Source organism: Musa acuminata, chromosome BXJ3-4 (genome assembly GCF_036884655.1).
Source record: "Musa acuminata AAA Group cultivar baxijiao chromosome BXJ3-4, Cavendish_Baxijiao_AAA, whole genome shotgun sequence".
Classification (NCBI taxonomy): Eukaryota; Viridiplantae; Streptophyta; class Magnoliopsida; order Zingiberales; family Musaceae; genus Musa; species Musa acuminata.
In genome coordinates, this window is record NC_088352.1 from 9611076 (window position 1) to 9719220 (window position 108145).

At 38.0% G+C, this 108145-nt stretch overlaps 9 protein-coding genes and 2 long non-coding RNA genes across 15 annotated transcripts; 3 read left to right on the top strand and 8 right to left on the bottom strand.

The window, feature by feature from the left end:
- Window positions 1-342: 342 nt before the first annotated feature.
- On the bottom strand, window positions 343-15814 carry LOC135634620 (mannosyl-oligosaccharide 1,2-alpha-mannosidase MNS1-like). 3 transcript variants are annotated; one of them, XR_010495408.1, is made up of 15 exons: window positions 15543-15814; window positions 15047-15094; window positions 14722-14919; window positions 14499-14611; window positions 5243-5308; window positions 4890-5061; window positions 4291-4380; window positions 3985-4112; window positions 3718-3783; window positions 3487-3595; window positions 3295-3393; window positions 2301-2381; window positions 2051-2221; window positions 1312-1427; window positions 908-1034 (listed from the first exon to the last, which is right to left on the bottom strand). XR_010495408.1 is itself a non-coding variant. In XM_065145054.1 (14 exons), exons 1-14 carry the CDS (start codon window positions 15693-15695, stop codon window positions 798-800), a joined length of 1647 nt encoding a protein of 548 aa, XP_065001126.1. In that variant the 5' UTR covers window positions 15696-15813; the 3' UTR covers window positions 343-797. The 3 variants fall into 3 exon arrangements, 2 of the variants coding, with proteins under 2 accessions (XP_065001126.1, XP_065001125.1); XM_065145054.1 differs by lacking the exon at window positions 1312-1427 and having other exon boundaries at window positions 343-1034; window positions 15627-15813; XM_065145053.1 differs by lacking the exon at window positions 1312-1427 and having other exon boundaries at window positions 343-1034; window positions 15543-15811.
- A 10550-nt stretch (window positions 15815-26364) lies between these two features.
- LOC135637169 (preprotein translocase subunit SCY1, chloroplastic-like) lies at window positions 26365-34321 on the top strand. The gene is made up of 8 exons (XM_065149673.1): window positions 26365-26655; window positions 28254-28423; window positions 28979-29364; window positions 31052-31351; window positions 31427-31510; window positions 32703-32826; window positions 33017-33180; window positions 33808-34321. Exons 1-8 carry the CDS (start codon window positions 26441-26443, stop codon window positions 34036-34038), a joined length of 1674 nt encoding a protein of 557 aa, XP_065005745.1. The 5' UTR covers window positions 26365-26440; the 3' UTR covers window positions 34039-34321.
- A 1906-nt stretch (window positions 34322-36227) lies between these two features.
- Window positions 36228-39077, bottom strand: LOC135636248 (tetraspanin-7-like). Its single transcript, XM_065147887.1, has 2 exons — window positions 38474-39077; window positions 36228-36773 (listed from the first exon to the last, which is right to left on the bottom strand). Exons 1-2 carry the CDS (start codon window positions 38972-38974, stop codon window positions 36468-36470), a joined length of 807 nt encoding a protein of 268 aa, XP_065003959.1. The 5' UTR covers window positions 38975-39077; the 3' UTR covers window positions 36228-36467.
- A 2140-nt stretch (window positions 39078-41217) lies between these two features.
- On the top strand, window positions 41218-45737 carry LOC103981292 (uncharacterized). The gene is made up of 6 exons (XM_009397968.3): window positions 41218-41616; window positions 42284-42568; window positions 43219-43392; window positions 43470-43576; window positions 43946-44280; window positions 44896-45737. The coding sequence occupies exons 1-6, from the start codon at window positions 41443-41445 to the stop codon at window positions 45450-45452; spliced, it is 1632 nt and encodes a 543-aa protein (XP_009396243.2). The 5' UTR covers window positions 41218-41442; the 3' UTR covers window positions 45453-45737.
- Window positions 45738-46980: 1243 nt separating this feature from the next.
- Window positions 46981-52186, bottom strand: LOC135635400 (enhancer of rudimentary homolog). The gene is made up of 5 exons (XM_065146434.1): window positions 52115-52186; window positions 49744-49823; window positions 48368-48461; window positions 47326-47446; window positions 46981-47243 (listed from the first exon to the last, which is right to left on the bottom strand). Exons 2-5 carry the CDS (start codon window positions 49765-49767, stop codon window positions 47150-47152), a joined length of 333 nt encoding a protein of 110 aa, XP_065002506.1. The 5' UTR covers window positions 49768-49823; window positions 52115-52186; the 3' UTR covers window positions 46981-47149.
- A 2030-nt stretch (window positions 52187-54216) lies between these two features.
- LOC103981294 (protein MULTIPOLAR SPINDLE 1) lies at window positions 54217-61613 on the bottom strand. Its single transcript, XM_018825012.2, has 15 exons — window positions 61330-61613; window positions 61178-61235; window positions 60939-61088; window positions 60762-60821; window positions 60362-60444; window positions 60209-60266; window positions 59092-59205; window positions 57960-58158; window positions 57501-57571; window positions 56166-56790; window positions 55616-55728; window positions 55311-55495; window positions 54930-55216; window positions 54721-54805; window positions 54217-54653 (listed from the first exon to the last, which is right to left on the bottom strand). Exons 1-10 carry the CDS (start codon window positions 61462-61464, stop codon window positions 56606-56608), a joined length of 1113 nt encoding a protein of 370 aa, XP_018680557.2. The 5' UTR covers window positions 61465-61613; the 3' UTR covers window positions 54217-54653; window positions 54721-54805; window positions 54930-55216; window positions 55311-55495; window positions 55616-55728; window positions 56166-56605.
- A 435-nt stretch (window positions 61614-62048) lies between these two features.
- On the bottom strand, window positions 62049-69152 carry LOC135635502 (eukaryotic translation initiation factor-like). The gene is made up of 9 exons (XM_065146607.1): window positions 68824-69152; window positions 67929-68000; window positions 66978-67073; window positions 66109-66324; window positions 64683-64780; window positions 64320-64407; window positions 63873-64223; window positions 63480-63722; window positions 62049-63326 (listed from the first exon to the last, which is right to left on the bottom strand). The coding sequence occupies exons 1-9, from the start codon at window positions 68968-68970 to the stop codon at window positions 62304-62306; spliced, it is 2334 nt and encodes a 777-aa protein (XP_065002679.1). The 5' UTR covers window positions 68971-69152; the 3' UTR covers window positions 62049-62303.
- Window positions 69153-70797: 1645 nt separating this feature from the next.
- Window positions 70798-74269, bottom strand: LOC103981296 (uncharacterized). Its single transcript, XR_671404.2, has 2 exons — window positions 73886-74269; window positions 70798-71411 (listed from the first exon to the last, which is right to left on the bottom strand). It is a non-coding gene; the product is annotated as an uncharacterized LOC103981296 (long non-coding RNA).
- A 2339-nt stretch (window positions 74270-76608) lies between these two features.
- Window positions 76609-87888, top strand: LOC135583429 (probable protein phosphatase 2C 11). Of its 2 annotated transcripts, none has more exons than XM_065148836.1 (13): window positions 76609-76745; window positions 78748-78844; window positions 80070-80204; window positions 80313-80431; window positions 82529-82592; window positions 83828-83936; window positions 84064-84217; window positions 85903-86028; window positions 86142-86265; window positions 86336-86412; window positions 86590-86642; window positions 87241-87295; window positions 87468-87888. In XM_065148836.1, exons 4-13 carry the CDS (start codon window positions 80315-80317, stop codon window positions 87657-87659), a joined length of 1071 nt encoding a protein of 356 aa, XP_065004908.1. In that variant the 5' UTR covers window positions 76609-76745; window positions 78748-78844; window positions 80070-80204; window positions 80313-80314; the 3' UTR covers window positions 87660-87888. The 2 variants fall into 2 exon arrangements, with proteins under 2 accessions (XP_065004908.1, XP_065004907.1); XM_065148835.1 differs by having other exon boundaries at window positions 80088-80204.
- A 2649-nt stretch (window positions 87889-90537) lies between these two features.
- Window positions 90538-98209, bottom strand: LOC135636917 (uncharacterized). 2 transcript variants are annotated; one of them, XR_010496094.1, is made up of 5 exons: window positions 97335-98209; window positions 94497-96610; window positions 93970-94094; window positions 93010-93101; window positions 90538-90925 (listed from the first exon to the last, which is right to left on the bottom strand). It is a non-coding gene; the product is annotated as an uncharacterized LOC135636917 (long non-coding RNA). The 2 variants fall into 2 exon arrangements; XR_010496093.1 differs by having other exon boundaries at window positions 94497-98203.
- Window positions 98210-99561: 1352 nt separating this feature from the next.
- Window positions 99562-106470, bottom strand: LOC103981300 (protein OS-9 homolog). The gene is made up of 9 exons (XM_009397978.3): window positions 106266-106470; window positions 103992-104068; window positions 102522-102722; window positions 102364-102435; window positions 100723-100838; window positions 100544-100610; window positions 100356-100462; window positions 100018-100166; window positions 99562-99882 (listed from the first exon to the last, which is right to left on the bottom strand). Exons 1-8 carry the CDS (start codon window positions 106366-106368, stop codon window positions 100034-100036), a joined length of 876 nt encoding a protein of 291 aa, XP_009396253.2. The 5' UTR covers window positions 106369-106470; the 3' UTR covers window positions 99562-99882; window positions 100018-100033.
- Window positions 106471-108145: the final 1675 nt, after the last annotated feature.

Here is a 108145-nt window from a genome sequence, read left to right on the forward strand (position 1 = left end):
CTGAATTTAAGATTTGTTTTCTTTGGCATTTTATGTACGGAGAAAGAGCGGCTTTTGTTGAACACGTGACGCCGACTCCCTTGACGGCCAAAGGAACACGTGATGCTGACCAGAATCCACGGCGGACGGATCTCGGATGCACGTGCGGCGAAGCCGCCGGTAGCTGCTGCTCCTCGCGCTCGCACGTGCCACCTGACGACGCTCTCTGAAAGCGAAATCTCTTATATAACAATTTCCTTGGAATATATATACCAAAGCTTTTTTTTTTCTTTTGAAGCAAAAAAAAAAAATTCTTATTTTGTTCATCAAGTGGAATTGAATAACCCAAAGTAGACAACAATCTATCAAAAATCATATACTCGCCAATTGTTAAAACTATTAAATACATTAGGTCATTTCCTAATAATGAAAGAATAATAAAACCTCTCAAAGATGATAAGAGAGTAAGGAAAAGTATGCTGTAAGAGGTTTCATAAACAGAAAGAGTAGCACCTACAAACAAAAGAGGAACATTTACATCGGATGGCAACACCCATCCATATGCGAATGACATGAAGCAATGCAATTGCTCATTTATCCGTCAAGAAAGATGCAATATTTGTAAACCAATCACACATTTCTAAATGTGATCTCATATCCATCATTCTGCAGACGATCCCACCTTTCACAATGAACATGCCATGAAATCATTCTGTCAGATGTGCTCCCCCATTTCGGTCAAGATAAATTGGACTTTTGAGGTTGTAATTAGTTAATCAGATTAATAAAATCCACTCGAAACAAAATTTGATAAGGCCTCAATTCTGTTCTTCATTTCCTTGCTTTCTTCCAAGTGGCTTAGCGACTGATATCCTTGTTGGTTCCGTGTCTTGTCCATCTTTTCTCGTAACGATTCGTAAAGGATGAGCTTCGGTGTTGAAAACCCACTCATCGAATGAGATGAGTGATGGCGGTGAGAACAAGAGATAGAGATACTTCAGTGTTTCTGCAAGAAAGAAGCTTTGCATCATGTTGTCCTTCTCACCTGTTTTGACCTGAAGACAACATCAGAAAATTAGTCCTGGAGAATTGAAGGGATGCAGAAGGTATATTTCAATCAACTATGTTTGTATAGCAAGGAAGATAACATTTTTAGCAGTAGAGTAATGCACAACAAGAGAGAAAACCACATCAACAAGTAAAACCAATTATATTAACAAAGATGGTGAAGAAGAAAAATAAAGAGAATTGCTTCACAACAAATTAGTCTCCATAAGCATGTTGATGGACAACGAAAAAAGGGAAAATAAACAGCTTGTGAATAACACTAACCTTCGTATCAAACCACACTCGATTGGCAGCAACATTTTCGCTTGAAACATAGAAGAGTTCTCTGAGATTCAAGGCTAGCTCTTTCCTCAAGATCCAACATTCCCCTCACAATTCAGCTTCACAAGTAGGATAAGAATGGCCATCTTTAACCATTGTTCCCCAGAACATATCCTAAATAAGCTAGTTACATGACTAAGATATTCCATCATTGCCTGCTCAAACATAACTGATCTGATCTAACTGGATAGGGTTATTTGTTATAAGCACTGTCTGGTCCAGTGAACGAACTAGGAACTAACTGGCTGTGGAATGGTTGGTGACAACACACTTGAACTTGAGATTTGTTATATTTTAACGAGTGACACAAGTAAAACGAATTAAAGGTCCCACTACAGGTGCAAGCCAAGTCACCAGCAAACTATTATCTCCCATAGAAATAATGTGCATCCATGAAACTTGGTCAGTAGTCCCATAGAGACAATGAGAAGTATTTGTTTGTACTTTGGCAAAGCAATTTTAATCAAGCACTTAAATCTCAGTTACTAATCAGATGAATCTTTATGCATATAGAACAGGTAAGTAATATCCACAACACTAAGCCAACATACATGTTGAAAGACAAATATCATTTTATCAACGGGAATTCAGAAGGAAAGTACCACTTCCACATAAACCATGAACAACCCAGAATGAATGACATTGACGGAAAAGGTCATCGATAGTGACACAAGAAACTTACATCTCTTAGTCCAACATAACCAGAATCGATACGACAGTTCTTTTCGAATGCCTGGAATATGTTCCAACCCCAATCTTGGTAAGTTTTGTTTCCAGTGAACCGCCAGAGATACATAAGTGACTCCACAGTCTCTGGTCTTAATATATTCCATGATGTGCCAACATTCATATCCTGAAGTAATGCATGGACTAATAGTTATTTTGCAGTGGTATGACTTATGTCTAAGATTTGCAAGTTAAGTTTATCTGACCTCTCCACCATTGAAGTAGTAGTTTTCTCCAGCTAATTTTGTTGGAGTTGATTGGTAGAAATTATAGCAAGTCCAAGCAAGCTGCATAAGAAATTTGCCGACTACAGATAAGGGCAGAAGACAAATAAAAGAAGGATCTGATTTGCAGTCATTACAGGCTAACAAGTAAGAGAAAGATATTTTCCAATTGCACATGTTCGAATAAAAAGAACAAGGAACAGAGGAAGGACTGTGAAAATTATGCACCCAGATTGAAATAGTTTGTGACCACAAAGGAAATGCTCATAAACATAAAATCAAACAAACAAGATCAATGATCAAGTAGTCATATATTATTATGTAGAATGCTCAAACCACGAAGGAATTGAAATGATCAAGTAGCAGATCAAGTAGGGGTGCAAGATCTTTGTTAGGTGTGACAGTTAAGGTAGAAAATTATACATTGAAAATGTAACTAAACACTCTGTATTTGTAAACACCACTTGTGATGAGAGTAGTGATCATTCAGCTCAAATGCTCAAATCAAAGAAAGCGGAATCATCAAGAAACATGTTAAATGAAAAAGAAAGATAGGAACAAAATCTTGAAGATAGATTTTTGTCCAGTCATTTCAAATATTTGTGGAAACGACATACTAAAAGTTAATTTACAATGATAGGACAAAAAACAAGGCGTTGAAGAATGAATTGGAATCAAATTAAAGAGTAAGCAATACTACTAGCAGGGGTGACATTTTGGCAGAAGATTTTGGTTATAACTTATAATTATATAAGGTTTTTCTGAAAGCCAGTTATTAATTTAGATTATCAGACTTGACTATTTCCTTCATGCCAGTGCAATTCAACAGCTTAGCTGTCTTAAAGATATGATTGGATATATTACAGGCATGCAACCTCATACACCAATGTATGTTAAAACAAAATCAAGTTCATTATCAAGTCAGAAGCATAAAAGAGGAAATAACAATGCAGTCTGAACTCTGAAGAAAGAGTACCTCTTTTGCAAGTGAGAGGAATTTATCTGCTTTCTCTGGGTCATAGTCTGAGGAACCCAGAACTAACATGCCTGGAACAAAGCATGCCAATTCATCCATCTGATTAAATTTGAAACCAAGGGGAATCAGAAGGGTTGTAGATTTAGAAAACCATTAAATAGGAAATCTCTTAATCACTTCAAAGAAGCATACCTTGTTGGAGAGAGAATCACCAGTTTTCTCACAGATATATGACAAAGAAGATTGAGTGGTTTTCCGTATCAAACTCAATAGACCTTCCATCGAAATTTCCCACATTTCTCTGGAGTGGAAGTTCTCCAAGTCAATAGCATGACAGAAAAGAGGTGTTCAACAGTCAAGCATATACGCAAAATAAATTCAGGGTATTCACAGGGCAAAAAAATACACACACAATTCACCAACCGGTAATGCTTCACTGTTCCAGTTTTGTTCCCTTGTATCCAAACTTTGAGTAAGTATTCATAGTAACTGTAATAAGTTAACCTTCCAAATCATTAGATGTTGACAAGGTTATTTTGTAAGACATAATAGAATGAGCTATGCAATAATGATTATTTTTATAAGACAGCATAAGCTGACAGATACAGGGTAGACGAACAACAGTGTTCCAGATAAACCATAATGTGCCAAGAAAATATCAACTCCACAAACTAAAAATGCCAACATTACCTATCACCCATAGCGCCAAATGTTATGCTTGAGGAGGATGCTGCCACACCTGAATGAGGGTTAATATAGATGGGAAGTAAACCATCACTTGGATATGTCTTCTGCAGCTGAGTGATGACCTTCTCTGCCTGGGCAAGTAAAGATTCATAGAAGGATCAACATGACATTAAATATTAATTTTGTGAATGGCACCCGACTTAAAGTCAACCCTCTAGGAGTTGTATCCTTAATCAGAATTTACCAGCTTCCTTTTAGAGGTGTCTTTAATAAATTAACAAAACTCCAGTTAGAACCTGATAATATTACCTTCTGCTGGTATCTGGGGTCTCCCGTTCTCTGAGATAAAGCTATAAACTCAAGCTGCTCAGTCCCAGAATCTGCAAGAATACTTTGTCCCTATACATCATATAAAAATGTAGCATGAAGTAATCAAGTTATAATTATACCATTTTCAGGTCAGAGACCATCTAATATTAGAAAGACAAGTTAAAACACAATTGTGTAGTTTGAACAGAAAAAAAAAATGTTAATGGAAGAATTTAAAGTAAATTAACTGTAGAAAGTTTTAACAACATTAGTTATCTAAGAGAATAACAATCAAGGATTGCATGTAGAACTGCCGATTAACTGATAAACTCTGGTTCAAATTTTTTGCTGAACAACTAATTGAACAAGGCTAAATAGCAAAATAACATAACAAACTCTGTAATGGAAGTTCAAAATATATAATTAGTATCTACAATAGATATTGCTGCCTAAATAGCAACAGGACATAACTGATTCGGTATTGGAAGATCAAACTATAAAATTAGTATCCACAATAGATATTGCTGCCTAAATAGCAACAGAACAGAACAGATTCAGCATTCTCTGGATTAAAAAAAAAAAGGATTTTCATATTTTACCCCAGTCCATCCAAAATTATGCGCATGACCATGAGCCAAGTTTATTCTGTTATACGGAATGCCTGTTGGTGTATCCCATGCAGGTAACAATCTATCAGCAATGTCTCTAGCCTTCTCAAGAAATATCTTATCACCAGAAAGGTCATAAGCACTAAGTAGTCCACCAACAACTCTGAAATTAGAACAAATAGAAAAGAAAAACACATGAGAAGGGAGAACAAGAAAAAACTAATGGACTCAAAGTTTCACTCTCTAATGACCTGAAATAACTAAAACTAGAATATGGGAAGCACTATCACCCAATTATGCCAGAATTTAATAGGCACAACACTAAGTAAACCTTATAATGCAACCTTATGGTTGTCTCAAAAACACTTGCTTCATAATCCTTGTTGAAGTCTAATGAAGTTGCAATCCACCTGCCATTTATGAGAAACAAAATCTTAGCTAAACAAGTATACTTTCAGCATATAGTAGCCCAAGACTAATCTCCAACTCTTGGACAATTCTAAACAATATCAAGTAAACTGACAATTTCTTAGGGCATCTATTTCTAAAATGATGAAATGATATAGCAAAATAAAGCATACAATTTAATGCTAGAACCCCAAGATAGCCATCTGTACAGATCACATGTGGTAGGCTTAGATTGTTTGTGCTCATCTCAACTTAGATTGAACTGCACAAGAAACAGCAACATATCCAGGAGCATAGTGTCATGATAAGAAAACACCACGTAGCTTCTCAGTCCTCACTAAGGAAACTCATCGTTAATGCAACAAGTACATCAACAAACATTTTAGATACCAGCACAGCACATAAGAAATGTGGAGACAGATTCAAGACACCAATATGACACAAAACTAATACACAAGAATGTCAAAACTTGGAAAAATAGGATACAATTCAGCATGGAGATCCAATATAAAAAAATTCAAATCTATCATAATATATGACAGTTTGACGTTTACCATGATTCATTATAAATAATAAGTATTCACTAGCATCCCTGACATATTCATGATTCATGAATATTGCTTAGTAATACAAATTGTCAAGAATATAGGTAAAATAACAAGAATGTATAATAAATAAAACAAAATCATTCTAATAATTTACCGAACAATTGATGTTATATACAAATAACAATCTATTGAATCATATATCGATCTTCATAATTAAATAAACAGTTCTCTAAAGAAATGTCTACAGGGACAAGCTTTGGTGCTCTGATAAGGTTGCTCATTTGCAACCTTCTCTATACCCCACATTGATGGGAACCTCTTGCACTGGACTTCCTTTTTTTTCTCAAGAATTATCCATGAAGCATCCAACTATCTGTAAAGTATCATAAAAGAATTCACTCTCTTTAAATAATTATTTAAAACAAATATTTCAAGGAATTACAAAGTAAATTGCTGAGAAGTATCTGTTATGCAGATACAGTAAGCAACTCGAATAATCTGCACTTCTCAGATCAGTACCAATACCAAATTTTATTTAACTGAGACAATATGAACTGGTATCTCTGCAGTTTCACCTTGGTAAGGATTTTAAGTTTTGATTGGAATGGAGAGTTCCACACTATGTTGTGTTGTCCTGTTCAATTGTTGAGAATCTTTATGCTAGAACAGGGGGCACATTGCTCATATTTTGTTTAACCATATCACAATGAAAACATACCAAAACCTTGTAGAACAGTAAACCAATAAAAAGAACTCACAAAAGAATTTTCTATGTAGATACTAACTGCTATAGCCGTACAAAGACACACTGATTTGGTAAGGTTGGTATGGTTGTTGTATAGCATGTGAAATCATGCATCAAATACCATTAAAAACGTTGCAATTTTTATGGAATAAACATCAAATTTGTCGCAAACTATAATCATAATAGAAGTGCACAATCAAGAACAAAGAAATCAAAGAGCGGGCAGTGGGTCATGTGATAAACAACCCATTTTTAGCAATTCTGCTAATCATCGTTCTTACACGGTCATTGATATATGACATAGAAGAATAAGCAGTATGCATCCCAAAGTGATTTGAGTTTCAAAAACATGAATGAAATTTATATATGATCTCACTTAATATTAAGACTGAACAAGGTTCATAGAAACATTTCCTAGAACTGTATATGAATAGAAAGAGAGTCGATCGAACATAGTTGTAGAAGGATTAAGCCCTCTATCCTCTCAAATAAAGATTAAGGATATACCACCTAAACCTAAAATTCTCCAATTTAAGCATGTTCTATTATGGCAACTAATATGCATAAAAGCAATTTGAGATTCTAACAGTTGCCTTCCTATCATTGTAAAAGTTGCAATGATATACAGGAAATATTGTGCCCAATAAAATACTATCAGCCACAGGTTTCAGAATCCTTATCCATGCAATAATATCTAGCCAGCATTCGAGAAGCAGACAGCACAAGCAGCATGCAAGCTTGACTATGATGCACACTTGAGTAGCAAATTATGATCTAAATATGAGAGTATGTTTGCAAGGATCTGGCATTTCTTTCACATACTGATGACAGAAGCATTGTCTTCTAGGTGTGACAAATAGAATCTAGATTCAGAAAAAAAGGAGGCACTAAGATGATAAAAAAGGAATGTAAGTGAAATAGATAGTGCTTATTGTTAAAAAAAGCCTCATGGAAATAAGTTACTTTCATTAATGGAGATAAAAGCTAAGCTACGGAAGCCATAACAATACAGAGCAAATGGGTTTATTGGAAAAGTGAAGGTCCATATATGACCTCACAATTAAAAGTAGAGATTGTTTGTCCCGAATCCAGCAAACTCTTGGCTATTCCAATAGAAAAAGAAGTCTGCAATATCAGGTGGAATTCAGCAACCTGTACTAGATTCCATTTTTACAGTTTTCTTATTATAGAATGCTTTTCATAGTAATCACCTGCATGAATCTTAAAGATTTCTGGGAAAAGAAGAGCATATTAAATAAATTAGAATTTTTGTATGAATCTGTTAGAACCCTTGCGGATTCTAAGCTTGAGGTTGATCTCTTTAGGCAATCGGCCTCCTTGGAACTCTATAGGGGTTCCTTTCTCCAAGTTGCTGTTCAAAACCTGCTAGAAAGATTCATCTATTTCTTGAGAAAAGAGAATGAATACATGAATATTTATAGGGCTTCTAAACCCCAACTCCTAATATGACTCCTACTCAAGACTCCTACTTCTAATAGGACTCCTACTCAAGACTCTCACTTCTAGCCAACTCCTAATGCTTCTCTAAGAAGCAACCTTCAAACTAATCCTAACCTTAGCTGGTCTCTTCACCTCTTTAATAGGGGTCGACTAGGTAGGTTTTACATGAATGCCTCTTTCAATGAAACTCAATTAGGACTCTCTTAGCTAGAGTCCTAACAGACCCGCCCTCTTCAAATCAGTCTTGTCCTCAAGGCTGACGATCCATAAATTCTAAGAATTTGATCTTCAAGTTGTTATAGTTCTCCCAAGTGGCATCTTCTGCTGGTAGGTTCGCCCACTGTATTAGCACTTCAGTAGTGGGTCGTCGTCGTCAAGTCACGATCCGTCGATCAATAATGGCACTCGGCTAGGTCTGGAGTTCTCCTTGGGTAGTTATATTTGGTAGATGACTTTGGGTTGTCTCGTTTTGTCCCAGCTTGAGCTTTAAACATGACACATGGAAGACTGGATGGATTCGGGAGCTGACGGGTAAGTGCAATCTGTATGCTACCGCTCTGATGCGCTCCAAAATTTGGTAGGGTCCATAGAACTGAGGTGAAAGCTTCATAGATGCTCTGGTCTGGATTGATATTTTCTTATATGGTTGGAGTCGTAGGAAGACCCAATCTCCTACTGAAAATTCTCTTTCGCCTTTGTGTTGATCATATTGATGTTTCATCCTTGCTTGAGCTGCAGTGAGATTATGTTTTAGCAACTTTAGCATTGTCTCTGTCCTGTAGTTCTCTATCTATTTGTTCTACTTTAGAGGTGCCCAACATATATTTTGGGATCATACGGGGAGGTCGGCCATACATAGTCTCATAGGGAGTACATTTTGTGGATGAATGATAAGTTGTATTATACCACCACTCGGCCTAGGGAAGCCACTTTGTCCACTTTTTTGGCCGGTCACTGGTGAAGCATCTGAGGTATGTCTCCAAGCATTTGTTCACCACTTCAGTCTGGTCGTTGGTTTGTGGGTGATATGCCGTACTCATTTTCAATTTAGTGCCCTGCATCTGAAATAATTCTGTCCAAAATCTACTCATGAAGAACCTATCACGATCACTTATAATAGATCTCAGCATCCTATGTAATTTTATAATATTCTCCGTAAAGATTCGAGCAATACTAGAAGCAGTGTAGGCAAGGTTTGCCGTACCGGACTGTACCGCCCGGTATGGGCGGTACGTACCGGTCCGACAGGCCAACGGTACGCGGACCGGCCCGTACCGTACTGACACTGTAGCAGTGTACAGTAACACTGCTACATTGCTTCAATTTTCACCATCAAACCTTCCTCTGATATGATATGCCCAAGATATTCCGTATTCTGTTGAAGAAAGCTGCACTTCGATTTTTTGACAAAAAGAACATATTCTCGCAAAATCGTCAAAACAAGTCGTAAGTGCTAAAAATAACTTTCAAGAGAAGGGTTGTAAATAAGGATATCATCGAAGAAAACCAGTACAATCTTACGAAGATAATTCCGAAAAATATCATTCATAAGGCTCTGGAAGGTGGAGGGAGCATTGGTGAGACCAAAGGGTATTACCAAAAATTCGAAGTGGCCGTTGTGTGTTTGAAATACGATTTTTGGTATGTCTTCTTTGCACACTCGTATTTGATGATACCCGGATCGAAGGTCCAGCTTTGTGAAGACTCGTGCTCCCTTTAATTCATCAAGCAATTCATCTACTACTAGAATAGGGTATTTATCCTTGACGGTAATGCCATTAAGAGCATGGTAATCAACGCACATTCGCCATGTTCCGTCCTTCTTTCATACGAGGAGCACCGGTGAAGAGTAGGGGCTGCAACTTGGCCGAATAACTCATGTTTCGAACATCTCTTTTATAATCCTTTCTATTTCATCTTTCTGGAGATGTGGATACTGATATGGCCGAGTATTTGCTGGAGGTTTGCCCGGAAGAATCAGTATACAATGATCATGCCGATGGGTAAAAGGTAGGTTGCACGGTTTATCAAATATATCTGAAAATTCAGCAAGCAAAGAAAGTAGGTTTGGATCTTCAAATTCTGTTGGCTCTCTCTTAGTTTGCTGCTCAAGTTATACGAAAATGTCGCTGCATGCTTTGTGCAAAACTTTCTCCATTCGTTGTGTGCAAATCGTCGTTACATCACCCCTACATTTCCCGTGCAGTATCACCTGTTTTCCCTTACTATAAAATTTCATAATTAGTTTCAAAAAATTCTAGGAAACATTACCTAATGTCGTTAGCCATTCGATGTCGAGCATGGCCTTATAATCATCAAAAGGGAGGAGGAAGAAATATGCAATTATCTCTTGGTCTTATAGCAACAATTTCACCCATGAGCACCTATGATCACACTTTAAAATTCGTCCGTCAGCGACCTTAACATCAAATCTGCTGCAATTCTCGATAGGTAAGGCCATCCGGACAGCAACCTTGTTGTTCATAAAATTATTAGTGCTCTCGGTGTTAATAAGAACAGTGATAAGTTGTTGCTTCAGAAGTCCTCCCACTTTCATCGTTTGCGGGTTCGCGTAACCAGCAAGGGCATGCATCGTAATATCAATTGGCTGTTGTTCTTCATCCGTGACCTCTTCCTCATGCTCCTGGACCTCCTCCTCCATGTCTTCAAGAGGTTCAATCAGTAGGAGGTGGCCCATTTTGTAGCGATGATCACGATTCCACGGCTCGTCGTAATACTAACAAAGACCCTTTGCTGATCAGTCACGTAGTTCTTCTTTTGTCAATTTTTTTGGCAGCGAAGGATGGTTGGGAGCAGAAGGAGGTTTATATACCATAGGCCTAAGAGAGGTTCTTATCCTTCGAGCATCTTGGTTGAGCCATTCTTCTTGTATTCGGGCGAAAGAAATCGCAGCTGTCAAGGTACGAGGCTGTCGCACCTTCACCTCCCCTTTTATCTCTAGCTTAAGTCCCTCGATGAATATTCCTAACAATAAACGGTCGGTCCAATCACGAGCAAGGTAGGATAGCTTCTCAAACCTGGTTTGGTACTCTCGAATCGTAGAGGTTTGTCGAATCTTTGTGAGTTAGCCATCGATATTTTCATACTCTGTAGGTCCGAAATGATTCAGCAATACGTTCTTAAATTGATTCCACGTCGGAGCCCCATGATTGTATTCCAGCCAATTGTACCATTGAATAGCATCTCCTTCAAGGTGGATGACAGTAATTTCCACCATAGCATTATCCGACATTCGGTAGTAGCGAAAGTAACGTTCGACGCGCGAAATCTACCCCGTCGGGTCTCCTTCCCATCGCAGGAAGTCCACCCTCATGTGTGGCTGCAGCATGTTCGAGGTGTTAGGAACAGAGTCGACACTAAGAGGGGGGGTGAATTAGTGCAGCGGTCAAATCATGTTGGTTACAAAAACCTTTTCATTTCGCACGATAAAACCGATTTCGGAAATGCTTAACTTTGAAAGCAATAAGAGGAGCGTAGTAAGTAATGAGAAGGCAGTTTACAATTTAAAGTAAATTGCTCAAAGTAAAGCAAACCAGATTTTTATAGTGGTTCGGTCGTCGTGACCTACATCCACTCCGCCGATTCCTCCTTCGTCGAGGCCACCGGTATCCACCATCGGTCTTCCTTCAATAAGCGAAGACCAACCACCTTTTACAACTCGATTCTCCTTTTACCGGATTTAGGATATAACCCTTATACCCCCACTTACTCCTCTCTCAAACTATTCTAACACTTAGAACTTTTGAGAGGGGTTCACACAAGATTGCAGCAACGTTTCTTTCTATTTTAACTCTCAAGTCTTGTGTTTGTTAATCAAGAATGAGAGGGATATCTATAGGCCTCAAGTTGATTCAAACTTGGAGCCTAAAAACATCTCATCCCGGGTTTCCTAGGTTCGGGCGGTACCACCACCTGTGCTGGGCAGTACCATCGCCAGTGTCAGTCTGACACTGACACTGCACTGGGCAGTACCACCGCCCAGACTGGCGATACCACCGCCTAGCACCCTGCCAAGGGCGGTACCACTGCCCAGACTGGCGATACCATCACCTGACATAGTCTCGAAGACTGTGCCACGATAGTGCCACTTCTTGGGTCACTCTTTAGGTTTCTCATTGGGCCCAACACAGTCCTTACATGGGCCCAACTGGCCCCTAATTGGGTTGGCCCAAATCCAATTCCAATTACGTGCTAACTACGAAATCTAAGATATACTTAAGCTAAATAAGTCCCTAGGTCTTGGTTTCTTTTGGTGAGCTTCCGACGAACTTCCGACGATCTCTCGGCAATATTCTAGCAGACTCCCGATAAGCTCCTGGACTTCACGACGATCTTCTTGGCGAGTTCCGACGAGCTTTTCTGGTAAGCTCTGAGACTTCTCGGCCAATTTCGACAGAACTTCTGACGAACGTCCGGACTTTCGACGAACACTCGAACTCGCAACGAAATCCTTGACTCCGGGACTTCATTTTGCTTTATGTCTTGCTATCGTAGTTAATCCTGCACATGTAAAAACACACTTCGATCTAGACAATTAATACTAAGCATGAATCATGTTGTCCGGCATGTCATTGGTCCCTCGACGCTTAATCCGATTCTTCGGCGCATCGTCCTCTCTTGCGGCCTATTGCCCAATCGGCTAGTTGACTCCGCAACTCCGATATCCTTAGCGTAATATCCGCTCTTCTTGGCCCAATGCCCGAATCCATGGCCCGAAGCCTTCTTTCGATACGTCGACCGATCCTTCGACTCGACGTCCAATCTTCTGACATGATTTTCCCCGGGCCCAACATGATTCTTCCTGCTTTAATTGTCTCATCGTGATCGAAGCATCCTGCGTCACTCAAAACGCAGATTAAATCATAAACATTTATCAATTGGTTTCATCATCAAAATCCGAGATTCAACACGAGGGTTGTCCCTCCTTCTCTGAAGGCCTCTCTGAACTCTCTCCTCGTTGAAATTTGGTTGGACTCGGTGATTGTCCAATTCTGAATTCTGCAAATAAAGCGCGCAATTTGTCCTCCAAGCGCGATTCAAGCCGCGATTCAATCCGAGATTTCAATGCTTCAAATTTAGCATTAATTGGATCTTGAGAAGCTATAGCATATGTCTGTAGATCAGAGATGTCTCTATCTTTTTTCTGTTGATGGGTTAATGACATGGGGTGGTGGAATGTTCGAAAAAATTAAGGATCACAGAAAGGTACTACAGCAGATTTTTACGTCTAAAGTGTAGCAGTTTGGACGTAAAAAATCAGTGGTAAAAAATTTTTTGACGAAACCAAAGGGAAATATACTGTTAGGAAATATCAAAGCTGTCGTAAAAATTTTGTAGAGATTTGGACAGAAAAAACGCAGTAGCAAAATGAAACAAACTGTGTTATGCGATTGGAATTCTATAGTGCATCTTTCGTCATCGAGATGAAAACCTTACGACGAAAAGTTTATGCAGCAATATAAGAAATTTTTTTATTTTTTATTTTTGAATAGGGATAACTAAATTGCAGCAGCAGTAAGGTAGGAAACCAGAACCTATTGCAATTCACCGGGAGATCAAAGGATGATCCACGATGGTGGAGATGACGACGGAATTCAACGACGATCTTTTAAGCAATTGTGGGAATTGCTTTAGACAGTTGTGGCGGGCTGATGGATGGTTGTGGAAGGGCAACGAGACACCAAGAATGCTGCTCAGATACCAAGTGTAGAACCCTTGTGGATTTTAAGCTTGAGGTTGATCGCTTTAGGGGATCGGCCTCTTTGGAACTCTATAGAGGCTCCTTCCTCCAAGTTGCTGCTTAAAGGCTGCTAGAAAGATTCATCTATTTCTTGAGAAAAGAGGATGAATACATGACTATTTATAGGGCTTTTAAACTCCAACTCCTAATAGGACTCCTACTCAATACTCCTACGTCTAATAGGACTCCTACTCAAGACTCCTATTTCTAACCAACTCCTAATGCTTCTCTAAGAAGCAATCTCCAAACTAATCCTAATCTTAGCCGACCTCTTCACCTCTTTAATAGGGGTCGGCTAGGTAGGTTTTACATAAATACCTCTTTCAATGAAACTCAATTAGGACTCTCTTAGCTAGAGTTCTAACAGAATCCTCTGAATTCTTTGTTAAATTTTCAATTAGTTCACTTAGAAGAGACATATGAGTAGAAATAGCCTATAATGTATGAAAGCATTATGTACCAATTCAACCATCATAGCAGCTATTATTCAACCCAAGCCTAATACACTGAAAAGAATATAAAAGTACATAAAAATGTCCAATTATTTCAAAATAAGTTTTGTGAGAATAGAATTCTGTCCACATATTCAATATTTAAAAAAAATCATATCGGCAAATAAGAATAATAAATACAATGTGCACCAATATGCAGAATTTTGTTGTTTATTAGAAACTCACTCTCTTGCTTTCGGAAACTCATCTTCTAAGCCCATAATGTATAATGTATCAAGAGAATCCACAAGGGTTGCTCCAAGGCCACCAAAACTATTGACACCATTCATTGACTGTGGCTGGATATAGAAGTAAAATGCTGTAAATTCTTGTTGCACGAATTAAAAACAAAAACAACAGGGAACATCATGATTCTAGCGTAAATCTTATGCTACATTTCAGAACAAACCTGAAGCTCATCTTGTCCCCACGCATATTTTACATAAGAGTTCCAAGCATGAAGCATAGCCTCTTTAACTTTTTCCCTCCGTTGGCTGTTAACCAGATCAATTTCAGCCTTCCACACATTATTATTCTTGGCCATTTCCTCCTTTATACCAGAGAGAATTTCAGTCCCATCACCCAAATGTCCCCCGACTTCCCTCAACTAAAAGAAAAAAACAGAAATTTAAAAAGATACATAACGAAGGCAAGTCATTTTCACAACATTGACGTGAAAAATGCACAAAATTGTCAGATTAGAAACATGACAGAGGAATGGATTCTTCAAGTACCTGATGTTGCAATTCGTTTAACTCATCGTAGAGTCTGGAAACCTCTGCCTGCACATTGACGTCGTATTAAACTTCCTACGACTTCGTTCTACATAAATGAAATGAATGTATCCTCTCGAAACAGCAACACTCGACATTGAAAATTTTAGTAGAAAAGAGAAAGATTTTTTTGTTCAAACTATTGGCAAGAAGATTACCGATAGGTTCCAATTCTATTCCTGAAAAATATCAATTATGTTGAAACTATTGGCCGAAAATAACCCTTCCCCAAAACACGCAAGACTCGTAGAACTATCAAAAACAAACAATAGAAGAATAACGAAAGACGCCCTAGACCATTCAAAAGATGATGTTTTTACTGATGCCAAGCAGATCTACCGGCCCAAGAATCGAATACGGACTGGAGCAGCAGCAGTCGGGCTCCAGTAAAAGATCCGACACTTGGAACGAGAATCAAAGAGGAAACCCAAGTGGATATGAACGGATCGTCGCCGACCTCGTGGTCCCGGAGCAGGGAACGGCGGTCCCATACGACGAAGGTGGTCAAGACGAAGGCGGTCAAGACGGCAGCGAACCGCACCGGCCTCTTCATGTAGTATCCGGGATGGAGGTGCCGCCACCGGCCCGACGAAGAGCCCCGCCGCGCCATTGGTGCCCTCCGCCACAACCCTAATCAGCACCCACCGAATGGGCCTCCCCAGTCCTCCTCCTCCTCCTCCTCCTCTTCCTCCTCCTACGGCGACGAGTCGTCCCGATCGGGAATAACGACGGCTTTGTGAAGCTGCTTATATCTGATCCGAACTGTGAAGAATGAGCGTTGTTCTCCTCCTCTCTGCGCTCGGGCCCCCACCAGCAACTGCCAATAAGAAAGGCCGGCCTCATCCGTGACTCCTTTATTCTTGTATCCCATAATACTCCGTCGTACATTAAAAAAAAATTGTAGGGAGATTTTCTAGAAAATATTTATATTTTAAGTATTTTATAATCGGTATCTCTTATTTTGATTTTTTTTTTCAAATAGAATTTTAATTAAAAATATTAAATACCCCTAAAAAATTATCATTTTTGTTGCTCATTTTTTAATCAATTTTTAGTGATTATAATATTTGATTGATCACGTTTGAAATCATCAGAGTAGATCTATACCAATATGACAAAGGAACTGATTTATATCAGGGTAATTTCTCAAAAAAAAAAATCAATGTTTTCATTTTTTTATGCATAGCACCTTCTTTTTGTTTAATTCTTACTCATACTCTTTATTTTCCAAAAAAGAGATTATCCATGCAATTCTTCATCTCCTACTCGTCTTCACCTCTTGCTCCTAAGATGACCTACGAAGTTATTAGACGGCAAAAGCTACCTTGTGAGTAGGAGGCGGAGGCCACCTTTCCACTAAGAGGTAGAGGGCAATTTAGCGGTATGTAACATGGTTGAGGCGAAGGGTGAGAGCAAGGGCCTTATGATAAGACCTTTGTAAAACTTCAATAGTGGCATGCTCAAGGGTAATGGATGAAAGCGAGGGTGAAGCAAGCGGACAACGGTGCAAGAGTAATGACGAACGAGAGACAAAAGTGACGATCGACCTAACAGAGGTCAAAAACATTTTATCTTTTGAAAAATAAGAGCTACTCTATGAGAATAAAGCAAAAAAAAAACTTAAAAGAGTGTTTTAGGAACTTACCCATGATAATATGGGTGTATAAATATTATTTTTTTCTCGGAAAAGTCTCTCTTTCACACGTTCTCAATGTGGTTGAAGAAACAGAAGACAAAAGAGAAGCTTTCATGAATCATTCACTATCATCAGATCAGTGTGGATTATCTCCAGAAATAGGAATAGAGTCCATCAAAATAAATCCAAACAAGTCATCCACTTGACCAATACAAATCTAATTCACATTTACTTACAGGCATACGTTACATCATTGCGTATTATCATACAAACATGGGACAAAGAAGAAGAAAAACTATGGATAGAGGCGAAATGGAGAGAGACATAATTAGAATCGAATTGAAATCCTCCAACTCAACATTTCGAACATTTTAGAACCTTCGTTCAACATACCGATCGGTATGTAGAACTGTTCTTCAAACATATGTAAATCTCATACCGTTGTGTCCCGAACTTGACATTTCACACCATAGCTTTCAAACTGTTGTTCCATGTGATAAATGAATCAAAGTTGGTCATGTAGACCAAATCGTATGGCATGCATTTTCCATGTCTCAATCAAGGAATGAGAAACACATTGTCGATTGTCCCCACATATACACATTAAATAGCACTTTATTCTTTTATTTTTCTTTTTTTTACACTTTTAAATATTTATTTATATATGTATGATAAATCAGATTATGGTTGTCATATATACGAGGGATTTGGATCTATCAATCTACTTCCGTGCCTATATCAAGTTGGGTGTCACGCAGACAAGTTGGGTGTTCGATAAAGATTCCTCGATAATTAAGTTAGTAAAAGATTTAGATGTGATTTAATAGATGATCCTGTAAAAATTATGTCGATGGACAAAGACCCTTTCGATCATTAATTATTGAAGAATTCATATGATTTAAAATTATGACTATACACTTTCTTGGATAGAGACACTGATAGGTCGAAATAGAGAATATTTATACAGATTATTTGTGAGTTATCATCCTTGTAAGATGATGATTCGAAACATACAGCTCAACATGATGTGTTAGAACCATTATATAGATATATATATAATTTAGTGCAAGCAACTTGAATTGTTGCAAGCTTAGATGAGATATCAGATGATGACGGCGAAGACGATGATGTGTTTTGAGAAAATGCATGAAGGTGCAGCTGCTTGAGACGTTTGGACACTGCACCGAGGGGCAGACACATCGACGGATGAAAGCAACGCCGATCGACCTTGTTCATGTACGAAATCCATTACGTCAGAGGAAGAATCTTGTCTCGGTTTAGCCCATGGGCGACTGACTGGGAAGAACACCGGCCACAACGTTGAGAATGCTGGCATCTCCACCTTACAGTTCCCAATGACTTTGCCTTCTTCCTCTTATCCTTTTGTTTGACCTGACGGGAGTGCTCGCTGGTATTTATGCGGGCGCAGGGTGCCATTGAGCATGCATGCCTGCGTTTGATCTCATGGAACCCTATCAGATCGAGTGCGCCAACTACTGGGAGACCGAAAGTTTCTTTGACGCTGAGTTCTGCAGGTATATATCCATGGCAGACATCTGTTTGCTCTCGGAAGAAGAACATGCATTTTTTATTGCGTTGTTATTTTGCATTGGTTGTGAAGTTTTCGTAGGCAAATATTGCTTTCTTGGTCTCTCTCTCTCTCTCTCTCTCTCTCATCTCTGCCCGTCTCTTTTGATGTCTCGACATGGAATGAAGCAGTTGGGACGATGAGAAAACCCTGTCAAGCTCGCCAGACATGGCTGCTCAGTCGACGTCGTCGACGCTACCGAAGAACATCATGGCGGAGCGGGAACGGAGGAAGAAGTTCAACAAAACGCTCTACGATCTCCGAAGCGTAGTCCCCAACATCACAAAGGTGAGAGGCAGGCACACATGCATGCGTGCAATCGTTTCATCCGGTCAAAACCAGTGATTTTGTTGGGTTTGGAGTGCAGATGAACAAGACGTCGGTCATCCTCGACGCGATCAACTACATCCAAGAGCTTCAAGAGCAAGAGAGGTCGCTGGTGGAAGAGATATCGGAGCTGGAGTCGCCGAAACAGATAACTGCACCACCTCATGGCATAAAGGACGAAGACCTTCTCCATGCACAGATGCAAAGGAGGAGAGCAGCATCGATGTCACCAATCGAAGCGATGGAAGTACGTCAACTTGCATTAGAACTTAGAAGAGCGCTGTGAAGTACTGTCGACTAATTTTGTCTCTGGTTGTGTGCAGGTTAGCGTGGCAGAGATGGGCAATGGCATCTCGTTGGTTAGCATCACTTGCAACAAGAAGTGGAATGCCATTGTTATGGTGCTTGGGGTTATCGAGTCTCTTGATCTCAGGATCATCACAGCCAATATCACTTCTAGCTTCGGAAAAGTCTTCCTCTCTCTAGTGATTCAGGTCTCTCTCTCTCTCTCTCTCTCTCTCTCTCTCTCTCTCTCCAGTCATTATAACCGAGTAATTGACATGTTCAGGCCGATGGAAGACCGAGTGCTTATTTGAAGGAAAGGATCGAAGCCAATTTCGTACATCTCGAGGCCACATCTCGAGGCCACAAGAAACCCTTCACTCGGTAAAGATCTTCTCATGATGAAACATTGATGGGTTCAACTGTTATACTATGTTTGGGCATATCATCATGCAGCCATCCATCCATCGGTCAACCCTGTGTTGTCCAAAGTATGAAGTGGAGATCAAGAAGCATCATTTACATTTAGGAGATGTGTGATAGTTAGTTCTTGGCCTTGTTATTGAGGTGTTTGGAAGAATAAGATAAAAATATGTGCTGCTCACTCTGTTTACCACAATGTCAGGAAAAAGATACAGGAAAAACTTTCATCCAAGAGATATTAAATGATCAATATAGGATAAAGCATACCAAAAGCTTTGTGGAATCAGAGGTTTGCCATGACCAGTAAATGTTGGATGTCAACCATCACCTTTACTGGAATGATGGTGCTCAGATTCAAGGTGGAGTGTTAAAAAGATGAATGTTCACAAACCTCAAGTGAATTATATTAGGAGGAGCGGTAAGAATTCAACATCAAATGCTATATCCTCTGAACTTGGTGTTGAACTTTTGGCTGTCCAGATGTTCTAGTAATTAGAACAGAGAAGTTTGGTTATGCAGCAATGCCAAATGCAAAACAGAGACTGATGTCTAAGTGATAAAAACTTACTCTGTGAATTATGAAGAAGCTTACCAATTTAAACCAAAAACACCAGTCATGTCTAATTTACTCACAACAGCACCAGAAGATAACATAATACCAATGACAATATTTTTCTGCCAAGTACCATTCAAGATATAAATTTCTGTAATCAAGCCATTCTTCAGGCCATGAAACAAATTCTGGAGTTGACATATTTGATCAGCTCTCATTTGAACACTGACTGAGAAGTCTCCTCACATCTCAGCACAACTCCATCAAGGCTTGCTGGAGTATGCACCTTGCCCACTGGCATTTAGTAGAGGAAGGTCAGAAGGTGGAACCATCATAATAACAGCTTCATTCCTTTGACAGAAACTAGTTCTGCCCTCTTTGATATAGCTCCAGGAGAAAACATCTTAACAAACAGAAACTTGTGGGTAATTTGTTTATGATGATGTAGTTCTCAGTCCTTGCACAAAAATGAACAGCACAACTGCATCCAGTGACATTTTTTTTGTCTGACGAAAAAGGACCCATGATATTTTCATTCTACATTTCATTCCGTTGAAGAATGTGTTCACCAGACGACAGAAGAAGAAGGTACAGGCTGAATGCCACTTAATGTGTCTCACAAAGAAACATAGACTCGGTTTAGCCTTCTTTCAATCAGCATCATGTGATCATAACTGGAAAGGTTGAAATTCCGGAGACAAGTCCTAGTTTAGATTGATATCCAGCTTTTACCTCTCAACCCAGATTGGAAATCTGAGATACAAGAGTCCACCACATGCCTCTGCAAAAATTTCAAAAGTTCTAATGTATAAGATTAAGATTGAACTTTCTAGTTGAGAGGTAAGATGATCCTCTGGCTAAGATTGAACTTTGCCAACTAAGAAAAAGCATACACAAATAAGGGAGAAAAGCTACATCTAATTCTCCTTTTCGGAATTGCTCAATTCATATTGATACAGCTAATTCAAACCAGATTTCCACTTTCCTGTGGTCTACTTTTTCTCATATATATATTCAAGAACCTTGCCTGCTTAAAACCTTTTCATTGAATTATGTAAGTCAGATCTTTGTCACCTAAAGATGACATGTGACTAGTTACTCAATTCAGCATAGGATCAAAATAGGATTTTGGTTCTCATACATTAGCATGGGCAATTTTATGTCAGGAACCAAATTTGGCAGAGTTCCATGAGTTAAAGTTGATTAATTGTGGGCCATGCCGCCGTGGTGTCCAAAAAAAGAATAAAAAAGAAAAAAGAAATAAGGTCTATGGTTATTGCTATGATGATTTATCAATACATCACAAACTTCCGCTATGGGCAACTTCATAAACTGCACATGTATATGCTTCTGACTGAAGCTTGTTGTTCCAACAGATGTTTTCCAGTTTATTACCAATGTAAATTTTAGGTCCCAAAATTTGACAATCATGAGAAAAGCTCAAAATTGAAAACGATTCTAATCAAATTACAGTAAATGCCAAGACAATGCCAATTGTAGTTTAGAGTAAAGGCCAGCATAAACACTCAAAATAGCAATCTTTGGTAGATGAATATGCAAAGACATACCTGCATTAAATGTGGCAAAATGAACAATTAAAACAGATGTTCAGAGCAAAATTGGACAATAAGCTCCTTGCCACCTGTAGAAATTTGATATGCTAAACTAGATTTTAAGAAATAGTTTAGTGCATCTCTAGTGCAACACATAGGCTTCATTTTTACTCAATATATGCTTATAAATCTCTTCATATCATAAAGATAATATCCGATAGTATAAGGTTGGCCTCAGTTAACTCAACCTAAATCCTAACTTGGTTTAATAGAACTTGGGACTCTTGATAATGAGATGTGATGCGGGGGGCATCTGTTTAAGCCGTGGCCTCGGGGCCGTCACGGCTCGGTTCAGGGGTCCGGATGTCGAGGATCTCGGGCTCCGTCCTTCGGGGTCTTCCGAAGGCCGAGCACGGTGGTTCGGGTCGGGAGGTCAGGTCGGCAGGTCGGGTCGGGAGAAAGCTCCGCCTCAGCGCTGGGAAGAGTGGTTCCGGTCGGGAGGTCGGGTCGGCGGCTCGGGTCGGCAGGTCGGGTCGGCAGAAAGCTCCGCCACAACGTCGGGAAGAGGCGACACCGTTTCGGACCTGCACACAGGTCAGGCCGGGAGCTCGGCCCGACCCCTCCGACGATCAAGTTAGCGATGTGGAGAGGGTTTTGGAGGAAGAGATGCCTCCAAGTGCGTTGTGCTTGTGTTCCCCCCCTTTATTTGTTTAGAACTCTGGGGTATTTATAGATGAGTTTTGATGTTACCTGATATGGGTGCTTGCAGGAGTCAGGCTGATAGCGTCTGACCTGGGGTTGGCGTGGCGTGAAGAACTAAGCCTGAGTTAAGCGTTAATGCCGACTTCCTCGGGCAGTGTGTTGCCCAGGCATGGCTGACGTCATGGCGTGTTACATCGCCATTTTTACCCATAACATATTCCCCCCCCGAAAGGAGCTATGCGTCGGTTGTTGTATAAGAGGAGTCCGATGCATGGCTTCTGTCTTCAGACGGGCTGGCTGCGCGGACGAGGTCTCGGGGAACATGGAGCCGAAGGGCCGAGGAGCCCGATGCAGACGGGCTTGGCCGCACAGGCGTGTCTCGGGAACATGGAGCCAAGGAGCACGACGCAGGCGGGCTGGCCGCGCAGGTGTGTCTCGGGAACATGGGGCCAAGGAGCATGACGCAGGCGGGCTGGTCGCGCAGGTGTGGTCTCGGGCATTATGCGGCCGAGGATCACGACGCAGGCGGACAGACTGCGCAGGCGTGGTCGCGTTGGTCATGCGGCCGAGTAGCACGACATAGGCGGGCAGACCGCGTGAGGTGGACTCGAGCAGTGCATAGCCGAGGGAAGTGGCTCGGGCCGAGAGACAACTCAAGCGGGCAGGCCGCACTGAGGTGAACTCGACAGTGTATGGCCGAGAAGCTCGGCGCAGGCAGGCTGCGGCCGAGGGAAGTGGCTCGGGCCGAGAGACAACTCAGGCGGGCAGGCTGCGCTGAGGTGAACTCGGCAGTGTATAGCCGAGAAGCTCGGCGCAGGCAGGCTGCGACCGAGCGACCCCGCTCAGGCGGGCAGGCCGCTCTGAGGTGAACTCGGGCAGACTGCGACCGAGGGACATGGCTCAGGCGGGTAAGCCGCGCTGAGGTGGACTCGACCGTCTACGACCGAGCCGTGCGAATGCAAAAAAGAGGGAGGTTAGACCGAAGCTAACCGTGAGCCAAGAGGCGGTCAGGTAAACATTGAGCCTTTGCTTGGAAGAGACTAAGGAAGGGGCTAGATTCCTTGCACGAGGATTACACCGGATAGCAACCGCGGGTGCTTGACCGCTGCTACGGGGCTCGTCGCCCAGAGTCACTCCTCTTCCTTGCGGTCACCCAAGCCTCCGCCGTGACGTACCGGTTGGCTCGCTGGAGCATATCTGGTACTGTGGTGGGGGGTCGCTCTACGAGGGACCAACAGAATCTGGAAGGTCGCAAGCCTACCATGAACGCCTACACTAACAGAGAGGGGTGAGTGTCCGGTAAGCTCCGGATTTGCGTGGCAAAGCGATCCACGAAATGTGAGAGGGGCTCATCCTCTCTTTGTTTGAAACCGAGGAGCAGTGCCGCGGAGGGCTTCGGCCGGGCATGGGCTGCGAAGTGGAGCTCGAAATCCTTGGCGAGTTGGCCGAAGGAAGTGATCGCTCCGATCTTCAGGCCGCTGCACAATGTGCGGGCCGGACCCCTCAGGGTCGTGGGAAACGCCCTGCACATTAAAGCGTCAGACGTTCCGTACAGTGCCGAATGGGCACGGAAAGCGGCGACATGGTCCGCTGGGTCAGTGGAGCCGTCGTATGCATCCAAAGAAGGGAGCTAGAAGTTCGGGGGAACGGCGTGATCTCGTATCTCTGGTGCGAACGGAGATCCTCGGTGTGTGTCCATCCCGAGCTCTCCCTCTGAGTTGCGAAACTCCTTCTTTAGTTCGTCGAGTCGCCGACTAAGAAAGTATAGTTGGGCTCGCAGGGAGCCCGTTGACTCTGGAGATAATACCTCGGGCTCCGGGCGGCCGCTCGGGTCTATCCTTACTGGATCCCCGAGTGGGGTCGGTCTGACCCGAGGAGAAGTGGAAGGCTCCAGAAGCGTCATGTGGGCCCGAGCGGGCGGCTCTTGTTGTCGTAGCGGCTGAGTCATAAGTGGGGGTGTCGGTTGGGAGACGAGCGAGATGATGGTTTGCACCATATCCGTCAGAGCTCGGACTTGACGAGCGAGGTCGTGAAAGGCCTAGGATGACACCGGCGAGGGGACGCTCGGAGCGCCCTCGGGCGGAAGCAGATTCGGGTTGTCGAATGAACGCCAGTAGCGTTCAGAGGTCGCGGGGAAGTCGTCAGCCCACGGCCCGTCACGCAAGGGACGCACGGCCTGCGCCCCTGCTAAGAATGATCCCTTGGCAGGGAGTTCGTCGGGACCAGTCTGAGGATCCCTCGACATTCGGGCCCCTCCTTCTAGCACCAAAATGATGCGGGGGGCATCTGTTTAAGCCGTGGCCTCGGGGCCGTCGCGGCTCGGTTCAGGGGTCCGAATGTCGGGGATCTCGGGCTCCGTCCCTCGGGGTCTCCCGAAGGCCGAGCACGGTGGTTCGGGTCGGGAGGTCGGGTCGGCAAGTCGGGTCGACAGGTTGGGTCGGGAGAAAGCTCCGCCTCAGCGCCGGGAAGAGTGGTTCAGGTCGGGAGGTTGGGTCGGCGGCTCGGGTCGGCAGGTCGGGTCGGCAGAAAGCTCCACCGCAGCGCCGGGAAGAGGCGACACCGTCTCGGACCTGCACACAAGTCAGGCCGGGAGCTCGACCCGACCCCTCCGACGATCAAGTTAGCGATGTGGAGAGGGTTTTGGAGGAAGAGATGCCTCCAAGTGCGTTGTGCTTGTGTTCCCCCCCTTTGTTCGTTTAGAACTCTGGGGTATTTATAGATGAGTTTTGATGTTACCTGATGTGGCTGCTTGCAGGAGGCAGGCTGATAGCGTCTGACCTGGGGTTGGCGTGGCGTGAAGAACTAAGCCTGAGTTAGGCGTTAATGCCGACTTCCTCGGGCAGTGTGTTGCTCAGGCATGGCTGACGTCATGGCGTGTTACATCGCCATTTTTACTCTTATCAAGATGCATAAGGCATGGCCAGTCCAAACCAATGGAAAATTGATCCTTAAGAAAGAGAACATTTAGTAATACTTTTTGTGGTCTCATTTTTCTCATAATATTATAGGACTTCACCTCCATTAAACGATTTTCTTGTTCATGAAATCAGAAGACAGATTTTGACTGTGTATCCACCTTTTTCACAAATAAAAAGAAAAAAAAAACCATTTTTCCTTGTAGCTGAAGAAGTTATTGCAGATATTGCTGATCTACGCTTGTTGCATCAGGTACAGCAACTCAGCGAAGGAGGCCTCATCGTCCCTGTGGAAGGGATAGGGCATACTCCGGAGCTCGTGAATCCTCATGACAGTGGGATCGGAGGCATCGTCGGCGATTGCCGCGGCAGGAGGAGGAGGGTCTTGAAGCCCTAGGATGCGATGGGGGCTCGATTACTCCGGTAGCTTAGTTCCGCTATTTCTCAGGGCCAGGATCTCTGGTTCCAGCAGGGACCTCACGACCGTTCAAAGCGCTCCCTCGTCGTCCCACGCCTGGTCGACGGCAACCTCCTCCGGGGGCTCGATCTTCGGCGTTTTCTTGATGCCGGGAGCGGCGCCGTGGCCGTACTTAGGGAGGCGGCGGATAATGCGGACCACCTCTTTCCGGTCCATCGCGTGGAGCGAAGGAGATGGCGGCGACGTCGGTGGGGCAGAGGGTGGACAGCTCGGAGGCCTTCTTGACGAAGCAGGCCCTCCTCTTCTTGAACGCGGTGCGCCGTGCCCTAGGGTCGGCGATGAACTTCACCGGCCGCTTCATCTTTGCCCGAAGAGAGATAGAGAGAGAGAGGAGGGCACAGAGGAGGATTGACCGCGGACGGCGACGCCAAACACGTCGAGTGGGAGAGAGATCGAGGAAGGAAGACGAGAGAGAGAGAAAGAGACGAAGGGGAGACTGAGGAGATACATAAGTCGCGTCGGGAAAGGCAGTCGTTTAGTTCAACTGGAAACGGATCTTCAAGTGAAGCAGATCCGAAACATGTGCGATCCGACACCGACTTCAAACGGATCTATAAGTGAAGCAGATCCAAAACATGTGCGACTCATGATCGATTCAGTGACCGAGTCGATCACCGAGTTGACTCGAAATCTGAGCCAATTATAGGCAGGACTTAAGAGATGGCATCGAGTAAAGGGATGATTGACCAAATTGAAGTCAAACTAGACGCGAAATCAATCAAACTTAGTATTGAGAGAGAGTGAGAGGGATAAGATCACGACCGTTCATCACATGCCCCCTTCCCTCCCCTTCGTTCTCCTACAGTGATGCCTTCTTTTCTATGGCCCGTGTGAGAAGATAGCGTTGGCCCGGGGAAACTCTATTTCGAGGGAGACGAACGGTAGTATCGGCGACGCGATGCTCTTATCCGCGCGGGAGCTACTGAGCGCCCCTTCCCATGGCATTCCCTTCTCCACCTTCCCTTCCGCCCGCTCTCCAGCGGCTTCCCTCGCCTTCGCGAGGTCCCGGGGCGGTCCCTGTAGGGCTTCCTCCTCCGGAGCGGCGGACGCGGAGCCCCGACGGCGAAGCGTTCCCTGGGACACTCTCCGTTTGAACTTCAGCGACGGCTCCAGGTGACCCAATTCGTTTTCATTGCGGATTCTTTCCTTGATTGTTGAAGCTCTGATTTTGCGCCGCTATTTCTTCGTCCAGTTGTTTGAGGTCGAATTTAGATGATTATCGAAGCATCTGATGGCTATATTTTCTTAGCTTTGCATGGAAGTTTGATAAAGCTGCAGTCCTGGAACTTGGTTTTCGTGGAAGTTCGAAAAAGTTGCCGTCTTGTTTCCGTTCTGATGTGTTGCTTGATGAATTTGTCCATTTTACTCATACTTATATTTTCCTTTTGATTTTGTTTGTTGATAGAAAGTTCTTGATGTTCAATTCGCTTCTGAAACATCAAATTATATGCATGAGATTTTGCCCCAAAATCTTGTAAGCGTCACTGAAATCAGATGTGGTACTTTTTGTACCCATACATCCACCTCTAGCTGCAAAATACCATCCACATTATTCTGGGTTTCTTGAAGGTTCCTGTTTAATAATCTACAAATTTAACTTATGTTGCATTGGAGTGATCTTGAATTAGTCTTCAATTTCTTGTCGTATAATCTCTGTGTCTTGGGAGAAGAATAATAATGATCTTGAATTAGTCTTCAATTTGTTAACCTTTCTTGTACCTTTTTATCAATGTTTCTAACCAATGAGGATATCTCAGCCTCTCAGGAATTGCAAGCAAGGATGCACCTAAAACCTCGAATAAACTTTAGCAATCCTTTGCTGGTAAGGTCCAATTTGATGATAAAACGCAAATATAAGTAGTGACAATATAATTGGGATATTTTTATTTTTGTCCATAGAGCAATGTGATGGATCAAATCATCTTGGAACAAATTCATATTTGAATGGTTTGCACGCAAATATTCTAATTGGATATGATCCAAATGCCTCCAACTTTTCACATTCTTCTCCTCCATGAACTCAAATAGTGAGAGGGTTATAGCTCACCGAGGATATTAGATGAAGGCCTTCAAACATGCCTTAAAAAGGCAAATATATTCTTTGTACCATGCAAGAAAAGCCACTTGCTTTTTGTTGCTATTATTTGCCTTGAAAGGAAACGTTGTGCATGAATGTCTCAGTTTTCTTATTTGCTTGAGGATATGCAGTTCTATTCTAGAGTACCATTTAGCTTGTACCAACAGCTGGGCTTGCCATGGTCCAAGCCATATAAGGTCCTGTTCTACTTGTGTTGTGATATGGTGATTTGTCCATATTTTGGTTCAGAATTAGTGTAGTGTGTGAGCTTTGTCCTCATGGTAGGTTGCTCCTTTTCACCTAAGTGCCGAAGCTTGACGTATAGATATAGTCTCTCAGGCAAAACGTGTGAGGGTGCAACCTCACTGAACCTCCTTATACCTTGGTAATACATAATCGGAAATCACTTCTGTTTTTTTTTACTGTGAAGTTTTTTTAGATAAGCAGTCAAGCAAGCTCTCATTTGCTGTTGTTGTTGTTGTTGTTTTAATGATGATAGTTATATCATGTTAATTCAAGGGTCTACTTGTGCACTGGGTTGGAACTTTGCAGCCAATTGGAACCTAATATATCTGATTTATTTTGTTGGGTCTTTGTAGCTTTGTTCTATCCAGCTAATCAGAGCTCTTTTCAGGTGCATCCAACCATCTGATTTCTCTGTCTTTGATCCGTTGGGTTTGAACAAGGAGAGCTCTTTGGGCCTTGGTGCTTTGTGGGAAAGTGTTCTTGATTTCTTTTCCCAAACATTTGAAAGTACAGCAAGTTCAAAGAAGGATAAATCTTCCTCAAAACGAGGAGTGGCAGGTTATTTTTTTCTTAATTAGTAATTTTCTATCATAGCTATTGTTTATTTTATACTAAAAGTAAAAAAAAAATGATGATGTACTTGACTGGATTATAAAGAGAGACACTTAATGCTTTGTTTTCTTCAGTTGAACAAGTAACTAACTCTAGACTGTTGCAACAGATTTAACTCGTGTATAGTTCAGCTCAGCATATAGCCTTTTGCGTTATTTTATCTCTGATTTCTACGTAGACACCCTTTGCCTGTAGAAATATATCCAGATTTTGTGATATTTGTAGTGTGCTAATGACTGAAAGAAGAATGGTAAAGAACCTATGTCAACATTTTTAACCTTTATCTGTCTTTCTCTTCCAAATAGATGTTCTTCCAGGATGTAGAAGAACATGGTCAATGAGCAAAAGGAAATACTAAAACAGTTATAGATATTTGAGCAAGTTGTTCCGAAACACTCTTTTGTTGCAATATTTTATCATACACTGGTCTTGAACTTCTAAAGTCTAAGCATGTGAATTTAGAATTCTGCTTTACCTAATTGCTTATTTTTATATCTCCAGCTGCAATTGAGGATAGTTCTATTGACATTGGTGACTTCTTTAAGGGCCCTCTTCCAGGGAAATTCCTAAAGCTTTTAGGATATTTAACTTTATCTCGGCTTGGAGTATATGTACCTCTAGGTGGAGTGAATCGAGAAGCTTTTGTTGGTAATTTGGATCAGAACAGTCTATTGAGCACCTTGGACTCCTTCTCTGGTGGTGGAATTGGTAGACTGGGTGTCTGCTCCCTAGGTATTGTTCCATTTATCAATGCACAGATTGTCTTTCAGCTTCTTACACAAATCTATCCAAAGCTACAAGATCTCCAGAGAAGAGAAGGAGAAGCAGGAAGGAAGAAAGTTCTTCAGTATACACGCTATGCTTCTGTAGGCTTTGCAGTGTTCCAGGTGAGAGCCACTGGAACCTTGAACTGATGGATTCAGTAGCAATTTCATCTTGGTTTAGTTGACTTATCTTTCTTTACATGAACTCTTTCATGTCTAACTTACTCCATAATCAGCAAATGCTTGTTGCCATAGTTGAAGTAGAGAAATTCATCATAATTTTGGTATTCTCACTGTATCTAATATGTTTCCAGCTGAACTGTAGACAGTGGAATAATTTTTTGTGATTTCATTGTTTCTTCTTTCTCAATAGGACATGTTATCAAGAGAAAATGTCAATAAACAAAATTATCAGATAAGGTACCTATTTTATCACACAATACCTGCAGTTCATAATCACAAAACCTCGTTGTTGTTAGGTGCCAGACTTTTGGATTTATTGAAGATAACAAAATGCCATTTTTGCCTCCAGAAAATAACTCCCACAATTTCCATTGTAGGTTCTAAGGTTTTCTTTATTTTGAGAAATTTGAATAGAGCACCAAATCTGTCTACCTACTGTGGCTTCATTCTGCTATATAGTATATACAACAGTATGATCTCAATTAATCCTTAATTGCTTCCCTTGCAATGCAACCGTGTCTCTACGATGTGCTAATTCTTCCTTCCAAGTCTCAATACACATATAAAAGACTTTTCTTGTTTATCAAACTCGTTTAGTGTTAATGAACATCTTTTACAACAGTACATTGAACTTTGCATGCTGGTAAATTTTCTTATGATTATTTTGGACATTACACCAAGATGCCATGTCAGTTCATCCCTGCACCAGGATGCTTTAACAAATTTGTTATTTAATTCTTTGATAACTACTGCAAATGATTTATGCCATTAGAACAAATAAACGCTTTTCTAGTATATATCCTTATATATCATATTTATCTACATGTTAATAACTTCTCTTAATAAATGCTAAATTGGTGATCCCATGTTTAAAAAGTGGGTATTCGTCTAACAGAAAAAGAAGCTAAGTTTAAAATAAGACAATTATCAGCTCAAAGTTCTTTTGAAAGGGAATAAACATTTGTTGTATGTCTGATAAAGAATGACATGATATTTATTTTAATGCAATAACCAACAAGGCCAACCTTGAAGACTATATCCATCTCCTTGCTGCTGTAAGAGAATGTGTAGAAGGATTAAATAGGTTAATGAAAATGATTGATTGTCATGGATTTTCTAGGTGGTGTGTAACGCTGGAAAAAATGTGTAAGCCTTTGAGTTTCGATTGGTTTTTCTCTTTTAACATGTCTATTAAATGTTAATGAATTTAGCTATCCTGAAGTTTCTGCAAGTGTTGTGTTTAAAACATATGGAGTATAAATAACTTGATTTTGAGTGGAATAATTTTGTGTTTCCTCCCTAAATATACAAATTATACAAGTTATATAATATATATTCCTTTAGTGGAAATTGACATTTCTTTTCATGGTTGAGGTACTAATCTTCACTTGTTGCTGCAGTTTTTTACCACAATGAAAACTTTGCGAGTATCATTTTGCTTCAGCATGACCTTTCACAATTTAGAGATTATGCTTCATTCGTATGTTGTTCAGACTACTACATTATCCATGTTGCTGGTTGGCTACATGAAATTAATGTTTAATGTGGATCAGTGAGCAACATTGCATGATTTATTGTGGATTTGTTATTAATTACATGCTGAAGCCTTTGTATTTCTTATCACAAGGCCATTGGGCAAGTAGTTTACCTTCGCCCATATGTCAATGACTTCAGTACGGAATGGGTTCTATCATCGGTGGTATTGTTGACACTCGGTTCAGTATTTACAACTTACATTGGTGAAAGAATATCCGACCTGAAACTTGGAAATGGAACCTCTCTTTTGATATTCACCAGCATTATATCATACTTGCCTGCATCATTTGGCAGAACAATTGCACAGGCATTTCAAGATGGAAATTACGTTGGACTAGCTACGATTACCTTGTCATTTTTCCTATTGGTCCTTGGTATTGTGTATGTCCAGGTAAACGCTTTTCAGCTTATCTAATTTATAGCATATCTTTTATGTGCTAAGAAAAGCTTGATAAATGGTTTCTAGGAAGCAGAAAGGAAGATCCCACTAAACTATGCTTCAAGATACAGAAGTGGGGGCCTTCAAAAATCTGCATATCTTCCTTTTAAGGTTTGTTATATTTCTTGTTGATCCATTATTCTGCTCCAAGTATATTGCTTGATACTTTCAAGTTTCAATACAGTGTTAGTTATTTGCTGTTATAGTCTTCAACAACAACAACATTCCATGAATCTTTTCTTGCCAGTGAGCTTTGTGTTATGCAATCTTTCTAATAAATGAAGAATATTCATTATTTTTATTGTTCTTAAGTAGATCTATTTATGTTTCCCTTTACCTCTCTTGACACCATTAATCATAATTGAGTTATACGGTCTAATCACAATATCTATAGGTCTCTTTTGAACCTGTTCATATCATAGACAATCTTATGACATTTTATCCTCTATGAAGTAACACCTAATTATTCTTGAAATGAATAATTCTTATTTTTTTATAATAACTTCATACATCAATCTCAATAGTCTTATTTCAGTTACCCTATTCTTTGTGCTTGTTTTTCGCCACCCAACAACATGATTTGCCCAACATTATGGTTTGGGAAGCATTTTGAACTTATATTTGTTTGTTATAAAAATTTCCTTTCAATGTAAGGACAACTCAATGATCACATAAATTCTGACATCCATCTTCTTTTTAAGCATTTGACTTTTACTGAAGAATATCTTCATCAATCCAGTTGAATAATAAATTAAAGATACTTAAGACTTTTACTTGCATAAACTTGTTGTTCATTCATGTTAATTGTATCCTCATTTCTTTTGTTTTAAACTACATTTCATATATTTGAATTTAGTTTTAATTTAATACTTTTAATTTCCAAGACTATTCTTCATAAGTTTAGAAGTAATCCGAACTAAACTTTCGATAACCATGACAATATTGTCAGCCAATAATGAACACCACAGGGGTCCTTGACATGACCAGTAAGTTCAACTCCTATCCCTGAAAACACCCTTAAACACAAAGACCCGAGAAACATGAGCGTTATTGCTTATTGCCACGCACCTGCTGACTTCAACACAAACTTGCAGTTGCTGATCAAATTTGAAGGCAACTGCAAGACTTGTTCAATTACTTTAAAGTGTTGGTTTTATTTTTTTGCGCTGGTTGGGTTTACTTCAATTCTACTTGAAAATATCTATATGATTGTTCAGTATTTCTTTAATTCTTTCTTTTTTCTGTAAAGCTATCATCTTCATTTTGCAAAGTGCATTGGCTGTGTACTAATATTCTTAAGCAGGTGAATAGCTCCGGAGTGATGCCCATTATATTTTCAACTTCTTCCTTGGCTTTACCTGGTACTCTGGCACGCTTCACTGGTTTAACTGCTCTTAAAAAGGCTGCAGTTGCTTTGAACCCAGGAGGTAAGCTTGTTATCTGATTAGCCACTAAAAGATCAGATGAGGATTATGTAGAATAGATCATGTTAATGTATCATAACCAAAGTCAAAAGGATATTTTACCTTAATCATGTAAATAAAATGCTTCATCATGTTTTCGTCAATAGATTTTTCTTTTCTAAATTCAGACTTCTAATAAGAATATATCTTGCAGGTCCTTTATATCTTCCTACTAACGTCCTACTCATTGCTTTTTTCAATTATTATTATACTTTTCTACAATTGGACCCTGACGATGTGAGCGAGCAGTTGAAGCGCCAGGGGGCTTCAATACCACTTGTTCGACCTGGAAAAAGCACAGCTGCTTTTCTTAAAACAGTAAGGATGTTCATTTTTATTATGAGTTAATATGCTGTATCATATGGCATGTTTTGGTCTAATAAGATTCCAGTATGGTGTTGAGAGTGGTATTCAAAACCTTGAACCTTATAATACTTGCATACTTCTAAACAGATTCTAGCATTATTCTGTCCCATGGCATGATTGATATTTAATCAGTACTCTGCTCTCTGCTGTAGCACTTAGCCTTTTAAGTATCAACTTATGTTCGTTATATTAATAGTGTTCTGAGAGTAAGACATCTGGGCTTTTGTCCAGTAATATCAGCTTGAACTTGTCAAGTGGACTGTTAGGTACTTTCTGCTTTGGATAATGGATACTCTCCATTTTGTGAGGACAGGGATTTTACACTTCTAACATCTAATTATATGAATTCTTTCCCAATGGGGTTTTTCTTAGTCTGTTACAGACTAAGAGATTCAAAGTGATTGCAAGTATTGCAAATGATATAGTATAATGCTAATTACTTTGAATTTTACCTGGAAATCCCTAAATAGATGAAGAATGGTTTATGGATCCAGTGTATCTACTGATAAACTAGAGTCAGAATTGGTACTTGCAACTCCATAATAGCTGATATAATTTGCTTATATATTGCTTCTGCAGGTTCTTAGCCGGATATCAGTACTGGGTTCAGCTTTTCTGGCAGTGCTCGCAGCTGGCCCGTCTGTTATCGAACAAACGACACACTTGACTGCTTTCCGTGGATTTGCTGGTACATCTATTCTAATTCTCGTGGGATGTGCAACTGATACTGCAAGAAAAGTTCAGGCAGAAATCATATCGCAGAAGTACAAGAACATCGAGTTTTATGACATCAACCAGTATGGCCCTTGAATGTAATCGACAAAAATCATGCACCTTCTTTTCGAGCACACCGTGCTACCAAATTATCAATGTTGTCATTATTGAAAAGGGAACTAACACGCATATATTATGCCCCACAGAAAAAATTGTTAGAGGTCAAGAGGCTGTAAGTTTGCGTCTTATCACCGTTATTTGACCGTGTTGGTCTATAAAGTATCTAGAGTGTAGATATCTTCTGAAGAAAATTGAACTTAAATCATTCTTTCTTTATGTGATGATCAAAATACTAATGATATGTTCTTTGTTGATTGCATCTTGGTAAATCAGTAAACGGTGATGTTTAATCTTGCAGATATGTCTGTTTATTGAGGTAACTAAAGAGTGCTCGAAACACAAATCCTAATGGAGTTAATGCAGAGGTTCCTGCACTTTGGCGATATTATGTTATTGCCCCTAATTTGACAGAGATATTGAGATTGTGAATAGTATGTTAGTCACTAGGGTGTGAACAGTGTGCTATTCCCCATAATTTTGATTCCATTTATTAGTTAATTTGGGATTGTATCCTATCTGAACTGTTTAACCTAATCAAATATCTTTATCAGAACATGTTATGAGTTTTAAATTTGCATCAGTCCATTTCTATTCCTGTTTGGTGTTTAATTCATGTTTATACAATGACTTTTCCTCTATTTGAGATAACAAACCAGCTTGCATGTGAGAAGGGATGTCAGAGTAGAAAGCATGGATACATAGTTCATGATTGAGATGAAACCTTCAAAATAAGATCTGCTAACTAATCCAACAAGAGTGTCAGTCACACTGTCTAATACTTAAATAATATATCCATTTAATCAAGCATCACTGTAATTGCCATGAAGTAAGACATTGTTCCAGCAGAATTCTTTGGCAGATAAAGATCTTTCAGCAACAGATAGAATGTACAAAAAGTTGTCATAAAGTACTGTTTCACAATGCTTAGTTCTTCATGATTCATAAGCATCATCAGTTGTTGCTCAGCTTGTGCTAGTGGAGTTACTACACACTTCAGTGGCTTTAACTCCATATACTTCCCCATTGTGATCCAATCTTCATGTAACTTTCTCACCTAGGAAAAAACAATAAGCTACAAGATCATGTGCAAGCAAGACAATGACATTTGATGTGTCTGCAGTCAGTACAGATCTACAGCACACTCATTCAATAAAAAGATCAGCAAAGTGAAGGATCAATTACTAATGTTGTAGCTCAAGGCTACCATTTTATGGCTCAAGACCTCTTGACACAGCCATGGGAGGACATATTGGCACCATCCCAAAAAGTTCCCTGTCCCACAATGTTAATGGGACATTGTGGGACAAAGTGTTCCTCTCACTTTACCTGAACTCATTCAAGGTTTTAACCAAAGGCTTCACCTCCATGTCCTTCAGTTTTGGCAAGGGGACAGGGATGGAACATGGTGTGGGCCAACCCTTCCTTACAAATATGGCTTCTTGCTTGGAAGATGAACCAACCCATCATGAGGTCAACTCCATGAACAAGAACTGCTGCTAAGCATGAAGTGGAAAAAGCTGCATTGAAGCATGTACTTGGCAAACTGGTCTGAGATGAACCATGTTGCAGATCTTACCTCTCTGCACTTTTCTTTTACTTGAGATGCAACAAAGCAATAGCTGTGGACTTGGAGGATTCCAGCAATGGAAGAACAGAGCTGAGTTTTTGAGATCCACACTTGACACACATCATGTGTAACTCAGTCCTGTGGCCCCCTGTTTATACAACATCTGGAATCTTTCTTTCTCACCTTGTACTTGTTTGTACACATCCTGTATGTATTCCTCTTGCAATAAATGTGGGAGTACTATTTTCCTTAAGAAAAGAAAGATGAGGAAGAAACAAATAGTGTCAATGTGACTTCTTCTCCCAAAAAATAAGCTGAGTTTTGCTTATGATATTTTAAGCCTTCATGCATAACCAATCACCAAATCATATGGGCAACCAATTTATTTGCTAGACCATATATGCATCATAAACAGCAATTAAATCTTTTGATTTATTAAAGTTTTGGAACTTTTCATGACCGCATTACCTACTCAAAGAAAGTTTTTTGTTACAAACAAAAAGCAATGAGTATAAGCTACTAGACATTCGAGTTACCGAGCAATGAACGACAATAAGCAAACATCACGATTACTTGAAATAATTCGTCGATACTGAAGTAACACAACAGAACAAGGGGTTCTCAAGTCAACCATTCATACATCAAATTGATGAGCAGCTAAAGTAAGATCCTGAATGTCCTAACTTGACAAGGACCCTTGATACAAGATAAGTATGCATCCTAAGCTAAGACCAGTAGCTGAGAAAAGTCCATGTACAAAAAGAAAAGAAATCAATAACAGAGACAGAGAAGAGGGAGGAAAGATGAACTCTAGAAGCCAGATGCCCTTCCTAGCGTGTCATTTATATCTGGGGTGATGGTTGTCATCCCGGTTGTTCCTGAAGGCGCAGCATCCAATAGAGTAGACAACAACAAGGAAGATGAGGAAAATGATATTAGCTACGGCAACCTTCTTCCAGTCATGCTTGAGGTTGGCGAGAACCCCTGCCTTGCAAGATTGGCAGTCATAGCAAAGAGTGGATTGGCCACTTTGCCATGTGTTGCAGTCCGGCACATCAGATGAGTTGAAGCCAGGAGGTTTATTCCATGCAGTTCCACTCATGTAGGTGAAGTTACATGCACTGGGAGGTTTGCAGCATCCAGACTGAACCGACAAGAGATAAACACAACACAATAAAAGTCAAGATACAAGTAGTAATGCCTACATGATACATTGCCAGAGTGCTACTCGTCGACACTTCTACTTTCGCATAACCTATTACAGGTTGTGGTACATACTTCTGTTTCTCCTCCCTAACATTATGCTTTTAGATACTATTTTATCTGCAGAATGAATTTGATCAGGTGTTCCATTTTAAAGGTTTAGCCATAAACCAAACTATCTTCACTATCTGAAAAGAGAGTTCAAGCAAGGCACCAAGTTCATCTGTGCATGGCTACTTGCAGCCAACTATCCATATTCTTTGTGGACTGGGAGCATTCTATGTTGATTGTTAACCAGTATTGAAGGAATCAGACTTTACAAAGAAGGTCAACAGTAGTGTAATACAGAAAGACCTGCATGCTCATAAAGAAAGGGATACACATGGAAGAAGACAATCATTTCAAACAATAAAGTCACTTAAAACCACTCGAGCTGTACACATGTTGATTCAATGTGGTGCTTTGGAAATTTTGCCTATCGAAGTGCTCAGAAGTAATTTTAGATTCATCTTGTGAAAAAGGTGAACATGAATGTAATGAATCAGAGGTCAAGATGTGGACTAGGAGAAACCACACAACAAACATATTTAAGTAGTCATTATTTTCTTTCAGCATAATTTCGAGTTTTTGTCACAAAAAGACAACCATTTCAGTATGAACAAAAATATTAATGTAATAAAGAACACAAATATAGTTTACTGAGGAGAAGCAACCAGTGCAGTATGAAAATTGAAGCTGCAAATAAGATTCACAAAGAAGACACAAAGTTTGAAGTCTGGTATTGAGAAAATGCCATGGAAAACAACAAAGCTTACACCACATAAGATTCTTCCTTATCTATATGTCTATAACTCAAAAAGGCAGCAGCAGAAGATATGAAACGTAAATTTCATACAGAAAAAGATAATGATTATGACGATGATGATGATGATGACAAATTACTAACACAACAAGTATACCAGCAAAAGGGTTAGGCTTGCACTACACCTTGAACTTTCATAAGAATCACACAATCCCACTCTTAAGTGCAGCAGGTTTGGGCCACATTAATCAAACTCAAAGAACTGTTGCAACTCAAAACAACACAAAAACTCGTAGAAGACAAGAGAAACGACAGAGGTTATAATTGAGGAACCCAACTTCCATACCAATTAGATTTGACAAAAAAGAGATTCCTCATATCTCAAGAATTCATGCTAGCTACCAAAAGCAAAATTTAGACAAACACTACACGTACAGGATGCACCACCACCAACAGAAATAGAGAGAGTAGATGCCCAAACAGAAGCCAACATGTCACAGGCAGTAAAGAAGATCAGAGCAATGTGCGGAGTTGAATGTCAAAAGAAGATATGCTATAGAGAAAATTTTGCTCCAGAGGACAATTTGCAACGGCCAAACTTTTAAAAGAGCAGACCATCTACCGATTTACATGCCCCATGGACACATGCTTCTCGAAGATCGAACCTTGACAGCATAATATCGTCGGAGAGCGTCTCAAACGGGAGAAGCAACGCAAGCAAAAGCCAAAAAGACGCCATTTTCAGTTCTCAAAACCAAAACCTTGCGGGAGAAAACAAGAAAAGGGGATGACCAATGCAAGCCAAAAAGATGCGATTTTTAGCGTCACAAAGCACCGACCTGTATAGGGGAGAGGTTATCTTTGATGAATTGGTCCCAAGTCTGGTTCTTGTTCTGCAAGCTCTCGCACACCTTGCCCTGCTGCAAGCAGCTGCGGATCCTCCTCCAGTTACTGGCCTTCTCCACCCTCCTCTGGAGCCAGTCGGAGTAGTCCCCCAGGCGGTACTCCTTGAACCCGCGTCCGGAGACGACCTCTCCGGCGCCCTTGTTGGTGACGACGAAGGCGAAGACGGTGAAGCAGACGAGGAGGAGGATGAGGAGGAACATGACGACCAGGTACAGCCAGAGGAGGCAGGAGTTGCGGCAGCAGGCGCCGACGAAGCCGGCGAGGGAGACAAGGAAGAGGAAGACACCGAGGGCGACGAGGGGCCGCTCCAGGAACTTCTCGCAGTCGGTATTGGCACGCTGGCTCAGCCAGATGCCACCGCCGATAATGGGGATCGACAGCACCAGAGTGATGACATTGAGCACTCCGATGAGGCTGTTGCTGAACCGCACCATCTTCCTCAGGCGGATTGCGGTCTCTCGCCGTCGCTTCTTCTGCACGCACTGGGGAGGGAGACGAAGGGACGAAGATGAGAGAGACGACGGCAGAGCGAACAGTGTGTGGGAAACAAGCATCAAAGGGGAAGAGGAATAATATTTATAGGGGAATTATTATTATATGGTTTCTTATAAACCAATAGAAATTATAACTAAAACATATTGACATTATTTACCAAATAATATTGTGTTTCGATATATTTTCACCATTATATATATATATATATATATATATATGTTTTAGTCAAAGTCATTGATGATATATATAAATATATAATTAATGACTTTGACTAAGTCATCCAAATTTTGGTTACAATAGAATTAAAATGCATCAATCACCTCTTAAAGTCAAATTAAGCAATTAGTAAAAGAGGGGTAACCGACTCAGCCATAAAAAACCTTAATTTGAAGGCATTTGTCCGGTAAATTACACGTTAACAAAGCTTAAATAACCCCATAAAAATATCTCCTTTTGGCCTTTTTGACGAAAAATTTAGTCAACTCATGAAGACATCTTCTTAAGCACTCTTCGGGTGATTAAGTGCACGAGATCATCCTATACCCGCAACTTACAGCACATGCGATGCCACGTAATCGTATTATCTTTACTACTATAAATGGGTATTGTATGGGGCTTAATCACATGGTAGACTATGTTGTTAGTCAATTCCATATCAAATGGTAGACTATGCGTCAATCATATCCATTGGATTAAAATTTTGATAGCAAATCGATCTAGGATAGACGTATGAGATCATCTTACGCGCGTGCCTTACCATTTTTTTCTACGTAATCGCGTGATCTTTACGCCTAAGAACATGTATTGTGTAGGCTCATCATTAGTCATGTTATCCAATGCTAATTATATTATCTTTTGTAGTTAGTTATCTTTGCTTGATCCCTACATTTTAAAAAGTTATATTGACATCTTTATAGTTACGAAAGTAGAACATTTAATCTCATTTATCCTCGTACTGTCGACTCGACGGAAGATACCGAACGTGCTGTTAGTACAAAAATGACGTTAAAAAGAAAGACAACTTCACTATCGTTCCTCAGGCTTTGTCCTCTCCTTCGACTTCACTATCCTCTCAGACGGTCTACCCAACGATAGTGTCGATGGTGATCATCATCTCCTATACCGACCTTATGTGAAGTCGAAGGCGTTGGGTAGGATAACGAAGCAAGAAAAATAGGATGATGTAGGAGATGATGGTCACCACCAACACCATTATTAAGTAGGTCGTTCACGAGGATAGCAAAGTAAGAGAAATGAAACGATACAATATATGCATATCGCTACCGACATCACCGTTAGATAGGTCGTTCGAGAGGACAACGAAGCTAGAGAGAAAGATGAAGCCGGAGGGAGGATAGTGAAACCTTCACTGAAGTTATCCTTCTGTTGTTAAGTTAATATTTTTCGACGATTAATATTTTTCGACGATGAGAATAGTGAAATTATCCTTTTATCCATATTTTTTATCATCATTTTTACACATGATATCTTACGTCAATAGAATCTACAATGTGTTGAAAAATGAGATTAAATATTTTACTTTTATAACTATACATATGTCAATATAATTTTTTAAAATATAAGAATCATGATACTAACGATAACTAATTATAAGATATAATTCATAATTAATCTCACTAATTAATTTGAGATTAAATGATAGCCCACGCATTAATCATATTAGTCGAATCAAATACCGAAAGTTCTACCGTAATTGAACTTAGAGATTTGTGAACTTAGGATTAATGCGTTTGCAAGAAGATTAGTTCTTCGATATAGTGATAATGGTTTGCGAGTTAACTTACTATTAAATCATATCAGGTTTCACCAAATGAAGAGGCTAAATCATAACTTACTATTATATATCCCTGCAAATAGGCTGTTCGTAAGTTTTAGTATATATCCCTTCACATACTAAAATACTCGCACATATAATATCATTGCGTTGATTCGAATTTAGAATCATATTGATTTCTAGAATATTAATATAAATTCGAGTTGTAAGTAATAAACATAATCATAAATCTGTTTATTTATATTTTTTTTCCGGTCGAAATAATAAGGGGAGTCGATAGGGGTATAATTGTACTTCGACAAGACTCCAAACACACGTGCGCGGCTACCCCGCGGCACGTGTACGGCCGCCCGATACGGACGACGCCCCGCTCCCAAATGTTAACGTGTCTGTATCCCCAAAGTCGGAGAAGGACGAAGTGACCTCGGGAAGTCCTCCGAATCCTCTCCGCCCTACTCGCCAAATCCGGATTCGGGCTCCGACCCCTAGTTTTGGCGATTAGACCTTTTGGTTCGTCGGAATCTAGAGTGGAGGAGGCTGACAGCGTGGAGAGGTTGCGGGGATCTGCGATCTAGGGCTTTCGGGCGGCCTTTCCCTTTGCTGGATTGTTTGATGGTTCAGTTGAGGAGTTACGAGAAGCTGCGGCCGGATTCGGGGCTGCCGATTACGAAGCCGACGCCGGCGCCTGCGGCGGCCGGGGTGAAGTTGGAGATTGAGGACCAGTTGGAGGACGAACATGGGCCGCTCGACAAGAGGCCCAAGATGGACACCTCTCCGCCCCAGCCGGTGGATCTATCTTGTTCTTTTTCTTTTCTTGTTTCAAGCGAAAGCCTCATTCTTTGGCATTCTCTGGCTTTGATTGCAGATGATTCTCGAGTAATTCCAAAAAATAGTTTGATCTGATTTATATATGTCTTCTAGGTTGGTTAATGTCGGGATACATGGTGGATGTGTTTTCAGAAAGATGTGTCTACAGTTCAAACAGTTAGAAAAAAGTCATCTTTTTTTTCTTTTTGTTTTGCATTTTTGGAATCTTGAAGTACCAGATAACTATTGAAACTTTGGCAGTTCTGTGAGAGGCTTCCATCTTTTACATCTTTTATATTGCATTTCTGTTGAATTATTGGTGATTGACTGAAAAGTTTCGTCATTTTGTCTTCCCTGGAACAAACGGTTAAGTGTTGAACTTGTGAGGCCGATGCTCCTTTTTCATGATAAAAGAATAATGTCGAGCTTTGAGAATCAAGCTTTTTTATGGAGAATGTTTGTTTTGCGTTCTCCCTTATTCTTCTTAATATGCTGAATGTGATTTCAGCCACGCGAGTCACAAGTGAGCTTGGATGTTCTGTCCTGGGAAATTTGTTATGCTTTCTTATTTACAAAATCTGTTTGTCAAGACACATGTATTATCTAGTTTTGGAAAATTATTTACTAAGTTGGTGTCTTATTGCAGTGGGGAATTGGTGGAAGTATGCCTCCAACAGAGCTCATTCAAAACAATCTGCTAAATGAGCCTAGCCCATTGGGTCTTCACCTGCGGAAGAGTCCATCACTGCTGGACTTAATTCAGATGAGGTTGTCCCAAGCAAGTGCGAGTGTGAAGTCATCTGTCATGAGGAATGAGAGCTTAGAGGATGTGAAAAATGAAGATTTTAAGTCTACTGGTGCTTTAGCCAACATTGAGAAGATGAAAGCATCAAACTTTCCAGCTTCCCTTTTAAGGATTGGAACGTGGGAGGTAATTCATTTGTTTCCTTTGGAATCTTGTTATTTTCTTTGCTCTTAACTTAGTGAACGAAAATTAAAGAAATACTGCACTAATTTATTTATTTATTTTTCGAATCTTTTTATTTTCTTTGTTCGTAACTTAGTGAATGAAAAATAAAGAATAATGCACTTAGCATCATATGATTACTTCCGAGTTTGGTAAGTTTTTTTTTCCCACTTCCTTAGCCGAATCCAGTCACACAGATATTACTTTTGTTTTCTGTGGATGGTAGTTATTATAAATCTGAAATCTAACCGTGCATGATTGCAGCAATTTTCTGGTGATGGTTTCTTGAGTTCTGTGCAATTAGTTCAGAACTGTAGAATCTGAAGGAGCACCTCTTTCCTTCTTTTCGACATCTAACATGCTAGAGGATTTAGCTGCGTCTTGCCTGTGTTGGGAAGCCACAGGCATGGCTTTCCAATCTATGAAGGAGAGTTGTTGTCCATTTCCATGCAATTATAAGCATGACTACTATATATTATATTACTGGCTTAATTTGCAGCATACAGCATGTTGTATTTTTGTTTGCTATTTTTTAGAGGATGGGCAATTTGTTGACTCTGTGGTTTTCGGGTTGGTGGAATTAGAAATGATTAATCTATTTCCTTTTACTATAGTATGCATCAAGGTATGAAGGAGATTTAGTAGCCAAGTGCTACTTTGCAAAGAGGAAGCTTGTCTGGGAGATTCTTGAAGGTGGTCTTAAGAGCAAGATTGAGGTCCAGTGGTCAGATATCACAGCCCTTAAGGCAACTTGTCCAGAGCATGGTCCAGGGACTTTGGATTTAGTGGTAACATTATTTTGGTGTCAGTAAATTAGTGTTAGTAAATTTCATTGATTTTCTAAGATTTTATATCTTTTGTGCAGTTGGCTAGGCAGCCTCTTTTCTTTAGGGAGATTAATCCACAGCCTAGAAAGCATACACTGTGGCAGGCTACTTCAGATTTCACTGACGGGCAAGCAAGCAAACACAGGTAAATGAGATATTCTTTGTGCTGGTTAATTGATTGTGATCGGGACTTTACTGCTGCTACAGTAACTGAGAACACAATTTAATTTCACGGTTTAATTTGTTCCCTTTCTTGAATGTTCCTGCGTTTAGAAATCAATTTCGAAGTTTAATGATGCCTTTTTCTGTCTGCTTATGGATTTGGTCAAATTGGTCACAAGTGGGATTTTACTTTCCCTATCGTGATTATATATCAATCTTATGCCTCGTGGTGTACATGCCAATTAATCAGTAAATTGGAAGCGAGCTTGCAATTTGAGGTTCTTTGGGAATTTTGCTTCTTTTTTTTTTATTGGTCTACACTAATAGCAAGTTCTGATATACTTGTATTCAGGAGGCATTTTCTGCAATGTCCGCAAGGTTTATTAAACAAGCATTTTGAGAAGCTTATCCAATGTGATCCACGATTATATGCACTAAGTCAAGAACTTGATATCATTTTGAAAAGCCCATTTTTTGAACCAAAGATCTCTATGTTTGAGGACCCAGATGAATATAAGTGCCACCCATTTGATAAGCTGAAGGATGAATATGGATCTGCAATTCAAAATTTTCAAGATTCTGCATTGGCTTGTGCTGGCACATCAATTTCTGCCAAGAGTGAAATCAGAGAATCTACTGGTGCATTATCTGATATTTCTATCGGCAAAATCCACTCACCAAGCTCAGGTAGCTCCGCATCCCAATTCTATAATAGTTTATCTGTGTTATGATAATTTAAGAAAATAAATATGTTGCACTTTCTACTTTATTAAGTGCTTGCCGTTGTTACTTACCAATGAAAACTTAGTTGAAGCACATTGTTCCTTTAGTTACCAGTAGGCTTCTCCATTTTTACGAGGCACAATTTTTCTGCTTATCTTGTTTGGTTCTTTTGGATGATATCTAGCATTTGTTGTTTGAACCCCAAAGAAAGAAAAATACACACTAAATTTTACTTGAAATAAGATAAATCTGAAGTCAGCATTCTGACCCATGTGTTCCAACATTAGTACCAACCTTTTCTTTGGCATAGTACAATATTTTGCATGTAGTGAGGACATCTAAATTGTCTCTTTATCATTCTTTGGATCTTTAGATGTTTCTCTATGTTAATTTATCAAATCTTCTGTGCTTCTAAATTTATTCCTATATAGTTCATATTACTAGCTTCTTATTTACTAGGAAATGATACTTGCTAGTACCCATTTGGATTTTGGAGTGTCTAAACCCCATCTCTGACTGCAATGCAATATATTGTTTACAAATTTTCATTGTTTTATGATCTTCTACTTTGTGTTTCAGTGATGGATCATATTTCAGTGGAAACTGATGAGAGAAAGAACCATAACTGCTGGGATGAGTTAAAGTACGCTGGACTCAAGCCTTCGATGTCAATTAGTGACTTTGTAAGTCAAATAGAAAATTGCATTTCGGAGCAAATCAGTTCGGGGAATCCACAATTACCTGGTACTATACCCGACAAGAAAATGTTGGAAGAGTTGGCTCAATGCCTCTTCAGCGATTCCCAGATGCCCACCTCTGATGAAAAAACTGTCATGACGAAGGTAAACTCGTTTTGCTGTCTTCTTCAGAAGGATGCTGCCTCAGTCCAAAGCCATCAGATGAATGCTGGTGGCACTTCAGCTGATGATAGTGGCTCCCAGGATGGTGTGTCAGAGAAGCACACACATTCTCTTGAAGATGAGTTCGACAATACCTCAGGTCTCAAGACACTGGCAAACATCTCGAGGAAAGATTCGTTCGGGGAGCTGCTGATGCATCTCCCTCGTGTCGCCTCATTGCCTCAGTTCTTGTTCAATATCACAGAAGATGAAGAAGATAGCTGTCCATCAAACTGACTTTCTCCCAGATGAACATTTAGACTGTATCTTTCCCTCTTTTTCTGTATAGAAATGGTATAAATAAATATTAGGGTTTCAGAAGTTGATAACAGGATGAAGTTCCATCAATGTATATGTGCTTTCATGAAGTGTATGTATGTGTATTTGGTCATGTTGCTGGATAAGCTGTGTTGGAAGCCCAAACTTTGGTGATGCTATTGGCCAAACCGGCTGAAGAATTGTACTCAGTCACCTTTGTAAGACTTCAATCGTACTTTTCAATGTAGGCCTCATTTTTCTTCAGCTTCAAGAAATGCTTATTACACAAAGTTCATAGTGTCATATGCTGCAAGGATGCCTCCTTGTTTCTGTGCCTCCGTGAATGCTATGGAAAATTTCTTGATTATTAGGCCGTGCTTGCAGAACTTAAAAATAGTTAACGAGGATGTTCATATAAAGTTGGCAGAGATTTGCACATAGAAAAATTCTTAAAGATAGGTATGGATTTTATAGTAGTTTGCACGGTTTTCTAAACATAATTGGCAAAAGTTCTCTTCACAATTTATATATGTTTTTTAAATAGCAAGCAATTTATGCGTCATAAGGAAATATATACATGGGCAGATTTCCTAAAAGAAAATGAAGTTTTCATTTTCTCTGAGAATGTTACCTTTTAGTTTTATTCTTGACTAAGGTCTTTTATATTTTAAAGGTTGAGATTATCTTTCATCTTGATATGACTGTCTTCGTCTCATCGTGCTATGGGTTATCATGGCCGCTCCATCGTCTTTTAGGAATCACTCCCATAGTGACGTCGTTATATCGACCTTTACTCTGTTTTGTCACGATGAAAACCCTCGCTGTGATGGGTAATTGCCACCTAGTCATTCCTCCCTTGATTTCTTCAACAAAGGTATGAATGACGAGGTAGAATCAATCATGACGAGGGAGGTCCGCATCATGATAAAATAATGAGATTCCGCAGCATGATAAAATATTTATTTCTATTTTTTTTTATTATAGTTCAGCTTGGCTGGCTGGCTGGATAGTTGATTCCCTACGTTGACTGCGCCACCACGTTTCGTTTTGTTGAGGTACCCTATTTCTATGCATGGCATCATAAATCAATCATACATGCAACCTTATTTTTTGCTTGCTAAAAATTTATTTATTTGAACAAGGTGTTTCATTGTGGACATGCTTTGTGTTAGAGGAATTTTATCAATATAATAATAATAATTTATGAGCACTTACACTTGCTCATTGTTAGGAAATGCTTAATAATGAGTACAATTATATAAATGGCCATATGACCATTTCACTTGCTCAGAGTTTATTTGCTAGATCAAGATGCATGATCCTGGTGTTTTAGTAAAGAATACTATTCACATTTCAAGCATGACAAAAAGAATTGACGATTACAACCATCAAAACAAAAGAAGCCATAGGCTCTACCATCATCTGCTAACCACTCAAAAAAAGAAAAAAACAATGAAAACTTCTATCTTCCTTCAAAAAGAGAACTCCAAGAAAATTGTAAGACACATTTTCCGCATATTAACAGCAAACCACATTAAGCAGAGGAGCAAAAAGCTCAGGTAGCATAGTGTGTCTCAGTTTAGCAACAAAACTCTTCACTGATATATGATACATTCCATTTTAGACACAATAAATGTAGTTTTACACACCATTGATCCTATATCTTCTTGAGGGATTTATTGTGAAGCCAATCTCTTAAGGTGCTGGAACATCCGATGTTTGATCCACAGCCGATCGTATGGTAGATAAGCCTGAATTGAGTGGTCAAAGCTGCAAGCAGAAAACAAAAGGCACAGTTGATTAAGTAGGTAAAATAAAATGAGTGAAGCAGGAAAGTGTAAATGATACACACATCAACGCGCTAAGGTCTGCCAGGCCGTCGATGAAATTATAAAGATCAGAAATGTCATAAGTGATGTTTTGGATGGTTGGATTTATTTCCTTCAGTTTTCTTTCATACAACCCACAGATCCCTGTGAATGAGAAATAAGGTGGGTGAAACACTTGAGACTTCAATCTTCATTAAGAACAAAAGCCAAGTCATTAGGAAACAACAAGAGGTGGAATGACTACCAACTAGGCCATCAGGAAGAAAGCATATAACTAGGGCATGCTACAAAACTTATCTTGAGACGTAGATGTTACTATCATCCTAAGAACTGTGTCCTCGCTATATAAAGAATTTCAACCAAATTAAAATACATCAGTATCTGAAAGAACCAAGGAAACATTTTCAATGACTTCCTTACAAATTGCATTGACTTAATATAACTGCCATGTTGTTTTAAATTTTAACCAGCTTGCTGTGATAATTAAATAGTTGTTTCCCCAATAGTAACTTGAAACTGAAGCCAATTGCAGTTCAAAGAACAAAAATTATCCCTTCTATGGATGGGCGATAATAACCCTCACTCGAATCCATATATCTGCAATGTGCTGCAACAAGGATTCAACACAAGGATATCAACCATTTTTTAATTACATAAATTTGATACATTTTTTGAAATAAAATAAACCAAAACAAACTTAATAACTCGAAAAGACATTGCAAACTGTTCCTGACAATTTCTGATGGATAGTGCAAGAATTATCTGGCAGGATGAATTTACATAAATTATGTGCATATAAATTTCATGAATTCCTACGTAAATCATGCATATTTCATGAATTGAACGTGTTATAACCTTCATTACATGTCAATTTCCATTTTATAAATATATTAACCACTGAATCCAAGTGAAGGTGAAATCATTAATTTCCTATGAATAACAATGACATGAAAATTTAAGAACTCTCTGAAATAAACAGAATATCACAGATAAGAAATGTCCAGTGATGCAGCTTAAATGAACAATTTTGAAAATTTCAGCATCTTGAGACATAAGTGACTGTACCATCCATAGCCTGACTAATAGAACCATAATCCATGAAAGTTCTGGTTGCCCTGTTAGGAGATGACTGCATCAGAACAATGGTGTGTCTATTTGCCTGCATATTTGGCAACCACATCAACCATTATATATTCAAATATCTTCGTTAGAGATTAAATTTAGTAAACTATGAAGCATAACAGACAACTGAAACATGAGTAGTAAGAATCCCTGTTCTGAGTTTCTGTCAAATCAATAGTTTACCGCTTATTTACAGTTGATATATGGCTATCCTACTATCTCAATTTTGAACTCAGTTACTCAGCATACGTAAATTGGTACAGTCAGGAGAGATCTCCAACTGAAAACATCCAGCCAAACAAGTTTTGGATGATTCAGGAAAGAAAAGAAAATTTAACTTAGCTCAGATGTCTACATGCGACTTCTGACATCAGCCATTGAGCTGGGCCAGTTTTTAATGATGAAGGGAAGAAGTTACATGCAGCTTGCATGATAGGGCATTGAGCTGGCCCAGCATAATGCTTATCATTACAAATAGCATCACACATATCGGTAAGACATCGAAATAGAGTTCAAGACTAGAAACATGAATATCATGTTGATAAAATCTATTTATATGGACCAAGTAGCCCCTGAAAAAATTCATAGCTGCTATCTCTTCTCAGAGATCTAATGTATGAAACCCACAGAAGTACCACACAATATAATGTATCAATGCTTAGAATGTTCTTTTTAAGATATATGATGAAATGATTCCATATCTGAGCTTGTCTCGATGCAAAACCGCAAGGATGTCCAAGCAACAAATGCAGATCCACTGTGCAATGGCAAATTACAAATTTCTGTATGCAGTACTCTCCCAGTCAGTAGACGTTGGTATACATTCGCATCTGTTTTTGTGAAGCTGTCAATGTAGAAAATATTTCTTCCAAATATGCATCAAGAAGCTTCCTAGCTTATCCTAAGTCTACAAACACAACTTTATATCATAGTTTGCTGACATATAGGAAATAGGAGACAATGAGAAGATACTTTTTCACAATTAAAAAGGAAGCTTTAGCAAAATAAGATAATGAGTGAATACTTGTTTGCCATTGTTGCTATGTAGAATAGCAATAATAGAAAACAACAGAAGCTTAAGCATGTAGCCAGGCAAATATCTAGTTGCAAAATTAAATTCAGAGTATCAACATGGCAAACATCCAAAATGTACTTATAGTGGCAGGCTGCTATTACAATTGCAATTCTGATATGAAAACTCATACTGCAGCTTGGGTTAAGGCTAATCAAGTAGGACTAAGTAGAGTTCTAGGTTAAGTATATTTCGGCCACCAAATTGGATAAAGCTAAGTCTACAATTAGGTCAGATTGGTCTGCACCTCAACAAGAGCCGCAACAGACATAAGTTGAGAACATTCCCAAAGCCTGCCTCTGCCTTCATGTTCAAAGCCAATCCAGCCTGTTCAAGATCGAATTGCACCGTAATTGGGACTGAGCTGATTGGTCTAGTCAGCAGTTTTCATCAGAATCTTTATGTCGCACTTTAGCTAATTATAGTCCTATTTGATTCATGTTCAAGTTCAACAAAGGCATAAATTTATTATAGGAAAGCAGTAAAACTTAACAGAATAAATCAATTTAGGTTGTCTGGTGGTGTACAAAAAGATTTCAAAGGGAAATTATGTGTATGAAAAAATGCTGATGGCATCAAACATATTTTACTTTCTAATACATTCAATGCATGTTGTATCGGCTTCTTCTTTACATTATATATGTAATCTTGTTTGCTACTCACTCCTCCCCCTCTGTAAACTTTCCTAGTTTACAAATTGTGAGTTCTTAACTTCAGGTTACACCATATATCAATGATTTAAAAAGCACTAGGCGCCAAAAGGCGCCAAGGTCCAAAAATGCCCAAAGCGCTAGGCGTTCGTCCGAACGAAGTGAGGCGCTAAAATATAAAAATATATAATATAATTAATAAATATAATTATTTAAATTTTTAAATAAAAATATGCTATTAAATTAATCTAATAAATACAAATACTATTACTAGTATACAGTTAACAATATATTGTATACTGTTAACAGTATAGTATCGAAGAGTGTAAGGGAAGAGTCGGAAGACCGAGGGTGTTGATTGAGAAGAGCGGGAGCGGCAGCTGTGAGCGGCGACAGTGGCAGCGAGCAGCAACAACGACAGTGGCAACGGCAAGCAGCGATAGTGGCACCGGCAGCAACGAGCAGCGGGAGCGGGAGCGGGAGCGACGAGTGGAGACAATGGCAATAGTAGCAGCGGCAACGACGAGGAGCGACAGTGGGAGCGGGAGCGACGAGCAGCGACAGTGGGAGCGGCGAGCAACGACAGTGGGAGCGGCAACAGTAGCAGCGAGCAATGGTAGCGAGAGCAACAGCGACAGTGAGCAGCGGCGGCAGTAGCGTGAACGGCGAGCAGGGTTAGGGTTGGGGAAGTCACACTGATATCGGTGCTTTAGTTAGTTCGATTGAACCAACTAAAACACCGGAGACCGAACCATACCTCAAACGCTGGTTCGGTCGTCTGGTTTAACCCAGGCGCTCGCCCGAAGCGCCCGACGCCTGGGCTCGGGCGAGCGCCCAGGCGGCGCCTCTTTGAAGCGCGCCGCTTGGAAATGAAGCAAGGCACTCGGGCCTCGCCTCGCCTGGCCCGAGCGCCTAGGCGAGCACCCGAGCGCCTTTTTAAATCACTGCCATATATGTAGGTCCAGCTAATCGAAAGCGCACACAAAGGTATATACTGCCAGATAAATTTATCCAAATTTGGTTGGCGATACATAAAGTTTAGACATCTTTGGATACCAAACAAGAAAACAAACATAACAAACAAACAAGTTTTGAAGAATACCAACAAGAAACCAAAACATATAATATGCATGTTACAATGAAACAAAGATGATAATATCCATGTGAATTTCTTTAGTCCAAAGGATTTAAAAGGAAAATAAACAAAAAAAATTTGTTGGTCTTATTTGTTGTTAAAGTGAAATGATACAACGACAAACAAACATCTGGACATAAATATCCTTTTTATAATTTCTTGTAAAAAATTTTACATGATGAAAACAAAATGTCGACTAAACTATCAGATATAATCCTTTTCATATTTTTTAAACACAATTTTAATGAGAAAAACAAAGCACATTCTATTTCAAAAAAAAAAAACATATAGCAAGTCTAACTGTTGAAAATTTCCTTTAACCCAATTAGAAGAGGTAGTGAGTTTTGAAGGTTCATCAACTAAAACCTATCAGCACTTTGATAGGGTCTAGCAGCAACCAGATGGAGGAAGTAGTGTCTTCCATAAAGAAGCTAATCTACGTAATCAATTCATTTTTATTGGCAGCAATTGGAGGGCAAATGTCAAAATCTCGTCTTTTTGGCCAATCAATAAAACTAAAGATTTATACATCAAAGTAATCCGTTTTAAAAATCACTTCACAGAATCCACGAGATCAAGCTGCTCATCATATTCCCAGACAATCTTGTTTCCTCTTTACCATCACTTCCTAAATCAGTGTCAATCGATCTTACTTTCATGCAATTCTTCTGGATCAACAAAAGAAAGAAGCTGGGGTTCAAAGATCCTCTTTTCCTCACACATCATATGGAAAAAAACGATCGAAGGTCCCCCGGAGACCTAATTTTGACTTCGAAACGACGCAGTTTAACGCAAAAAGAAGCTCGACATAGCGAAAAAAGGCGGTCACTCACCATTTTCCGTCGCAGACGCGCAGAGAGACGGAGAGAGAGGATTTTTCGTAAAGGTGTGATTTTTTGGGCGAGGGCTATACTAGTCCGACTTGTGGTGACCTCGCGGGACACTTTTAGGGTTTAATTGGTACCCCTTCAGTTGTCCTTGTCTGAAAGGTTTGGGCTCGACATTGCAGCCGTTCAATTAGTGGGCCCCGTCCGTGTGATTGTGCTTTGATCGGTATACATCCTCTCCACTTGTCTATATCAAAACCGTCCATCACAGATGTGCCCAATCACCAACTTTGAATAGGAACCACCGTCTGATTGTGTGAGCATATGATGCTGATGATGATGGAGACGAACGACCATTCGCGTTGCAACCACGCTTTTGCGGGTCCATCGTCGGCCAACTGCTCCACAATCTAAATCTTCTGTTCTCTCTTTGATGTTGGATTCTCCTCAGTGGTTGCATGAATGATCCCCAAAAAGTTTGCATCTTGAAGCTCTCAGAGCCTTTTGCCGAGCTTCACATCAATCTCTACCGATTTCTATCTTGTTTGTAACTAAAGCTGTTTTAATGTGTATATGAAATATAAAATATCACTGGCGTGTAGAGGAGATGATAGATAAATCAGCAAATCATAGATGCATGCATGCTGATCTCTGGAAGGACTTCAGAAGTAGAACAGCAAGCTACCAATCCACAAACGCATGGAAGCCATCCAGCTTAACTGCGCGTGTCTCAGAGTGGATGATCTGTGGTGCTAGAATCCTCACTCAAATGCAGACCTCCAGTATGTGAAGTCTCCATGACACTTGCTTTGGCATGGCTTTTGGATCTCTTGGTGGTGATGCTTAAAGGCTGTTCTACACGCGCTGGACTGAACAATCTTGTCTCAGATTAAATCCTGTAGAGTGAAGCTCGATTGTCTGCTTGCCTTTTGATCTTTTTCACTGATGTGGTTTTACTGAAAAGACTTTGGCAGGTGAGAGTAAAGTCTGCTTGATGTTCCAAGTGCCACCAAATGCATAAATTCTAGTCCAACTTAGGACTTTTGAGTCCAACATATTTGTCAATTTTAATCACAGTGCTAAAGCTGAATTGGTAAAGATAATTCAAAGAGCTGTATTACACTTTTGCCAAAAAAAAAAAACTTATAATGTATGAAGAACATTCATTGGATCACAAACTATTTTGTCTTTCTCTATTCTCCTTAGGAACACACAATGAGACAAAGAAAAGATTGCTCATTGACCTACATTCTTCTTTGTAATCAATAACAAGTGATGAAGCACTACTCAGCTGCTGCAAACAGAAAAGGAGTCAAAGAAAAGAAGAAAAGGGTGATAATGAGTGCATGTCTTCCTGTGCCAATTACTTGCATGATTAGGATCAATATAGAATAGCAAAATGAGAAGCTTAGCAACTCCCAAAGGCAAGTCCAGGTAAGCTTATGCAATGATGAACAGCAATAACTGAACTATGTCAATCCATTATTAGGTTGCTCCCACTAGGAAGGTTCAGTCTCAGTTTCTGGCAGTCAATTTGTGCATCATATTAAGATGCTAGCTTTAGCTGTAAAAAGTTTGGTATATCTGTACAAGATCTTGGGACCAAAGGATTGGTGACAGAACCACAACTTCCACATCATCACAGAGGTGTATCTTTGATTGCTGACTGATTTAGGAGATGATTGGTAGGTAATAGAAGGTCTTGTATACAACTACTTGTTTCAATCATTTGGTTGACTGATCCAAGAAAAGAAAACCTCAGCGACTGTGATTAATGTGGGTCACCTAGTAATTTTCCTTGTCATTGTATATAACAATGGCAAAAATTTTAATGTAAGTTTGAGAATAGAAACATTCTGTGGACATCCTGTCCTAGAAGTTCTGAATTATATGTTTTAGCAAACATTCCTTTCCGTGAGAACAAAGATCTGAATTATAAGTTTTAGCAAAAGTGAGCTGTATTTGTTTGAGTTGCAGTGCCAGATAAACTGGTGCGAGGAAGCTAGGTCTTTTGTTCACTAGTTTAGAGAAAGGAGATCTATTGGATATGTTTGATGTGCAGGATAGGTATACTGGAGGAGGAACTTTGTGAATTTGTTCAGTTAAAATCATCAAACAAGAGGATGTCTTATAAAAAGTAAATCAAAGAAGGAAGGCTATCTATCTTATTCTAATGGTAGCATGAAGCATCATGACTGGTGTCATAGTTATAGATTAGATGAGTTCATACAATGCTTACGTAGTACAATGTTTGAAGGTCGACGGCAATTATTTCATCGCTAACGATAGAGAAGTCGCCGCAGTTAAAGCAAGGCAAAAAGGAGGAGGGGAAGGGGCGATAGAGAAGAGCGCGGCTGTAGCGTCGATGGCGAGCTGCTCCGACGATGATGAGGTTGACGGAGCGACTGCGAGCCCGCGCCAATAATCCTCCCTCTGCCTCCAAAGCCGCCTTTCTTCGAGTACCTACTCGATTTCACAGTATCGAACTGCATGTTTTCCCTTCCGGAATCACCATCACCAGACAGCCTCACAGTCGCATTCAGGCCTGCAAATAAGTCACGGTATGAAGAACCCAGGTTGCGAGGGTAAGAGGGGTTCTAACACATGCTTACCTTGAACTGGTTGGTGTCGGAGGAGTTGTGGCGGCTACTGAACTCGGTCCACTGCAGCATGGCTGGCACTGGTGGCGAAGCTCCACTTGGCTCGGAGGAAACAAAGGAGGAGAAAATATAAGAGATTAGGCTTCATCGCGGTAGTTGATCGGACGGAAACGATCATGTGGGAAGATAAAGGGTAAGCTGAGGGGAATTTAAGGACTAACCTCTGAGAACCAAGTTTGGTGCTCGCAGGCTGCTTGCCAACCCAATCCGAGGACCAGCACTCGCAAAAGAAGGGAATTGGGTTCATTGCGTCAGACCAAGCATGTAGATGGCATGGCCCTCATGGCGTCAAAAAAAGGGCTCGGTATAAAGTGGGGGGCAAACAATGCACAAGCTAAACATTTTGATTTATGCCTGCTTCATTCATAGTAAGAAAGAACGTACCAATCTTGTAATGGATATTCTAAAACTCGTTCACAAGCAACAGCGTCAGAATTGATCTCTTTCCCTGGGAGTCAAAAAAAGAGTCGGTGAAGCATGAACTCTGAAACAGAAATAAGTTGGTCGGCAGCTCAATTGCGTCAACAGAAAGGAAAGAACACCGGAAAATGAAAGCCTGTCGCTGGTCCTTCTGCATGTCGGTGGACAGTCAATCGGCCATCATGGTTAGAATTCTTCACATGGGTGCCACGTTGTAGACTTGATTTGTGTTGATTCGAGCGGTTGGTGCAATCACATAACACTAGACTTGATTTGTATGTCTCGACTTCCTCGGATCGATACTTATCTGGACACATGCATCAAAGTATCCTTTTTATTCTCTGTTTAATATAACCCCTTACAATCAACATAATGCAAAATATTCATCATCATAGTGGTCCTTGTGACTGAGTCTAAACCAACAAACCTTACTGCCGAAATTTGCCTAAAGGTTCCTTGGAATTGTTCGTTCACACCGAAAGGAATGGCATTGCTCTTACATCTTAGCTGCAATCGTAGGTACTGGTTCATAGCCACACGCTGCATGAAAAGTAGGTTCCACCATGTGATGGATGACTACAGGATAAAACAAGTAAGATGGAAAGAAATTTCATTACTATAAGGAAGAGCTACGTATTAAGCATAAATTTATCATCACATTAGAAAAAATGATCTTTTGAGAACAGATCCAGCTATTAGAAAATGATGATAACAGGAACAATTCAGTAAGATTGTATGATCTGTCCAAACTAATGACTAGTTATCAGGTAAGAGTTATCAAAATCCAGGTCAGGGTAAGTAAGCTAATAATAGTACTTTAATGCTAAGGTTGATGATTAAAGGCTCTTGGTACCATCTAAAACATAAGCTCCTCAAAGAATCAGGCATTTGATTACAACTACTAAGAAAACACTAAAGAAGCAATGACTAATTGTGGATATTAGAAAGGAAGTTATGTCAAGCATAGATTTCCTCACCAAGTCATCATTGTCTGGCTTGTACCGGTCGGAGCGAGGACCATGCTGCATCTGACTGCTATGTACCAGTTATTCTCAATTATCTCCCAAGCAACCAGTATACAGTTATCCTTGATCTCGAGATGCCATAGCACAAATTAAATCCTCCACAAGGTGACAGATAAAAGATAATTGACAGAACAACAAATGTTTATCTGATCGCAATGCAGGTTATATAGAACAAACAAGAAATCAGGACTGATGATGAGCAAAGAAATCACAGGCAAATTTCCTTCTGGTAGTTTCTCTGAAATTAATACTGCAGACTTGTAGGAAAAGCACCAATGCCAAAAAGAACTAATGCACCTTATCCATGCTTTAAAAAGTTGTGATCACCATTCTGCTGTCAAATGCAAAGATCTTTAGTAACTAAATTTGGAATCAACAGTACAACCAATTTGTCAGCAGCACATGTAAGATAGGATGTCCACATCCAGCTTCCCTTGGCTGGCAAGTGGAGAGAGTATCTTTGCCAGTTCCCCAACAACACGTTCCATATAAAGCGTGTATAACCCATTCCTAGACTCCAAGAGTTCTGAAACCTTGCGCGCTTGTATAACCGATCTCACCCACTCTTCGAGAAGCCCTGCATAACATAATCATCATGACTTTTAAAATATGAAGTACAAACTACACGGACCATTTTTAGCTCAAAAAAGGATATTATTAACCAACCACAATTAAAGGCACTTAACAACTAAGGATGTTCTCATGATAGTCATAAAACATGACAGAATGAGTGGAACAATTATTATACTGGTCTTGCTCAACATATAAGGTGTGCATTCTAGTGCATCCTAGATTCTGATCCACCTGGCAACTAAACTACTAAGCAATACTCACACTTAGAGAATAGAGTGGCCTTCTTCCCAAGCAAAACATGTATCATCTTCTTGACCAATTTTGAATATCAAATATTTAAAAAGGACAGAAAAATGAATGCATATCGAATGGGACTAGTGGGCGCAATTAATTGTATAAAGATTGTGACCAAAATGGTGCAAGATACAATAAAGATTTAGAATTAGCGTAATATGAACCAAGCACAATATGAGATAAGAATTTGCATAAGCAATCGTATGAAAGAGAGAGACAAACCCAGTGCATGAGGTCCTCAACAAAAATTTGCATAAGCAATTTCTGCTGGAAAAGAAAATTACAAGCTTACTGAATGTCTTATTCGATATTCCACATGTAGTACCAAAATATTTAGACAAAGTAATTGATCTAAAAAAATTATACTAGAAAAATGATGTCATGTGTCTAATCAGCCAATATTTTATCGAAATCACCTACTTGCGTCAAAATCTTCAATGCTTATCCAGCTTCTGACATAATCTGATATCAGAAACTCCATAAGTTCAATCCTGATGTTGTGAGAAAAAAACATGTTAGAAATATTATCGCCCAAATCTCAAAGCACAATGGAGAGATACGTAGGAGAGATGCACATATGTATTCCAGTCATTTGAAACCTCAAGATTTTCAAACAGAAATGATACATATCTCAAAAAAAATAGAAAACAGGCGAAGCCAGTGTAGCATACAAGAACATTCAATTGTTTGTGACCTGTAATACTTTCAAAAATGCGCACCCAAAAGTGAAACAAGTATGATTTCACCATAACTGAATGATCATAAATGGTAAAAGAAAGAGGACATTATACTCGATGGAAGATGAAAAGCTATTGTAAGTGCCGTCTTTCATCTAATATCTTGTAAAGTTGCATAGAGAATCACTAGGTTAAAACATACATCATAAACATGTTTCCATGAAGGCAAGGAAATGAATCATCAAACGGATCCATGAGAAGTAAGCTATCAATCACTACTGAAGTCTTCTGGGAGACTGAAAGGAGAATTCTTTGACCAACAAATGGCTCATTTCCTAGCTTGCGAATTAGGTGTTGAACACAAAATTGAGGATCTGAATCAGAATTCACTGAGCCTGATACTGCAGAAAAGAAAAGGAAATTATGAAATTAACCAAGAACAAGGAAAAACTAACAAAGCCAAAGGCAATGTAAATGGTTACATATTTAAGGCAAAAGGCCAGACAATCTTGAGGTCCAAATGAGTTGATATATGCTGAGATTATCTACATATTTCTAATCAAGAGATAAACAAGGAAAAATATAGAAGTACTTTAGCATACATGAGATTAACTCATCCCAAAATGTAGAAGTAATGCCACAAATGATCCCTCCAGCATAACCATATGGTCAAAATGGTCCTCTGTAAAATTTTTGATAAACCTGAACATTATGTTTTGTGCCACCATTAGTCCCTCTCCTATTAGGGTTGTTGATGTGGCTAACAATTCAGTTTGTGGCACTAAAAAATCATTATCACTTTGCTTTTGCCTTAACAACAATGAGGAAATGCCGTATTTGCCATGTCAATCATCATCTAAAATATTCAGCCTCCTATCAACTCCCCAATCCCCAACACCTCTTCCTCTTCCTATTCCTCTTCCTCCTCCTAGTCAGCCTCCAACTCCTAAACTCCCCAAAGTGGAGGCAAAGGACACAAATTGTTAGGTAGTGCAGGAAGAGGAAGAAAGGTTTGAAGTTTTAAATTTATAATGTAATCTTTACTTAAATATCATATTCTTATGTTAAATTTTTAATATGAATAGCATGAGTAAAGATGATATTATTCTAAAAACTAATGTAATCACTACTAAGCATTCATCAGAACTCTGTGAAAAAATAAGCAAAAGGTGGCTAGGATTTCCAAGTTATAGGAGTTAAACTTGAGCTGTGAGAATATCAAGGAAAAAATATAAAATAATGTGACATTATAGACATTAATGTTTCATTTACAAAAGACCAAAACCGAAAAGGACAAATATCATAAGCAGATGCTACAAAGAAAGAAAAAATACCATCATTTTCAGGGATGGCACACATTCTTCTGATTAGACGCATAATCAACCCATTGACAATATCTTCAATGAGCTCGATATCCTTTTGTGATGATAGTAAATTCTTTAATGAGGCTTCAAAGAAAGATCATTGAGCAATTGCCAACACCATTAAACACTTCTTGCAAACAATTAATAGAGACAAAAAAACAATGTCATGCAAAGGATTACAAGTATTGGCAGGATAAGTGTCTGCCTGTACAAGCTAGCACATGCAATCAATGGTCACCTTCATATTTATAAACAGAGAGCGGAGAAAAAGAAAGAGAACCCTAATTTCAGTAGGTTAGATAGTTACATAATCAAAATCAATCTCATAAAAATAAAATAGTTATGGACAATCAAGTTCCCTGAGCATTGTTTAGATAATCTTGCGACTTACATGACATAAAAAATTATAGTTTTCCTTATCTCACTTTGGTTTTAAAAAGTAATAGAAGATTTAATAATATTATTTAATTCATTCTTAATTTCTTGCCTGATGACAAGTAGATCAACAGTATCATTATGAAACGTCTTTTTCTAGTTTTCTTTTCTTTGTAATGTTGTATTTATAACAACACAAAATTAATAAACAACAAGTACATGTTCCTTGTGCAAAATTTCTTAAACCTCCATTTTATTTAGAATATTCCTAGTTCATGTATGCTTATAGGGAGAGAACGGAAAGGTGATTTCACTATATTTTTGACTGGGAACAGGACCTAATGGTGGACACTACAGATTTATATTTGTGCATGCATCCTTTTCATTGTCACAGCATATAAATGTAACAGATTGACACAGGTACAATATCTGAAATGGAATGCATAATACACATGCACCAGAGGTTGTATGACAGCATCAGAAGTTTAGTGCCATCAGTGGCTAGACAGTAGTATCCGAGTATTGGTGGAAACGAAAGTCATTCCTAGAAGGTGAGCATGACATTACATGCATAAAAAATAAGAATAATACTTGAAACGATTTGTACCCAAATGTCATCTATCATAGGGTTGTGATTGCAGAGATGAGTTATAAACAGCAAAAGAACGGGTGTCAAAATACAAAACAAAAGAGGTTTAGTAGTAGTTCTCACCTAAAATGAAATCTATAGCTTGATGAGAAAAAGTAGCAAAAGAAGGGCCAATTTCCCCCTACACAGACGATGAGGAACTTAAAACAACTGAAATACAAAAGGCAAGGAATAATAATGTAACTAAATAAGTATATCCAAGTAGAATCATCTTGCTTTCACTAGGATATTATCTGTAAACTCCACCAAGAAATCTACTGATGTACCCAGCTGCTCTATCTCATTTTCACTGCCAAATGCTGCATTTAGAAAGAGCAACATAGAATTATGAGGGTAACTCTTGAGGAAAATAAAGTGCTATTAGTAAACAAATCCTTGCGATTTGGTACTGTTCATATCCTTGAACTTTCATCCTACACAAATTCAGAGCAAAAATGGAAGTACAGATAATATGTAGATTTTACAGAAATAAACAACTGCTTATCTTGCAAACTACCAAACTGGTCATAATGAAGAAAATGTCTACTACAGTCAGGTAGATATTTGGAGGTTCCATTGAAGCTACATTGTGTTCTTACACCACTAACATTCAAATGAGCCACCAAATACCACCTACATAGGAAATGCTTTTGATTCAGAGGTCGGTCCACTTTCTTCCTCCTTTCCTTCCAGCGAACTGTCACATGGGCAAGATTTCAGCCTCAAACATTTCCATTTCCACTCACGGACCAGAAAGAAACTGAAAGCAGAATCAATCAACTCCATTAAAATTTCACAGGAAAGCATCGTTTACCCAGCCTCAGGAATCTCCTCCTCAGGACCTCATCGATCCAATGTCCTCCATCACCGCGTCCCGAACCATCTCCTCCCAACTCACCGATCCCATCAAAGAAATGGCACCGGCATGATGCAATTGGTAGATCGGCTTCACACGTTCTCCCATCTTACACATCCAGACTTCTTTTACAGACAACTCATCCAAGAAACCAGAAACAAAGAGATCATCAGAGGGAAGCGGTAAAGTGAGGATACCCTCAAGTTGCTTGAGCTCTTCCCGGAGCCTAAGGATCTCGAGCTTCCGGTCCTTGGCCTGAAGCAATCGTGGGGTGGTATAGCCGAAGATTAGTTTAGGGTTCCAGATCGCCTCTCTTTAAGAGAAGGAGGGTGGGAGAGCGGATTCATACCTTCCGCTTCCAGCGCTGGGCGTCGGAGGAGAAGGAGGGAGAAGGACGGTGAATCTTGTTGAAGCGGATGAGAGAGAGGGCAAGGGCAATCTTAAAGGAAGGGGAGTCGCAGCGAACGCTCGGAGTCGGAGCCATGGCGAGAAGAAGGCGGAGGTAGTGACGGTAGAACAGAGTGCGAGAACTATCAAGAAGAGGAACGCGGGGAAGGCGCCCGCTTCCTTTTATATGGCAATCGAAGGGTCAGGAAGCCTTCTAATGGGGATCCGCTCCTGATCCAACGGTCCATAGTGCAAGACCTGCGCATCGATGGATGACGTTCATCCTCTCATAAGCCAAAGGTCGCGACTTGTGACACGAAACCAAATGAAAACATACTGTAAACGAGTAAGTGTCATCAATAATAAAATCTTAAATTTCAATTATCTAAGATCAATTATATGAATCTTTTACCGTTATTAAAATTTATAATATATATTTAATTACATTCCAAATATTTAAATTTTTATTTACAATTTTATATTAAGATATCTTCTCTTTTTGTTTTTTGTACTATTTCCTTTTTTTCTTTATTCATGAAAAAAAATATATTTTTATTATCTTTCTTAAAAATACCACGACAATACAAGTTTTTCATCTCAATATGCTCATCATTGATCTCCCGACTGTCAAATAGTTAGCCCAACAGTCGGAAGTGCTATTACAAGTGATACTCTCACAACTTAAAACAAAATTACACATCATTTGTCCTTTACTAAAGATTTAACATAATCCAGCAACAATGCACAAGTCAGGCTTAATTTTGCTGCTCACAAATCCCCTTAGAACAATTGTATTATATGTTCCTCATCTCATACAAAAGAACATGGAACAGAATTAAAAGTGGGAAAGGGAAAAGAAAGGTACCAAACAACTTATTCTATTAGAGGTACAGAATGTGAAAGAAAATAACCTTAGCAGAAGCCATTATGACATCCTCAATTTACCAGCTTCTCACAGGCCTTGATTTCTGCTGCTTGTGTTCCCAACACTGCCTCACCATTTGGACCTGATTTGATAACTCTCATCACAGCATCAAATACTGCTGACTGGAAACTGGCTTCCTCTACCTTCTTGAGGATTTCCTCCACCACCTTGAAATCAACACCGCCGATGAGAACCAGTTTGCCAACCACTTCACCGAAGTAAGTCGGTGCTTTCGGCAAATCGATGCCGATGTCATCCAGCATGGCCCCATAAAGCAAACAACCTGTCCCCAAATCCCTTGGAGTGAAAACCTTCTTGACCAGCAAATACTCCAAAAGATTCACTAGAGGTTCCAGGCATGAGACACCCTTGTCGAGAGCTATATTGATGGCTTCCTTGACCACCTCAGGATGATACTCGGGGCTCTTCAGTTCTTCTACACATTGAAGTGCTTCATCTAGAATGCGGATGTGAAAATACTCCTCCAGAAGAGCGACAGTCTTCTTGTGTAGCTCATTAGGATTAAATTTGGGTTTTGCCACTAACTTCTCTGGAATTGCTGGTGGTGGCATTTGAGCAGCAGGCCTCAGGGGCACGAGGTTTTGAGATGGGGAGTCTCCCATGCCTGTAGCAAGAGTTGAACGAGATGGCGGACCACTGCCTTGCAGCAATGCACTAGTTCTGCCAGCAATAAGGCTACCACTACCTTGAGGTAAAAGCTTTGGATTAATGGCTGGTGACTTGGCAACCAAAGAACTATGAGCACGATTAGCTTCACCCCTGGGCATAGATTTGCTCCGTGGAACTTCCCAGAAGTCTCCATCTAATCCCGACATTCCAGGCATTTTCCTTGCCCCGGGCATTCCAGGCATCATACCACCAGTTCCAGGCCTGTTGTTAGGAAATCCAGTAGGGCTAAGTCCCCCTAAAGAACCACCATCACGGCTATTTCTCATGCTTGCAGTTGCACCAGGGCGCAGCCCAAGATTCTTTTCTGCCTCGCTATGGATTTCACTAATGGTTTTGGCTTTTACCTGCCAAAGAAGAAAACCATCAATTCTTGAGAAAATTATATCAAGTTTTCTCAGTTTCTTTAGCAGAACTCAGTCTAGTTAATCTATCAACTTAATTTAAATTTCAAAAGAATAAAGTCTGAAATCCATGATGGGAACCAGGTTACAGCTTACTTCTTCACGACGAGGGACCCAGTTGTTTGAACGCAGGTCAAGCACATTACGAACCATAAATCTTAGACGTGGTGCAAGTTGAGGATTGGCAGTTAGTTCCTTCAGCCGGCTAAAATAGACATCATTAAAACGACGAGACTTGGGGCTCTCATCCAACTGCTTTCCTATGGTGTTGAATAATTGGCAGATGGCCTCAACATTTTCCTCGGCAGGACAAGTTTTGCCATCATGCCCCAACAACTTCTGCTCAGAGCAATTATTTCAGTAAGATTCTTAAAAGAAAATAAACGTATCGAAGAAACCTCTGTTAACAGCTACTATATCAGAAAGTCCCTTAAAAGAGAACATCTCATAAAAGATAGAAGGACTACGATTAGCATAAACAATGGTTACCTGAGCGATATGATGAACTATTTTCTCTGGCACCATTTTCTGCTTCAAAAGCTCACCTATGAGGCGAATGTTGCCAAGGGTACGGAGTTTCACCATTCTCTCTTTATCCCTACGTTCCATTTCTTGGTCTGGAGCAGTCAGCTTTTGCACTTCAGCCTCCAGGTTGTCAGCACCTTCAAATGCCTCCTGGCAATTATTCAAGAGCACACGCTTGAAAGTAATCTCCTTCTCGCCTTCTTGTTCAGGGGGAAATACAGGAAGTTTTTCATTGAGATCAGAACACAGTTGAGCATACATGGGACAGAATGTTGGCTCAAAGACAGCTTTGTCGAATATGAGAGTAATGACATCCTGCAGCATTGGTGTATTTTCCAAATTATTTTTTTATAAATTAGAGGTTAACATCTCAAAAAACAATATAGTATAAATCCATGAAAATATTAAAACCTTTAGAATATCAGGCGTTGTGATCCCAGCATCGATTAGTTGGCCTTTGAGAATATCAAATTTTTCTGGCGTCAACTTGTTCAATATACTGCAATGAAAAACATCACCAAAAACTGAGAACATTTTCCAGAGAATCCCAACTGATACACCTTATGTCTTTTTCAAGGAGAATGGATTGATTCCAAGGATCAGGATGAGAACATGTAGTGTAAAACTAGAACCAGAAATCCCAAACCAGACTAACCAGTAAGTGGTGTGTAACTACCATAACATGCATGCAGGCTCACTTAACAGCTAGAACAACAGTGGCTATGCAAATTGTTAACTTTTTTTCTGCTAGACTATCAAGAGTCAGTTAATTACCCTTTTACTGTTTTCAGAACTCTATCCTTTTCAGTGAGATTGCCTCTTCGAGCAGACCATGGCACTTCAGCCTTGATTAGAGCAGGAGTAGGTCCTACCTAATATATTGCAGTCAAAGTTAATTAATGTCAAAACACAGCCAAGAAATGATATCTAAATGCAAAGAAAAAGGAAGAATATCTAAACGTCAAAAGAACAACAGGGATAAATGTTCCACATAGAACCAATCAAAGAATAACTAGAAGGTGACAAAGATGGACATCAATTTTAAGTATGTCAGGTAATAATGAAAGAAAGATCCCTTAGCAAATCAAAGAATACCTAGAAAGATTCTTTATCTCTCCTCCCATCACTAATACAACTCTAAACCTATTTCCAGAATACAGCTCAAGAACAACACGTTTGGAGCAAGTTAATGTTAGTAGAGGACTCTTGGGGTAATCATTTTATCAATGTTAGTAGAGGTCAGCAGATAAGAAGACTGTAAGTGATGTACATTAAAAGTAAGATGAAGGGTACATAAAATATAAGATTAGGGCAAAAATGAGCGGGATCAACTTAACTGCATACACATATATAAGACTATGTATTTCATAATCTGTATGTGGGGAATGTGTGGTGCAGAAAATAGCACCTCGACAAGAAGCAAATTTATGATATGTATAAATGTAATAAGCATATTAATTACTGAACAATCTGGAAGTGTGAGCACATAGAAATATAGGTGAAAATATTGGCAACTGTAAAAGATGTAAACAGAAGTAATATGATTCTAACATACTAGAAAAGGGTGTTGATCAATTTGAGGGAATAAAGCCTCCAAACCTAAGAGAAACCCAATAGGATGGAAAGAAGCAATAGGCAAAAATAAAAAACAGTCTATAAGACCAGTCGCAAAGGAACCAAACTTATTCACTCAATAATGAATACTTGTTGCTCTTAGGAGGATCTGAACTATATTTTTGCTACCGGAGCAACACATTCCTAAGATGAGAAAACTGACACTGGCATACAATTTGGAATTGGACCAATCTACTACCAAGGAAAACATAAGTTTCAACTTTCAATTAGGAATTGGACCAAACGCATAGTCATAACAGCATTTGCAATGATATATTTACATTGATAAAGCTGCAGATACTGCAACGCAATAAAATGGAATTCAATAAACTTTTAAAAGTCAAGAAGATGGCATAAAATCTGTATACAGGACATTTGTGAAGGAACACCAAAAAGACCATGGCTTTAGATGCTAAGTTGAATGATAAAGTCTCATATACAACAAAAAGAAAGAGTATAATCACCAAGATAGTGACAAGACTTACCAAACTTAAGTTAACAAGAAAAGAAGCAGGTGAACAAATGGCTTGAAATACACAAAGAAACTGAAAAATAACACTCCTTAGTTCATCTAATAAGTGACCACCTGGGTTGAAGAAACTTGAGTACTTGAAGGAAACTGGGACCCCTGCTTATTTGACTGCTTTATTTCTTGATAACCTGAGATCGAGATATTTGATTCTTTATTATCATGGATTGAATCCCAAGACCTCTCATTTCCAAATGAGGTAGGTTGTCCTGACCGGCCACGCCAATCACGGCCGTCTGGTTCAAAATAACGACTCTGTGACTGACTTGCCAACTGAAAAACACACACAAACATCAGATGGTAATTCCAGAAAACTTGAATCAATTAACGCATATAGACAACTGAACCATGAAAAAAGAGTAACAAGAAAAAAAGAAGCCTGACCAAACTACTATGCAATTTAAGCTTGTGACACTTAGCAATAAATTAAGACCAGACTTAGCCCATAATCCCAGTGGTGGAACAAGAACTTTGCATGGAAATTTAATTTCACTTCTTCCCCTCTAACTCTTTGATGTAGATCTTAACTGGTCTCCCTGTATACTGTTTATATAAGACACACAATGAGAAAATAAACAACAGAGGAAGAGGAGACGTTCTCTCTCAATTACCAACAAGAACGACAAAATTTTCTTGGTATTCTTTATATGGGATCTTATGTTCATGACACAAATGGAGGAAAGTATACCATATATTGGGATAGCAAATTTGGGGAAGCCCCACATATTGGAGAATTCAGGTAATTTGGAAAGGTTGGGGATTGTGGGCCCCCAGGCAGTTCCCCTTGGTTCCACCACTGCATACTTCCACATTATAAACTGGAATTTGTGGTTTGGTAAGTGGGGGAAGACCCACATGATTTAGAAAATAGTTCAAGGCACCAACACTTAGTAACCTCTTTCACATGTAGAAGCAGGAGAACATACATTAGAGTCACTACGACCCCAAGTTTGATCTTCAGGAAATAATTCGGCCTCAATCTCCTGTTTAATTTTCACAATGTCTTCTGGTGTCTGAACAGCCTGCCAAGAAAAAAAAAAAGTAGATCAACAGTTATGGAGGATCTGATTACAAAGTTTAATAGATTAAACAAGTATATCTACCGAATTACCGATCACTGATATAGTTTTTAAGAATCTGTAGTGATGATAAATATATCACTTCAATTTCCACAAGCAAAAGAAATAAAAGGGGTCACCTAGCGCCTCTTTACCAGAATAAAATAGCATTTACTAATATCTTGAGAATACAAAATATGTCAGATAGGGGAACATTTACTTACAATGTAACAAATTCATAAAAAAATGATGAACCCATACAAGACTCCCACCAATGGAGGTCGAGGTAAAGTCAAATTTAAGCACCGGACAATTTTTGTGACTTGAACCTTGGTCACTTACATTGTAAAGAGCAACCTTACCATTGTACCAAGGCTTGGTATGAAAAAGAATAGGAAAAACTACAAATAAAGAATACTTAAAAGAAGAATTCCACAAAACAATAAGTTGGATCAATTCTCATCAAAGAATGATAAACTAGTGCAGAACACCCACTGAAACAATTAGATGTGTTAACATCATCATCAGAGTGATAAACTATAGTGTATTACTCATAAAAACAATGACTTCAATCAACTCTCATCGAAGATCGACAAACTTTAGTGTATTAATCAACTAGATTTGGACATGTTTAACAAAAACACACTTCTCTTAACAAAGCTAAAATCTAATAAAATCAAATCAAGATTTAACTAAACCATGTAAGACACTGATAAGACATCAAAATAATAATCAATCCCACCATATTTAACAGCAACAATAAGAATCATAATGTGATGATAAAATGAATTTTTTCAGCAAATGAAAATTATAACATACCTCACGAACTTGAAGAAGTTGGTCCCTTGTGTAACGGATATGTTCACGACTCTCAAACCTTGAGTCTCCAATCTGACAAAATATTCATACAATGCCTTTCAATACTCAAATTGCTAATCTCACAGGTATTTGAAAGGAAATACATAAAGTAAATATGCATATTCAAAAATTAACATTTACAAAGACTTGAACAAATGGCACAATGAAAACATGTGCCAAAGTGTATATGACATTGGGAATTAAAATAAACACAGATGTTGGTTGGTATATGGTCAGTCTCGGGAACTCAAGAAACTGGTGATTTCATCTGTCCATAAGCATGTTAAAAGTTTGTTACCAGGAAAATAGAGTGTACAAGATATTAGCCATATCAAGGAAATTTGGACAAGGAGATCGACCAATAAATACCAGCATTAAGACAGCATCAATCAAAAAATGTCGTGAAGAAAACAAATCTGAAGACCAATTTTTCTTGCTTTCAACTACAAATTATGAACTTAGAAGACAAGTTATAATCAGAAACAATCGAGATTCAATCTAATTATGACCACCATCAGCAATGAAACAACGACAATATCAGGACCACATTTTAGAACAAGCAATTTGAAAATCTGTCAGAAATCTAAAGCTAATTTCCAGCATAAAATTAATAAGAAAACACGATTCCAGGACTAGGCAATATTAGATTCCACCAAGACCACGACTCTTCCATCAAGCTCCCTATGCTTTAGGAAAAGGAGAGCAGATCAAACATAAGCGGATCTCAAAAAACAACCAATCAATCGACCAAAAAATCAAAAAAAATCCATCTTGAACATCAGATCGGACCGTTTAAAGACACAAACTTTGATCAAACAAAGAAAGCAATAGATCGATTCAAAGCGTTTGCACCGACCTTGAAAGGGAGGGCGGTGCCAGCGCCGCCATGGGGACGAAGGGCGGGGAGATCAGAAGCTGCGGAGTCGAACCGGGGGGCAAGGATTCTGCCGCCTCGGTTTCCGCCACCAGGCCTCAAACTGATTTCCGTCCGATCTGACTGCATAACTCGATGGATCCCCCTCACTTTCTCAAGCTCTCTCTGGTCGGTGGTGCGACGACGCCGGATACGCGATCGGCAGCGCGGCAGGAAAAGGAGGAGGAGGGAGGAGGCGATAGAAGAGCCCTTGGCGAAGCCCTCTTCGCTCTTGGGGTAGCGAAGAGAAGGGCGACAGAAAAGGAGGCGAGACGTGGTGGCGGAAGCCCTTATAATGTCCGAAGCTATAAAGCTATGCCCTGGTAATTTCGTAATTAAAGACTCTCCCCAAGGGTGAAGTTTCGGATCGTAAAGGTTCGTAACGTTGTCGTAGTCGTATATTAGGTTTCCCATATTACAATATCTTTTCTCTACCCACCAGTCGTAACTCTGAATCTCTACCAGCTATGCTATTGGGGAAACGAGTGGGATCAAGTAATTTTCGTCGCCCACACAAGAGAGGTAAAAGCTTGAGTGCGAACTGATTGGCTTACAAGTAAAACTGTAGTTTAAACATTGTTGTAATCCTTTTAGGAGATGGTTTGTGTCCAAAATAGACCAAATTAACCTCGTGGTTTCGCAGAATGTCGGATGGGTGCCATTGTCACGTGCTGCGCTCGTGACTCGTTTCATAATCATAGAGTTCAAATTCTAATCCAATTCAATTAATTCTAATGACCGTATGAGCCGAGCCGAGTCGAGTCGAGTCTAATAAATAGATCAAGTTAAATTCGATTTCAATATAGTTTTAACCTAATATTTGATTCCAATTTGACACATATATATGCATATATTGTTTATAAGATTTGAACGCAATACAATAAAAAAAAAACTTCAATATGTTTAATGTAATTATTTATTGATTTGGGTTGACTCGGATCGACTCGATTAAACTCCTAAACTCAAACATAACTCTAATCCAAACCCATTAATCTCGTGTCAAAATTAACACCATTATCCATTGTAGGAAAATCATAGATTTATAATATAGGATTCAATAATTGCAACCAAGTTCAGTTTTAATAGTCATAGTTTTTTTTTCTTATTTTTATAATTTTATTTTGACTTTTATATTGAGTCATTAAAAATCTTTGACAGGTAGAAGTACTTTTGATTGAAAATTTTTGTTTTGCATATGCAACAATCTATATTGTAATGTATTCAATCAAAGTCAAATGTTAACCCCAAATGTTCATATGTGTACATGTAATCTTTCATTTTAGTCTTATTGGTAGTTTTAAGCTTCTCAGTCCAAATAAATCATTATTCTCCCTCATAACTTTACACCCATGAATAAAAGTTTTGTCATGGTCAGCTGCATTATATTAATAAGCTAAGAACATAGAAAAGTACAAGTTGATTATGACATCAAAATCTTCATTGGTTTTCATTTGCTAAGGTTCTAAAACACATAAGTGTAGGATGATTCATCATGGCAGTCTTTTTCGTCACAAAGTTTAAGCCAAATCATCAATTAGAGTCCTTTTCTAAGTGATCTATCAGTTTTTTTTGTCTGCTTTTTTTTGAACCTCTCTCTTGTTGATTCTACTTGAACAAAGTTTATATGATTTAATCATTTTAATATGTAGGGACTTTTATAGTGAATGTGTCACCCACCACCAAATATCTAGTGGAAGAAAGCTAATTTATTTATAATCAATTTCTTCCTTTTTTTAATATTTTGTCCTTTAATATTTTATTATTCAATAATGATGTCTATGTCCCAATATATTATATACAAGATATAATTGTTTTTTTGGTTAATGTGCCTATGACTAAGCATGAAGATGACAAAGTATGACTTCACCAAGCTAAAAACACACTTCAAATGAAGACACACTATACATCTCCAAAACAAAATGGAATACATTATGCTCCTTCAAAACAAAATGGAATACACAACCAACCAACGGAGACTTCTATTGCATTCTTTAAAGACATGATATACTTTTGATTTCAGAAAAAATATATATATTAATATTTGAGACCAAGCAGATAAGAGTTATAAAGGAGGGTTTTTTCTGTCTCTCTTTGTTCGAGATTTCTAACATCAGATTCAACAATAATCCTTCAAATGTCTTCCATCCAAACAGCTTCAAGACCCTCCCTGGTAACATGCAGTCATCATCAACATTGCTTGTTCTGATGATAAAACCATCACCTTTTTTTTACTGTTCTAGCTTACACCATCTCTCTTCAGGCTTCTTTCGGTACTAGAATAACATATCTCCTTTTTTATTTCCTTCTGACAAGTTCAAACCTGCTATTTATGATCCAGTAGTCTTCGTTTCCATTCCCACTGTAATCATCATAGTTGACTTACGCAAAATTTTATCTTCAAATGCTCCATGCCCTTCACCATCATCCGTAGCACCTGCGTCAACTATGTGATTCTCAATGTTGTCGGTGAGGTCACAAGGATCACCAGCATCTGATTTGATTTTTTGCTTGTTACCATTATCTTGGACAGACTGTTGAAACACATGATCAGTAAGGCAGAATAAAAATCTAAAACAACATCAAGAGATACATTTCTTTCATAGCAATGCTAAGTAAATGGCATTTAGTATACTATTTTGCATTTACCATGTGAAATATGATATGCTGCAGAAAAAGATAAACCACAGATAGTGCAAAAATTTGTACCTACACATGTGAAGTCAAAACCCATATATTACATCTCTCTTCCTTCTTGTCGGAGACCATTCATATGGACACATGTATATATACATTGGAATATCCCTATTACAAATTGTGTACCTAAGATATGGAATGGAGTGTCTGGAGGAGTCGTCCTCATATATATATAGTGTACCTTGGCGTCTATTAGCTTCCAAGTCTCAATGGTCAGTGTTGGAGGTTAATGGATCCTCAAGCATCACTGATTTGATTTAACCACCATCTGGATGAGCATCTTTGATATTATATTACCTTTTGCACTATAATGATAACCTAGAGTTCATTATGTGCACACTGTTTTTCGTGAGATCTTGTTGACATAAGTACTGAGTTCATCATTTAGATGATTACCTATTGTTAATTTGTTGTCATGTTGCAACTATTCCACACATTTGAAAGTGTGGGCCTAAAATCATAAAATTTTTAAAATAGAAATCCATCTCCATATTCCTTCTGCAAAACCTAAATGGTCCCCAACCATGTTACTAGAAGGCATAATAGTAGTGGTCATCTCTTGATGGACTGAGGGTAACCACATCTTTGACACAAATATGACCAAAATGTGTTAGCAGAGACAGATCATTCATATGTAGCCATATTAATGCAGCCCAAAATGCCAAACACTAAATTGTTAGTACTATATCAATCCAGTTTTACACTATTTTACTTTATTAACTGTGATTAAGGTGCATCACTTCTAGAAAGCTATATTGCAAAACCCCTATCATTAGGCATTTAAATCATGATGCGCACTCCAAGAATGATCAACAGATTTCATATCAGAATCAATATCGGCCAAGTATGGTTGGAATTGATAAGGACTGGTTGAAGATTGATGGGTTCAAACTTGGTCGAGAAATTAATCTAATAATAAAAATACAAAAGTCATATAGAATTAATAAAACACTAGTAAAAACATAAAAACCAATGATATTATGCTAAAATGTTATTGCTTTTAACTCTTTCTGAAATTCTCCATTTGCCAGATTTGCTACTTAGAATTATTTATATCATAGGTGCTAATCCTTGCTTGACCTTGAAAAGGTCTATATTTGGAATGGGTTTTAAAACATGAGAGGAACAGATCAACAAAATGAATTGAAAATATGCAACTATCATTAAAAGAAAATTAAACCAAGCATTCCAAGAACGAAGATCAGCATTTGTTTTCCGTAACATCAATGAGAGAGCCGATAGAAAACCATTATACGCTCCTACCTCCCAGTGTGTTAAAAGAAAAGGTGGAACGGGTTCGATACAGCTCCTGGTCATGTAGTTTAAAACAAAAAGATTCTAAAGAATAATGTCAGTTATTTCTTGAAATACAACTGGCTATTTGCAATCGCCAGTACATTGAAGACACTGAACTGGATGCTGATACAAATAAGAGAAAGTCATCGGTGTATTGATCATATGAGGTCATGTCCATTTTCTTGTTAGAGTGATAAGTTTCATCCGTGCCTGGCTCCACGCAATGAAACTTTCATTCGTGATTGTAGGATGTATCTTGTGATCTTAATTAAGTTTGGAAAGTTGTCCAAAGATTTCAACATCCAGAACCTTCGGACAATTATTTTTTGGCTTTTTTCTATACATATAAATAAGTTAATATGCTCTTTCTTTATGTATGCTAGACTGTTCTTATTGTTGCAACTTTGACACTGTGTTGATTACTTTGTTTAATTTAATGAAAAATGTGTGTGTTGTAGACCTGAAGTCTATTACAAAATTATTCGATTAGTGCTGATGCCTCTTTGTCAATGCAGAACGTTCGTTCTAGACATTTGACACTTGAAAGTCTCAACAATTTATGGAGTGGTTGGGACTATAAAGTTGCTTGCAGGTACTTCTTGTTATCAATTACTTAATCCAGGTGTGTTATCAAGTTTAGCAGCAATATCCAATTTCATGTTGCATCAAGGTTTGATATTACCCACATATATCGGTGAAAGTATAAGATAGCAGCTTTTTTAGTGTCCATTAGATTTAAAGGAATAGGGGTTAACGGTGCTCGATATTTTCAGCAAACTATGGGAATCAACAAGTTACAGAATGCGGCAACAAAAAATGATCTTCGAAAGGGAAATAGAATCAAACTATAATGGGAATCAACAATTTGCAGAATGCGGCTATCAAACTATAATGTCAAATGATACGCGCCCATTATTTGAGCGAAATCACATAATAACTAACACAAATACATAGATGGATAAATGGAAGGATTATTCTCACATAATCGAAGAAATACAGAAGTCGAGAGACAAACCCCGGGATGCGCGTTGGAGCCATACTAAGCAAGGGGCTGGTAGTAGCCCCGACGGTAGGGCTCGGGATCGACGGCCACGAGCACGTAGATGGCGTAGATGATCCCCGGGACGTACCCCAAAACCGTCAGCAGCAAACAGATGCAGAATTCCAGCTTCGGATCAAAGAAACAGACAGAGCATCGACATCAGCTGAACAATAAGAAGGGTAAACAGGGAACAAACCCGAGAGATTGTGATCGGAATTTGTACGCTGCAGCAGCCGTTGTGGAGGAAGACGCCCACGGGAGGCAGCGCGATCGAGACGAGGATCTCGAGGAACAAGCAGCACCGATCCAACGCCATTCCTCCCTCTCTCAATTCTCCGCTTTGCTTCCCTTCCTCCCCCTCCCTCCCGCTCTCTCTCTCTTCTTATCTGGCAATCAAGAACGCGGCGGAAACATGCATGACGTTGGTACCCGACCCTCACCCGAACAACCTGCCTGTCTGGTTTTAGCTCAGTCCCACCAATTACACCAATAGAAATCGCGGTAGGCAAGTAGGTAAAATATTGCTCAGCTAAAAATAGCGATAGCGTGCACTAGATCCGGATCGTGTGTCGGTAAAGACACGAAGCAGAGAAAGGAGTATCTTCATAGGTTGTCACTGGTGGGCCCCAAATAATAATTTATACACAGCTGTGATAAAGAGGTATAATAATAATAATAATGTGAATATCTGAACTAATCACACTTTTTTTCAATTGAAATATTTTTTTATATTAATTGACAGACACATATGACATTCGATTGTATAAATATGCTCCTTTTGCAAGACTGTGTGAGTCTTCGATAACTCAAATATATTTTAATAAATTTATATTATAAAAAAATTAACATGTTGTAAAATATAATCATGTCGAAACAAAAGAACATAAATTAATATTGAGATTATAAACTCTTAATAGATTAATTTATTTTATGTGGTTAGACATGACTTAACCTAACGGTTAATTAAGTTTTTAGATTTTTCAGGTCAATCAGGATAGATTTGGAAGGCACCAAAGAAGAATGACTCAGTTGTGTTGGGTTGATCCTCTGAAATGATAAAATAATAATAATAAATAAATAAATCCATCAATGATTTGATTAAGCCAACTATTCTATGGTAATTAAACTAATCCCAAGTGTCACACATGTGAGTGGTGCCAAGTTTGTCCTTTAAATATTCTTTTGATCATTCAACCAATGTCACATAGATTAAGGGGCATTGTTATTTCCCATACTTTAATCTCCTCACATGGAAAGTTTGAATTGCTATGAATAAGAAAGAATTGGGATATAATGAAGGCAAAATGATGTCTGTATATATCATATATATAATTATGTATAAGTTATATAATGGTGACTAATATTGGATAGATGTTAATATTAAATTTCATGGGGATAAATACATCAATTTTTAAACTGTGAAAAGGATAGACATGTGAAGACCCTAACAAATAAATAATATATTTATTCTTTGACTAAGAATGGCCATCCTTTGGCTAAGTTGTGCATCCACCACCAAGCATTGGTGATTTCAACATAGCTTTTGATTACTCCATGGCATGTCCCACTCCAAAGCAGACAATTTGATGGGGATCCACAACAATCAAGAAGGAAGAGATAAAAGAAGTACTATTACAAACAAATAAAGACAAACCAAAAGGTGAGGCTAGAAAAAGGATTTATTGCCCATTTGTAATTATTGTAGACAAGTTTTAAGTTGCATATGAGTTAAAGAAAACATGTGTCATGCATTGAAAACATTTAAAAAAATATATAAGTATTGAATGAAGTAAAAAAAATAAAATAAAAAGTGATATTGTAAATTATTTTTTTAAAAATCAGTTATTTAATATGTTTTAATATTTCAAATAATAGATTATTATTATTATTATTATTAAGAAGAGTTCTATATATGTATATAAAATATAAATAATAAAAAATATCTGAAAGATATTTGATTTAATTAAATAATGGAAAAAAATGCGAGTAGATATAATTTTCAAATATTAAATCCATATCCAATCTTTTTTTCACTTTTATAAATAGTTCAAAATAGTAACAAAGCAACAATAATGTTAAAGGAATTACTCAAATTGTCTCTCTCACACACACATTTAATAAGCAATCTTTGGATTTTTGCTTTTTTTTAATGTATTTAGTTTAATTATACATAAAACAAATACAATGAGTTGGAGGAGTAATATTTAAAAACCCCTCAACTTCTATAGTATCCAAAGTTTGGAAATAGCATATTTGCCCCTATAAATATAAATATCACATATATGTACCATTAAAGCTAATAATGGTTAATGATAATAAATATAACTTATGGATATAAAGTAAAGCATTATAATGGTTAAGAATTAATTATATATTATCCTATATATTTGGACTCTATTATTTATTTATGATTTTATCAATACTAGGACAAATGATGTTATTTATTTTACTTTTATAACTATAAAAATTTTAATATAAAAATTTTAAATATAAAAATTATAATGCTGATAGGGTAATTAGTTTAATGATTAAGTAAAAGTATAATATAGATTTTCTAAGTATAAGGGATAATAGGTAATTAGTTTAATGATTAATTAACGATTATATTTATAGGGGTACATATGTAAATAAATAATTGTAAGGGGATATATTTATTTATGTGATTTTTTTGGTTAAAAATAAGCACACAAAAATATAGAAAGGAAAAAGAAGCGATCAGTGGGATCTTTTCAGAGAGCCAAAGGACGCCGGCTCTGCAATCCATTCTACCAGGGGTCTCTTCCCGACCTCCGCCTGCCTCCATCTCGATCCCGTCGACTCTTCCTGCCGAGAGGTTTTCTGGTTCCCTGATTTATTGCTGAAAAATTTTGATTCGGCGCTTGTTTTCGCTCGAACCCTTGAATCTTTTTTCAAGATTGGATCTTTGGATGCAAGTTTCCGTCTTTTTACTGCAAACGCCGTTCAGTGTGCCTGTTCTTGCTTGAATCGGCTTGAACTTGTTAGGAATTTCATGTACGAACGTTTCCATGTCCTTGTTCAGATTTCTTTTTTCTCTTGAATTTGGTCGTGCAGTTGTTCTTTCTTGTAGGAATGAGATGGACTTGTTTCCCAGGGTTGTTTTGTGAGCGGAGAATAAACGAGGATTATCCGGATATGGGAAAATTTGGTTCTTGGTGTGGCATGACTCCCAGCTGATTGTTTCCCTATATTATTGTTTCTTTAATGTCACTGTTTTGTTGCTGAATTTTGTGAATGAAGACATATTAGATCGAACATAGGATCCTTACGTAGTAAATCATGCTTTGACGACACCTTGGTTGTGATAGATTTTTGAAGTCCCTTGATGTGACAGTTTGTAAGTCCCTTGGTCTGCGCCTATGGTCATGTACTATGTTCTCTGTAGATTGTTCTGTTGGAGGAGAATTATGAATGTATTATTCTCTTTGAACTTCAGAGGACATTATTTAGGGTTGGCGGCTTCAGGACCAGTGGTGTGGGATATGAAGAGTAAATGAACGGGTTGTTTCTGGACTAATGTAATGTAATTGTGAGACTGATCATTAATTTTAGAAATTATTAGCTGTTCTCTATCGACAACTATAAAATGAGGAACGGTCGATGGTCTTAGGGATGAGCTGTCTCTCAACTCCATGCTAAAAATGTGGATCCTTCATGGTATTGCGTCTAGCAGATCTGAACTTGCACTTTCTTTTGGCCAGGAGATCATTGTAGTCCACCTTTTCTTTTCTAAATGTTATGAGTATACATTTTTCCTTATCAGAAGAAGGGAAATTGCAATTCACTGAATATGATCTGTTGTCATGGGTTTGACAGGACTTAGAATTAATTTTTTCTAATCTTGTACGACATTATCTGTAGTACTGATAATAAAATATGGTTACTGAATTGGTGTATGCTCTTCTGTGTCTTTTCAGTCATTTTTTCAAAATCAAACCTCTTTCCTGAAACATGAACTTCATGCCGTTGCTTCATTTATGTTACTTTAACAAATGTTTATTGGTTTCTTTCTTGCCTCTTCATATAACCTACTTTATCTTTTACCTCAAAAAATACACTAGAATTATACCTGAGCCAGATAATTAGTAGAAGATGGCTCTACAGTTGTGAGGGCTATCTTACTCAGTGTAGCACATAAATTAATAGTGGTGAATATTAAAATCTTCATGTCTTAAAATTGCAACCGGATTTTTCTTTTAGCTGGCTTGAATTTCTCGATGATCGACTTCTCAAGATATGAAGTTAGGAACCCATAGCTTCTTGGGTATGATAGAATAAAGATTTTCAAACTAAATACAGTAGTTGCATCGACCAAATGTAATGTCTACTATACTTATATGTATAAGCACATATGTGCATACATAATTAAGCATGTGTACATAGATACAAAATCAAAGTCGTTTGAAGTAATATCAGCTTACTTATGTCTGATCATGTCTAAGTATATATCGGCTATGTTTATATGTAGGGAGTGAATGGATGTTCATGAATGTGTGTATGTTTGTAGCTAGGTAGGTAAATGTATACGCATTAGTAGATGTGTAATATGTGTGCTTACGCATGAACATCTATGGATTGACAATAGGTCTTTCATTCCCTTTCAACAAAGTGTCACCTTGTAGAAAGGCTACCTTATTTATTATCATTCATTTGTTAGTATGAATGTGCCAGTGTGTGTTAACACTTAATATGATATTATTGCATTTTTTTATGGATAAATAGATACATATAATTTCATATTTGTAAGATGTCATCTTGTGGAAAGGCCATTTCATAAATGTCATATATGCATTAGCCATCATTTGTTCATGGTGCAGGCTGGAAGATGTTCAACTTTTGTGCCTGAAGAAATTAGAGAGATTGGTACATGCTGGCTTGCATTATCAGTAGCTACTTTGCTGAGCTAAATCTCAGGTTGGTAGAATCTGCTAATGACCAACTTTGTATTGTTCTCTTTCTCTGTGAAACAAAACAAATGTCAACACTGCCATTCATATGTTTCCTTTATTGGATTAGATGATCTACTCATTTGCTTTTTCTAATTGCATTGTCTAGAACCATATGCACTGGACTACCCTTTAGTACTAGGATAAGAAATAAGGATATCTGTCGATTATGAAAGAGCGATTTGTGATGTTACTAACATGTTTTTCATGGCCTTTTGCAAGTTCAATATGATTTTCATGCTAACAAAGTGTCCTTGTTACTATGTAACTGCATTTGAGTGTCTTATATGTAACTGAAGCTTTTGAAGGGTAGTGAGAGCAAAAATAGAAGACATTCTTTAAATTATAAGTTAGCTTTGAAGTTATCTATGGTAGCATTAAGCCATTAAGCCACTAAGAACGGATGTTGTCTATATTAGGCTGATGATTAATTTTGTAGGGATGCTTAGCAGTTAGCTCATTGATGATGGCTGAGAATTTCATTTATAACAAAATTGATATGGTAGTCTCTGAGACTAGATGTGTCATTCATATGAATAACAGAATAAGTCAATATGAAATATGGCCAAGCTTTGTAGTCAGTGACCTCAGACGAAATGTTCTGTGGTAGGTGGAATTCATACACTAATTTTTTATGCTAAACCTTACCAGATATATATTTGGAAGTTTGATCATTCTGTAATAATACCTTTTTGCCCCAGTGAACTCACTGTTAATTTCTTTAAAATGCATATATGCGATAAGGACTTCTTGTTTGTTTAAGTGAACTGTCTAAAGTCTATTGCATCATCCATGATCTAGAGATCTAGATTATTTTACTCGTGAACTTGTGTTAGCCGATGATAATTGTGTTGAGGCTGACCTGTTGGTATTCTTTTGAGATTGCAAATTTTGAATTCTTAGTCTTGACTGTTTTGCTTTGACTTACTTTACAATACATATTAATTTGACACTTCTGTGCTAGCAGAAATGTATAAAATGAGCTATTTTGTCTGTGGATGTAGTATAGTCAATAGAGATTTGTTGTGTCTAGGTGGCAAACATGCACAGTTGTATATCTGGCTATTGATTTCCTAAAATAAAGGTTTGTGAGGGATAATCTTTATGATTTAGTCAACAAGTAGTTTTACAATCTTTTCTTCCTTATCTCTATAAAGCTGCTAGACCTTTTGTAACTTTGTATATTTTCTTAGTGGAAAATGAATTTGCAGGTTTCTTTGGACTGCCTTATTTACCATATTTTGCAGTTAGAGAGTTCACCTCTCAGACTCAAGTAGTTTGTGTCGACTGTCAAGTGTATTTCCCTTGTTCTGAAGCAAAATTTAAAGGTGTTTTTTCTTTTATGCAGCATTCATATTCTTTTGTCAATAATTTCCTTACTGTTATATGAAGTTGGTTTTGTTTAAAATTTATCTCCTTGCATTTCCACCTCACAGAAATGGGGATATATCTCAGCACTCCCAAAACTGAGAAATTTTCCGAAGATGGTGAGAATGATAGACTAAGGTTTGGCCTTTCATCTATGCAAGGATGGCGTGCAACTATGGAAGACGCGGTAAGTTCTTTTTTTTTTTCTTCATCTATTCATGCTCTCATGATTCTAATTGATTGTAGATTCCAAAAGTGCTTCTAAAACCTTTAAGTACTTTTGTATTAGTTCACATTCTGGTTAATGGGTTAGACCAGAAACTATGTTTTTTTTTATATCTTTGGGTGTCTAATTGGAATTCTTAATGACAAATTAGATAATGTTGAACCAATGTGCTTGACTACGTCTTTACATTTTGAGAGTCAAATACAATTGTTTATGGGTTTGCTTTCTTCTATCTTTGTTGGCAAGTATCTGGAAGTTATGATTAGGACTTGCAACAGGTGGTGGTTCCAGTGGGAAACCCCAATGAAGTCGCTCGAGGTTGAGAATGACCGATTGTTGCCAATCTAATGCCAAACCAAATTTGTCTATCATGAGATATTATGCTTATCATATAATTTATCAAGATTATGTGATAAAATTAGTATAATATTTTGCTTTGATACTGTACGATAATTTTGCTTTAAATTTATGATTTATTATTGAGATCTGCAAAGGTCCAAGAGAAACTCGCAGTTGTTCTTGTAACAGCTCTATTGAGCTTTTGAACTTTTGGAATCAAGCAAAAACATTTTTAAGAAATAAACCAACAGATGATTGTTGTCTGATCATGTCAAGAAACTCAGGCAGCGCTTTTGTCATTTGCTGATATGGATAAGCAAGGATTTAAATTTTGGTTGGACTACTATGTACCTACCAATATTTATTGGTTCAACAAAGTACTGGTATTGGACCGTATAGCCCCATACTGGTATATTTTCCTTTTTGTTTTAGTCAACCAGGCTGTGCAGATTGGTACACTGCCTGGTATACTAGTACCTTACTGGTTTGGTACCTTACCAAACTGGTATCAGACAGGAATGTAAATCCTTGTCAATAGGTATATCGTTTTTTGGTTGGTTCTTATCATGGTTTGTCTTACCGGTTCGTACCGGTATATCAATCGGCTATTGGTATGATACGTACCAAAGCATACTGATATATCAACACATGATACAATGAGGCATACCAACAAATCAGTATGTACCATCAGTATTAGTCATCTGTCGACCAGTATGTATTGTCTATACCGAGCGGTATGCCGTGGTACGGTGAACCTTGGTTCTTATTATGTCATAGAAAAAAATGATTGATTGCTCAATACAAACAATTTTTTTTGTGCTATTTTAACCGAATTTCACTTTTTCTGTTTTATGATGGTTTTATTGGTTCTATATTTTACTTGTCTGTTCATTTGCCATGGCATACTCCTATACTGGTCAACAGGACAACATATATTCTGGAATGACTTGCTGATCTGTGCTATAGCAAGAATGCTGGTGACCGAAGGTTGCAACGATGGGGATTGAGTAAATAAGTACAGGGTACAGAACTTCAGCTTTGGGATAACTGTAGACTTATATCACACTTAAGAAAAAGATTGAAAAACAAAGAAAGCAATTAGGTCATGTCAGCTGTTGTATTAGCTGACATGACAGTGCATCATCAATTTTACCAGAAAATTTAAAATATTGCATGCCCTGTATCTTGTTAAGCATATTAAATTATGAGGAGAAAAATAGAAGAGAAAAACTAACCAAAGGTTGTATGAAGAAAATGGATGTAGTTGCCAAGCCTTCCATTTCCTCCACCTTAAAGCTGCTTATGAGAAAAAGCTTCATGAGCTTTAGTCATATCCTTATCTCCAATACAGTATGGAGACACAAAAAGGAGGTACAAGATTTCTTTCTTCTTTGATATACTATAACATGATACTCATTGTTGGGAGTTGGGACCAGATGATTACAAGTAGTCCCAAAAGACCCAAAAAGATCAATTTCTCTTTAATACTCAAAATCTATATGAATGATTGATAGGTATCTGTCATTCTGCCTTGTGCATTTGTTTTTATCACAACCATCACACAAGTCCATAACCTGGCCTCTCCTGGTTTATCTTTGTGCTTTTACTTGTGTTACCTTATGTACTCTTTTCCTGTTTTGTTCTGCATTATTCATAATTTTAGTAATTTCACGACTTACATTTACATTAAATTGTATCCTTACCCGATTTGTTCTTTAGCATGCTGCATTGCCAGATCTTGATGACTGCACATCATTCTTTGGAGTTTATGATGGCCATGGTGGTAAGTATAAATTATCTCTAAATTGCAACTAATGCCACTACAACTTGATTTTAAAGGTTTCTGTTGGCTTGGCCTTTTCTAGCTTGTCCCTTCTTTGAAACCTAGGTCCTTTCAGAAGATCATTCAAGTTGTATACTTGTTAGACCCTTGTTTTTGTCATTTGTTATTTGTTTTCTTCTCTTTTTTATTGTTTCTTGTATTAGTGTTCAACTTTCCTGGCTAACTATTTAGGTCTGGAAACTAAGGCTGCTTTTACATTTTTTAGTTTGTGTGATGTTGGATCTGCTGCTTGTGTTTTGTACTGTGATGGAACCATTTGTTAAATGTTCATAAGGTTGAAATGTATTTTGCTAACATATTGGTTATTAGAAGAGAACTCACTGTTTCTGGTCAAGTATATAATGATGCCATCCTCCAATTGAGTAGAATGCTAGTGTTTATGTGAAATGACCATAATATCTCCTGGGCTATCAAGATAACATAGAGAGGTAAGTTATTGTTGATTGCTATGTGATCTATGAGGAATTTTTTGACTTGATATCTCAGGAACTTTTGAAGTCACAAAATGTTTTATTTTGTGCTCCTTTTGACTGGTGACACATATTGGATGTTTGATTTGTACTGAAAAATAATAGAAACCATCTTGTGCCTATGCCAACATTACTTGAAGGTGCTTATCTTATTAAACATATATCTGCTTTTGCAAAGCAGTTGGATGTAATCAAGAATGCTAGCAGTTGGATCTGCTTGCAAATTGTGTGCTTCATACCAAAAGGCAATGCACCAAGCTGGTGCTTTTCAGCCATATTTGATGATACATTATGCTCTGTTGTTGATGACAATGGTGAATGGTACAGATTTGATATCATGAAACAGCTAGTTGCAATTGCATTTAAACTCCCATGAACCAGCACAATTCATGACCTTGTTTTTACTTGATGTGATAAACAAGCTAGCTGAAATTGCACCATAAATCCCATGAGTCAGCACAATTCATGTCTTTGTTTTTATCTAAGAACTCCTGGCTGTAGAACAAATGACACTTTCATTAAATGAAACAAAGTCTACACTGCAAAAAGAATGTTCTCTTGTGAGAATAATTTCTGTGCCTGTATGACATTGAAATGCGATGCATCTTTGTTTATGATGCTTTGTGATGTATGTGTTTCTCTCAGTGTTCCTTTATGTCAAGAAATTCTTTTTACTAGTTTTAGTTTGATACTTGGTTGTTTCAGGAAAAGTAGTTGCTAAGTTTTGTGCAAAGTACCTCCACACTCAGGTTCTCAAGAATGAAGCTAGTTCGACAGGAGATTTAGGTACTTCTGTTCAAAGAGCTTTCTTGAGGTAACTTAATACCTTTCTTTTGTAGTAATATTACGAATTATCAATTACTTAATGAATCATGCAGCTGCATGAAGAGCATTATTTTTTATTTTGAAGATAAAGTAGTATTGCATTTTTGTTTCTTCAGAATGGATGAAATGATGCAAGGACAGAGAGGGTGGAGAGAACTAGCCGTACTTGGAGATAAGATAAACAAGTTCACTGGCATGATAGAAGGCTTGATTTGGTCTCCAAGGGGCAGTGACTCAAATAATCATGAAGATGATTGGGCCTTCGAGGAGGTAATATCTGAGTGGACTATGCTTATAGAAGCTACACCATGTTTTCTGGATTTCTATTTGACCCAATATAAAATAATGATGAGCTAGATAATGGGAGAGCAACAGGCCTGAACTTATTGTAGTTTTGTTTCTGGAAATGGCTCGTGCCTACTTTTTTAAAATAGATCAATTCAGCAGTAACTTGGGTAGCACTAGGTGACTGTTTGGTGCATATATGTCTCTTAGTGACTGTGAATAAGGATTATGTTTTGTGAAAGATGAATTAATTAATGAACCTAATCATTGAAACACAAGATGAACAGCTCGACTAGGGTGTAACTTACAGGCGTAAATAGGATGACCCAAGTTGAGATTGCACTTTCTGTTTCATGTGCTTAGTTTGAGCTTCTGATGTGACATGGTTGATGGTATTGAAACAACATTAACACAACAAAGATGAAATTATAAGTTTCCCACTTTATTAAATTTACAAATATCACTTGGGAATCTAGACTAGGTAATTATCAGATAGGTCTTGACTCTTGATGCAGGATAGTGAAAATTATTGACAATGGAATTTGGTTAATTCACGAGTATGGGTTGCCATTCTCAGCATGCTGTCCTGTGACAGTCCATTGGACCCTGGTCCCATATAAATGTGGCCATGTGACCAGCACTCGGCTACCACGAGCCTAGGCAAATGCTCGTGCCATAGCGTGTTGGATGGTTGTCACCTATTGACAAGTTGTCACAATAAAGTGATCGTTACCAAGGTTTCAAATACCTGTCAATCATGTGTGTATTAGGCACATATACAAGTGTAGTAACTCTATGAATTGGTTAATTGACCTGAGCATGTATTAGGTGGCTTACCACATGGTTGGATGCATTTCACTCTATATATTTTGGTATTTTTTGTGATGGATGATAATTCTTTCCTTTCCCTTTTCAGAGGGTGGATGGGTGGTAAAGTAGATTATCAAGATCCTTGGGTTTAATGCAATTTGTTCTGCCCATTTCAGATAAGATTTTATGTTTGTTTTGAAAAGTATATCTTCTTAGGTTGGAATATTAGCTACTCCCAGACCTTATCTGATCTCCTGTTAATGCCCTGTGCCAAGCTCTCCACTTCCAAGGAGGGCTGTAAATGGAAAATGATTATGATGGCTAAACGTAACTCTTTTCTAATGTTAATCAAACTTTAAAACCTAAGATATCTCATAGGGTTGAATTTACCTTCACAATTTTGTGCAGCAAATTGGACTGGCTTGAGGTAGCATTTTGTTAATAAGTGCGTAAATGGTGGTCAGGCCCTTTCCAAGTCTAACTGCAGTCACTTTCTTGTTTAGTGAGGTTTCACTCCGAGTAAATTCTCAGCTGACAGATGTCTTTCATTTCTTCCATGTGAGTTAGTGTTACATCCTTAACTGCGGATGGAGCTTACTGAAACAACCCTTCTTGGGTGTCATTGATGTGTGACTGTGTGGGTGTACCAACGCAATATGCTTTTGATATGTATGATAGCATGGCTATTGCAATCTAGTGTGGCAACTGTTTTCTTCTATATTCATTACTTCTGCCAATATACACTTTTTTTAACAGAAGCCATAGTCAAGACAAGATGCTTCATATTGCGCTTACATTTTAAATTTAACCATATTACTTGTATTTCCAGCAGTTATTTTGACTTCGATTTCAATATTTAGGGCCCCCACTCTGACTTCTCTGGACCAACATCTGGCAGCACAGCTTGTGTAGCAATCATGAGAGGTAACCAACTCGTTGTCGCAAATGCTGGAGATTCGCGCTGTGTGATCTCTAGGAAGGGACAGGTAAAGTACCCAGGGTCATCTTTTTACATTTGGCTGGAGCTTAGGCCCAATATTACTGGCAGATTATTTTTGCTTATGAGCTGATGTGTTTTAATTGTTTTTTCAATTTGCAGGCATACAATTTGTCAAGAGACCACAAACCAGAACTTGATGCTGAAAGAGAAAGAATACTAAAAGCAGGGGGTTTTATACATGGAGGGAGAGTGAATGGAAGCTTAAATCTTGCAAGAGCAATTGGTGCTTTTCATTTCTGTAGAACAAATTTGAGTCTTTTTATTTACATGTCTAATTATCTGTTACGCTCTAGGAGACATGGAATTCAAGCAGAACAAGTTCTTGCCTGTTGAAAAACAAATAGTAACTGCTAACCCCGACGTAAACAATGTAAGTTCTGTGTCCATGTGCTTGTGTTATATTGTATTCTTTTATTGAGAAAAAAAGGTAGTAGAAAAATGCCCTTAAACTCTATTAACTAAATGGACTTTGTATTAGTTACTAAACATAAAACAAAGTTGTGATGACTTAGTGCAGCTTTCTTAAGCATTATGGTCAATTTTACAGGTGGAGCTTTGTGATGATGATGACTTCATTGTTCTTGCGTGCGATGGTATTTGGTAGGAATTTCTGTTTTTCTTGCCATGCATGTATATTTTGTCATTATGGTCTTCTGATTCCAGGAACTTGTTAGGATGAGGAATATTGCCTCTCTTACATTTGAGAAAAAGGCAAATGGGAAAATCCGTCATATCTGCCTCCCTTTTATCCATTTTTTTAAATTAGTGCCTTTATTGCTCTCTCTCTCTCTCTCTCTCTCTCTCTCTCTCTCTGGCTCTCCTGTTCATTTGTTCATTTCTTCAGCTCCCAGAACATACTAATATACCATCCATCTGCATATGGTAGTTTTGGAGGGGCATAATTATAGCTGTCCTATCTATATCCTACAAATTGTAGTTTAGTCTCTTCTCCACCAAACATGCACCCTAGAAAATTATTTTTAACAATGGCAATTAAAATAGTCTCTGGAAACACCGTTATGTTTGAATGTACACAACTGCATGACTCATTTTGCATATTCTTTATCGATCTTTTGAGTCCATCTTGTTCACAAATACGATAGATATGCCAGATCTGTCAAATACTTCTTTAATTGGATATCCATATTCACTTTCGATTTTTGTTTCTACAATTTCATTCTGGCTCTATTGTTTCCAGGGATTGCATGTCAAGCCAACAGCTGGTAAATTTCATCCATGAGCACATAAACAAGGTAATTGCAAAGTTCACTAGTGAAAATTGTCTTTTATCTTGTAATGTAACGAGGAGCCTCACTATTAAATGCCACGAATGCCTTTTAGTGTTCAAATGTCCTGATTTTGACACTGAAATGATAGCATCATGAACGTGTCGTTGATTATCAATATTCCTCTATATAACTTCAGGAAACATCTCTATCTGCTGTGTGCGAGAAAGTGCTCGACAGGTGTTTGGCACCTTCAACACTTGGTGGAGAAGGATGTGACAATATGACCATGATTTTGGTTCAGTTTAAGAAACCAATCAATTCCAATGCTGCCAGTGCCGAGCAGTCAACTCAGGCTACACCAGGGTCCGAGAGTTCATCCGCTGACTGAAGGTGAACAATTCTTGATGTTGATGGTACACTCGACACTGTCGGAACCAGATTATCCTTTATTATTATTATTAATCCCTTTCACTACTTTCCAACTTGACTTAGTTACATCGCTTTTTAGGATATCAACAAAATGCAGTAAAAGAGATTCAAAGTGTATTTCTCATGTGCATTATTCTCAGAAGGAATTTATTTCATATGATACACAATCGCTGATATCTGTTGCTTTATGGAGTTGTCCCTTCATGCCTATAGATTGTACCACTTCAATGCATCAATTCATAATTTCATGTTATCTTTCTGGTTTTTTTTCTCTATCGTGGCAATGAAACTAGAAAAGTTATACTGATAAACCTACATATTTTAGGAAGTTGATCTAGTATTTTGGAAATATCTTCTTGTAGTTATATTATCAATAGTTCCTTGGGCTCATACACTGGTTATGGTTGTAACTTGACACAATTTCCATTGTGAAGTGTCACCTTCATGTTTGCTGATTACTTGCTCATTTAATCGGATGCCAGTGATTTGATTTCAGCTAAGTGCATGCTGGATTCCAGACACTCACATAATAAACCATGTGATAATGGTGCCCTTCCGATGCATTTAGGTATGGTATATCTCACTGCCAAATTATGCTTATGCAATTCCGAGATAAAAAAATAATAATTTCTAATTGATACACAGGTCCTACTTTTAGGTTTGAATTATTAATTTTTCCTCTGAACATAATGCATTTAGTGGATTGCGGATTTTGGTTGGCATATGATTGGATAATTATGATAGCGATAAGAAATGGTGGAAGAGTTGTAAAGAATATGGCAAGAAAAAGATATGACTTGTTCATTAAAATTTATTTTCTTAAAAATTCTTATCGCTGTCTTCCTGAATCCATCAGTTATAAGATATCTGGCAGTGTCCTTGCTGTTGATCCACTTTTTCTTTTTTCCTTTAGATATCTTGAGCTGTTAAGAGTTTCTCAACATTTTTTTTTTTTGTTATTTCATCTTTTTTTGTTTTACAAATGTGAAAAAGTAGATTATCATTCATTCAAGTAGAATGGGAATACAGAGGCATCCATGGACTGCCCTAATGCAATCTCTGGTTACATGATCAACCTTGAAGTCCTCAAACATCCAGCCACATGAAGAACTTCAACTATATCTTCAACAGAAGTTAGAATCGAAGTACTGGATTAAGAAGAACACCTGATAGGATAAGTTATCTGATTCCAAACTCACATTCATCAACTCCATTTTAGCTGCAAAAGTGACTGCATTACTTACTGTCAACTGAGGCTTCTACAGTTTCAGAGATGATTTCCTACTGCCTTCTAACTGAAACTGCCATCCAGCATATCTGATCCTTGGGATTCTGACAACAACACTTAAAAGTCTTGCTCCTTTGTTTCTGAGAAGTTGGTGGTTTAGTATTTTATCTTGATTCATCTCTTCTTTTTCCCCTGATACTGCAATGTGTTGGATTAGCACATTGATAGTGTTGCAGAGAAATAGAGCTCTTATAACTCCTCTTTCTTGAAGAGTCCATTGTTTCTATCCTCCCACAATACAGGAAATTATGCATTGATCCTTAGATCTTGTGAATAGATAACACCCAGACTCTGCATCTGGGTTGGTCAATCATCAAGTAGCCTTGATCTATTTCACCCATTGTATCTTACAAGATCATAGAAGACATGAATCTAAACCCTCAATGCTACTTGGTCTTGCCATGACATCTTCTTCTGCTTCTTCAACATCTGGTTCACTCCCTTTCCTGGCCTCAAATATCTTCTTCGACTTATCGATTCTCAGATGATCTGCAGCTCCTCCATTTCTTCAGCATGAATCTCATGAGAGTGCTGCTCGATGCAAGTAGTTTGCGCTACGATTGTAGCATTTGTTCTTGTCAGCAGACCTTGTTCAAATCTATTGCTGTTGAAGCACTTGGAACCAAGGTTTGTTCTACCAACTCTCTCGAGTCGGTATAGTATGTTCGATAGGTGATCGAGATGCAGATTACTTGAGTTCCCATCGTGTCGGTATAGAGCGGTACATATCATCAGTCGATAAGAATCTTGAGTGTATGTTGGTATTCTTTGATAGGTTTGTGTGTTTCCTTTGCAATAATCTACAGGAATGTTGATTTAGTTGAAGACCATACAAAAAGTATAGAATGGTTTTTATGAAATCTGTCCTTTTGATGCATGCCTAAGCATCAAAGGCTGAGACAGGCAAAACAATTGGTAAGATGTAGAATAAACAGATACTACGCAACAGAACGCAGAAACAAAATAGATTGAAATCTATTGCAATTGCTTCGATTCAGTTTTCTGATGAAATAAAATGTAGAAAAAAATCATGTCAAGAGAGAGATGAAAAGAGGAGATCGTTCGAGGCACAGTAATAGATCAAGAAAGTCCAGTACCGAATAAAATCTCATGTTTGTGAGGCTTTTTCCAACCATCAGAGAAAAAAAAAAGATGAGAGAAGACAACACAGTGTACATTTGGAGCATTCTGAGCCACCAGGAATAGCCATTCGTTTTGCTCTTTCGGTATGGACGTCAAAGGACACTTTTAGGAGATGAGAGTGATGTTTACTCTCCAACCTTCCAACCAACGTGAGATTGATTATATATGATCTTATTAAAGAATTAGTAAACCAAAATGTTATAAATGTACTTTTAAAAATGGATTTAAGAACGATATTTGGGTGCTAAATGACAGTAAAAAATATATTTCTTCTTATTAATTAAACAAGATGTATCATTTTGTAGGTGACTGAAAATTCCAGACTACCATAAGCTAAAACCAAATCGACCACTATATATATATATATATATATATATATATATATATATATGAAGAAAGCTCATGCTTCATAGAACAGCAAATTCTCTTAGATTGCTCAGTTTAAGCTTTGAAGTGTTTGTCAAATGAAAATTATTACATTAATAAAACTAATCCATCGAAAAACAAAAGTCCACCCATGTACATTTCACAAAAGTACTAAAAAAATTGTCAACTAATCAGCAACTTAGATTATCATCCATCCGCAGTGGTTTGCGCGATGCTCGAATCAATCCTAAATAATACTTTCCAACTCGGAAGGATTCTCTTTTCTTCAATTTCACAGTCTGAGCCATATTTATAGAATCAGCTTGAATGATTAAATTTGAGATTTCATTTTGAATTTGCACATTGTAGGAGCTCATGCGCTTCGGCTGGTAGTTCGAACACGGACTCGCAACTCCTTCGGCACGTACCTGCAACAACAAGGATTTTTTTTTTTTTTTTGGTAAGTCCTCTCGAGTACAAATTCAACCCATTAACCCCTGATGACCACCAAACGATTCCACATTCACCTCGGCAAATGATTCTACCGCACCATAGCCTCAAATTTGGAAAACAAGCAGAAATATTCATCATATAGAAGTAAGAGCGTATCGAAAACCAGAGTGTTAACTGGACAATGGTTTGTAAAAAATGTATTGCTTTTTAAAGGATCCTAATAGAAAAAAAAAAAACCAAAGAGATTCAAAGATAAAAGCAGGCAGTTCAAAGTAAGGCTGTCTTTTGTTCTTTCTGGCGGGTTCGACCAAAAGAAGCTGCTTTCCATGGTTTGACATTGTACCAGTCAAGCATTTTCTTTTCTTTGTTCATGATGTATTAGTTGGATTGTTACTCATCACAAAAGCCTAAGTTAATAGGAAAAGGAATTAACATATATCCAAAGTAGATTAATGAGCTTGACACAGAGATCCAACTGCAAGATTATGGTGTAAGTCAAAATGGGTAGAATCAGATTTCAGACAAATGACCTGCTCTGATACTTGTATGCGCACTTCTACCAGTAGCTGCTCGATGCACACAGTGAGCCAAATTCAAGTATTCTAATCAAGCTGAATTGGTTGGACAACAAGTGTTCCATCTTTCACCATTCGTTGGATCAGTAATCTTTATTTTGTTATTCAGAATAGGAAACAACCAAAGATCTTATAAAAATCAAGAAAAAAGTTCATTCCAAATCATTACCAATATACTTGCAGAAAGCACGCTTACAATTTTCAAGAGAACCAACAACAGCATATAGACACCAAGCAGCATTAAAGAACTTCTCTTCCAAGATGTAAGTCTTCTGTCATGTTATTTTTTCAGAGAACCTTTGGTGGCCATGTTAATATAATTACTGACATCTACAGGATGCAAATATAATAAATGGTGATGGAATAAAGAACTGCATTAACAAGCACTATTTCTGTGAAGGATTTTCTCAATCTTAACCATCCTCTTTCAAATTGTAACCACCAAGTTCTCAGTTCTACCAAGCATATCTGTCTCCATCTAACATCTCATTGCCTTACTCCTATAAACTTCCTCCAGCCTCTACCACAATAGGTCTGAAATAACTTGCTAATTTCTTGATCTCCATTGCGGCCGAAAGCTTAGTTCTTTGTTTACTTAATCATAAAGATGTTCAACTTGAGAAGGCTGGAGAACTACCATAATGTAATCTTTATTTATTACACCATTGTTGACATAACATATTGCATAATCCTTTTGGCTCCCTTTTATCATGTATCACAATCACTACTCTAAAGTTTTTTACTTTCCTCCATGAGCTGGTGAACTTAGTTTCAGTTTTGGCTTACATATGTTGAGTAACCATGAATTTTGTTGTTACAAGACTCATATCAACCATCAGGACCATCTGTAGTTATTTTTGGTAGACTTGTTCCGATGTGATGGGACTAGTGTTTCCATTCTGTGTCCACTAGGCAATACAGGCACCAAGAAATTAAAGTATAATGCTCTTGTTAATTGACCATTTCTTCTTCCCTTCACATCATTATTTCTAGCCTTTATCCCACTTGCCGACGATTGCTACCTGTAATCTGCTCTTACAATTGATAGACACATCTCATGTATAGCCATCCCCTTCCATTTTTTATGCTAAAACTTCATTAGATTTCAAAAAGTAGATTGCCAACCACTACCAAAGGTGAATGAAACGTTTAAATTCAAGCAAACTAAGACAAGTTCAGTATTGCCCCTTTACTATGTGGTTACCCAATCTGTAAGGGACAAGGAGCAGGGGACAGGATGAGAAATAAAGATACTCCAGGCAACGGTCCTTTCTAGTCTCAGAAAATGGAAAAGAATGAGGGAGGCACAAGGAAAGAAGGGAGACCAAGGTCTGGCTACAAATCTATATAGACTCGGAATTTTCAGCATCAAAATGACACTAAAATGTATAGCTATGTATAGGATTAAGCAAGGCACTATACCGATAGATTATCATAGGTAATTGGAAAAAGGTCAAGAGTAAAGGAGAGGGAAAAAAAAGAACCTGAGACTAATCCATCAAACAACAGCGATTGTAACCTTTTCCTTTGGCTCCAAAAGTACCAATTCAGTTGCCATCTCATGTCTTTTTCATTTCTGAAACAGAAAATAAAATATAGAACAAACAAAATGCTTAAGTTAAACAGACAACTATTACAATTCTCAATATATAAGACACAGAAGATAAGTTAAACAGAGCCCATATATTCATTGTTGTAATTAGTATGACCTGTATAGACAGCAAATTTTCTAAGATATAGTGTCATGGATCTTGAAATTTATGCATGCATTAACTTGTTGAATTAACAATGAGTTCAAATATGATCATGATGTGGTTCTGATAACTGTCTTTATATGAGACAAAGATAATACTGAAAAAGGAATGCAATTTGTAAGCTTGAGACAATAATGTTTAAACAAAACAAACTCATTATGCATCCCAGGAAAGCAACCTATTAGTTGCAACTTAAATGAGGGAATTAATGGACCAAATAACAAATCTTTATCAAATTCTTTGATCTTTCCAGTTTTCATGGAATGGAAAAAGAATTAATTAAAATTGGTTGTCAAAGCACCTGAGGTGATTTTGCCAATAATAACTTCTTCTCAGAAATTCAAACTTGGAAACAGACACTTGAGGTGATTTCTAATCCGACCTTTAATGTGTTGTCGACTTCACTTCACGCCTTCAACTTCTGTGACAAAATATACATACAACTGACCAAAAGTTTCGACTCTCTTGTAGAATGCCTCTCTTGAGCACAATCATTTGCCAAACCAAGCCCTCATAGCTATTTGCTCTTTATTGAGAATACTAACTAGTTGTTGAACCTGGATTGATACTATCAATCAATATGACAAACCAAAAGACCTTGTGATGCATCTTTATAGACCACAGATATGCAGGATAACCTACTTCATATGCTGTCGGATTAAATATCAACTTCCAGAAGCTACATTTCACCTTAAACATGGATGTAGATGAAAGCCCTTGTATCGCAGTAATTATTGGCTGCAAAATCATCCATCAATCAATCAAATGGTCAGGTCTTCAATTGCCCTCAACATGGTTTACAGCAGGCTTGTACCCTGAATGGATAAATATTTACTCATTAGTAGGCGATACAAACATAATAGTAAAATAATCAAATATAAAAATTTATATGGTTAAGTTGACAATTTATTTAGTGCTAGAGTAGTTGTTTTATATGATGATTAATGATAAATGATAAATGATGTACATTCAACACATTTTACTGATCATCGATGCTTAATATAAGCAACATGTAAACAATTTATTTAATCTTTTGTTATATTCAAAAAGTAATTTCTAAGCAAAACAAGGTATTTTTAATATGTCTCCTTGAATTACCTTCCAAGTATTCTAAAAGTTTTCAATTCTTTTAATTACTTCTATAAAAATTGGATATTTTGATAGAGTATCCTTGAGATATCCAAGCAATATCCTACAAATACGTAATCGGCACATACCTGACACAGATGCAGCAAGCAATTTGAAGTGTTCATGCGTCACAGGGTCGCTGCCATGTCAAGTGGTGGTGGATTTTTCTAGTTCAACAGCAGCTTTCACACAGAGTGCATAGCAAAATGTGGAAGTAAACAGTTAGTCTTTTGGTCTAGGAGGGAATTGTGAGCACCAAAGGCACAAGGTGGGATGAGGTGACTATAGTGCATGGCTATATATGGAAGGAAATTTCTGTGATTTAGCTTATAGTGTAACACTTGGATTCTTTATACTTATATATGTTGGACATTTTTTTACTTCACCTTGTGCAGGCATGACGTAATCCCAAGTCCTATATTTTCCAGTGCTACAAACAAAAAATTAAATTGAATAAGATGTAGTTCTGTTGCACCAGATTTAGGATCCAAGTAATAATTTTCCTTCACACATTGGCACAGGTAAAACAAGATTTGCCACCTTACTACCAAATGATCATCGAATCCACACACTTTTCTACCCTGTGGCATTCAGTTTGCTCTCTAGAGGCTATTTTGACTGTCTAGTGACTCAAAAGATCAAAATACTGGTTTGCCACCAATAAGACTGTCAACCGAAGTCATCGAACAAATGCAATAGTCTGGAACCTGACCCAATCTGCACCCTCTGTAGTGTTGAAAATGAGTCCAAAGAGTCATCTTCTTTTCTGATAATTTCCTGTTTGTGGTGCAAGGCTGAGAAACAACTGCTAATAAGCATGGTTTACATGCTATAGCAGTGGATGATTCATTCTAATACTTCCAAACTGGAGTTACATGGACAAGGTCAGAGAACCAATGTGGGCTGTGGTGCCTGCTATAGTGTCAAATAATCTAGGTAGTCCTGAAAGATAAACCTCCCTATAACCTGAGCGATTAAATAGTAATATGGGTGATAGGTTTTATTAGTCAATTTATTTGATAACTAAAATAAGAGCATAATGCCAAATGAAATGTTTCAAAAGACAATCACTTTCATAAAGAACTGCTTGGAGCATTCGCAGTGAATCAATTTTCAGCAAAACATCCTTCCAATTGGTTTTATAACTAAAAGCAAACTGTAAGATATAAAACAAAGAAATATTCCTTCATAACATTTGTCATAAGACATAAGAATGAGTACTAAAAATATCATGATTGATTTAACATCTTAGTAACTATTGAGAACTAAAAATAGCATAATGCCAAATCAAATGCTAAGACAATCAACTAGAGGTTTGAGTCACACAAATAACTGCCTTTATTTATTTGGAAGTGAAATTATTTTGTACCAAGACAATTCGTTGATGGCTCTTATCCACTAACAATAAACTATAATCTAAAGAAAGAGAAAATTCCCCCACTAGAATTGCCTTAAGACATAAGAATGGGAACTCATAATATCCCAATTGATTTGACAATAGTCATATACATTGATAAGAGCATAATGCCAAACCAAATGCAAGAAAAAGACCATCACGCATAGGTTTCATTCATAAAAATAACTGCTTGCATGATTTTGCCAGTGAAACTAATTCTGTGGCAAGACATTTTGTTGATTGCTATTATCACTATCAACAGATCATAAGCTATAAATAAGAATATTAGTCCATAAAAATAGCCTTAAGGCAATTAATAATGGGAGGTTCAAATATCCTGATCGATTTAACAGTCACAGTAACCACTGAGAACTTGGCTCGTAGTTCTTTTTAGCTTGTCGAAGAACTAATATGTGGAAAACCAAAACTGAGCTGTCTACTCTCCCACATAAAGTTTCGAAGTTTGGAACTACATGTCCATGATTTCCTCGTGGTTGGGCATCAAGTGTTTGACATATTAATATTACCCCCAAATCCAATTCTCCATAAAGATCAAGTTACCCATACCCTGACATCTAAAAAAAGACAAACCAAACTATCATGGTGTACAACATAAGAGAGAACTTTCTTCAACAAACCAAGAGCTACTGAGAGTAAATGAGCAGGCAAGAATATTCAATGCAATGTTTGCAGACAAAAGGAAGAAAAAAATAAAAGTGGAAAGTTGGCCTAGCTGCACATCCGTGGTACCAAAATTCTACAAAGACCTGGTTTTGGCCTTCCACAAGGCCATTCATTCATCACCATCTACAAGCAAAATAGAAACCAATGAATAGACAATAAAAGAAGGGGTAATTCAGGCAAAAGGAGTGATCTTGGGAAGCCTCAAATAGCCTCCGGGAATCAGTTCCTTCACAGATCGAAACAAAACAAAGAGAGAGAGAGAGAGAGAGAGAGAGAGAGAAAGAGAGAGAGAGCACTCAAGGTCCCTCGAAGTGTAAGTTCATAATTTCCACTGTCAAAAACACAAGAAACCTGAAGAAGGAAGGAGACAACTCCATGGAATAATAAGGCACTGCAGTAACAAAAACCACAACAAAACAAATTCGTGAAAGGGAAAAGAGAGATCCCAGCTTTCTTTTTGTCGGATCCAAAAGCGTCTTCGCTTCTTGGAAAAGAAACCCTAGAAAAAAGAACCGGCTCAAGTTTCATTATTGTCGTCCACACCGGAAAGTAGGATTCGTTGAAGACCCAAAAAAATCTGAACTTTGGCGATAAGATGGCAAACGATGGAAGAAAAATGAAAGAAGACTCAAAAGTCACACGGAAGAAAAAGAAAGAAAGGGAAAGGAAACACAGCTCTCAAGACTGCCATCAAAATCCCAGCTTTGCTCAAAGATGTATATCCAAAGAACAAGAACAAGAAACGAGAGAGAGAGAGAGAGAGAGAGAAGCAATGGTGAAACAGTAGATTCGTTGAAGCACTCAGTACGCAGTTAGAGAGTGAGAGGAGGAACGCAGCGTGAAGTACCTTCGAACTATCGCCTCAATGTGAATTGGTACTTGGCCTCTAAAAAGTCCCGCTTCCGCCTCCCAAATCTCATTTCTTTAAGCTCAAATCTGAGGCCTCCGATAGAAAACTACACGCGAAATCCTTGATCAAGCAGTTTCCAACGCAAAGCAAACGAAAACGAGAGGCAAAAAAAAAGAGCAGCAACAAAAGATCGATCTCGACTGGTACAGCGAGCAATCATATTAGGACTCCACTCTACTCTACTACCGAGGCCGAAGAGGAAGAAGAAGATAAGGCTGACAGGATGAGGAGTGAGCACGCAGCGGAAACAGCAGCGCCATCCCATCATTTTTTGTTCCCTCCCTGTGCTCACTCTCTTCTGTCAACCCCCCTCCTCTTCCCTCTCCAAATCTCTCTCCCCACTCCTCTCCGCCTGCTCGTATAAACCCACAAAAGAACAATCCATATGAATTCCCCAACACACAATAGGGAGAGGTGCAGTTGAGGTTTCATCTGTCCTCGATTTAGCTTGATTCATGTGTAATAACCCTAATTATTATTACACATGAGAATTTAATATATATATATATATATATATATGTATAATAGCACTGAAAGAGATTAAATTCATGTTAAATGTGAATTATTATTCTTGAAACACCGAAAAATGGATTTAGAAAATATTTATCTTACGAAAACAAATAAAAATAAAGGAGTTTTTTCGATTTTTTGGAAATAAAAGAAATATAAATGGAGTGGAGGAATTGAGTCTCCGAGTAAGGTAGAGGACGTGGTCTCTGCTGCACCCGACGGCGACCGAGGACGAGTCGGCAACCGAGGTGGGACCCGCGGGGCCAAGTCGAGCGCCGGCGACAGTAGGAGGGACGCTCGCTCCGTCCTTCCTGTACGAATTCGATTGCGACCACAACTCCCTCGCTTGGTAGACCCATATATATATATATATATATATATATATATATATATACAAATCAGAATAATAAAAGGAATATGCGTATAACTTTACATTATTTACATAAAAGGTATATGTGATTTATTGAGAGTATTTGAAAATAATTAATAACTTGTTTGTTCTTCAAGGATCGAATTTAGATTATGAATTGTGTCTTTGGTTATATATTCTTGCTTGGAAAAAGAAAAAGGAAAATTGCCTTCTTTCTCCTCCCGGAGGGCGCATGAAACGTCAATGTCGTGACACACAGAATGAGCGCAGCTGTTTGGGCTCACCAGTATGGATAAGTTCGAGCTGTGTCGTTAATGGTTGTTCAGATATGTGTGAGGATAAGACGTACCTGTACTTGAGACGACAGCTTCTACATATTTTCCAGCAGTTGTTTTGTTTTGCTTCTGCAAAACATGTGAGTATACATTACAAGGAAAGAGAGTTTGAATTGGTTGCATTATTATTTTTTTATTTTACAAAATTATAAACTCATAAACAATTTTCTCAGGATCACATAACATGGGATGTGGAAATAGATCGAGAATGGAAATCATTAATCTTTGTTATCGATTCGATGCCTTGAACTGTTGTAATCTCAAATTTGTTTCAATTTTAGCGTGGAATATAATCTAATAATCCATTCTCACCACCTAATCTATGACTTCTTCCAAAAATTTAATGATGTATACTTAATTAATGTAAAACTCATTATATAAAATAAAAAAAATGCAACCCTAATTACTACAAGTATAGAAAATTAAATATAAAATATATCAAATTTAAAACATGAAATGTCGATAATGAATGCATACATAATTTATATATTTGTCTATCAAACATAAAGGTAAAATAATAAATACAAAAATGAAGGATAGGATATTAAAATTATAAACTAACAACACATAATACGGACAATGTAAATACCATTCATTGGTTATTTTGATCAATCGAATCTTGATTCTAGTTTTGGGATTGACAAATCAAAGGCAGAACGATCGATCGTTCAGTTCGGTTGAAGTTTCGATCTCAGTATCCGCTCTTTCATAAACAACGAACGCATCATCATTACGTAGTTATAATTGAAATGTCATCTGATTGAGAAAACCATAAGACAACACTAACGAGCATTTACCTGGGATTGATATTTTTAGATAAATAAGAATTAACAATTCTCTCCCTCTTTCTGTTCTCTATCGAGTAAAATTTAGAAGAATAAAAAAAAACTAGTATTTTTACTTTCATTATTCTTAATCAAATGATGTCATTATAAGTTTAGCCCCCAAATGATCTACCAAACCAGCCAACTTAAATTCTTAAACACAACCTTAGCTTATATTTTGGAACATTAATATACTCCTTTTGGTTTGGTAGGAAAAAGAAAGAAAAAGGCTGTATCATGATCAAAGATGGTGATTTTGATAGTCATGATGATATCGATGTTAATGATAATGCCAGTAATTTGAAATTTTTTTTAATCTATTTCTGTTTCAGCATCATATACTTTTCCTACCATCTTGAATGTGCAGCTAACCAGTTAAGGAGTTGTGTCAACAGGCATTCTGATTTCTCATAGTGATAGATGTTGGGATGTGGTTGGGCCATGAACTGCAAGAAATAAAAAAAATGATAATAATAATAATAATAAAGAAATAAAGAAAGCCTATTCATCAGGTACAAGATATATTAATTCCTGTTGATTACCAAATCTCAGTTTGTAAAGAGAGAAGGAATAGAAAATACCTAATTATGTTGCATATCATGCAGAGTCATCAGCTATAATGGTGATATGAGTGCCTTTGAGCCCATCCTCCACTGTTGAAATTTTGCTGTCTGCACCTACTTCATTGCAGTGGATGGTATGCCACATTGGCTGCTCTTGTTGAAACATCCTGCAGTTTAAATGCAAGTTAGAATGGTCTCTGAAGTGGAAATAATCTGCATGGCTCATGACTACCAATTAGAGCTTGTTCCTTCAAGATTTCTGCAGATTTCTAACATGTAATCACATAGCAATTAATTATAAAAATGCTCTCTAAATTTTGTGGAAGATTGGGCGATGCATGGGAATCAGAACTTACGGATGCTTGCAAAGCAATGGGCACTGAACTGTGACAACATACTTGCAAGTAGAAGCCTCTTTGATCGAACTAATTAAAACAGATGGCTCCGAGCACACAAACCTAACCTGCGATCACATAAGCATGCACATTTCAGAAAAAACCTACAGGTACTTCGTATCTTCTGTGGCGTTCTGACTATTCTGTACCTCTGTCTCTCGAGGTTGATTCGTCAAGTCACAAATAGTTCCATTTGTAAACTGATGAGCGTGATACCTGCAAAATTTCACAAGCAATCATTTACTAATCGTTGTGGTCCTATTCTTGATCAATTGGCTGAGTCAAATCCTAAAACTTTGTGTTGCCTATGGCTATGAAGAAACTATACCTTTGTGAGGCATCTTTAGAGCGAGGATCTTTTACTATGGAAAAATCAGACTGGTTCTGATTAAAATCAGCTGTTGCATCAGGGTCAAACATGCCCAAAATAAATTCTTGAACCACCTGCAACAATAATTCTTATTTCATTTTTGCAAATTGCAATTTAACAGAGCATCAAGGTGAAACTTTCTGATGAAAAAAATTACTGAAACACTGATGGTATATAGATTGATATTATGGGGCGAAAAGTATAACAGGATCTCTTTGTTCATACAGTCTCCAAGATAATCAAAACTTAAAAATATTCACTACATCAAATGAAATTGGTTCCAACAACAAAAGTATGACGTTATGGAGTTAATTTAAATCAGATGTGCCATATACTCCAGCCCTCTAAAAATTACCATAATGTTATCTTAAAATCAATCTATCTAAAAACCATGTTTGCTGGTTCAGCTGGATTTTTTTTTCTGACACTGTTCCCTAATGTTGTATCCAATGCCTGCCACGAAAGCCCAATCAAGGACCACTAATACCATTTAAGTACATACCTCCTTGGGATCTTCATTATATATATATGTATGTATATATATATATATGTATATGTATGTATATATATGTATACATAAATATATGTATACATATGTATACATATATATATGTATACATATGTATACATATATATATGTATACATATGTATACATATATATACATATACATATGTATACATATACATATGTATACATATGTATACATATACATATGTATACATATATATACATATACATATGTATACATATATATATATATATATATATATATATATATATATATAGAGAGAGAGAGAGAGAGAGAGAGAGAGAGAGAGAGATGGATAGATAGAGAGACACTTCCAAAGCCTCAAAATTAACAATATATCCTCGCCATCGGGCTCAATTAGTTAACCCTTGCTAAACTATAATAAAATGAGAAGTGCAACCAATGTTAAACTTTAAGAAATATTAATGGGTAAAAACAATCCTGTTGTCCACCTCCTCTCCCTCTTTTGATTCCTCTATAACCCTTCTCCCACTTAAATTCTAATAATGACCATCTGGTTTATTCCCTTCATCTCCGCTGCTCCCCCAATCCCCAAGTCGAGCCAACTCTAGTCCCTCCTTTTCTCGATCCTCCTTGGACCCTCTCCTTTTTCCCCTTCCAGTCCCCAAAACACCCAGGTAAAACTAATCTCTTCAATGCATCCATCTTCTCTGCTCCCTTCTCGTCATCTATCTTCTCTCTCTGCCAACTTATGCAAGTGAAAGCAAACATGTAACTGGATGCAAGGATGCCAACAAGAATCATAGGGATTGCTTTCAGTTCTAAGAGAAAAAGAAAGATGTGCTTTCCAAGTGTCAACTTAAACTCAACAGATATGAGAATCACAAAAACCAAGTGACTTTTAAGCAATGCAACTGGCAGGTGCCTGCTTATGGTTTCCTAGCTATAACAGAACCCACGAGAGAGGAAGCCAGTTTTAGTAAATAATGATATTCGTTAGGATTATGAGTAGAACTTGATGCATTTGACATTTTTACCATTTTCCACCTTGGCAGGAAGGTGGTGTTAAATGTCTCATAACCTCCTTAACAAAATGCAAAAACATACCTTCTCATCTTCCACATGAAGTTGTTTCACATGCTTCCGGAAACAAAATTCGTAAGTCCACCAACCTTCATGCTGAAAGACAGATAACTAAAGTGAGCAACACAGAAAAAAAAAATTCCCATCTACATAGCAGTCAAATCTCTTGTAAAAAGCATTACCCTGTAGAAGCATTTGTCATTTAGAATCTCAATCAACTCATCTGGAGTCTTAAACACGATTTTTCTCTCACTTTCTGTTATTATACTGCTTGAATTCTCTTGGGTGACCCTCAAATGTTTTGTTTCCTCGATTAAAGGTAAGAAACAATTGTAATTTCGACCCTCTTTATTTGACATCACAACTGCTTCCTGGCCATCTTTCTGCAGAACAATTCCATTGATTAAACTTTCATAACAAAATCTTATTTAAGCAAAGATTTTGAATATTCTTGTATAAATTTATGGAAAAATTTAATTTTTTAATTATATACATCAAAGTAATTTACAAAGACAAGCAGATGATATCTTATTTAAAAAATAAATAAATCTATGGTCAGTAGATAATGAAAAAGAAAGGCCATAAACTACTCTTAAGCTGCAGAATTAGAAATTTTGATGAACCAATGACATAGGCTAATTACAATGAAGATTTACTTTACTAATCAGGATCCACAAGATACAAATAGCCTATAACAACGATATTTGGACTTTTTTAGTCCTATTATTCATGAAAAAAGTGAACATGACAATAGACGGAATCTAATGGCCCAAAAGATTCCTCTCTATGATCTATAGCATACAAGCATCCAAGCCTATCAAATATATATATTGACACCAAGCATGCAAGTACAGACATATCCATCCAAATGCATCAATTAAATGGCATATCAGACATTTTAACATATTACCAATATCAATTTTAGACTGATTGTCAGACCAATATGGTCATGGCATGCTGGGCAATATACCATAACGAACCACTTGGTCTCATAAAAAAAATAATAAAATATAAATACCAATTAGTATTGAGCCATATGATCCGGTATTGGTCCTTGGATGAACCAGTAAAAAGCAGTCAATACATACAAGTCCTAATAGCAGTTGAAACCTTGCCATTATCATCACTACTTAAAAGCTCTCCATTTTATGCATGTAAAACTTGTCGGTAGAACGACATAAACTGTATGTGTATAAAAAAATGACTTGAAACCTTGCCATTATCATCACTACTATAATAGCTCTCCATTTTATGCATGTAAAACTTGTAGATAGAACAACATAAACTGTATGTGTTTATAAAAAAAATGAATGTACGTGTTTCTTTAAGTACCTAGGAATATCATAATATCATTTGTATTACACCTTTATATATTCTGTGAAAGACCACAAATGCTTGTACGGTTACCAAACCTATCTGTATGCTTTACTAGCCATATGATAATTTATACAATTATATGCGGTAAATCTGATTTGATCTGCTATTCTCTACTTCAAAACTCACACATTACTTCATCTGAACTTTGCTCAACATGAGTCTGGTAAATTCCTATGTGCCAGATAGAACTACAGGCTATCTAACACGCTTAACGGATATAAAAAAGAATGTTCTGGGTGGAATAGATATAACTTAAATCCATATAACATGCTTACCGGATGAAAAGGAGAATGTTCTGGGTGGAACTCGACCTTGTACTTTGGTTCACGAGAACTCCTACCGAATCTCCCACCTATAGGCAACAGAAGAAAGAACAATAATTTAACAACAAAAACACACCCATTATTGGTTAAACCATTAGTGTTTACCATAAAATTCATGAATACACAAGTTATAGGCAAAAATTCATCCCAAAATGTAAAGATAGTCTGTTTTAAAAGAATTATGGTTATGACAAGAATATTATACAATTATCTGACAGTTTGAGATGTGATTTAGTGGAGGCATACAATCAAAACCATTATGACATAGCATGACTACTCAACCACTTGGCTGTTTGTTTAACTGGAACACTAAAATGCAACTTGATTAATATCTCAGAGGCTCTATGGAATATGTTTGGGCAACTAAAAAACATATATCTGTAACACAAACATCTCAACATGAGAAATTCTGCAAAAACATGATGAGTTATTTGCAACCGATCCTACCAGATGATCCCAGAATTTAAGGTTGCAGGTATGTTGCCTACGATGGAGAAGAATATTGGATGTAACCAACTCTTTACAGTCGTATTCTTCTCCAAAAATCCATTAACATATGGACTGAGGATGAAGGATAACATGATTATGTAATAAAAGAAAGGGTTTAAACACCAGTTTGGTAGTGGTTTTTGTAACCAACCAAACCACTATATCAGGGAGTATGATCGAAAATAATTTTAATAAAATAGATATTGACCGGTAGCAACCTATATGGTTCCATTATTAATCCTTGATCATCGGCCAACCAGTATCTGAGACTACATAAGAATACCATAGTTCCAATTAAATGATTGTTAACACTTGGTAAAATAGAACATTATAACTCAAATTAAAAGCATCAATTTAGTCCAACAGAATTTTGTCGAAGAGTTTGATTAGCACTTTAATTAGTTAAAGATACTGAGTTAAGCATCAAAAGGACTGTTGGATTGAGGCACATATGCATCTGATGCTTCTACACCTAAACTAGGTTGTACTGTAGTGGTTTCACATGCAATAACTAAAGCCTAAGATACTATGCTCTTTCTAGTGGACAATAAAAGATAGCAGAAAATACATGGAAAAAACCATAAAAAGAGTTAGATGGGATAGAACTGACAAATAAATGTCATTGTTACCATGTCAACATCAGGAATCTAGAAACATGTTAGGAAATGAGATCCTCAAACAATGATCACAAGAAAAAGAACGAGAAAGAAGTGGGTATGTACCTTAAGCTCTGCATCGTTATGAGTCTAGAGATCTGAGGCTCTTTCTCTCTCTACTACTATTAAAGCTTAACCCTGTTAGTGCATCTAATTGTTACAATTTTGCATGTGAGTATTATCAAGCCTAATCATCTGATATAACACGGACTCATGGAAAATAGGGCACACAAAGACAAGGTGCTTGCTGACTCTTCATAGACCGATCTCAGAAGTGCGTGAGTGTCCTATTGGTTCTATTTGGTGCTCGAAACATCATATAAAAGCTCTTATGTGCTGCGCTACTCAACTTATTGATCATGTACTTGTTTATTTTCTGGTAGAAAGACTACCCATACATCTTATTGTACTTCCATTAACTGCACTTAACAGGGCATGAGCTTTTATAACATCACCAACAGGAAAATCACACAGTTCTTTCATTGTGATGGTGATCGCTGGATATCACGCTCAAGCAATTCCCACACAAATTGCAAGACTCGTTTATTGACATTGAAATGGAAAAACTGCTCCTTCAATGAAATCTTCTTGCATAATTCTTCCAAATTTAGGACAAAAAGCGACGCGTTTACAGATTCACTGCAAGAAACAACTTCTCTAGAGTAAATTTGGGTAGTCTTCTTAGGAGATGAAAAGATAAGATTAATGACATTACATGATTATAATGCTCATTAGATCCGACACAACGTTACGATTCATTGTCTAATCAACGATTCGCTTTTTTCGTTAATTTATGAGAGAAGCAATTTAGGAAGTATGCAGCTAACAGGTAAGACAATAGAAGTATATTTGCTAACATCTTCTTCCGGTATACGATTGCATCTGAACTTAGACCTCTCGATTAAAGAAAAAGGGGGCCAGTATCGGACCGAGAACCCTTGCACAACCGAAATAGATCTCTTTAAGAAAGCCAGATCGATTCCTCCACAGATAGAGACGTTGACGATCGAATCGAGATCAGTAGTGCACTATAGATCTTAGAAGACTGAAGAAGAAAAGTGGCAGAAAAGAGAATACCAACCGGAATTCGCGAAGATTTGGTCGGCCAAAACGGAGCTGCGGAAGCTACCATCGAACAAATGGAGAAGAAGGCACAGGCCGCACAGGAATCTCACGAATCCCATCGATGAGAAAGCAAGCGACTCCGATCGCCGTCGCTGCGTTCGATCGTTTGTTTCCTCGATGGCCTCTCCGATGGTGAACTCTTCCGGGGTGGACCGGAAGTCGGTGACAACATCCGGGCTTAATGATAGTTCTAATTGGGCCCGGCTCGACACAAAACTCCGAACCGTCTTTGGGCCGGAATTTGGCGGTCTATTTTGTGATTGGATTCTGACTCGAATTTACGCAATGGAGGATTATATCTTCACTCAATAAAAAAAGAAGAAAAAAAGTCAAATTTAAAATAAAAAAACATAGTTAATTTGAATTTCTCAAGTTTTGAGTTATTTTTTCAACATAAGAATATTAAGAAATTACAAACAATAATTTTAGAGGAAAAGCCTCTACTACAAGATTGCTCCTCTGGGATTTGAATAATCAAGATTTGCATAGTAAAGATAATTATTTTTTATAAAAAAATAAAATATTATATATTGTCTTAATAGTTCTTTCTTGATCAATGATGTAGGTAGAATTGACAAACCAAGTTTGACATATGACATTAAGTCAAACCATGAGCAACCAATTAAGGCTTGAAGTAACACATCTCCTAAAGGAATGTATTTACCATAAATTTAGACTGTAAAGTGATCTAAACAAGTTTTAGTGTTATCGTTATTTATTTTTTATAAAATGCACAACAAAAATTATTAAAAAATAAAAAAGAGATAAGTTAAATACATCTCCTAAAAGAATTTTTCATGTATAAATAGGTAAGTTATTTTCATGACTTTGAATTTATCCTGCAAATTACAACACAATAATATTTGGGTGATGGCAAAGTTCACCGATGTATATAAAATATTTTTTCTATTGCTTAACTCATAAATATTTCTTTTTGTTTAGTCTTGCTGAATCATGAGGCGACATATTCAGAATTGATTCATAGTATTATCTAAATAGTTTATTATGTTCTAAGTAGTTATACGTATGTTTTAAGAAGTGACCCATGATCTAGTAGTTATATGATAGTTCTTACATCTAACTCAATCATGGGTGACATGGTGAAGTGAGGTGGTTACCACTAGGTCCTATAAATAGGATCATAGTTCATGAAGTAAGATAAATAATATACACTTGGGAATATCTTGTAAATATTTTTATGTTAATCATCTTGTTTAAATACTACATTAGTTTTTTTGATCGAAAGGATTCTTTTTAATTACATCATAGTATCATGTTTTTATCATTTCCTTGCTCCTTCGTCTCCAATATTTATCACTTAACTTTCTATGGAATTGACTAAAAGATTTCACAGTAATTACACTGTGGTCACTAACATGAAACCAACGAGAGAGAGAGAGAGAGAGAGAGGCGATGAACGCTAAGAAGTTTATGAACATATTTCTTTTCACCTCGATACTGAGATTGGATTGAGATAGTTAAAATATACAACAAAAACTCATCTGAATACAGTAGACGACTAACTTTTCATATTGTTTGCAGAACCACTGAATTCAACAGGAGTTGCCTATGCATGCAGAGGACTCATGCTGCCAATTATACTCTCTCTCTCTCCCCTCCTGCGGTCGTGGCTGTATCTATCTTCGTTCATCGTCACGCCAGCGTTCTATCTCTATATATTCTCTCTACTGGTCTCTCTCACTGTCTGCTTCTAAATCGTTTTCCCATGACTGCTGCTGACTTCTCACGTACAGCAACAGTACATGGCCATGAATGATTGAATCTTTATTCGGCAGGAGGAAGAGAAAGGGGTGCGCGTCCATTGATTGGCTGTCC

Excerpts from the sequence above, each read along its gene's own strand:
- LOC135634620 (XM_065145053.1), bottom strand. The coding sequence starts at position 15,695 with ATGGCGCGGCGGGGCTCTTCGTCGGGCCGGTGGCGGCACCTCCATCCC. Across the intron at positions 14,612-14,721 it reads GGGGACAAGATGAGCTTCAG|CCACAGTCAATGAATGGTGT; the intron begins GTTTGTTCTGAA and ends TTCTATATCCAG. Across the intron at positions 3,784-3,984 it reads TTTGGCGCTATGGGTGATAG|TTACTATGAATACTTACTCA; the intron begins GTAATGTTGGCA and ends AACTTATTACAG.
- LOC135637169 (XM_065149673.1), top strand. The coding sequence starts at position 26,441 with ATGCTCTTATCCGCGCGGGAGCTACTGAGCGCCCCTTCCCATGGCATT. Across the intron at positions 26,656-28,253 it reads AACTTCAGCGACGGCTCCAG|GTGCATCCAACCATCTGATT; the intron begins GTGACCCAATTC and ends AGCTCTTTTCAG. Across the intron at positions 28,424-28,978 it reads CTCAAAACGAGGAGTGGCAG|CTGCAATTGAGGATAGTTCT; the intron begins GTTATTTTTTTC and ends TTATATCTCCAG.
- LOC135636248 (XM_065147887.1), bottom strand. The coding sequence starts at position 38,974 with ATGGTGCGGTTCAGCAACAGCCTCATCGGAGTGCTCAATGTCATCACT. Across the intron at positions 36,774-38,473 it reads ATAACCTCTCCCCTATACAG|TCTGGATGCTGCAAACCTCC; the intron begins GTCGGTGCTTTG and ends TTGTCGGTTCAG.
- LOC103981292 (XM_009397968.3), top strand. The coding sequence starts at position 41,443 with ATGGTTCAGTTGAGGAGTTACGAGAAGCTGCGGCCGGATTCGGGGCTG. Across the intron at positions 41,617-42,283 it reads ACACCTCTCCGCCCCAGCCG|TGGGGAATTGGTGGAAGTAT; the intron begins GTGGATCTATCT and ends GTCTTATTGCAG. Across the intron at positions 43,393-43,469 it reads CAGGGACTTTGGATTTAGTG|TTGGCTAGGCAGCCTCTTTT; the intron begins GTAACATTATTT and ends TCTTTTGTGCAG.
- LOC135635400 (XM_065146434.1), bottom strand. The coding sequence starts at position 49,767 with ATGTCTGTTGCGGCTCTTGTTGAG. Across the intron at positions 48,462-49,743 it reads CTGTTGCGGCTCTTGTTGAG|GCAAATAGACACACCATTGT; the intron begins GTGCAGACCAAT and ends CCAAATATGCAG. Across the intron at positions 47,447-48,367 it reads TATTAGTCAGGCTATGGATG|GGATCTGTGGGTTGTATGAA; the intron begins GTACAGTCACTT and ends TCTCATTCACAG.
- LOC103981294 (XM_018825012.2), bottom strand. The coding sequence starts at position 61,464 with ATGGCTCCGACTCCGAGCGTTCGCTGCGACTCCCCTTCCTTTAAGATT. Across the intron at positions 60,267-60,361 it reads CAGATAATATCCTAGTGAAA|GGGGAAATTGGCCCTTCTTT; the intron begins GCAAGATGATTC and ends TCGTCTGTGTAG. Across the intron at positions 57,572-57,959 it reads CATGGAAACATGTTTATGAT|GATTGAACTTATGGAGTTTC; the intron begins GTATGTTTTAAC and ends TCACAACATCAG.
- LOC135635502 (XM_065146607.1), bottom strand. The coding sequence starts at position 68,970 with ATGCAGTCAGATCGGACGGAAATCAGTTTGAGGCCTGGTGGCGGAAAC. Across the intron at positions 67,074-67,928 it reads AACTTCTTCAAGTTCGTGAG|GCTGTTCAGACACCAGAAGA; the intron begins GTATGTTATAAT and ends TTTTCTTGGCAG. Across the intron at positions 63,327-63,479 it reads GGGTCCCTCGTCGTGAAGAA|GTAAAAGCCAAAACCATTAG; the intron begins GTAAGCTGTAAC and ends CTTCTTTGGCAG.
- LOC135583429 (XM_065148836.1), top strand. The coding sequence starts at position 80,315 with ATGGGGATATATCTCAGCACTCCCAAAACTGAGAAATTTTCCGAAGAT. Across the intron at positions 86,266-86,335 it reads AAATCTTGCAAGAGCAATTG|GAGACATGGAATTCAAGCAG; the intron begins GTGCTTTTCATT and ends GTTACGCTCTAG. Across the intron at positions 86,413-86,589 it reads CTAACCCCGACGTAAACAAT|GTGGAGCTTTGTGATGATGA; the intron begins GTAAGTTCTGTG and ends TCAATTTTACAG.
- LOC103981300 (XM_009397978.3), bottom strand. The coding sequence starts at position 106,368 with ATGGGATTCGTGAGATTCCTGTGCGGCCTGTGCCTTCTTCTCCATTTG. Across the intron at positions 102,436-102,521 it reads ATGACAAATGCTTCTACAGG|CATGAAGGTTGGTGGACTTA; the intron begins GTAATGCTTTTT and ends TCTGTCTTTCAG. Across the intron at positions 100,611-100,722 it reads TCTAAAGATGCCTCACAAAG|GTATCACGCTCATCAGTTTA; the intron begins GTATAGTTTCTT and ends GAAATTTTGCAG.